The 121896-nt window shown below is 40.2% G+C and overlaps 6 protein-coding genes across 10 annotated transcripts; 1 reads left to right on the plus strand and 5 right to left on the minus strand.

The window, feature by feature from the left end:
* Positions 1 to 2842: 2842 nt before the first annotated feature.
* Positions 2843 to 5006, minus strand: atp6v1f (ATPase H+ transporting V1 subunit F). Its single transcript, XM_076296281.1, has 2 exons — positions 4759 to 5006; positions 2843 to 4006 (listed from the first exon to the last, which is right to left on the minus strand). Exons 1-2 carry the CDS (start codon positions 4914 to 4916, stop codon positions 3805 to 3807), a joined length of 360 nt encoding a protein of 119 aa, XP_076152396.1. The 5' UTR covers positions 4917 to 5006; the 3' UTR covers positions 2843 to 3804.
* A 377-nt stretch (positions 5007 to 5383) lies between these two features.
* Positions 5384 to 7254, plus strand: lamtor4 (late endosomal/lysosomal adaptor, MAPK and MTOR activator 4). The gene is made up of 4 exons (XM_076296283.1): positions 5384 to 5475; positions 5764 to 5844; positions 6059 to 6176; positions 6591 to 7254. Exons 1-4 carry the CDS (start codon positions 5473 to 5475, stop codon positions 6686 to 6688), a joined length of 300 nt encoding a protein of 99 aa, XP_076152398.1. The 5' UTR covers positions 5384 to 5472; the 3' UTR covers positions 6689 to 7254.
* On the minus strand, positions 7248 to 15784 carry rint1 (RAD50 interactor 1). The gene is made up of 13 exons (XM_076296264.1): positions 15565 to 15784; positions 15092 to 15333; positions 14814 to 14987; positions 14581 to 14721; positions 14265 to 14415; positions 14061 to 14171; positions 13557 to 13782; positions 13320 to 13457; positions 12860 to 13059; positions 10967 to 11184; positions 8438 to 8618; positions 8183 to 8301; positions 7248 to 7930 (listed from the first exon to the last, which is right to left on the minus strand). Exons 1-13 carry the CDS (start codon positions 15778 to 15780, stop codon positions 7720 to 7722), a joined length of 2328 nt encoding a protein of 775 aa, XP_076152379.1. The 5' UTR covers positions 15781 to 15784; the 3' UTR covers positions 7248 to 7719.
* A 49328-nt stretch (positions 15785 to 65112) lies between these two features.
* Positions 65113 to 68670, minus strand: cdkn1ba (cyclin dependent kinase inhibitor 1Ba). The gene is made up of 3 exons (XM_076296280.1): positions 67806 to 68670; positions 67217 to 67350; positions 65113 to 66473 (listed from the first exon to the last, which is right to left on the minus strand). The coding sequence occupies exons 1-2, from the start codon at positions 68269 to 68271 to the stop codon at positions 67226 to 67228; spliced, it is 591 nt and encodes a 196-aa protein (XP_076152395.1). The 5' UTR covers positions 68272 to 68670; the 3' UTR covers positions 65113 to 66473; positions 67217 to 67225.
* Positions 68671 to 69709: 1039 nt separating this feature from the next.
* On the minus strand, positions 69710 to 75144 carry cdpf1 (cysteine rich DPF motif domain containing 1). Its single transcript, XM_076296282.1, has 4 exons — positions 74848 to 75144; positions 74625 to 74736; positions 74307 to 74487; positions 69710 to 70127 (listed from the first exon to the last, which is right to left on the minus strand). Exons 1-3 carry the CDS (start codon positions 74958 to 74960, stop codon positions 74368 to 74370), a joined length of 345 nt encoding a protein of 114 aa, XP_076152397.1. The 5' UTR covers positions 74961 to 75144; the 3' UTR covers positions 69710 to 70127; positions 74307 to 74367.
* A 645-nt stretch (positions 75145 to 75789) lies between these two features.
* Positions 75790 to 112884, minus strand: pparaa (peroxisome proliferator-activated receptor alpha a). 5 transcript variants are annotated; one of them, XR_012989251.1, is made up of 8 exons: positions 89209 to 89467; positions 82854 to 83090; positions 82011 to 82165; positions 80591 to 80729; positions 78951 to 79150; positions 78224 to 78686; positions 77427 to 77852; positions 75790 to 76875 (listed from the first exon to the last, which is right to left on the minus strand). XR_012989251.1 is itself a non-coding variant. In XM_076296272.1 (7 exons), the coding sequence occupies exons 2-7, from the start codon at positions 83050 to 83052 to the stop codon at positions 77608 to 77610; spliced, it is 1401 nt and encodes a 466-aa protein (XP_076152387.1). In that variant the 5' UTR covers positions 83053 to 83090; positions 112530 to 112884; the 3' UTR covers positions 75790 to 77607. The 5 variants fall into 5 exon arrangements, 4 of the variants coding, with proteins under 4 accessions (XP_076152387.1, XP_076152385.1, XP_076152386.1 ...); XM_076296272.1 differs by lacking the exon at positions 89209 to 89467 and adding an exon at positions 112530 to 112884 and having other exon boundaries at positions 75790 to 77852; XM_076296270.1 differs by having other exon boundaries at positions 75790 to 77852.
* Positions 112885 to 121896: the final 9012 nt, after the last annotated feature.

A 121896-nucleotide genomic window follows, 5' to 3' on the forward strand; every position in this document is an offset into this window, starting at 1 on the left:
GATTTCATTAAAGCTATTATTTAGCCTAGAAACACACACACACACACACACACACACACATGCACATATAGCCTATATACTGTATATAGCTGACCTGTTGAGTAGTACAAGTGGCTTGCTACAAAAAAAAAATCATGTTATTTATTCATCATAACAGCCCCCCATCTAATATGGGCCCAATATGTAGCTTGTCACAGAAAAAGAAAAAGAAAAACACTCACATAGGCGGATCCATGAGGGTGTCGTTAAAAGTTGGGTCTATATCAGGTCTGTTAAAAAAGGATCAAACAGCATGACGGGTGAATTGTAATGATTACCTTTGCCACCATGAAAATGGCCATGGTGTTTTTTTCATGTATTTATGTTTTGCTTTTTTCACTACGGAGAGGGGATGCAAAATAATTATTCTTATATCCCATTTAATACTGTATCCCTTTACAGGGTATATTCCAAACAGGGTTTTTGAAAATAGTATGATAATAATAATAATCATAATAATAATTTTCAATAGTAATAATAATTGGATTTTCAAAGGTCTTACGGTGTTGAGTTGGTTCCATTTGTGTTCATTTCATATGATTGATTCTTACTTCTACAGTAACGAAAAATGAAATGAATTTGATTAGAAACTCTCTGAAGGAACACTAAAACATAAAGCCACTTATCTAAGAATCTTACTTTTGACAAAAAAAGATGCAAATTGATAGTTCCTAATGCAGTTCTTTTGATGAATTGGCTCTTGGTATAGTAAGCGTCTTACCTTGTATCACTCTGTGTACTGTTGAAGCTGATTGGAAATCCAACAACACAACCGAGAAGCAAAGCACTGAGTGACCAGGCTGGACTCATAGTGTCACTGAGCATAATCAGCCACTAAAGAGGCTCTAAAGAGACCTATGGACCAAAATCTAGTCTTTTTTTTTCAATGAACGATGTTTTATATCTGTTTTGGACAACCTGACAACCTTGTCTTTGGTTAACTGATGGACATTTTGAATGACAGTACCAAGGACACAGAAGAGTAATGACTCAATGATTTCATTAGAAACACACACACACACACACACACACACACACACACACACACAGCCTATACACTGTATATAGCTGACCTGTTGAGTAGTATAGGTGGCTCGCTACAAAAAAAAAAATCATGTTATTTATTCATCATAACAGCCCCCCATCTAATATGGGCCCAATATGTAGCTTGTCTCATAAAAAGAAAAAGAAAAACACTCACATAGGCGGATCCATGAGGGTGTCGTTAAAAGTTGGGTCTATATCAGGTCTGTTAAAAAAGGATCAAACAGCATGACGGGTGAATTGTAATGATTACCTTTGCCACCATGAAAATGGCCATTGTGTTTTTTTCATGTATTTATGTTTTGCTTTTGCACTACGGAGAGGGGATGCAAAATAATTATTCTTATATCCCATTTAATACTGTATCCCTTTACAGGGTATATTCCAAATAGGGTTTTTGAAAATAGTTTAATAATAATAATCGTAATAATAATTTTCAATAGTAATAATAATTGGATTTTCAAAGGTCTTACAGTGTTGAGTTGGTTCCATTTGTGTTCATTTCATATGATTGATTCTTACTTCTATAGTAACGAAAAATGAAATGAATTTGATTAGAAACTCTCTGAAGGAACACTAAAACATAAAGCCACGTATCTAAGAATCTTACTTTTGACAAAAAAAGATGCAAATTGATAGTTCCTAATGCAGTTCTTTTGATTAATTGTCTCTTGGTATAGTAAGTGTCTTACCTTGTATCACTCTGTGTACTGTTGAAGCTGATTGGAAATCCAAAAACACAACCGAGAAGCAAAGCACTGAGTGACCAGGCTGGACTCATAGTGTCACTGAGCATAATCAGCTAAAGAGGCTCTAAAGAGACCTATGGACCAAAATCTAGTCTTTTTTTTTCAATGAACGATGTTTTATATCTGTTTTGGACAACCTGACAACCTTGTCTGGTTAACTGAAGGACTTTTTGAATGACAGTACCAAGGACACAGAAGAGTAATGAGAGCACTTCTCAGTGTTGTGAAAATATTTGGACTTGGCAGACCATGGACTCGTTCTGTTTCAGAGACCCACAAGCATGGGGACAAATTTGAACCATATTGGAAGTTAACTATGCCATTTGTTGCATTGGCTCTGTCAGCCTATGCACTGTCCTTGGCTTTATTTGTCAAATCATGTTGATACTTTATGTCCAGTGTATCTCAGCGTCATTAAAGCTGCATGACATCTCTACTGTTGACTGTCATGGAGGCATTCAATTTCTTTGTTCTCAATTATAAAAGGAAAAACACTCACATAATTGGTCGTTAAAAGTTGGGCCTATATCAGGTCTGTTAAAAAAGTATTAAACATGACGGGTGAATTGTAATGATTACCTTTGCCATCATGGAAATGGCCATGGTATTTTTTCCCCCATGTATTTATGTTTTGCTTTTGCACTATGGAGAGGGGATGCAAAATAATTATTCTTAAAATATTTCCAGGAGGGAGCTTAATCTTTTACACATCTAATATTTTAAAGTAATTTACATTACTTAAAATATAGTTGATGTTACAAGATATTTAGAGAGTGGGGACTAGCTCATTGGTAGAGGTCATATGAGAGACAAATGTCTGCGTCGGCTTCATTGACACACAGACTCTACATTCTAGTAATGTTTCTTCCAGCGGCCACAGAGTGTTTGTCCTTTAACACTGAGATTTCAAAATTCCCACTGATATGTAGCCTATTTTTAAAAATACATTGCAGGCACATCTACATACAATGAATGGATCCACTCATACTAAATCACTACCACAACACAAGAAAGGGCATAGTCATAGATTTTAATCAACAACTATTTTTGGATATATTTGACGGTACAATAATTTAACATGTCTAACATCAGCATAACAAACCAGTCGGCCATTTTATTATAGCCTAGGCTACTCATCCAAAAAATAAAACACCAATCTAGACAAAGTGAGTATGTGTCTTCATGTGTCTTGTGCCTCCTAATAACTGAATAACAATTTAACAAATTACAACTCAATTCATTTTCCAGTGAAAATACATTTTATGGAATGAAAACAATAAGATAATAATAGAGGTTCAACCTGGGTCTGATGTTACAAGATGTTGCATGCTCCAGTCAGCAGACAGTCTGCTACTCACTTGACTGATGATTAACCCAACCAAGTATGGTAGTGGAGGCGATGAGTCAATGGAGATGTCAAATGTTTACAAGAGCAATAATGGACCCTAGACTGAATTCTGAAATAGGTCCTTTGTGTTTTCACATCAGTATAAATTAAAAGACAAACATAAAAATAAACAAACAAAAACAAAGATACATGGGAACATATGGTTTTATACATGAATTAAACTCACCGTACAGGACAAATTAAATTCACTGCACACACAAAACAACAATATTGATAAGACATGGATGAAAACAAGATGGTTCACTATGCCACAGCAACACAACCAACAGCATTCTGGAGACAAAAAAAACGGACAATCTCCAAGTACCACAAATGATGGTGCACTAAAGTAAACAGGCCTGTCTTCTTATCAGTGTCATATGTATGGGGAAACAATGGATTCATAAAATTACAATAAACTTGACTTTCTTCTTGGATAGAGCAATGTTGTGACAAATCATAAGAGAAGAAAACAATGAAATACACTGGTACTAACAGTCAGTGACACTTATGATACACTTCACTATAGCAAGCGCATATACTCTGGCTCTCTTCTTTCTGCTTCTGTCCATGCCATATTCAGATTTATCGGAAGTCCTCAGCAGAGAACATTCCCTTGGCTCGGCGCAGGATGGAATCCTTGGAAGCATCATAAGGATGCTCTTTAGAAGGTATCTCCAGAACAGCCGGGATGGATTCCATGTGGCCATCTATGGCGTGACGAATCATCTCCGCAACAAATTGATTGATGAGAATAATTCCAATGTCATTCCGAGCAAGGAAACTCCTTTTGGACAAAAAAGAATACGAGTTAACCAATTAAAATTGAAGTAAAAGGAAAGTAAACTTGGATGCCATACCCCTGGAAGACGAGGCATCACGCTGACCAACAATATTTTCTAGTAGCCTATAGATTTGGTTTATTTTTGGCGTAGCCTAGCCTATTATCAAAGTGACAAAGTTGATAGAATGTTCCAAGGTCGTGACTGAAGCAGGCTACACGATGTCACGTTGCTAAAACTGAAAGGTAGCCTAGTCAACAAACACGGTCAATCGAAAACTATAGCGGTAACCAAAGAAAACATTGTCGGGTAGCGTAATGTCGGTGGGAAAATACCACCCATGGCTTTTAGTTAACATATTAAACGAGACCTCTGATTATTCATAAGGCTATTGAAGTGCACAGGTTACTGGATTCCACAGCAAACCTGCGGGGAGCGAGGCTCACCTATTTAAATGGTCTGATAGGCCTAATGATGGCTACTGTTTTTGTTGTTGTTGTTTTTGTAGGTCTTGGGCAGACAGAATCAAATGTGCTAGCCATTTGTCATCAAATCCCAAATGCATAGCCTAGCTGGTTAGCTAATCTAATAGTAACGTAGGCAATGCTGCCCATCAATAACGCGTTTCTCTTGGACCGTATCACCTGTGACTGTTTAGCTAACTCACCAACTAACATTCATGAGATTGCAGGCAAGACAGACATCGGTAGGTAAAGCAGTGGGTCTTCACCCCTTCACATAATTTTAAAACACTTACTTGAACGTTTCCTCTATCTCAGTGATACTGGTGTCCTTCTCGACAACCAAGAAATTAGGCTTTCGGTTTTTGTTAAGTTCACCAATGCCACCAAGTAGAAACCCAGTACATGTATCTTCGTCGCCAATAACAGCGATTAATTTCCCTCGACCAGCCATAATCCTTATAATAAGATTTTTAGGTGGGATATTTTCTGAAGCTTTAGCATGAGTCGTATCTTGTTCCTGAATGAATCATGTGTTCTTGTCAGCTGACTGTCCTACTTCCGCTCTGAAACCCCGTGATTATTTTACTGTCAAACCAGCTACAAATAATTTCCTATATTTTTAGCTAAAGCTCAACCGCAGGCGACTCCGTAAAACTCTTTCTTTTACTGTCTATGGTAAAACTAGGCCTACCTCTGTGGGCATTCACACACAAAAACCCACAATACACAAAGCTAATTACTTAGTGAATATTTGAGTAAAAAGGTTTGCCCTTGCAGTTTCAGATCATTGGTTTGAGTTGGTTGTTTTCTCTATTTATGCATCTACTTGCGTGTATAATTCAATTAATAAATTGATGATTTAATGTATCGTGAAAAACATTTGTTTTCCAGACAAAAGCTGCAGAGCTAGTCAGCTGATTTACTGATCTGACGTCATTAAAACGCGACTGTTATCACGTGAGACAGTAATGACAACAGCAAGCTGAACAAAATTGTGAGACGCTAAGATGGTAAGAAACTTGTGTGGTAAAATGTTATTATAGGGGGTGTTCAACGTCAAATTCGTTTAATTTATGTTAAAACGTATTATGAACTTGCCCAGTGTTTCGGTAATATCACTTGGTTCTCTGTCAGTATTTACTATTTGACTATTCCTTAGGGATATAACAGTATTGTTAACGCTTGTCATGTGTTGTCTATCTTTTCTTGTTCTTCTGTCGGCTGAGCTAATTGTGTTTAGTTGAGAGTTAGGTTTTTTAACTAGCATGTGATCGTTAACCCCCCTCCCTCCCTCCCAGACAACTGCTTTGACGCAAGGTCTTGAGAGAATACCGGATCAAATTGGATATCTTGTCATCAGCGAGGATGGAGTATTAGCTGTAAGTACTTTTGCATTGAGTCTGGGAAGGGACATAGTCTCTTCTCGACTTTGATAGCTAGCTTGCATGCTCGCTGATCACTGTTGCCTGTTCCGGAATTTCACCATAAGATGTTATAGACCAATATGAGTGTCATGTTGGCATGTGTAAAATGGGGTGAAGCTTTGTGCAATCATTCTAAAACAACGAACTGATTGCCAATTTGTCCCTACAGTCCTCGGGTGAACTCGAGAATGATGAACATACAGCAGGAGTCATCATGCAAATGGTGCGAACTGCCTGCCGTTTTCGACTCCATGGAACACCTGAGCCTCCATTCAAACGCATGTCAGGTGAGGTGGAGTGTACCTTAAAACGCATTATTATCACCATACCAGGGGCGACGGCTTCTGACGAAACCGCTAGTGGCCGTAATAATTGAGCTTTGGAGCATTTTGAGGGGCCATTGTTTTCAGTCTTACTTTGAATATAATGTGAGTGTTTTCAAACCGACTCATGAGATGATTGTATTGTTACACCCCTAAGTATTATAGCTGGTGTACAATGTTATTTTAATTTTATCCCATTTTATGTAATTTGTCATCTGGTCCAATACTATGACTTACTGAAAGTGGTTTCATACTCAGTCAAGGATTGATGGCCCATGCTCTAACTCATTTAAAGCGATACATTGCTGGGTAATTATCCTGTAACTGAATATACTTTTTTATTATTTTATTAACACCACACATGGTCTTCTTCCACAGTGATGTTTGAGGACTACGTCTATGCAGTAACAGTCTCCGGACAGAAAGTGTTTGTGGTAAAAAGACAAAACAACCAGAGAGAACCTGTGACTGTGTAGAGTGAGAACGAGGTCAGATCCCATGTGGACAGCGGCTTAATAGCCACCCAGGACCCAGGCCACGGAACGTTGAGTTTTTTTTGTTCTTGTTTGTTTGTTTTTATTTTAATGCTGATAAACAGTCCCGGTGAGGAGGTTGGTTCACCTCTGCTTGGATTGAAGTCGTAAGGCATTCTTGTTAATTTCTTTATTCACAAATTGGATGTCATCTTTTGTGCAACAGATGTTTTTGGTTTTGAATTATGTTACCGGGTAGTAGGCTACACAGTTTTTCTTCCAAATCGATTGGTTCTGGTCAAATTAAATTAACACATTTTAGAGTTCTGTTTTACAAAAAAATACTTTCTTTAATTTGGTTATTTATACATACAACTACTAGTATTTATTTAAACCATTCACAGGGCCCTAGCACTAACTAGAATTTTACAAGTGATAAACACGTGTACGTTATACATCATGACAGTTGCAAAATATATTAATGTAGTGACAAGTGTGATCATCCATGTAAACGTTCATTGCATATGACTAACAAATAAATATAACAAAGTATTTTGGGACATTTTAAACTTGTGGTGAAGCATCCGTTTTTTGGAAGGGGTTGTAGTACCATTTGCCATTTTAAAAAAAACTCTTACTGATATGATACTTTGTAATGCTTTTTTTAGCTAGTCCACAAAACTTCCAGTTTCATAAGAACATTTAATCCCAGTCTTTGTAAAGCATATTCACAGGTAAATTACCTGATTCATCAAGTGCTCGACTTATCAACATTTGCACGTCATATGAAGTAGAGAAATCTGTGTGTGTGTGTACATTTTTTTTTGTTGACAAAATCAAGCTGCAATAATTTCTGCATGATGGCTGGAATCACTGCGTTTTAGGTGATACATTTGCAACAAATCCCAAACTGACATAAAAATCACAGTGATCAAACATGAGTGAGTCATTAAGTCATCTGTATCGCCACCCCAGAGGATGGCGTTTCAGGGGTAGACCATGTAAGCCCTTTGTAGGTGTTATGGGTGGTCCTTTTATTGCGCAGGCCATGATGCCCTGAGCCCCAGCAAGATGGAGACGTCATACGGAGGCAGACGATACACACCCAGCTCGTTGAGGGCAGCCTCGGGGCTGGGCTGCAGACTCTCTGGAACAAACAGTTCGTCTTCCGCCTCTCTAAGGACATCCCGCAGCAGCAGGGCAGGGCCCACATTCAGCGTCAAGATAATGCAAGCCTCCTTCACCCTAACACAGACCGAGAGAGAGACAATGTTTCCATGCATTTACATGGCATTTAGAATGTTCACGTCTACTTCCAGAGGTGGTTACTGAACTCCACCTCCCTTAAACTTGAAATGTCACCAGATCTTGAACTATTTTGATCTGACAAGCGTTTTATTTCATTACCTGATGAGTTAACAAGGCTTAAAGGTACCGTCAGCATATCTTGATGTGTAAATTAACCTCACACACAAATAGCAGCACTACTATACTCACTGTTTGAAGAAGTTTTCTGGTCTCTTGCAATAGTGTCCAAACAGAGGAAACAGGTTCCTGGTCATGTCAAACTGTAGCTGTGCAGCCCCACCCTCATTGAAATGGTTGTACAATATAAGCTGTGGCAGGTAAATGTACAAACAACCTTCATTAGTAAATCAAAAGTAATTCTGATACACTTACTGTACCTAACTTGTTTCCTTATTATTTGTGCGATAGAACATTCCATCTTAGCCTTCTCAGAACAGCACTCACGTCTTGGTAAAGGAAGAGATCCAGCCTCTCAGCCAAACCTTGCCAGAACGTCTGAAACAGAGGCAGACTCAGAAGCTGCTGTAGCTGTAGCAAATGGTCCCGCAAGCAAAGCATCATGGGACATGCAGAACTGGACAAAGACATGGTTGCCTGGTCACACTGGGAGGGCAAGGAAAGCCATCTGCAACGGACGAACCAAATGAACTTCAGATCCCATGGTAAATTGAAGGGTCAATTCCAACTCAAGTTTCCCCCAAATACACCAGTTTGTATAGACCCTTTCAACAATAAAAACAAAAACAATGCTTGAACATTCTATTTGGTTCCCAATCTACTTCCTCTGCATTAAAGATGAACTGAACTGAAATAATCAACATTGATAATGTGTTGATTATGACAATTAAAAATAAATTACAGTAAAAAAAATAATTAAAAAAATCAATACGTAGCCTTTTTTAAGCAACACCAAAATTGCGTTTGTTAGTATTAAAACGCTGCCAGTTTCAATGACGTCACTGGCATGGTAGGACCTGAGAAGTTCTATAGGCAACAGCTGCAGCATATTATGTATACACGAAAATTAGTAATTTTAATGGCATGGGTTACAAATTTGAGCCTGTGAGGGACAGGCCTGTAGTGTCTTGACTACCACTAGATGGGTTTCAGGCTCCAGCTTAACCTTCAGTAGGATCATTTGGGTGAAAATGACTGTGTGGGCGCTGCCGGAGCATGGACACTGGAATCTATCTGCTGCAAAGCAGTGGCGAAACGTAGGGAAAATGTTCAAGGAAGCCAAAGTGACGGGGAAAATATGTTTATTTATGTATGTGTTTATTTCGGGGGTATACATTTTGTGCAATGTACAACATAGATACATTTTGTGCGGCACAACATAGGCTACTGTAGACCTAGCCTAGTCATGTAGAAAACTGGACGAGGGGCGCTTGAGACAGCAACACGCACGCCACGCTGTCTCTCTGTCTCCGACTCTCCCTCCATCCCTCACACACACACACATTGCCTACTGTACATCCTCCACACAACTGCATACTCACTCACCACCACTACATTAGGCCTATGCGAAGGCTACGGTGAATATACAAATAATCTATAGTATAACACGCATTGTCACGGCAATGTAGGCTAACGCAGTATGGACTACTCGTAACAGCAACTCACACGGGCTCTCTCTCTCCCTCCCTTGAAACTGTAAAAAAACTTAGTTACCCCAAGTTGACCCCAGATACACAGAGGATACACGAGTTTGCCGTTTATTTTAGGCTAACGTTAGTGGAGAGTTTTTTACCTTGTGGATGTTGATATTGCACGAGTCTCTTGGATAGCAGCACTGCGAGTTAAACTCCGGAGACGGTGAACAACTGGCTTCAGGGTGAGTAGAAAGGGACATTGGATTCTGTTTACAGACCCGCTGTGGTTTAGTTACCAGCTAGTAAACGCATTATTATCGATCTGTGATATCGTCGGAGTCATGATTTATACTCTCTATGGTCGGAGTGCTAGCTTGTGGAGTTTGACAGAAGAGTGTTTCCAAGGTAGCTGCTAGCCCTTTCCTAGGTTGATTCGTATGGTAGCCTAACACTGGACCTCATCTGAGGCTACTTCGAGATATTATTCCAAAGGGGACAGATAGGCTACTGCACTTAAAACTTTAAACGATTGAACGAACCTTCCCGGACTTTGTAATTGCGACCAGTGACTGCATTGGGTGAACGAAGCCGAAGTTGAAACTTAGGCTCCATGGCACATAGACTGCAGGGCTCGCCCTTATATGAATTGAAAAAGACTACAAGCTGCCCCACCGAGTTTGCGATAAAGTAAGCGAGAAAAGGGTTTTTTAAGTCAGGATATGGCAAGTCAATGGCATTTATTCGTCCAAAGTTACAGACCAGTTTCCATAGTGCACATCTTATCAATAGTTTGAATGTCGTGTGTGTTTCTGCTCATTGACAAAATAGCGTTCAGTATGATTCATGCCCAATTAATTTCCTCTGTTAAAGTGTTCGCCTTTGTTTCACTAGTTTGGTTTCATTTTGTATGAGATTTTGTGATGTAGGCTAGCCTATGATAAATGACTTATGGCCAATATGTAACTCAGCTAGGCCTAATGTTAGTTTCCTCAGCCATGTCAGCTAGCCTCAGACTCATTATCTGCTATGGCTGCTAGTGCTAGTGCAGAGTAGCTTACCATGCCAGTGACGTAGCCGATTGTTGAAATCCAACATGGCGGCGCCCGTGTAACAACAACACCACTTTCAACGTACAGTTTTATCCCTTTTAATAAATTCAGCCATTTTAATCATTGTACCAATGAGAAGAAATAAAATAAATCTGTTATATCACCTTTACTTCAAATTCCAGTTCAGTTCATCTTTAAGATAACATATGGAATGTTAAAACGGAAGCCTTGTGGGGCCAACTATGATGCTGATAATGGAACTCTCTTGAAAGGGTCTATAATGTGTCCTTAGATTAGCAAAATCGGAGACAAGGGACAATAACTGAGTTGACCTGTCTCGTATGTAGGTCTGGGTTTTCTCCCGCACATCTCTCATGACCGCGTCCAGCAGCCGGCCCATCATATCCCCACGGAGCCGCTCCAGCAATCCCAGCAGTTCTTCAAACAGAGAACCCTCGAGAGATGCCAGGCGGCCTGTCTCTGTGGCCCCCATGGGCCCCAACACCTCGTCACCAAGAGCCACAGCAGCCTGCTGCAGCTGCAAGAAGAACTGAGAGAGAACACAGGAGTCAGATAACTCATGTATACCACAACACATACACAACCAGAGTTGGGTGTAACGTAATCACATTACATTTGTCAGTAATGTTACATCCCTAGCTGTTTCTGTGTTCCTGCTGTTGTTTTATGTGTTTTATCAGACAGTCCAGCAGGGGGATTATTTGCTGGGCCAGCTCTATAAAAAAAGGTCATACTCCGCTCTCGCCCACACTACGTCCAGGTCTCCAGTCCATCTCAGAGTGAGAGTCTGGGAGAGAGGCCTGGAAATCGGGCGGCTTCGTTTTCGCGGCCTTCTGTTGATACTTTCTTTTGAATGTTAATTTTTGCCTTTATATATGTTCTAGTTTAATTATAATAAGTTATTGATTATTTTCAAATGTATCCACCGTTGTCTGCCGTGTTTTGCCCTTGCTTTAGTTAGTTTTGTTATAGTTCCCTGTCCCTAGCAGAGGACTTACAGTAACAGTAACAGGTTGTGTAACGTGTTACTGTTCTAAATTCAGCAATCACACTACAGTTCGTAACAGTGTGTGAGCAAAGATTACTATATTCTCCTATTTGAGAAAAGGAAAGAGGAATTCTCCTCCTCAAGCTGTGGTCTCCATGCATGCTGCAGTGACGTGCTTTACCCTGTCATGTGGAGCAGGGTGCGTGGAATCAGACCGCATCCTAGCACTGCCTCTGAGAAGAACTCCTTGGCTTTAGTTCTTTGCTTTCCTATTTACAATCTGTTTAATATTAATGCTGTTTATAGAGTTACAAATAAAAAACTAAATATTCACCTGAATAAAAAATAAAAAAATCAGCCGTTCAAAATGTCACGGTAGCGAGTGCATTCTTAATTAGGTTAAACTGCGTTGCCGGTATTTTATGTGTTTGTGTGTGTGTGCGCACATCCTCTGGGAGGGCTACAAGAACATCATCAAAAAAAAAACATCGGAGTATTTGCTTACTACTGAGTGGGAGAGCGGAGAACAGCACACAATTAACTAATGACTAGTTTAATTAACTAATGATTAACTTATGACTAGTTTGATTAACTAATGACTAGTTTAATTAACTAATGACTAGTTTGAAGTCAATCACACCACGAATTGCCTCCAAAAAGATTTCAGGGTGTTATACAAGCTAGGACTGCCACTGGTTTCAGTGTGAGGGAGGGTGCGTGAGTTGGGCAGCTCTTCCATAAAGCAATTTGAATTTGCACAATTTTTAAAAGCATCACTGAGGTGCCATGTTTGTGAACTTGAACTGAAGTCATCTTTCAGCAAGACAGAGCAATGATCAGCTATCTATAAGAAATGCCTGGTAAAAAGCAACATGGAGTCTAAAAGAGTATATGCTACCTAATGTTTTACACTATGTCATTAATTAAATAATAAATAAAAGGGGACGGTATCAATAACGGTGCCAATAGAAACATTTCAATGCAGTAACACAAAAGTAATGTAACACATTACTTTCCATAGTTTGTTAACTACCACAGTCACGAGCTGGGTCACGATAGTCTGTCATTTTTAAAAAGTGGGTCCCCAGAAAAAAGGTTTGAGAAACACTGCCATAGAGAGTAAAGAAGTAATGCAAGGGATTACATTTTTTTTTACAGTAGTGAGCAATGAGTAACGACTCCAACACTGGACAGACAAACAGATAGCATAACTTACTACATTGTCACCCCAGTCAATAAGCACTGCAGAAATGTAATTGGCAGCATTGAGGATGGCACAGTAGCGTACGCCCAGTGGGTTCCGAGACTCTTCTTTCATGACTTGTGTCAGTCGGATACGGAAGTCGTCCACCAGCTCCCTCTGCAGAGCCAGGAAGCTGAGCTGCGCCCGAGGAGAGGGCAGAGAGCGGTACCGGTCTGAGAGGACAGAAGAAGAAATGAGACGGTTGCTGATGAGATGCTGATGGGATGCTGCTTGGAAGTTCTTTTCATCCAATGGGTCATTCTGTCTTGGAAATATGAAGCACTAGAACTGAACTGCAACTGTAGAATTTGATTTACAGCTACACAATTACAAATGAATTTCACAAATTTCACACATGTTTAATATCAATTTACAACTACCGGTATTTATGTGTTGGTCACCATGTGTTATGTTTGCTTCAAATGCATGTTACCTGTAATGACCAACAGGAGTGTCATAAAGGTCTCTGCACAATCTGGAGCTTTCAACTCATCCATGTCTGTGATGTCTCTGTATTGGGAACTCCAAGCTCCTTCTGCTGACAGCATGGCATCCACTTTCTCAAGTGCCACTACAATGGAGGCATAGGCACAATTAGGAGATCAGTCCCCAGCCAAAACTAACAGGGCTGACAGGACACTGCAATAGTGCTGGGCCTGACTGAGCTCACTTTTTCTCTCTACACTGAGCCACTTCTGCAAGACAGCTTCCTCCAGCAGGATGTGCAGGGCACCAGGTAAGGTGCTGGGGTAGGCATGTGTGCTGCGCAGCTCCTTTTCAAACTGAAGCACCTCATCCACCAGGTGGCAGAACAGAGCATCATCATACAGAAGCCGGGAGGCATCCAACGCTAGCTTCTCCTGAGCGAGAGAGAGGAGGCCTCGGCACAACTCCACCTAAACCAGAGAGACATTGTCCATAGTTAACAGGCTCATACTTGACAAAAAATATAATTTAGCCAACAGGAGTCATATGGTATAATCATAACCTACAGTGTATTATTCACAACAGCCTAGAAAATAGACAATTCCTTCCTTTTTTCTCACCATTTAGAAAAACCACCATAAGGTCTGAACCTGCCTTGATAACATAAAAACCTGCAACATACCACATATGTCATTATCTAACCATCATCCGATCAAACACTGTTCAAAAATACTCCTCAAAACAACACCTTAGCATTGATGTTGGCTCGTGAGTGATCCAGAATAGGCTGAATCTTCTCTTCCATGAAGTTAGAGTTGTTCCCCATCCACATGAGGACCTGGGTTAGGTACCACTCTGGCTAGAAACAAAAAGTAGACAGAGATGGACACTGTAAAGAAAAATAGTAGTGTCAAATCTGAAAAGTGTACCTTATCGTATTTAATGTGCTGACCTTGTTTAGGGAGTTAGTTTGCCGATTCCCAGTGAAGTGGTACTTGAACCGCTTACTGAGAGGAACCAGCATAATCTTGATGGGCAAAGAGAGGGGTATAGACTGGGGAAAGCCCAAACGAGAGGATGGCTCCTCTGATATTAGATCATCACTGGGAATGGAGTCATGGATTGTATATTCACTGGTTACTTTATATTAACAAATAGGGTAAATAGGGTAAATATTCAGCATTGCGCTTAAGATTTAGCTAGAATCACTTTTTCCAGTATTTCCATGGAGAGTAGAAATATAACAGTGAACATGCATAAAAGGATACGAGGTTTGCAGGGCCAGGAGCTGAGATACCAGAAGTTCTAGCTGGCTATTGAGCTCCTGGGCATTAGCAGGTGGAGAGAGGGAAGGAGTTGGAGGAGAGATAAAAGGCCATTGCAACTGTGTGAGAACCTCTTCAAAGTCCCTAATGAGAAAGAGGAGGGAATTGAAAGGTTGAAAAACTAAATAAACCCACTCTTTATGCTACATTAACTTAAACAATTTAGGTATAAATACCCTGTAAGTCTGTCTTTTAGAATCTTGTGCCAAAATCGTAGCGTTTCTCTGAGGAAAGCCTGCAGGTGGCTACAGCCTGACTCCTGCAGGCTCACGTCCAACTTAGCCATAGTGCTGATGGCCCCAACAGCTTCCCATGTGCTACTGGTCATTAAACATTGCTGAATACTGTCACTGTGAATTGGATACAAAAAAAGACACAAAACTCGCGTAAGTAGCCTACTTCTTCCAAAATGTCATCGTCAGCAGATGCCCAACACGTTTCTTTGTTGACTTACCTGAGCTCTTCGATGCGGGCTAAACACTGTAAATATTTCAGGTGCTTCTCTATGGTATCCAACTGGCCGAGTGTTTGTCCAAGTCTGTCTGCCCAACTCTGTGCACCCTGAAGATGTTGTTGCAATGTGTTAGAGAGTACCCTCTCTTTCTGAAGTAAACTTTCCAGGTTGGACTGAGATTTCTCTGCAGTTTCAAGGGCAGCAGACACCCGCAGCGGCACCGAGCTCGATGCTGTCATTACCTGTCATGTAGAACAAAAAACATGAGCAAGCTACTGTACATATGGCATATGTTTTGTAAGCATCGTCATGCCGCGGCCATTACTCTGTGGGATCACCGTTAGCATAATAGATGAACTGAAATCCGTTTTAATGTCATGAACATCTACAACTATCATGACACACTAATTAATTTTCTGTCATAGCTGGGAGTGGGACATTGTCTTTTACTTTAGCTGCTACCGTTAACGTACCTGTTCTTCCAGAGCCTTGTTTTCAGCCTTTAGTTTCTCAAGCATACCACTAACTTTGCTTAATGCCTTCAGATCGCAACCAATTTCTTTTTCTACAAACTGCATTAAATAGTCTGTTACTTCATCGTCATCTGAAGCAGAGGTGTTTTCAGACACTGAGAGACTGTTCATCTCTCTCTCGACGCAATTTTCTTGCTCCTCTAAGGGCGCCGCCATGTTTGCTGTACTTCCTATTCCACGTCAACAGAATACTTCGACCCCTCGTGGTTACTACTGAAATTACAGAGATGAAGTCAGCCTGTGGCGGCCAAGCTTTAGCTTCTGCGCATGTTTTGAAAATATGTTCAATTGACCTCTCCAGAATAAGTCCCGCCTCCGTAACTTCCGTATCCATCCAACTTCCGGGCGTGGATTGTCTATGAGAAATAACATGGCGTTTCGAAATATCATACCGGTAAAACATCTGTAGGTAGCGAAGTTGAAAAAGCTGGTGGGCAGATTGGCCTACACACTTCTGCCATATAGTTTCCACTGGGTTTTTTGATTGTCGGTGCCGTTTAAGTAGTATACTATAGACTATACTACTTAAACGGCACCGAAAATCAAAAAATCCAGTGGAAACTAGATGGCAGAAGTGTGTAGGTCAATCTGCCCAGCAGCTTTTTTTAATTTGTCACCTACAGAGTTTGACAGGTACGATCTTTCAAAACGCCATGTTATTTCCCATAGACAATCCACGCCCGGAAGTTGGATGGATACGGAAGTTAGGAGGCGGGATATATTCTGGAGAAGTCTATTCCATTTCTGTAGCCTACGCCTATTTAATTGATCGGTCCCCATATAGTCTGCATGTTATGTCTGTCAATAGCAGTGACAAGTTCAGTAATACTCTGGTTTAGATTAGGAAAAATAATCTACACATGACTGTGGTGCTAATAAATCAACAACAATGAGAAAAGTGACTCTAAGCGCTGAACAAGAATTCAGAGCATGGTCTGGGTAGGCTTATAGACTAATCGAATAATATTTCATGTGTCATGTCATATGAATATAGAACATAAAGTCATAGCCTACAGTCCCAATTGTACAGGCCTAGACTACTATGGAGGCCAGGAGGTGACATTGTGAGAAAATGTAGCCTACACTCGTTTTACTAAAATGTGTGCTCATTTGACTCAATCATGTGCTTCTTTTCATAAATCATGTGTGTGTTTTAAATTGTGTGCTCGTTTCAATGATTTGCATCTCTTCACAGAAACTATACACCAGCACAATAGACCAATTTGGTATAGCCTAGGCTACATACAAAGTTCCCCATGATAATGAAGTCAGAAGCGAGTCATTGTTAAAACTCAAACAATAGGCTCTCTCCAAACATAGAGCTCATGATGAGCACACAGTTTAATAAATCGAAAAAAGTTAAAAATGTAAAATGAGCGCACACAAAATATCACAAATCACATCCGACAACCCTTTATATACTGGCGGGGTCTGGAATCATTTAAAGCACTATCATTGTTGAAATTCTATATCATTCAACATGAGTTTTAAGTATGTTGGATGGTTTTGCCATCACTGTATTAATGCAGACACACACACACTCACACATGCATGCCCATCCACCCCTACCTCCAGCCACCCTTTCTTTTCTGTGTGTGTGTGTGTGTGTGTGTGTGTGGTGTTTTGCCATCTTGTTTAGTTAGGCTATACACAGGGATAGAGGACATTTAGAAAAAACCTAGGTTGTTTTGGATTGCATAGAGGACATGAGTTGGGTGAGGATGTTTGGCTTTCAAATTGGCTGCCAAAGAAAACCTGTTTTTAAGAAGCAGCTTGGTGGGCAGTCACCAGTTTTCACACAGTTGGGTTCCTTGTTGCCAAATCTGGGATGAGCATAGGAGAGCAAAGTAGGCTACATCTGAATCCTTCTTCAGTCTTTTTGGACCCACCCTTATGGACCAGAACCACTCATGCCTTGACAATAAAATGTATAGTCTCTTGGACTAGGGCCAATTAATCAGTCATATAATAAATGGAGATGCCATCCCATACCCACTGCATTAGTGTTTGTTGGCTATTTAGTTTAACAGTCTTAAAGGGGTGACGTTACAGAAAACCATTTTTTCTTGTTGGCTTTCCAGATTCATTCAAGATATAACATCTTATTATACCTGTGTAAGAGTGAAACTCTTGCATTTTGGTTCCTCGGCATTGCAGCCATAAGAATATATTAAATACAATACAAAGTGAGAGAGTGTGTGAGTGAGTGTGTACAGGGAACTTAGTAGTACTAATAGTACTTTTCCCTTCCCTGCCTGTAATGACCATAGAAAGGAAATGGTCATAGGGTAAATTAGAAAAGCATAGTGTTTCTACATCACAGTAGGTTGATGTAGGTTCACAGCCAAATCTTGTGAAATGTGCTAATCATGCATGTTAAATTTAATATTTTATATTATATTTTGAACATTCTTTCTTACAGAGCATGCTAGAACATATGTCAAAGAGTTGCTGAAATATGACTATACTTCCTGTGATTATAGCGCCACACAGTGGTCAAAATGTACCACATTTCTTGAGCCTCCTCCTAATTGGGTCCTGAGACCATGTACTGAGTTTGGTGTTGATACGCGAAAGCCTTGCTGAGATATCACTTCACTTCCTGTTTGCCGGCTTCGCCGCCAAACTTGATTGGTCACGACGGGCGACAGGTTTTGAATATGGCTCCAAAAAGCAATGCGTTTGTGAGTCATGATCTGAAGATCATCTGTGCCAAGTTTCGTGAAAATCGGAGAAACTTTCTGACCTTTGATGCCTTTTAAGTGTTTTTGATGAAATCCAATATGGCAGAAGATCCATCATGGCGGAAATTGATGTCATGGGGTGCGTTGAGTTCGGCCTCATCCAAGGGTTCCAAATATAACTCAATCTACGGTTAAAATGTTAAGCGCATAGATGTAATGCAAAATTTGACACATTGGTGGTGCTAGAACACTTGACCGAATCAATGTGCCAAATTTCCCAACTTTTTACTGTATGGTTCAGCAACAGCTCATGACCTTTTGGGTTTACTTCCTGGGTTAATAATCACAAAATTTCGACTTTATATCTCTTAATTTTGACTTTAAATCTCATTATTACGACTTTAAATCTCATAATTACGACTTTATATGTCATAGTTACGACTTTAAATCTCAAAAATACGACTTTATATCTCATAATTATGACTTTAAATCTCATAAATACGACTTTAAATCTTATAATTATTCATTTAAATCTCATAATTTTGATTTAAAATCTCATAATTATGACTTTAAATCTCAAAATTACGACTTTATATCTCATAATTATGACTTTAAATCTCATAATGAGCGTTTCGTTAATAATTATTAATTATTATAATAATAAATATAACCGCAAGCGGTGATTTACGGGGTCCGAGCAAAACGAACATGATAGCATAGCTTTTTAGTTTTACATATGCTTTGATTGTTTGGGCACAATTGTTCAAAAGAAACGTGATCGGATTTCGGTTATCGGATTTCAGTTACCGGATTTCAGCTATCGGATTGGATCAAATCTTGAAAATGGGTTGTTCAAAGGGAAACAAGGATCCTGAAATTGGATTAGATCACATAATCTATTCTTGGTTTTGATCTGGATAAAACCTTCACTTTGTGTCGTTCAAAACTTTTGAGTTGGATTGGAATAAATTTGATGCATAAAATTAGGATTACCCTGTGCTGTAACATTATAGTGTGATAACCTCCACAACCCAACAGTATTCTAACAATACTTGATTCTACAGGACTATTTATTTGTTGTGGATAAGATGAAGGGTTTGATAATGGAAGGCAGTGTTTCCCACAGAATTGAATTGTATTTGTGGTGGTGGGTTCTGTGTCGGAGTCAATAAGATAAACAGCGTATAATTATACAGTTATACTTGCCTTGCACTACAAGTCCATATTGACAAGTAGCTGTAATGCTGTAATGTTATAGTGTGCTAACCTCCACAACCCAACAGCATTCTATTCTAGTATGCTAACCTCCACAACCCAACAGTATTTTAACACTAATGCTTCAGGTGGGATTTGAACTCTCAACATAAGGATGACCAATACAAGGCATTATCCCACTAATCCACTGTCAATCCTACATCTTTGCCAGTCACATTCACATGGTGAAAATGTGTATTGGTAAACACACAAGAAAAACTCCAAGTATACATTTGACAATAAAATGAAGGGCTTTCCTGAAAGAGAACACCTGAAAACGTTTGGAAATTCTGGGACAATTAGACATTTGTACAGAAGAACAGTAATGGATGAAATATAAATATGATAGACTTAATGATGAAGGAAAAATAGTAAACAAAGAAGTTCCCCTATATGTCTTCGAGTGTGTCGGCATTCTGATTCTTGGCAACTAATGAGTGTGAATGTTGATTGCCTGATGTCATTCAGGTGCTGTTCAATGGTGTGACTCTTCAATAACCAATAGCATGTGCATCTTGAGCCTAAAGCTCTAGCAGGATTCGAACTCTCAACCTAACAAACACCAGCACTAGGCATTATCCCTCTGAGCCACTAACAATCCAACATAATAGGCAGTCACATTCACATGGTGAAAATGTGTGTTGGTAAACACACAAGAAAAACTCCAAGTATACATTTGACAATAAAATGAAGGGCTTTCCTGAAAGAGTACACCTGAAAACTTTTGGATATTCTGGGGCAATTAGACATTTATAGAGAACATTAATGGATGAAATATAAATATGATAGACTTAATGATGAAGGAAAAATAGTAAACAAAGAAGTTCCCCTATATGTCATAGAGTGTGTCGGCATTCTGATTCTTGGCAACTAATGAGTGTGAATGTTAATTGCCTGATGTCATTCAGGTGCTGTTCAATGGTGTCAATCTTCAATAACCAATAGCATGTGCATCTTGAGCTTCAAGCTCTAGCAGGATTCGAACTCTCAACCTAACAAACACCAGCAGTGTGTAATGAGTGTGAATGTTAATTGCCTGATGTCATTCAGGTGCTGTTCAATGGTGTGACTCAGAAGGCTCAATGGTATGGAGTGATGACACGGAGATGGCAGGTTTCGGTGCAACACAAGTTAACTTTATTTGAGTTTCAATTCATCTGTTCTTTTGTTCTTTACTTGTATGTGTGCTGCATCAAAGAGGAAACAAACAGAAAATGGAGTAATCAGTGAAATGGGGTAAATCAGTACAGATCCCAACTCACAAACAAACCAATTGACATTTGAACAATAAACTGAAATCATATGGCTATATAAGGTACAACTAAACAATACTTGACATCCCAAGTCAACAAACATCACCTAATCATCTCACATGGGACTCCAACACACCAAACCAACAAACAAAGACCTTAAGTTTACACATGATGGCAGAGCTACTCTACAAACTGATAAACATCACAAAAGTCATAGTGAGGGTCATTAAAGTGATGATTAAAGTGATGACTTACGTTAACTCAAAGACGCACACAGAGCAGGACACACTGGAGTGCAGGGTTGAGATGAACAAAAGAGCGAACTGAGGGCGAGCAAACAATTTATCCTGGTCTGAGCCCCTGCTCCGGAGCTACAGGGTTTCCCAGCAGGTAAACTTTGGAAAGATTTGCAAAGATTTGGAAAAGATTTTTGAAAGACTACAGTCTCAGACCCTCTCACATCTAAAGACAAGTAGTAGAGTTTTAAGTCACAGACTATGATTTTGCAATGACTAGGGATCTTGCAGGGTCACTATTTACAAGACTGCAACATGATTCCTTTAAATTATTACCCATTGTGCAATAGATAAACAGGAACTGAAAATTATAGCCTACTAAACTCAAAGTCGTATTTTCGTGTTTCTGCAGCATTGTTTCATGCGTGACATCCTTAACCGATATAGAGTTGTTCTGTCAAGTGGAAGAGCCGACTAAATATGTATAAGAAATGACAAATATTATAAGAATAACAAATAATTATAGGCTACAGCTTATAATTATACAGTAATACTTGCCTTGCACTACAAGTCCATATTGACAAGTAGCTGTAATGTTATAGTGTGTTAACCTCCACAACCCAACAGCATTCTATTGTAGTATGCTAACATCCACAACCCACTAATGCTTCAAGTGGGATTTGAACTCTCAACCTAAGGATCACCAGTACAAGGCATTATCCCACTGAGCCACTGTCAATCCTACATGTTGGCCAGTCACATTCACATGGTGAAAATGTGTATTGGTAAACACACAAGAAAAACTCCAAGCATGGAGGGGCGATTAGACATTTGTAGAGATGAACACTAATAGATTAAATATAAATATGATAGACTTAATGATGAAGGAAAAATAGTAAACAAAGAAGTTCCCCTGAATGTCATAGAGTGTCTCGGCATTCTGATTCTTGGCAACTGATGAGTGTGAATGTTGATTGCCTGATGTCATTCAGGTGCTGTTCAATGGTGTGAATCTTCAATAACCAATAGTATTCGAGCTAGAGCCTAAAGCACTACCGGGGATTCGAACCCTCAACCTAACAAACACCAGCACTCGGCATTATCCCACTGAGCCACTGACAATGCTACATATTGGGTAGTCACATTCACATGGTGAAAATGTGTGTTGGTAAACACACAAGAAAAACTCCAAGTATACATTTGACAATAAAATGAAGGGCTTTCCTGAAAGAGTACACCTGAAAACTTTTTGATATTCTGGGGCAATTAGACATTTATAGAGAAGAACAGTAATGGATGAAATATAAATATGATAGACTTAATGATGAAGGAAAAATAGTAAACAAAGAAGTTCCCCTATATGTCATAGAGTGTGTCGGCATTCTGATTCTTGACAACTAATGAGTGTGAATGTTAATTGTCTGATGTCATTCAGGTGCTGTTCAATAGTGTGAATCTTCAATAACCAATAGCATGTGCATCTTGAGCCTAAAGCTCTAGCAGGATTCGAACTCTCAACCCTAACAAACACCAGCACTAGGCATTATCCCACTCTGCCACTGACAATCATACACATTCAGCAGTCACATTCAAATGGTGAAAATGTGTGTTGGTAAACACACAAGAAAAACTCCAAGTATACATTTGACAATAAAATGAAGGGCTTTCCTGAAAGAGTACACCTGAAAACTTTTGGATATTCTGGGGCAATTAGACATTTATAGAGAAGAACAGTAATGGATGAAATATAAATATGATAGACTTAATGATGAAGGAAAAATAGTAAACAAAGAAGTTCCCCTATATGTCATAGAGTGTGTCGGCATTCTGATTCTTGGCAACTAATGAGTGTGAATGTTAATTGTCTGATGTCATTCAGGTGCTGTTCAATAGTGTGAATCTTCAATAACCAATAGCATGTGCATCTTGAGCCTAAAGCTCTAGCAGGATTCGAACTCTCAACCTAACAAACACCAGCACTAGGCATTATCCCACTCAGCCACTGACAATCATACACATTGAGCAGTCACATTCAAATGGTGAAAATGTGTGTTGGCAAACACACAACATCAAGAAAATTCCTAGCATACATTTGACAATAGAATTAAGGGCTTTATAAAAAAGAGTACATATCTGAAAATGTGCACTGTTAATGGTATCCACCTAATGATGGTTGTATGGTTGTTATCCAAGAAAAAAAAATTACTCATATAGGAATATAGGTGATATAGGAGAAATGGGCTGAGTGGTCGAACTTTATTGGCCTATATCTCTGAAATGGAACAACGTATCCAAATTCTTTTGATAACTTTTGTGAGGCTTTGTCTAAACATTGTCTGTGAGAATTTTGGTGAAGATTTGATAATTTTTGAAGCCTGTGAAACTTTTTATGATGTTTGGCTTTTCTCTGAAATTGTGGCAAAAGTAAACATTTTTAGAGCATAAGACCAGGGTGAAAAAGATGCATCTGAATGTAGAGATTAATATGATGAAAGAATTTTGAGTCTAGGTGAATCTGGTAAGGAGAAATAAGCGTTTTTGACAAGAGCGCCACCTTTGGGTGCAGTACCCCAAATTTGGGTTATGGGTAGTGGGGGGTACTGGTAACAATACTTGAAAATGTCAAGTTTCTAGGACTTACGGTTTCTAGGAATATAGGTGATCTAGGAAAAAAGGCCTAAGTGGTCTAACTTTATTGGCCTATATCTCTGAAATGGAACAAAATATCAAAATTCTGAGCGATAACTTTTGTGAGGCTTGGTCTAAACATTGTCTGTGAGAATTTTGGTGAAGATTCGATTATTTTTGAAGAGTGTGAAACTTTTTATAATGTTTGGCTTTTCCATGAAATTGTGGAAAAAGTAAACATTTGTAGACCATAAGACCAGGGCCAAAAAGATGCATCTGAGTTTAGAGATTAATATTCTGAAAGAATTTTGAGTCTAGGTGAATCTGGTAAGGAGAAATAAGCATAATTAACTTTTTTTTTCAATAGCGCCACCTTTGGGTGCAGTACCCCAAATTTTGGGTTATGGGTAGAGGGGGGTACTGGTAACCATACCTGAAAATTTCAAGAGTTTTGGAGTTACGGTTTAGGCTGCAGTATGACTTTTACAGAATTTTGGCCAAAAAATGAACGGTACAGAAACAATAGGGTTCCTGCAGCTACGCTGCTCGGACCCCTAATAAGAAGAATACGTAGAATCACTAATGGTGCCTCGCAGCTTTGCTGCTTGGCCCCCAATAAAACAAAACTCTCCAGCATCTCAGTATGTTATAAACTAATTGAAAAGTGTATGGCATGCACACCCTGTAGTTTCAATTATATATTTTTTCCAAGGCAGATGTTGATGTGAGTGATGTAAAATGTAGAGTCAAGAGGTTTGGCTTCTCTCCTGTTTACAATTATCAATTAGTCTTCTGACAGAAAGAGGGGTCTTTACGGAGGCCTGGGGTGGGGGTCGATAAGGCAGGAATGTCTCTCTTGCATGCGCCGGGCAGCTTGTTTTCCTGCAGGTGCAGTGTCCAGCTGCTGCCCTGCCATGCGTGCCAATGGCATGAATCATTCTCCTCCGCCAGAGCTGCACAATCAAAGCATATGGAGGACAGAAATGAGGGGGAGATGTTTTACTTGGGCGCTCACCACTGCTCTGCTAAAGTGCATTAACAGGGACTTGGAAAAAAAGGGAGAGAGAAAGAAATATCTAGGGAGGAAGAGAGAGAAGGAATTAAGTGTCACTATAAAAAGCACAATAACTCAATAACGCATTTAAGCATTTAATGTTATTTTCCTTTGAGTGTCCATACTCCTCTCTTGTTATTTGCCCAAGATTATTGGCACTCAACAACAAAAAGCCTACAGTATATTTACTCTGCAAAGCTGCAACAAGGAGAGAGTGGAAAACAGGGAGGCTATAGGACAGGCCAGCCAGCATGGACAGAGTGGTCATGTTAAATTCAAATTCAAAATTTCAAATTCAAAGGGGCTTTATTAGCATGACTGTTTGGTACAGTGTTACACATGCGAGCACAGTAATTTCTCTACACCTCTCTTGAAAAAGATTGTGTGTGTGTGTGTGTGTGTGTGTGTGTGAGAGTGTGAGTGTGTGTGTGTGTGTGTGTGTGTGTATGTGTTTGTTTTGTTTGTGTGTGTGTGTGTGTGTGTGTGTGTGTGTGTGTGTGTGTGTGTGTGAGTGTGTGTGTGTGTGTGTGTGTGTGTGTGTTTGTTTTGTGTGTGTGTGTGTGTGTGTGTGTGTGTGTTTGTGTGTGTGTGTGTGTGTGTGTGTGTGTGTGTGTGTGTGTGTGTGTGAGTGTGTGTGTGTGTGTGTGTGTGTGTGTGTGTGTTTGCATGTTAACCGAAATATATGTAGATGACTATGACTATGAAACTTTACACCCAGTGTTAAAATCCATGGAAATAGTTGTGCGCCAGATGAACAGCAATCTATTTAATCTATTCCAAAGCTAAACCTGGGGAAGTACTTATTCTCTGAATTGTCTTTTATGAGGACAGTGTGATGTAGAGCTGTTTGACTGGCATAATTATGACCGTCCATAAAAATCAGAATTACAATACATGTGTGTTTTTCACATCACCATAACTATGCTTTTGCCAGCTGAGATTTCTTCATTGCAGCTCAAGCGTATCTACTTTCACAGGTGTGTAAATAGACATTTCTTCATGCACGAAAGTAATTACAAAATAATTAACCGGCATTGCCCTTTAATTCCATAATATATTGTTCTGTATTTGTTGGTGAGAACATACAAATCATTCAGATACATTTCTGTTTATTTTGTTGCTGTGATTAAAACAGAACAAATACAATGCATGCTGGTTTGCATTCAGATCTTATGTTTCACAGATTGGGTCCTAATTAAAATGTGGGGCCGAGTGCAAAGTATAACTACTTGAATAATGAGGCAAAATCTAAACTTAAAATCTACATTTCCTAAATGAATACCATGTGCAAGATCCAAAGCACACATATTGATGCATGGGTCCCCTCCATGCTCACTCATGCCATGGTATTGTACTTCATGCACCAGTCACGTTGTTCATTGAGTGACTTTGCACTTTGCAGAATTAGGGCTTTAACGAGTCATTTTGATCAATAATTAATGTAAATATAAAATGTAAAGCCTGAAAACTGCCTATCATCAGTTTGTATTGTTCTATTCTACCACGATCTCATTCACTATGTCATTGGCTCACACAGTATGTATGTATGAGCCCTGGCCATCACACATTACACACACTGAGTAATATATATGACACCATCATTGTTTACCGCAGTCTTGTGCATGTTTATTGCACAGAGGAGGTAGATCAAAATTTTATTTAACGGAAACCAGTTGTTCTTCAAGGGCTCTTCATGGGGAACATCAGGTGTATGTTTTTGTAGATGCAAAAGGTTTCAGTTAACCCCATTTGCAAATCACCATTAGTGGGAGGCAGAGTTGCAGTCCTGTAGTGTTAAGCATTTCCACTCAGGAAAACGTGACATGCTATGAACATTCTCCAACGTGAATTATGAATGTAATGAAACCATTCCTTGCTCCAAACTAGATCTGAATAAATAATATATCTAAAAACCCTGGAGTGATGTCATGCAGATGAATGCGTTATGTATTGAAAATCCATCAGTCCTATGAAAAGGAAACTGTACGCAATATGTTTTCACTTATGAGGCTTGACGGTTTAGCGGAGCAGGGAGTAAGAGGAGGAGAGGACTGAATACTTGGCAGCTAGGGAGCCTGAGCGCGTGGCAGTAAGATTCAAGAGAAGGAAAGCAGGGGATTGGTTTTGGAGAGTAGCCATTCATCATTTTAACCCTTTCCAGGCTTCATTGTTGATGTGGGGGAAATTAAATGAACAACAAAAGTTCACAGTGTCCATGCTATTTTTTTTATGCCACTAATGAAGCTTACTCAATTCTTTGGGTTTAGACAACCCCTCTCGCAAAATGCAATATGCCCTGTCTGGCAACATGAATCCCATTCATCAAATGAATGAAAAGTTATAAAAGCAGGAACACTCTTGTTTTTTTAAGCTGGAGAGGCTTTAGCTGGCCCTCAAAGCTAACGAAGGAAGCAAAGAACAATGGCATTACAAGGTCAAAGGGCCTCTTTATGGCTTTCAAACTAAAGTCTTTAAACTAAAGATTTGACCAACAGGGCTCTGCCTTCAATCATCTGTGTTTTAACTTGTGGTTTTATCGTGGCGTAGGCCCAGTAGGCATTTTTGTGATCTAAGGGAAATGTGCAGTATGGTGTGCAGTAGACACGTCCTCAAGTTTCTCACAGAGCATCAGGTTTTTGCCCTTCAGTTAAACACTGCTATTAGCCTTCTGACAAAGTCAATTTTGGATAAGATCATGGTTTTAAGGTCTTAATCAAAAATGTGCCTGATTTCTGCAGCGTGCTTTAGATCGCTATCATGCTGCATGAATACTCCTCTTCCGCCAAACTTTTGGATAGTCGTGTTGTCAGCCAGTTCGTTGATATCCAGAGGCATTCATGGTCCCCTTTATAAATACCATCTCCCCAACAACTTTTGCACATAACCCTAAGTGGAAGACTTAGGTACTAATAAATGTACTATATTTCATTTAAACAATCCACAATTGAAAATCACTTTTATATTAGGTTACAATAATATGATGTCAAAGAGGGAAATAAAGGTGTGAAATATGACCTACAGTAACAAAGTCTCCAGCAAAGAGCAGCAGAACAAATAGTCTCTGAACAATGACAGAACACCTGTCCAGGAATGTGAGCAACATTTGTATCCTCCATGCCAAGGGGGGTGGAATCCACCATCAAAAACGTGGACATATAAGTATAAGTAAGTATATATATTCTTTTGATCCCGTGAGGGAAATTTGGTCTCTGCATTTATCCCAATCCGTGAATTAGTGAAACGAAACAGACACAGCACACAGTGCACACACAGTGAGGTGAAGCACACACTAATCCCGGCACAGTGAGCTGCCTGCATCAACAGCGGCGCTCAGGGAGCAGTGAGGGGTTAGGTGCCTTGCTCAAGGGCACTTCAGCCGTGCCTACTGGTCGGGGTTCGAACTGGCAACCCTCCGGTTACAGGTCCGAAGTGCTAACCAGTACGGCTGCCCCAATATGAAGTATTGGGGGGGAAAAAAAGAAAAAAAATTGAATGTCATTGTAGAGGTGCACTGACCACTGGCTTCCCACTGTATGTTACTTATTCATTTTTATTTTTACATAGACTAAAATACCCTCTAGTGTTCAAGTTAGAATGAATGCAACTGCTGTAGGTGAAACAAACCCAGATCATTTGACATGCACACTGGTGTACTCACTTGTGTCCTGTATAGTCTACTGCTACACAAGTATTTAAACTTGTAAACATGAACTGTTATGGGAGGCAACCTAGATCATGATTCATACCATTACAGATCATCAAGCTTACCTATCTACCTATGCAGGGATGTAGTGGAGGCTAAACACAAGTAAACACAGTTTATCCACCTCTAAAAATTTCAGAAATGTTATCCACCTCTTATTACAGTTTATCCACTGTCGGCTTCTTTGACTTCAAGGCACCTAACCCTAAACCCTAACCATAACCCTAACCATAAACATAACCCTTGATTAACACTAGTGCCTTCCAGACAGCGCTGCCTTGAAGTCGACGGTGGGGGCCCAAAAGACCACAGATCATCTGTTTGTCTAAGATGCAGTCCTTTATCCTTTATATATGGGTGTGTATTGGTCTCCATGGCTCATTTCACCTAAAACAGGTGTGTGTTTGTGTTATCATTGTTAGACAGGAGACTTACAGAAAAGACCCAATTTCTCCTCCCACACAAAGCTTACAAACAAGCAATAGCATCCTGTTGGCCACCAGGTGGCGGTATTGTTGTATCAGTGTTACTAAGAAGCCAATTGAGTGCACTATGCACTGCACTGTGCAGCTGTAATTCCCCTTACCTTAAGCCTTGCATTTTCATCTCAATGTTGTGGGAAAATAGTCCATACTGTGCACAAATGTAATTTTACTGGACACTATTGTCCATCATAACAACTTCTGCAGGCTTCTGCATGCATGGTCTGCAGGGGAGATATGTGTTATATATTGTTGAAATATGTTGATGTGTGATATTGAGGGTAGTCAAGATAATGTTGGCTACCATGTGGATGTTGCTGAAGGATTCTTTGTAAGATTACTGATTGGCTGAGTTTGTGAATACACAGATTCAGGGTTTACAAGCTTGGCTATTTTAGAGAGGCTGTGTCAGCCAAGCACTGGCATGGGCCAAGCTCCTGCAGTCGTCAGTGTCAGGAAACCCTGTCCTGCTGGTGGGAAGGGAGGTGTCCTCTGGGGTTGAGGAGTGTCTTTCACACTCTACAGGAAGCTGCGGTGAGTGTGTGTGTGTGTGTGTGAGTGTGTGTGTGTGTGTGTGTGTGTGTGTGTGGCCTGTATGTATGAGTGAGAAAGAGGGACAATGTTTGTTTGTGTGAGTGAGTAAGTGACAGAGAGACAGCGAGGGGGAGTTTCTCTGAGACTTGTGGGCTGCAGCCAAAGCAAGTCCTTGTGACCTTAAAGATTGTTGTCAAAATACACAGCTTCACTTTCAACCGTACTTTAATTTTGGTTCGTTTTTTAAAAACAATTTGCCTCCACTTTTGCTTAATTTTTCTGTGAAAAAGGGGTTTTCACAAAAAATGGAATTTTGATCCTTTAAACTGTGTGCCTAATTTTCTGTGCTCTTTACTCTACATGTGTTTGAATGCATTCTACAGTACATTCATATTATATTTGAGGAAGATTATAGAGGTAGTGCCTTCAGAGTCTGGCTCCGTCTTCACTGTGATCTGGCCATTGCCAACCCCTCTGTAGTCCATAATGCAGGGTGAGAAAACATGGGGATGAGCCACGCCGAGCTGACCGCAAGGACAGAAAAAGTGTCACAACCAATTAGGCCAGAGCCATATAAAGGTAGAGTTGCGACAATGGGTGTTCAAAATTCCGTTGGTCACGTGGTTTGTGTAAACCTCAACTAGTTCCCGGAAGTGATTGACAATGGATTAGAATGCATTAAATAGGCTACTGTTCAATAGACAGAGCCATGATTTTGGGTAATTGACAGTCAATAAATGCATTGATATACAATATTTATAACACAGTTATTGTGTAAACTATGTAGTTATCCTACCATTACAACAATATTAAATTAAATTCCAGACCTTATATCTTAGCCTGCTATATAAGGTGACCTTTTTTCCGCCCTTTTACGTGTCACTTAATATTAATTTCTGTACAAAATCAAGACGGGAGATTCTTTAGAAAAACGCAATTGCATCCACCCCATAGCAGCTAAATGTATCTAAATTATCACTATAATATAAAATAAATGACCTCGTACAGTGACTCGAAAAGTGAACAGTGTTTTTGAGACTGCGTGTAGCCTACAAAAGCGCATGGAGCTCCTGTGAAGCTCGTTGCAACGAGAAACTGTAACACAGCTAGTCTAACATTACTTGTTTGAGTTTTCTACCCCGCGTTTCCTCTGGTAGTCACTGATCTGAGCTAATGAGCGAATTACCTAGCCAAGCCTAGCCTATCGTCGCGGGACAATAAAAAAAAGTTTAAACGTTTTTTAACATCTCCAGTGTAATGGAGGGCATTCTAAGTTAACCGTAGCATTAGGCCTACCTATAACCCCATGGTAATGCAAGTGCTCATAATAAAATATAAAACGTGACATGTTAGTCCTTCGATAAATAACCAGGCTATGAACTCATAAACATGAACAGCATTTTGTCATCGTTTGTCATTCACCGTGCTGTGAACAGCATTAAGATGCTAGGCTGAAGAGCTTGAGATTCAGACAGGTGAGCACCTGGGAATGGTGTGCATCGTGTCAGAAAATAGCAATTTGATCAGTGATCATGCATCATCAGCGCAAGCTTGGTTTGAAACTTTCTGGGGATGGGGATTTTACACGATCCTTCATCACTGGGCTAGCCATCACTGGGCTAGTGTGCCCTGCTGTGTTAATATGACCGTGCTGATGCTAACAGCTGCAGCTCCCTCAAATCTAGGTTCTCTCATGCATATTAGGCCAGCTTTTGCCAATGAAAATGAATGCAGAATGAATGCAGAAATGGCAGAAACAGTCCTGGGCCCACTTCCCCGAAAGCATCTTAAGCCTAAGAGCGTCGTAAAGTCCCTCTTACGAACGTCTTAAGATTTGCCGACTGTTTCCCGAAACCATCGTAGCTTAAGAGCGTCGTGAAAACACTCGTAGATCTACGAGTGCTCCAGAGTACTCGTTACCGGCTAAGAGCGTCTTAACAGTACTTCTCACTGAGGTCACCAACAGGACATACAGAGGAATTACAACTTAGAATACATAATCCAATTTACGTTCCCATTCTTTATTGTGTTTACCTGTGATGAATCAGATTTTAGCGTGCAAAATAGCCTACATTTAATGGTCATAATAATGTGATGAAAAGCGGACAAAAATGTAATCAAGTTATGAAACGAGACGTTGCCAGAATAGTTTGACCTTATCTTTGCTAAGTGAATATTTTATTAGGCCTATGAGGTAAAAAGCAGAGAAAGCAACATGTGGTTTAGTCTGTAGCCTACTGCATCAAAATCTAAGCCTACACATTTCCTCTCTTTCTTACTCGACTTCTTTCTTATCTTCAAACGTGTTCATAAGTGGCACCGCGAAAAATTATTGCATGGTGCAACAAACTAATCTTAAAATAATTACAATTATTTATGTCTCTGTGTGGTATATAACCTACTTGGGATGCTTACATGCAGATGTCAAAGTGTTTTATTTTCGTATTGATGTGAATTAATGTGTAGATCCGAAGTTTAAATGGTAGGCCTATAGCTGTGACGTGCAGTCACCTGACATCACCGTCAAATCAGAGGATATTTCAGAACTATTAACGTGGACAGCTCCCCTTAAGAGCATCTTAAGAGCAGTGCACGCGCGTTCACGCTACGAGCATGTTCGGGAAACAGTCGGAAAAATCAAACGAACGATCGTAAGATGAATCGTAGAAAACCCTCTTAAGAGCGTGTCTCCGTCGTTATCGGGGAAGTGGGCCCTGCTCCTAACTGAAGAAACGTTTACGTTACCAACAATGTTAACAACAAACTCAGTTTCATTGTTGCAAGTACAAATTGGCTGTAAATATGCTTAGCCATATTAAATGTTAACGAACCAGCTAGCTTTGTGATAACAAAATCTTACCTTTTATGTGTTTAGTCCACTGAAAGTTATCCACATATCAAACGATTAAATCCACAGTTATGGAGGAATTGTTTTGGGGAAGCAGTTGCACTTTATCCCACTTTTGCTGCCCTTTTAAAAATTAAACCACTTAAATCCATAGCCTAGATGAGCATTGCGCATTACAACTATGTTGACATGATGGTAAAGCTAAATGCCCAAGACACGTCACGTCATAAAAGTTGTAGGCTACAAATGCAAAAACTTAATGACAGCTCGTTCGTGGTGTTGCCTAGTGCTGCCTAATTGAAATGGTATAGGCAAGGTTTATCTTATATTAGGTTATTATCTGTGGCACATTTATTGGGCTTAAGCCTCTTTTAATTTATTTGATAAGGAACTGATAAAAACTGAGCAGCAGAAAAGCTGAATAGTTTATTATTATAATTAGGTTATTAATACTATTACTTTACTACTATTGCTGTTGTTACTGTTATTATTATTATTCGGATGAGCCAATAATGTAAATCTGAGTCTGAAATGTTGGCTACAAACAGTCTGTAACTGCACTGCTGCTAGACTTCTATTATAAATTGTTAACTTTCGGGAACTATTTGAGGCTTCCATTGTTGAAAAAAAAAATGGAACATTAGCGTCAATGGAGTTGTCGCAACTCTACCTTTATATGGCTCTGAATTAGGCTAACCTGGTAAACATAGTTCTAAACAAACAGGTTTTTGCACAGCACATTTTCACAACTGTGAAATGCAGGGATTTGATCTTTAATCTTGTTTAATCCTTTAATAGACATAACTACTCCAGTCAAGACAAATATAATTCAGTGTATTGGTTTGCTGAAGATGAATAAAAGATCAAATGGTTTGGAATTATGATTATATTCAATTAAAAGTATCTTTTGTATGCTACATTTCTATATTCTTTCAAAGTGATAATAAAACATTTCTTGTCAAATTTCATGGCAAATTCATCCAGCCACTGTGTTTTGTTGTTCCCTTCAAACAGGGGGACCACTCCTGCACCGAATCATCGCTTTTAATCCCCCTAATTGTTGAGTTGTTCATAGAATGCTTCTCAGTCTGCTTGGAACTAATTGTGTCTGGGTTTTCAATTGAATTCTCCACGCTGCACTGACTTCCTTTGGAGGCATGAAACTAAGAACATAGAGCCCCCATATTTCTCCAACACTGAGGCACTGTGTGCCCAGAGCAATCTCTGAAAGAGTGCGCAAAACATACCTCCCATGTTTTGACATTTACACTAATGAGTGAAGATAATGACATGAGTCCTCCCTCTTCCACAAGCCCTTTTACTGTTCACTTAAAGGAAAAGCAGAAAGATGTGCCAAAACAAGCATGAAATTAATTAAAAGCGGTGGTGATATCAAAGTTCCCAAGAAAAAAGCTCTCTACTGGGCATACACCACATGTCCAAGTGTGAGACAGGCTATTCTGTAACAAGCACTTGTCTAAGTACAAGTCTAGGAATAAAAATGTTTACACATTTTACAGTAATTACTTAATTATGCGTTAAGGTATTCTTTTAAGAGGATGAAAATGCTGCATATAGTAAGAACAACATCTCAAATAGTTCTAATCAAAGGTCGAGTTGTATTCTAGACTTTAAAATAAACTACTTCCTGGAGTTAATGTGCTGGAAAGACATCTGAGGGTCTTGGCATTCATTTTCTATTAACGTTACATAGAACATTACACTTCAGAATAGCAGTGGGCATAAGTCACCATCAATATACTACCAGGAATGTTTCTTAATAGCTGACTGAATTACACTATATAAACCACCACTAACCCACACATTGCATGTGATGGACATAATATATCTTCTAAATGGGAAATCATAAGAGTATCAGTCCATGCTACTTTCATGTTTGGATGGAATGGATTTTAGATAATATTACATCTATAAGGCTCTGTATGAATCAGTGAAACAGTATTATCTCATCAGACTCAGCTGTGTCAATTGAGGTGTTGTATTGTAGTTTACATAAATGCATAACATACATATAAATACATTTGTATAGATCATGTCATATTCTGTTCATTAAAATAGCTTTGTCTCTCTCACAAAGGTCACATCTTGCCAGGATTTGGTGAAACAGGAAGTGAGATATGTTAAATGGGTCATATGTGAGTTCCTATAATCTATCACTGCTCAAACACTGCCACTGTTGATATAATGGCAATATAAAGGGCTGTATTTCCCTTGCCCTGGCCACCTGATGTTGAAGGCTTAATCAATTATTCTAGATTTGGATTATAAAACATACTTCAATAAATGCTAGTTACTTGCATAATATGTTTATGCACTTAATACACTTTGGCGAGTTATGTGTTGTTATTCACAACACATAACTCGCCAAAGTGTATTTCACAGTGTAACAGTGAACGCTTTAAGTGTTCACTCTTCAGATTTGCATGTTACTACATGGTGCACACGAGTGTTTTTGCCTGTCCTTACTCTTTGTGCACCTCTTTAAAAGGTGTGTGACAGGGCCACTCTAGTGCAGCTAACAAAACTCAATCAACAAGCATGTTTCTCTTTAGACGATTTGTAACTACACTATATAGACAAAAGTATTGAGACGCCTGCCATTACACCCACAGGAACTTCAATGGCAATCCACAGGTATTAATATGGACTTGGCCCTTTACAGTTGGAACAGCTTCCCCTCTTTTGGGAAGGATTGAGAGTGTCTGTATGTAAGGATGGAAGGATTGAGAGTGTCTGTATGTAAGGATGTAAGGATTGAGAGTGTCTATAGAATGTTTTGCCCTTTCATTCAGAAGAGTATTTGTGAGGTCAGACACTGATTTTGGACAAGAAGGCCTGGCTAGCAATGTCTGCTATACTTCATCCCAAATGTATTTGATGATGTGGAGAAACCTGTTCTCTGCAAGCCAGTCAAGTTCTTCCATACCAAAATCATATTCATAAATGCATAAAATGTAAAATGTCAGACACTGATGTTGGACAAGAAGGCCTGGCTCACAATATCTGTTCTACTTCATCCTAACGGTGTTTGATGATGTAGAAAAACCTCTGCAAGCCAGTCAAGTTCTTCCATAGCAAGATCACTTGCGCATGTCTCTGTAGAGCAGGTTCTGTGCGCTGCCTTGTGTCATGCTGGTGGAGGGGTAAGGGCACAGGGGTTGTGTTTCAGGGGTTGGGCTTATAGGGAAATCTTACATCGCTATTCCAAGACAACATGGACTGTCCATGACTATCCCCCAGTGCACAAAGCAAGGTCCATAAAGACATTGTTGAGCAAGTTTGGTGTGGAACTTTACTGGCCCACTGACAACAGGTTTTTTCTATGTCATCAAACATGTTTGGGATGAACTAGAGGAAAGACTGTGAGCCAGCCTTCTTTTCAAACAATCAGTGTCATACATAATACACATTTTCATATCATCCATCCTGCATAACATAAACACAAAAAGACATGCAGTGTTACTTTATTATGTGCCAAAATCACACTACAGTCATAGACACACACATGGATCCACAAAACACATGCATACACACACACACACACACACGCACATGCAGTAGGAGATAGACACATGCAATAAACAACACATTTATGCACATGCATGCACAATAAAGTGATGTGTAAATAATAACAGAGTGGGTAGCAGAAGCCAGAGTGGGGTTTCCTGCGTGATTGTGTTTGTTTGGGGAAGTGTGCTGTGTGCAGCTCTGTGACCTACATACCCGCGGGCCTGACACTGCAGCGCTGCAGCTGAGCGTGCAGGTGCAGGAAGTCAAGGGGCTCCGCTGGGCTCGCTCAGCTCCACGCCTGCTCTCAGACCTGGACACACATGCGCTCTCTCTCTCTCTAGCGCTCTCTCTCTCTCTCTTTAGCACTCTCTCTCTCTCTCTCTAGCGCTCTCTCTCTCTCTCTCTCTCTTTAGCACTCTCTCTCTCTTTAGCGCTCTCTCTCTCTCTCTCTAGTGCTCTCTCTCTCTCTTTAGCGCTCTCTCTCTCTCTCTCTTTAGCACTCTCTCTCTCTCTCTTTAACGCTCTCTCTCTCTCTCTCTAGCGCTCTCTCTCTCTCTTTAGCGCTCTCACTCTCTCTCTCTTTAGCGCTCTCTCTCTCTCTTTAGCACTCTCTCTCTCTCTCTTTAGCGCTCTCTCTCTTTAGCGCTCTCTCTCTCTCTCTTTAGCACTCTCTCTCTCTCTCTTTAGTGCTCTCTCTCTCTCTCTTTAGCTCTCTCTCTCTCTCTGTGGTATTGGATGGATGGAAAGGGTTAAATCTGTCTGATTAAGGTGTTTTGGTGTAACTGGGCAAGAGCACTTTCTGTTACTCTCTCTCTCTCTCTTGTCTGTGTGTGTATGTTTTTACTCTATCATTTTAGGGCTGAAAATGGTAAGTATCTGTCATAAAGTGCAGATCAAGAGTACCTGAAATGCACACTCTTGAGATGGTTCACTCAGGAGAGGACTGGGCCCCCCAATGTATAAATAAGGTGCTCATGGAGCTCTGATAAAAGAGAAAATAGAATATTTGTGAATATGAAACTTTATTAAAAATGTACAGTCCTGAGAAAAATGAGTTACAGCAGGGCCGACTTTAATAAACTTACTGTTTGAATTGAGGCTTCACTGACAAATATTGTCTTTGGCTGGTTTCCAGATCTTTTTTTCCCCTTGCCTCATGAATTTATGCCAAATGAAAGCTCTTCCTGGCCTTGAGTAATCTCAAGTGGCCTCTGTGTTGTTTTGGAGATTGGTACAAAAAGGAATACCATCATGGTATCCTGCAAAGGTGGCTATTGTAATTTATTTGGTACAAACTAGCATTAAAATGAGCTTCAACTTGCAAACTGAAAGAATATGTATATAGCAGTCTACGCACAGGAGATGTTGTTCATGCATGTCACAAGTATCCTATTCTGTCCTGCAAACATATACAGTAAGAGCTGTAGGCTGATAAGGTGCTAATGGGTGAGGATGTATTGTCACTGCTTTGAACTGCCTTCTTTCCACAACAGTGTATGAAACTCCACTCAAATGAACATTAAACTGCAAGGTCAAACCTTAACATATGTTTTAAATATATGCTTTAGTCAATGTATGTGATTATGTACATGGAGATGTATGTACGGTTATATAACCAAATGTGCATGTGTGTTTTATAATGTGTGTGTGTTTTTCTGTACCCTGGCAGGATACATGTGGTGTGCTGTGAGTAACTCTATAGTCTGGCCTCAGGGTGCTGTCATATTCCCATGCTCTCAGTCACACAGCCACGCTCTCATGTCGAGATGTGGAATTCAGCTATTTCAGGGTTTTTATTATCATGATCATGTTTTCTCTCAAGTTCATCAGCATAGAGACCTTTCTCCAGGCTGAATTGGATTCTGGAGCTTACACTTGGGTATATTCTCTGTTGATTCAGCTGCTCAAAGTGATGATCTGTGTCCTTGTGCCATCTGGTAGCTGTGCTCTCACTGCATGCACAGGGTAGGGTTTAATGTGGGTCAGGAGGTCAGCTGTTTAGAGCAAGAGCAAGAGGGAGCCACAGGCTGCCTGATGCTGCTTCACTGACTGTGCGGTCAGGCAGCGTAGGACCACTGGGCACTACAGTCTCCTCCAACCGACCTGCGTGTAACTCAGGACATTTCTTACACACAGTGTGTGTTCTGAGCAAACACTATCTGAGACCAGGCCAGGGCTTCCCTCAACGGCTCATATCTACACATCAGGCATAAAGGAACGGAATGCTAACCAGACAGAGGCATTGTGCATGTGTGATTAAAATAGTTTCTGTAGGAACAATGGATCAGTTATGTACATTTGGTGCTTGTCTGAGTATAGTACAGTTGTTTTTTTTACATAGTTAGTTGCACAAGAACAACAATATCTTCAGTCCATATTAAATCTGTGTTCGGAGATTCCAGCCACAGTTACTAACCACAATAGCCAGTAATGGCCTGTGATGTTCATGCTTTGTTCCTCTGTCCCCCTGCTTGGGTCATGGGAATGTCCTTTCCCCTGGCCCCTCCTGGAAGATATTTAGGGAGAGGGGATATTTGAGTTTTATTTGTGCTACTGTACAAAGTAAGCTCTTTGAAATGTGTCCTCATGGTATGCAGTAACATACTTTCAATTGAGAGACTTTTGTGGGTTTTGCTGAATGAATGTTGCAACAGAGTTAGTTGGCTAATGTATAAACAATTCCAAATAAGGTTGATGCTGACGACAGCCTTTTCCATTCCATTACTCATGTGTCTTATTAAGACACTGGCATATAAAAATGCCAGGACTTGGCCATCAATTCACTTGTTCACTCAATTATCCCATTGAGCAAAGGCCCTTTGATACGTGACTTCCTCCCAGACAACAAACCTATCATCCATTCCTGGGGAAGCAAGGGTCAGTTCTGAGGGAGCTAAATAGGAAATTAACCCTGCTCATTAAAAAGCACTTGAGTGTCTGCCCTTCATCTCTCCAGACCAAGCCCAGGCCCAAAGGTCTTCCTGTGTCTGCTAGGGCAGCTTTGAATTCACTCAGCTGTACAAATAAACCTGAGAGCTGCAGGTTACGCCAGGCAGGGGTAACTACTGTGCCACAGCTCTGTCACAGTACCAGAGGGAGGGGCGGACTCTCTAAAGATGCATGCCATGATTTCTCATACGTTGTAATAAGTGCTGCAAATGAATGCCATAGTTTGTTCTTTGTATCAAAAATGGCATTGTATTGCAGTCTCCCTACAAACGACAAATCGTTTTTCAAGGGGTTAGGAAGGGTTTGGGAATATGAAAACATGGCTTCTGCAAAGACTTTACATTTTAGATTAATTCTGGAACTTTTCTGTGCTCATTTTTTACAGAGAGTAGCCTGTAATTCTGCCAACTAAAATATGATCAATAGAAGCTTCTTTCTTCAATGGAACAACATTGTAATCAAAAACAAACATGCAAAAATAGAAGACATTACATCCTCCTTTTTTCAGTGTTCCACATTCATAAATAACATTCCAGAACAGAGGATTGTGTTGAAAAGAATGTGTGTTTATTCACTGGTTGACAAAAAAAAAAAAACCCTGAAGCTTAAATTTGGCATGTTTACAGTAATTTCTCTCATTTTTTCCCATAAATCAGCCATGTCACTGTCTTGGCATTGCTGCCTCCTGGAACAAAGATTTGAATGTCTGCCTGTCAGCATAACAGGCCCTGTGAGACCACTGCTTTCAATGCAAATGTGGACTCTGTTCATCCCTCTCTGTGTTTGAGTTTACATGTGTGTGCCTATGCAATGTTTGTCCATGTGTGTGTGGGTACTGGCATGCTACAATAATGTTTTTGTTTTCTCCGTCAAATGACATAACATCTAGAGAGGAGCAATACTACACGGGCAATCAGAAGGTGGCAGTATTGCAACTGACCTGCCGGCCTGTCTCAGAAAGGCCAGTGAGGCTAGTGTGTAGTCTCATTTATAAATGAAGCAGAATTACTGTCAGGCTGCATGGAAGAGAAAGGGGGTCCATGTCTCTGCTCAGCCAAACAGTTGTGAGCAGCTTTGGTGGGCCCCTTTAACCATCTTGTAAAAATGATCAGCTGCTTGGACATTTTATTGAACCAAAAGTTGATACTGCCTTGAACATTTTTGTACATTCATAAAATGTTCTCTTTGGATTTAATAAGTCAGTTTTCAAAGTCATGTCTTGTCATGTCTCCTATTTGTAACTGTTTTCATTTAGTCAACACAGAATCTCCATGTATGAGACAGCCATGGAACACCTGAAGAGCCTTGTCTTTCATACATTCTATTAAGGTTAATTACAAAAAGCCAACAGAGATCTTGCTCTCTTGCGTCCCCACTGTTTAACGTGTGGGCTAAAGATGAGTGCATTAGGAAAGCTGGGCTGGCTAGATCCAGTCCTGCACTCCCTCTATAAACCTGTCAGGGCACGGAAGTCCAGCAGCCATGGCTTTCCTGCCAACTTTACCAACTCAAGCCAGGGGAAAGAATCTCATTCAACAGAGAACTACATCCCTGGGTGATGTCGTCAGCCTACTACGATCATTCTCTACATAGCTGCCTTCTATTGGGGCACCCTCTATGTGTCACAGCATGGATGACATTGATTAGTTTATTTTGTCCGTTTTTTTTTTAAAGTTTTTTTTATCACACTGTTTACGCAAAGACAGTGAGAGCCAAGCAGTTCTCAAGGCCCTCTTGTTGAGCAATTGACTTTCCCCCTCCCAATGTTCTGAATCATTCAAAATTTTAAAAATCCTCGCATCAAGCAACAGATTTACGAAAGCAAAAGAGAAGTTCATTTTAGAACAGGAAAATGTCTTTAAACGGGGAAAAAGGGAAAAAAGCAAACCGTGTGGAAAGAGTTGAAATTGAGTAATGACATCTGTCGTACTGATTGTTGGGTTTATTTAACAGAGGAGAAAGTGCACCATTGGCCCTAAATGTGCTGTGAGTTTATTTTATGTGTGAAACTGACGGGGACTTTCATGTTTTCAATTATCTCCTCTGTGAAATCCTTACACCGCTTACTAAAATTGAATTTGTTTTATTACAAATTCTTCACTGGTTCTCATTTTACTCTAAAGACATAAACCACAGCACATTATACTGTAAGGTAGTGCTTATCATGAACTACATGATAAGGTTCACCATAAAACATTCCAAGTCATAAATTCAAATGGGGATATTTGAGTGACATCATCACACCATCTCTGTTTCTGGTTTGTCTTCCCCTTGTTGTTGAACTCCCTCCAATCATAAGTGCTACAGGCCTGCCAGTTGTGTTGGGCTTGTCATATGGGGTTTTAGTGGCCCATAGATCAACCATTCTTTGGCTCTCCCTCCCATAATTACCTTTGCATTTTTTTTAGTTTAAAAAAGTCATCCATGTTTTTCTTAGTTAGTCTGAGCATATGTTTTGTGTAGTAGAGATGTAAAAAAGCTTTTCATACAACACAAGCTTTCAGAGTGCTTTTTCTTGGAACAAGAATGCTCTTTACACATCAAACATCAGCTATGATACAATATATATATATATATAATTTCAACTAAACTGTAATCAGTGAATGACTATAATGTGGCAATGTCTTTTGTTATGTCAAAGCATCCCATCAAAAAATGTCCCGTCGTCTGCTTATCTCATGATATGAGAGCATGTTGACATTAAATCCAGGGCTGTTCACAAGCATTAACATGCTTTCTGCATTCTACGTGAGCTCTTAATAATTTCCCTACTCCCATTTGTCCTCTTACCCCTTTCTCATTCCATATGCCCCCCCCCTTCTCCCTCCTTAATGGCATCTCAGAGAATGTGGTTTTAAGTTGTCTGAGAGGTGAAGTCTAATAGGAGGCTGTCTGCTAAGGCTTACTCAAGTGATGCAATCAATCCTCACATCATTTTTCTCCCTTTCCCATTCACACACACCCTGTCCACCCCCTTGAACATTTTGAGCTTTACTGTAGCTATCTTATAGGTGAGTAAGTTTGTGTGTGTGTGTGTGTGTGGGGGGGGGGGTGGAGGTGGAGAAAGAGAAAGAATGTGTGTGTGTGTGCATGTGTACAGGGAAAGTGAAACAGAATACGTAAGAGAGGACAGCTTTCTGCTTTCTCATACTATGTGATTTAGCCCTTGGCTTTAGTGGTTTTATGGAGCACTATGGTCAGCTCCAGACAGCAGTTATTCCTCCATTTTGTTTGAATGGGGATAGCAGGCAGTCACCCCCCCCCCCCCCCATCTCTCACACATGATCTTCAAACACTCATGCACGCACACGCACACGCACACGCACACATCTCTCTTTGCACGCTCACATGCACCTCTCTTTCTCAAACACTTGCCTTCTCCTATATTTAGTCTAGTTGTCTCTAAAATTCTCTGAATTTTTCGTAAGGTTGCAGCCTTTTTAAATACATTGTCAGCAAAGGAAGATGAATGTCATGCAGTGTTTGACTTGATGCACATATATATAGATCTCTAATAAAGTAACAATATTTATTCCAACAAATGAATGTTTGGAAATGTCCAACCTTTTATAAATAAGAGATTAAGTATATGTTGATATTTATGTTCAGCTTAGAGTTACATAATATTCCAAACATCTTAGATATCCCTGCTGAAAAAAACAGCTAGAAATCAGCTTATGCTGGTAGCTGGTCTTTGCTGGTTTCCTTCCAGCTCTTGCTGGTTTTTGCTGGTGTAGCTGATTAGGTCACCAGCTGGATATGCTGGTGTGACCATCTGAGGAAGCTGGTCATGCTGATTTGACCAGCCTGTCGTGTGGGATACAGCTGGTGCAAGCTGGTCATGCTGGTTTGCAAGAATGACCAACATAAGCTGGCATGGCCAGTTAAACCAGCACTATAGACCAGCAACACCAGCTAAAATTACCAGCTTGAGGTGGTACGACAAGCAAACCCAGCTGAATTACCATCATAAACTGGGAAAACCAGCTGAAGGTCGCAAGAGTTTTGCTGGTCTAGCAGGTCAACCATCATAGGGTGGTCAAACAAGCTGCTTAACAAGCTGGTCAACCAGCAAACCACCTTTAGCTGGTCAGGCTGGTCAACCCACTTTTAGCTGGTCAGGCTGGTTTTTTCAGCAGGGATGGAACCTATGACACCCATGTCAAAAAGAATCTTTTGAGTGGAGGTGGACAATTAAACACTACCTTTTTGACCTCCATTTAGAGCATGGATTCTCTTCCCTTTCCCCCTGAGAGGTGCACATGTACAGTGAGTAGCCACAGCCATCTGCTTGTAACAGAGAATAAGTGTTTAAAGAACCGTTTTCTGTCTGCAACCAAATGTTGTAAATCAGAGACTTAACTGCAGGCGGCCTAATCTTCCTCATGGCTTCCTGGAGAACATGGCTAAATCCCATTAGGCCGTGAGTTAGACGAGCTGAGTCAGCACCTCCGCTTTCCTCTAGTTTAACTGCAGCACTGGAGAAACTCAATCTCCCACACTGCCCGCATCACCCACATGCCCAGTCCAGTAGACTGTCTGACTCATCCTCCCTCTTTATGGAGGATGCAAGGGCTGAGCTGAAGGCTGTGTGCATCAGGGCATGTGTAGCCTACATTTTTGCATGAATGTTGTGAAGATGTGTAAATACTTTTATATTCAGCAACCTTGCTTTGAGTGTGCATGCATTGTGTGTGTGTGTGTGTGTGTGTGTGTGTGTGTGTGTGTGTGTTTTGTCAAGTCTTCATGTTCTTTGTTGTGACATGAGAGATGTAAATGTGTTGCAGATGTCCTCGGTCTCTCTACTACCCTTTCCTCTCTCTAAGATCCGCATTCATGACAAAGGACATACTTCCCATCTCTGTTAGCCATTAATGTCCCTCTTTGATGTGCTTTCTGAGCTAGCGAACCTGTGAGCAGAACTGTCTCCAGCACGTGTGGATCGAGGAGTATGGACTAACTCAGCTGTCCATGGTGTTAGAGAGAGCTAATGAATAGAGATGCCCCCAAAGGACCAGATCAGATGTGCAAACCAGCACGGTGAAGTTTCCACGTCACATACAGTACATATGACTGGGACAGATCCACACCCAGTTTGGACCGGTGACACATTCTTCCCAAATCCACTCAAGCATCAGCTGCCATTTGATAAGGCCTTTCACAATTTCTATGCATTTCAGTCACAGGATCAGTGAGCTGGAGCAGCAGGGCTCACAGAGGGCCGGAGTTCTCCTTTAGAGTCACATTTTATGATGAAGATATTTGAAGCAATGGAGTTACCTCATAGAACATTTTGGAGCAAAGGGTGTTCAAGATTGCATTGGCCCGAAGATGACTTGCTGACCAGTGGTTGCCATTGAGACTGACATGTGACGTGGCCCACAGTGTGCACATGGCAACAGTAGACACACTGTTGTGCTTGTAGTATGGTTTCAGTTGAACTACATGGGGCTGAAACACCACACTCCAAATAATACTGTCAGTACATCTGACAGTAATATACTGTATATCAGTATAATACCTAATTAGAAGTAACCTTCCAGACAAACATATCAGTTTGAATGTATGATTTTGGGTTTAATGCTTAGTTGATTGGATAAGACACTTTACTACAACTGTGGCTTTGGTGTCTGAGTTATTACAGGGCGGCGTGCTAAAGACACCAGTTTCAGTTCCTCTGGCTCGACAGGATAGCCCATCAGATTTGACGTTAGGCTGTTTTATGTGCCAGAGAAGACAAAAATAGAACAAAAACACGCAAGAAAGCAGGATGCACAGCAGGCCACCAAGAGTGACCATCGACTCATACGTAAAATAGAGCGTCAAGGTCCCCTTGGGCCCTGTTTATCAAATGTACTTGGATAGAATACACAGCACAGATTCTGACTGCTTGTTTTAATGTCGCTATGTTGTACTAATGCAGTTATTGCATTAGTCACCTCACCTGGACCTTGTGGAATATAATGCTTATAGGTAAAGTCTTTCTTTTGTACCAAATGTTGTGCATAGTCTTACAGTATTTTGTTTATCAAGAGTAATTACTTTACATGATGGAGGGTCCTCTAGCCAGAAGGGCTTTTATCTCTTGTGACATGCAGAAACACTCAGTAACTACCTCTTGGACTGACACCAGGTTTTTTTTTTTTTCAGATGTATTTGCAGTCACTCAGCTAGATCAAAGCTTTATGATCCTTTTAATCCTCGTGTAACTAGTTGTGTGTTTATATGTCAAGTCTCAAACGAGACGTCTCAGAGATATCAGTTTTTTAATCTGTCTGTCATGCTCTTCTGCTCATGTTTTTTTTTTCTAGTTTTGTCATAAGGTTTATATTTAGCTGTCTTTGATCCTTCCCTGACATCATGTCTGAAATCTGTATTTGGGGGTATTTTAGGAATGCTTATCTCTCTTAGAAATTCGCATGAATGTGTGATGGAATAGTAATGTCATGACAAGAGAATAGTTCAAACATGAAACAATATATAGCTCAATATGCCTACTAGTCACTAGTCCCAGAGAATTCCATCTCTGCATTGTCAGTTACATTGAGTTACATTGATGGTGAGTGTCAGTTGAATGCAATTTTGGATATATAGCATATGAGCAAACACCAGAGTCAGGTGTTTAGATTTTTTTAAGCTATCAGCATCTCTTTGATACACTGATTGTGAACAACTTACCAAACTGGATTGGAGATTCAAATCATATTTAGTGGTCATGCATTTGTTTCACTATGACAAGCTACACTTCCAGTTCCATCATTTCATGCAAATTATGTTCCTTGAAGCACAGAACTTTACAAGTGTTCCCCTGGCAGACGGTAAGCCTACAGGAATTCAGGTTAAGATGGAACTGGGCAGAAAACAGCCCGCAGGCACCTCAGAAAGCAAAACATTTCAATAAATCCTGTTGGTTCAATGTCTTAACATGGCAGCATGATCCATGATTACATCCTTCCTGTCTCAGCATGGTAGACAGTTGTTTGGCTGCCACTAGCATGACATGGTCACCTTCCTGGCCTTATGGGAGAAGGAGAGAACCGAAGAAACGGAGAAACTGCCTGTAGAAATGAGATGGTATGAAGAAAACGATGGGTGTACGGACATATCCCTGCAGTAAAATACCTTGTGGTGATATGAATAGAACTTATGGGAAGAATATTTATTCAAAATGTTATATATAAAAAATACCTTACTTTCACCAAATATATTGAGAAGAATGATTATGTTCAGTGATAGGATCTTGGAAAAAAAATATTGGAACCTAATTAAGAGTCTTTATGTACTTTTTACTTTATAGTCAATTAATGTAAGTGCAGTTCCTTCTGATATTACATGTGGTATTGATTACTTAAAACATGAAGGACATTTAACACAAAGTAGGACAAATTACAGTATAGACCCTTTCAACTGGAGAACTTAATTTTCATATCTGCGTTGGTTTTGGGAAATCTTCTAGGAACAGATTGAAAGGGTCTATACATTACTAAATGTATGAAAAGTTGTTCATACATTACTCTGTTATACAAAAGAGGAACAAAAGCAATACGCTTTTCGACACTAAGACCAATGCTGTCAGAAACAGATCTCACGGATGTCCCTGCTCTCTTCCTGTGCTCTCACACCATCTAAAACCAAAAAACGGAGGAAGCTGGTCTCTGCAGCTCATGGGCTCAAGGTGCTCTGTTCCCTCCTGTGTTTCAGCCCACTACTCCCCCCCCCCCCCCCCCCCCCCCAGTGTGCAGGACAGCGCTGCTTGAGGGCCTGGTCTCTGGGCGTGTGCGTGCAGACAGACGTAGGGTGGCTCACGTGGGGCTGTGTATTTGGGAAGAGCACATGTCTGCTAAATGAAGTCAGGTGAAGCTGGTAGGAGGAGGGGCCCACGCCAGTCACAGCAGCAAGGCGTCTATGTGTCCCAGGCCCCGCAGCTGCATGTGCACACATCACTAGTGAAACCCCTCTCCACTGCCTTCCACACACTCTATTGGATCAAACTATTATCCCATCCAACTGTACAGGCTCGGCCTGACACACATAATGTGTTAATTGAATTGGATTGAATTTCCCCACAGTAAATAGAAGCTCTGAGAAGACTAACAAGAGAAAATTATGACACTTGAGATAAACAACTTTTCCCATACTAACTGTATGTGTGTGTGCTTATGTCTGTGTTTATATATTTTATATTTATTTATATATGTGTGTGGGGGCTTATGTTTGAAGTCGGTCTCATCCCCTGCCCCCAGTTCTCACTATGTTCAGAGAGTGGATCAGTCAAGTCTAACAATGTTAGAGAGCTGTGGGATAAGATGCCGTCTTTGATTAGAAGCCAATGGCTGCAGCTCTGTCCTGCTCTGATAAGTCCGGTGCACAGCAGACAGAGGACCTCTATAGCACATGCTGATCACATCAACACACAACAGATGCTAATCAGGACATTGACTCATCTCTCCACTCCAACCTTGTGGGGTTGCCTTTGAAATATTTTAAATGTTGCGAAAGTGAGAGATGAGAAAGTGTATAAAGAAAGAGTATAGCCAGTCAACTCGGGGATTTTTATCATGTGAGATTAAAGACAGAACACAGACTAAGGTGTGTGCAGACTGATTAGAGGCATCGGAGACAGCTGTCCAGCTCTACCAGTGAAGATACATCTGTTTTTGTTTAGCTCTCTGGCCCTTTCAACACTTGTATCATTTCACAGTGTAAGTGTGCTAATTGGAGCTCTCACAAAGGAGATTAAAATTATGCATAAGCAAATCGTGGATTCTTCCATTGAATTTTGTAACAGAGTATTTATGTAAGATGTTTGGCTTCTCTCATATCCTCTGGAATTCGTTTAGTATTACTTGTTGCTGTGTGCTGTGCCAAGTAGATCAAACTCCAACTAAGCCAGACATGCACAATAATAGCTCAAACATAATTCTGTCTCAGGTGAAAGACTGGATGGAATGTAAGTTGTCACTGGTACTTGTCTGAGGTTTTGGTGGTAGCTATGGTAGCAGACACCTTTATCATGTTGTTATGTTCATATGTGGATGTGTGATGTAACATATGCAGCATATACCAGGACTACGTTTCTGTATTTTTGTCTTGGAAGTCCTGTATGTGTTCCTATGTTGCTGATAAAGCAATATTGATATGGTTATGTTTTCATTCTCACAATAGAAAATTGTTTATTAAAGTCATCTCTGTCTTTTTTATCAGAGCAGCAAGGACTGAAGTTGAATGCATTAACATCTGTAGGATATAAAAATGTATAGTTCACATGACAGCTATTAACAAAAATGTCCTCCTATATTTTTGTTGCTGCAGAAGCAGAAACACCGTCGAGGAGATATAGGAAAAGTTTTTGAAATGGAATCATATTAACCACCTGTTACTAATCCGGGGACATTAATGGAGGAGTGGAAGTGGCGTGTGCCGCCTGTGGTTCAGACATTCCCGTGCTCCGTGTGGACACCCTCTCCCCGGGCATTAAACCCGAGACGGCCCACTGAGAGAGAGGCATGCTGGGACTCATACCGCCTCAGGCATCAAAACTCCCTACAGAAGAGAAAAAATGAGCCAGAGCACCTCGCATGCTCTTCTCCCTCATCATGTTGCAGGGCATGGTCATTACGAGCAGCCCGGTGCAGGCAGTGCAGCTACATTTGAAACCTGAATGCAGAACTCTAGTGCAGGTAAAAGGAGTTCTTAAAGCTCTTGGCCACCCCACTGCCCTCCCCTTGCCTGTGGTTTTTGGTCTCTGCCCCTTTAAAATCTTGAAGGTAATTAGTTTTCAAGCTCTGAATTGCAGGGCTTTTTGTGTGGTGCTCAACTGTCTTCACAGACCCATTGTAATGATCAGTCATTAGCAAAGTAGCGATCATCAAACGATTTTCTGGGGGATTTTTAACCACCTCCATGTACTATATGTGAAGTAGGCTACATTATTGTGGCCGGTGAGTCAGAGAAACATGTGAAGATGAAGTATTGGAGAAAATTAGAAAATAAAAAAGAGGTTAGGTGTGGCTCAGACTCATTGGAACATTCTTATGGCAAACGTCCCATTAAAAGACTTAAGAACACACTCTTGCTATCTGACACATAGGGCCCTAGTTTAAATAACATTTAAATAATCAATTACAAATGTTACATATGAATTGAAATGAATGTGAATAAGTGCAATGTCAGGAAAAACTAGAAATGCAATTCCGAGGAATTACACGAGGGGATGCAGTCTGCTGGTTAGGGTGTTGGTGGGGCTGTTGAGCTTACTGCTAGCTGGTTGGTAGGGTAATTGTGATACCTGCAAAGGTGCTTTTGGAGTAACCAAATTTGAATCTTGTGTGACATGGCATTCTTGAGATATCATACTCAAGGTGTTTTTGACCTTGACATTTGACCTTCAACCTCCAACTTCAACTCACTTCATCTTTGAGTCCATAAAAACACTCGTACCAAATTTGAAGCATGTAAGTCAAGCCGTTCTGGAGATATAATGCTGAATGCATGAGATATGGCTGGGACTTTTATTTTGACACACAGGAAACACTTTAACAGGATGTGTAGTTCAGGTAGAGCTAGATTGTATGCTTAGAGGCTGAGACAGTTGAATTCCTCACAGGTGACACCTGTGCCAGTGTTCTGATTAGCCTGGGAACTGCTCTGAGAACTACTTAATGAGCGCAGCTGGCTCTATTATGACATCACAGCCCCCATTCAAGTCTATGGGGGAAAAATACACTTTTAATTACAAATATCTCAAAAAGTATAAACTTCTCAAAAATGAAAAACGGATAGGACGGTAAAGCCTTGGAAGATCTACGGAACGGTGTTTGAACCAAATTTGTACGTTAAGCGGTTTGGGCTGAATAGCGCGCACAAAAAGGTAAAAATAATAATAATAACTAGAAATGCAATTCCAAGGAATTACCAGTGCATGAAAATGCTAAAGTTGTGATGTAAAATATCATGTATAGTTAAAACAGATAATACAGAGATGGTTACTATGGTGATGCTAGGATAGACATGGTGGTTGCATAGCTTAATAAAAGTTGATAGTTTAAAAGTAGACTGTTTAAAAGTTGAATGTAGATAGTTTAAAAGTTGTTGATAGACAGTAGATAGTTTAAAAGTTGTTGATAGACAGCTAGTTTAATAGATAGTTTAATGATAGTTTAAAAGTAGACTGTTTAAAAGTTGAAGTTGAAGTTTAAAAGTTGTTGACAGACTGGAAGTTGAATGAATGTTGATATTCAAATAGTTTAATGGCTGTGTATAGGTAGATATTTGACGATAACTGACAGTTGGAACGGCTCTAATGTTTGCTAGCAGTTATGCTAAGATTTTTAACTATGCTAACCATGCTACTTAGCTAATGTTTTATAACAGTGCTAGCAATGCTAACCTGCTAACCATGTTACTTAGCTAACGTTTTCTAGCAGTTTAATGAATGTTGATATTCAAATAGTTTAATGGCTGTGCATAGGTAGATATTTGACGATAACTGAAAGTTTGAACGGCTCTAATGTTTGCTAGCAGTTATGCTAAGATTTTTAATTCTGTTAACCATGCTACTTAGCTAATGTTTTATAGCAGTGCTAGCATGCTAACCATGTTACTTAGCTAACTTAACTAACATTTTCTAGCAGTTTTACTAAACATGCTAACTATGCTAACAATGTTAGCATATTAACTATGTTAACCATGTTACTTAGCTAACTTAGCTAATAATTTTAGCAGTTATGCTAACTATGCTAACTAGCATGCTAACTATGCTAACCATGTTACTTAGCTAACCTAGCTTATCATTCATGCTAACCATGTTACTTAGCTAACTTAGCTAATCATTTTTAGCAGTTTTGCTAAAAATGCTAACTAGCATGTTAACATGCTAGCATGCTAACTATGCTAACCATGTGACTTAGCTAACTTAGCTAATCATTTTTAGTAATTTTGCTAAAAATGTTAACTAGCATGCTAACATGCTAGCATGCTAACTATGCTAACCATGCTAACTAGCTACAGTGGGTAGGAGTCATAGTTGATGACAAGTAACAGTTACAATGGCTAAACAGTTAAAAAGTTCAGTAGTTTAAAGGGTTAAATTGTTTAACAGTGAAATATTGTAGTGAGGACTTTTATTTTGAAACAGTTTTTGGCAGAGGAAGCAGTTGAACAGGATGTGTAGTCTTAATAGGGCCAGTTTGTTTGCTTAAAGCCTGAGACTGGCAGTTGAGATCCAGGTGGCCTGAACACCTGCCATAGGATTCTAATTGCTTAATGGCCGTATTATGATGTCATAATCGGCAATGTTAAGTCTATGGGGATTTTTAAAAAGTTTTTCTTTAATAGTTTAAAAAGTATAAAAGTTTCAATGTGGAAAAGATATAGCAACCCGATCTGTTTGAAGACCTACGTTACAAAGTTTGAATGAAGTTTCTAAGTTAAACTGTTCAAGAGAAATTGTGTCTAGAAAAAGTGGTAAGCGGAATAATAATAATAAGAAGAAGAAGTTGCCTAGGAAGAACAGTACAGTGCATTTTCATGCACTGTAATAATAAGAAGAAGTTGCCTAGGAAGAACAGTACAGTGCATTTTCATGTACTGTAATAAGAAGAAGAAGTTGCCTAGGAAGAACAGTACAGTGCATTTTCATGCACTGTAATAAGAAGAAGTTTTCGGATTTTCGGGCTGCATCCCCTCTAACTAGAAATGCAATTCCAAGGAATTACCAGTGCATGAAAATGCTAAAGTTGTGATGTAAAATATCATGTATAGTTAAAACAGATAATACAGAGATGGTTACTACGGTGATGCTAGGATAGACATGGTGGTTGCATAGCTTAATAAAAGTTGATAGTTTAAAAGTAGACTGTTTAAAACAGGGGTGGGCAAACTTTTTGGCTCAAGGGCCACATTGGGTTTTGAAAATTGGCCGGCGGGCCGCACAACCCCCCCCCACGACACACGCATAAAAAAATACATTTTTTATAGCCTATAATTTAGTATGAAAAGTATTTGTTTTAAAATACTGCTAATATGTTTTAGCTAACGTTTTCTAGCAGTTTAATGAATGTTGATATTCAAATAGTTTAATGGCTGTGTATAGGTAGATATTTGACGATAACTGAAAGTTGGAAATGGCTCTAATATTTGCTAGCAGTTATGCTAAGATTTTTAACTATGCTAACCATGTTACTTAGCTAACTTAGCTAACGTTTTCTAGCAGTTTTGCTAAACATGCTAACTATGTTAGCAATGCTAACATGTAAACTATGTTAACCATGTGACTTAGCTAACCTAGTTTATCATTTTTAGTAGTTATGCTAACTAGCATGTTAACAATGCTAACATGCTAACTATGTTAACCATGTGACTTAGCTAACCTAGCTAATCATTTTTAGTTGTTATGCTAAATAGCATGCTAACAATGCTAACATATGCTAACATGTGACTTAGCTAACCTAGCTAATCATTTTTAGCAGTTTTGCTAAAAATGTTAACAATGCTAACATGCTAACTATGTTAACCATACTAACTAGCTACAGTGGGTAGGAGTCATAGTTGATGACAAGTGTTGACATAGTTGATGACAAGTTAAAAGTTGTTGATAGACAGCTAGTTTAATAGATAGTTTAAAGGAACCGTATGTAAGAAATGTAATTCAATTAATCATAAAATTGCCCTGATTTGTCACTAGACATTAGGAAATCATGCTAATTTCAAATACTTATATCACTGACAACAGTAGTCCGGCCAGGATATCATCATTTAAAAAAGTGAAGTTGCAGCCCTCAACTGATGTTGATGTTTACATATTTGTGTTTTAGCCTGATCCGCCACCTTCCACCTATCTAGTAATCACAAAGTCAGTAGTGTTTCGGCATCTGGGTTGCCAGCTCTGCTTTAGTTACCACATCTGCGGTGTACACCGCTCTACAGTATTTTGAAAGTGATTGTAGTACCAGTTTTGGCCAAAATCCTACATAAGGTTCCTTTAATAATAGTTTAAAAGTAGACTGTTTAAAAGTTGAATGTATATAGTTTAAAAGTTTAAAAGTTGAATGTAGATAGTTTAAAAGTTGTTGATAGACAGCTAGTTTAATAGATAGATAGTTTAATGATAGTTTAAAAGTAGACCGTTTAAAAGTTGAATGTAAAAAGTTCAGTAGTTTAATGGGTTACATTGTTTAACAGTGGATTATTGTAGTGAGGACTTTTATTTTGAAACAGTTTTGGGCAGAGGAAACAGTTGAATAGGATGTGTAGTCTTAATTGACCCAGATTGTATGCTTAAAGCCTGAGGCTGCAGGTGGCCTGAACACCTGCCATAGGATTCTAATTGCTTAACGGCCGTATTATGATGTCACAATCGGCAATGTTAAGTCTATGGGGATTTTTTAAAAGTTTTTCTTTAATAGTTTAAAAAGTATAAAAGTTTCAAAGTTGAAAAGACATAGCAGCTTTGTCCGTTTGAATACCTACGTTACAAAGTTTGAATGAAGTTTCTAAGTTAAACTGTTCAAGAGAAATAGCGTACGGAAAAAGTGGTAAGCGGAATAAGAAGAAGAAGTTGCCTAGGAAGAACAGTACAGTGCATTTTCATGCACTGTAATAAGTTCCCTAGGAAGAACAGTACAGTGCATTTTCATGCACTGTAATAAGAAGTTGTTGCCTAGGAAGAACAGTACAGTGCATTTTCATGCACTGTAATAAGAAGTCTCCGGATTTCAATAGAGGGGATGCATCCCCTCTAATGACATTATTTGCGCTTAGAACCTTGCTTGTGGTAAATTAGCAAATACATTTTATTACATGTTATTATCGTACAACTAAATTTGCTTTACGTAGTCTTAGCACTTTATTATTTAACAAGGTTGAGGAGTAACTTATAACATGTATCAGTTGTAGTTACTGAGAACCAATCAGAATCAGTTATACAAAATGATTACAAAGGGATTACATTGATTTATTTTCTGTAAAACCTTTCAAACATATGTCTGGAATATAGCATATTTATTCTGTCACTTTGGATCCTTTTACCATCTAGACAGGCTCCATTCATTTGTCAGTAAACACTCAAATTTAGAGCATTTGATTGGTTCTCTCATTTGCATTAGCGCCACCTCTCATCTGTCAATCAAAACAATCACTTATAATGAGTCACATTACTTTTAAGTCATTTCATTAAATAACTTATTACATTTATAGAAGGTAAGCAGTAATCTGTAACTTATCCAAAGGTAACGTCAACCCTGTAACACCACATGTAAACTAGATGCACCGCATAGCGGTACAAAATATGACCGCTGCTCTGTCCTGTACATCATCTCCGCAAAAAAATTAATCACGCTTGTCAATTTGTTTCCATCTCCTACTCCATCCCCAACTTGCAACTTTTGTGTATGCTTGTGTGTGCGTGCCTGTGTGTGTGTGTTTGTGTGCCTGCATGCGTGCGTGCGTGCGTACGTGTGAGTGTGTGTGTGTGAGTGTGTACGTGCCTGTGTGTGTTTATGTGTGTGTGTGTTTGCATGCGTGTGTGTGCATGTTTATATGTGTGTGTGTGAGAGAGAGTGTGTGTGAGACTGTCCTGCCTTGTCACTCCTCTCCTCATCATCCTCATCACCAGCAACCCTTCGCTAAACACTATCTACAGGCCGATGGGTGTACAGTCACTAAATGTACACATAAATTAATTTATTTTATGCCCCCCTCCCATGGATGAAATTTCATGAAACTTGGCATACCCCTGGCATAGGATGTCAGGTTAATCATTTTTGGCTAATCAATTTGCAGTTCAGAACATCTTAACTGAAGATAGGGGTGATTAAAGCAGTATAATATTTTTTATAATATTTTCATTTTTCACAAATGAGTGATTATGGGCTAGGTTGATCTGGGCCCTTGAAACCAACATACCATAAAAATGTCATCATCCTCGGTGCCACGGTTCAGGTAGTAATGTAGGAAAAACTGCTTTTTTGGGGTTTCAGGGGCCTAGGGCTGGGGGGAGAGTGGCCCCCGGGAACCAAACAAAGTTTTTCCGTAAAAGTCTAGTGGGGCTGCATGCCCACTAAGTTTCATGTGCCCCGTTGTTTCGGTGTCCCGGGAATCGTTGACCAAAAATTCAGTTGATGACGGGGGGAAAAAAAAAATAAAAATTAAATAAAATTTTTTTAAAAACTTTGACAATCCCTATACGACCACTACGCTAGCTATGCTAGCAGCAGTCATAATTAGGACCCAAAATGTAGGGTCTGGAGATGGATTGGAGTTTGGCAACAGTGTACATCTATGCATACTGCATTATCTTCACTGCAAACAACGCTAAAACAAATCAAAGCGAATTCCAGGCCTCAGAAGTCAGTAGCTGCCTCCTAAATGTGAGCTGTAGCTCCCTTTCTGTTCTCAGACTACAGGGCCCAAGTGAAAGAGTGAGTCTGTGTCTTATATTCCAGCTGAAAGAGTGAGTCTGTGTCTTATATTCCTGCTGAAAGAGTGAGTCTGTGTCTTATATTCCAGCAACAATACCTGCTGTGCCAGTCTAAAAAGGGCACTTTTCCCCTTTTTGTTTATTTTTTAGATCAAATAACAAAACAAGCCCAGGGATTTTGGCAACGTCCTCACACACTCCGCCCTTGAGATTATATGGTCAAGGAGCCAGAGTTGGCCACAATAACAAATGGAGAGCTTCATTTCACAGTATGGCTGGAGTCTGTGCAGCCGTGAGGATCCCAGGGACAGGCCTATGACAGGGTGCGGCTGGGTGTTTACCACTTTTGCTCTGATATGGAAGGCGTTAGTCACGGACCACTGGAATTGTGTCTACGTTACACGACATCTCTGTTTATTCCCTGTGTTTTGGTTGGGGTTGGGCAGCGATGACATCATGTGCCAAAACAGGGACCTTTGCGTTGTAACACCCAGCATCTCAAAGGATCTGTGTTTGCCCTAGCAGCATATGTTTGCGATGATTTCATCGTTAACTTTATTAAGTCAAAGTCTATTTGTTTAAAGTTTATTATAGCTTAATGTTGGGATAGCGTGACAATGGCAGGCTAATGGCATCTTATTTGTTTATGTGTGTACATGTGACAGACAGCCTTTGCCTATGAAGCACTGCACTGTGGTTGCCGTTGGTAAACAGAGTGTGCGTGAGTGAGAGTAAGGGAAGGGGTGGGGCCAGACTAAGGCTTGGAATGTGACCCACACACTAAAGAGACATGTGTGTGACTGTGCATGTTGAACGGGTGAGTGTGAGGCTTGTCATCAGTGTTGAAGAATGATTGAGAATGATCGCATGCCATCCTAGTGCTACGGAGGCCATTTCCAGAGGGTGAGTCACCCATGGGACAAACGCTAGGAGCCAAACCGCTCACGCCCTGTCCTGCCCCACTGCCCTGGCACCAGCTCGCTGAATAGGACACACCATTAATGGCTATCATCTTGGCTGTTACCCACTCCTCCCTCTTTATAACTCAATGGCACATTCTCGAAGTCTGACATCTGCAATATCAGCATTTTACAATCACCTTTTATGGCTTAACTATGTCTAGGATGGCAGTTGTTTGTTTTTTTTGTGTGTCAGTGTTTCTGAGGACTGACCTGTCCTCGTGACAGTGATGAGGTATCGCTCTCGTTCCTCCCAACCATTTACATTAGAAGTCAAAAACAATGAGGAAGCCTCACGTGTGCCCTCAAGCAACGATGCAGAACAGCTCTCACAGAAGACAGACGAGACACAAAAGTGCCATGTTCAAAACAACAAAGCATTTCTCCATACAAAGCACCTGGCATCCTGCGCTGAATGGATGAAAGCAACCGGACAACAACATATTTCAAAGAAAATTACAGCATCTGGTCTGACAGGAATTTCCTGTAAGGTGAGTTATTCAATTAACTGGTTCAAAACAAAAGTCGGCGCCAGATGATGAGCTCATAGGGGACTGGTTAATCCAACAGAATTGATTTGTCTCTCACCTGACTACCCAAAGGCCACTGGGTTTGTTTGGTTTCTGTTGACACTGAAAACCTTGAAGTGCCTCTGCATAGGAGTCCACCCATAATGTAGCCTTACTGAAAAACAGAACCATAAATAGTTTAACAAGTGTGTGACCGCAGATGTCACTGTCAACGAAGAGGTTCCATGTATCTGTCATGCCCATTAGTAAACAAGACTCTGATTTCCCAGCAACAAGTAGGCAGCAAGGGGTGGCACAAATACAGCAATTATCTATGAATTACTTCTCTCTCTCTCTCTCATGACACTAGACAAACAAGTATTTTTATTTTTTGTGTGTGTTGCCTGTCAGCAGCCATTTCTTGATGACACTGAAGGAATGCAAATATGAGTCACTCTCAATCAGCTCTACTATGTCACAGACTCGACTCCAAATCTCACCCTCTCCGCTGGTGCAGACGGCTACCCCAAAGTCTTGCTGTCAGCCCTTCTGCGAGCTGCTAAGCTCATTTTAGCTGAGCGAATATGACAGACTCTTGATCTCATCACTGGTCCAAACGCGAGGGCCTAAATAAGTGCTCCCTTGTACTTAGGGAAACTCTATATTTTAGAAGTTATGACGTAGTCTCATGTTGTGGTTCTAAGGGATTCACTGTAACTCTTCGCTTCAGTAATATGAGGTGGAAAAAACACAAGAATGCCTCAGTGCTAAAAATGTCTCTCTTGTAATAACCAGATGGTCTGAAAATAGACTGGGAAGGGTATTATTATTAAAAAATCATCCGAGAATGCATTGTGATTTATAAAGTGCTTTCATACAATACATACAATTTTCTTTTTTATGCAGCAAGTGATTGTTTATGGCAATTGTTAAACATCAAGCAATATTATTGAATGTTTTTCAATATATCAAAGGTTAGGCTGCACACAGACACACACATTCTTACATCAACACAGAGTTAATCTTCCTTTGTGTGAACTGGATGAGTGTGTGATCTCTTTTGTGGTCCAGGACTGAACTGGTTGCCATGACTCCTTGACCGCCAAGGCAACAAACATGAAGTAGCCTATGAAACCTTTCCACATTTCCTCCCTTTTTATTTTCTTTTCACTGGAACTTTCCGACCACGCTTTCTCCCCACCCTCTGTTGGGCTACCCTTTTGTGGAAGGACACCCAATGGCAAGTCTTCCATCACATAAATGAATACAAACTTGGCCAGCAACAGCAATTATCATTGAAATGTAGATGCACAAATTGCAATAGCCTGTGAAATTGGACACAGGCTCCCTGCTTTGAGTTGTATCTCTGAACCGTAAATCCCACTGCTCTTGACCCTTGACCTCAGTGGCAAGGGTCTCTAGTCTGAGTTGAGGAGAAGACTCTACAGTGTACAGGTGCACATATGTGGCAAGTTTCACATGTTCCTGTTGGAGGTTAGACAGGCTACATGACTGGCCTCATGTAAACCCACATGCAGGCCAGTGAAGCAGCACCTCCCCATGTTGTGTGCTGAATACATGCTGTCAGAGATAACATGGAGCATGATGCATAGTTCACCTCAGAGGACTTGGCCAGCAGTGCAGAGTTGCCCTGTTTGGGCGCTCAGCTTGCGCTGATGAGAGCAATCTTATCTAGGCTCATGTCCCTGCGCTCTGCTTGCACGCAGAGGGCTTGTATCAGGCCAAATAGCCCTCAACTACAGGTGCCAAAATCCTGTATGGTTCTCAGAGACCCCTACAGAATCTGGAGGCACATAATCAGGTTTTCACAACTTTATGTCAACCCTTACTTTATAGTTTCCTTCAAGGCATATTGTTTTGTGCTCCATCACAGATACACATACAAACCATGCCTAGAAGTTTGATTCAATATAGATATTACACTCTTAACACTAATGTGTTGTCCCTATCTGGACACAGAGATGTGTGAAAAAACAACGCAAGTTGTTTTGTTTTCAACGCAAGTTGTGTTATATTCAACACATATTGTGTAACAAATAAGAAAGGACACAACACAAACTGTGTTGTTCCTATCTGGAGACAGAGATGTGTTAAAAACAACACAAGTTGTGTTGTTTTCAACACATTCGTTTTAAGAGTGTATACATTTATGTTATGGCATTACAACATTTAATCATACATTTGAAATGAGACAACATGGAGGTAGTGTTTTTTCTATAATCCTAGATAACTTTCTCAGAGTTATCAAACATCAGCCTACATAAACCTATACATATCCTGTGAATAAACATATCCACAGAGACAGAGGCTTACCAGATTGTTGCACACATGAATATCAAGTGTCTGTGTATACATGTGTGCATATTGTGTATATATGTAACCTTTATACATTACAGCAGTATAGTTTGGAAGCCAATGAACATACTATTTTGGTCATTACAGATACCATATCAAATAGTAAATAGGCCCAAGGCCATAGTATCAGACAGCTATATGACATTAGAGTGATATGTCAGCGATATGGGCTTTATTGCTACGCTTAATCCAAGATACAGTATGTACCCAGTGCAGGGAAACACTCCTGGTCCCTCGCCCAAGTTCCACTGATATCAGCACACGTCAGAGTACTTTAAACATTGAAACGCTTCCCAGTTTTAGTTAACACAGCCTGGCCTTACTGTACATATCACGTGGACATCTCTGCACGTCCAGGCTTTTGTAGGTCTCAGCCATGTGGAACTAAAACTCTGTCCTGTTAAGTACGTCACACAAAGCTCTGTGTGACCACTAGTATTTCCTCAGTACAGAAAAAAGTAATAATACATCTTATTTAGAAGTGCCTCTCAGGTCACCCAAGGACACTGTCCAATCAAAAGGTTACATCATCTTCACTAACATGTCTCTGTTTTAAGACAATTAGCGCTTGGGTGTGCTGAGCTGGTCAAATTAGAATGAACTTAATGTTGCAATTTAGATTTTGTGCTATTAATTGGTTGCAGAACAAACTGGTAAATGTCCATTCAGTTTTTATATCCATTATTTGACCATGTATAACAAGAGCAGTTACAATCTAATGCTTCTACAAACATCCCCTATGGCATCATGGCAATTCTGTTCAGTGTAATTTTCAATAACCATTTTAATGCCTTTATGTCCCTCTCCTCCATATCTCAGAAGATCCCTCATCCTCTCCTCTTCCTCTCCTCCATATCTCAGAATGTCCCTCATCCTCTCCTCTTCCTCTCCTCCATATCTCAGAATATCCCTCATCCTCTCCTCTTCCTCTCCTCCATATCTCAGAAGATCCCTCATCCTCTCCTCTGTCCCTCTCCCTCTGTCTCTCAGAAGATCCCTCATGCTCTCCTCTCTCCATCTCCCTCTCAGAAGATCCCTCTCCCTGTCCTCTGTATGTCCCACCCTCTGTCCACACGTGGGGCTCCAGGCGGTCAGTCTAATTAGATTAGGGGGCTTTATGAGCTGTGCTCTATAGCCAGCTGAAAGAGAACCCTAATAAACAGGGATGTCGCTCTTTCATCTGACTTTCCTGTGGAATATTCAAGTCTCCCCACTTTGCCTCTGGGATTAGTGTAACCATCAGCACGCAAACTGTCTTTTATTTCTGTGTGTGTGCGTGTGTATGTGAGTGGGAGAGAGAGAGGGAGAGAGGTCAACAATAGAGTTCAAGCACAGAGCACAAAAGGGGTGTCCATTCCTTCAAATCTCACTACTACGAAGCCGTGATGTGATCCCCAACAGACTTTCTTCACTCTGCGGTGGCATGATGCACATTTGGCTATGAGAAGCAACAGTCTGCATACTAAATAAAAACCAAATTGTTTTGCCTTTTCTGTTTTAAAATTAATTTTGCTCTTTTATTATTTTTCTACTCTTTTTAGACCTTGGAGGATAGTTGTCTCATTTTAGTGACCTATTGTGGTGCTTCATCTCCAGGTCAACAGGTGTAACTGTGGAGGAGACCAGAAAACACTACAAGAGGTCAATCGGAGGAGCAAAATCTAAAAAATATAGCTGAAACATGGTGTGCTCACAAGCGCATGCGCACACACACACACACACACACACACACAGGGTTTGTCATAAAAAAAAGACACAAAGGGCATTCCCTCGAGTGTCACACATCTAACAGGGATGCCATGCCATACGGCTATAAAGATCTTCAAAGGTCATCTCTGGACTCTCTACATCAAAGGAAAAGCAAATCATCCTTCAACATCCATTACCTGACCTATCCATCTCAGTCCCTCTGAACATGTACAAACATGTCAATAAATAAAGAGAACAATGCCTGATTTATACACCTTGTTCATCATGCCTTAACTCGCATGACTGAAATGCTTGTGAGTGTAGATGTACTTAGTGCTCAGTTAGGATCTCTTTCTCTATATATGAATTGCTGTTGATAATCTGAGATTTCCTCTGCAATGTTGGTATAATGTTATTTTAGTGTTTTGATAGTGGAAATAGAACAAATAGGAAACCTGAGTCATACAAAAGGCTTGAGAGTCTAGTCTGCTTTCTGTATGATGTCCCATATTCTCAGTTGTACTGGATTAGACTCTGCGCCAAAGGATGTTGCCCCCCAGTAATGATGAAGGCAGTACACCATTAGTTTGCGTCAACACATTCCACCATTTGGTAGTTTGTTTGTTTTTTTTGGCAGCCAAACTCATTTTCTACAACACCACAGAAAAAAAGAAACAGATTATGGTTTCTCGTATCTGCTCTCTACAGATGGATACACATCTCTGTGCACAGCTCAGGCCATGCTGTAAAGTGCCCCCCTTGTTTTCTTTGTAGATCGGTACTACAGCTGTGGGCTGTATTGTGTGTAGTATAGATGATTTCTATTGTTCATTTTGCTATTGTCCTGAACCTACAAACAATTAGTGAAGAAACACACTACAATTTATCTGTAATAAACAGCATTTAAATCATACTGTCATTTTCCTTCCAAAAGAGGGCAGTGTTGGAGACAAGTCTGTGCTTAACTGTGGGCAACATCATAACAATATTAACATTAAAAAACTTTTCTGAGTTTTATTTCCAAACCTTCCCAGTAAATCACAAAAATAGATAAATTACAACTCATCTTTCTTTAGAATGGATAGGTGAAGGCAACATATTTTTGTTGTTCTTCTTTTAAATAAGTGATTGATGGAGTGCTTTAAAACACCTCACACAAATGTACTTGCTGTTTTCCAACAGCTTTCATCTAAAGAACAGTGGTGTATTGATTGTATGGTATGGATTGTATGGTAACTATTTTATTCTATATTGGGTCAATAGGAATGTGGTTTATTTACACTTCTTACAGGCCCGCTAAGCATGACAACAGTGCATGCTCAACAATATGACTCTTCACTTCATCTAAACATTAACTTTAAGATCTCTACTGAAGTTACTTTAGTCCTCTGCAACAATAGGAACTGACAACGCATGGGGAGTATTTGGATAGCACTTAACTCACAGTGAACATTCTTTTACCGCCCAGCTTTGCAAATAAGTCTCACTATTCTTATTGACAGGACTCAAACATGTTTAGCATAAGAGCATATTCTTGTTATTGATTTATCCTTCAGTATTTTTTAAAATGCTATTGCCCTAAGACTTGTCCTACTGGCGCTCTCTGTGATTTTTATTACATGAAAAGTGCATTGGATGATCAGAAAAAACTATTTCCTGTTATGGTTCTTACATATCAGATAACCTTTGGCCTTTGGACACTTCAGCATCAGATAATTGCCACTTCATGTCGTCACCTTTTTTAAATCAGTAACTGCAGGGAGCAAGTTAGCTTGACCTCTGCAGTCCTTTTGACCGTTGAGATTTCCTCCAAATTTTTTATCTGTGAACAGAAAACAGAAACTATGACACTATGACAAGAAGTAACACAATCTTTGGACTAGCAGATTAGTAAAGGTGTGAAAAGAACTGTAAAACAGATATGTCTAAAGACATGGGAGGTCACTGTGTTCATGTTTTTATGCAGTGACTGTGGTTAACATTTGAAGCAAGTTTAAATTGTAGCCATGGCTAGCATAGCACCTAACACCCAGCTGCTCGTGCTATGACTACTGAAGAGTCGTGTCGGTCTGTGATTAGTAGGGTCATGGATAACTTCAGGAGTTGATTGCTAGCATTATTTTAAACCATGACCCCCCCACCCCCAAAACGCACACACACATACAGTACACACACACACACACACTATTCTTCTCTCTCTCACACAACCATGCATACATGGGCTCAGAGCTAGATGAAAGAAATGAAAACCATGTGATAAGACGAGGAATTGGAAGGAAAGTGCAGAGGCTTTCGAGACCAACACACACACACACACACACTTAGCAAACCCAAAACACACACAGAATGCACTTGAGCTAACAGCGGGAAAACTCTGGGAGCCAAAAGTGTGTGAGAGATCCCTTGGGCAGAGGGCTTGTTTACATCCTCTTGAAACACTTTGGAAGCCAAGCTGAGATAACTTAGCCAGAGAGTCACACTCTCACTCATGCAGGTTCATAATTATACAGTTCAGCCCAAACACATGATTAGGCAAAGAGAGGTGGAAAATAAAACCTTTAGTTACCCTCATAAAACATTCAAATTAATACAAATACAAAGCAGATGGGAAGTTGCACTTCCAAAAAAACACAGATCCCCCTGCAGTGGAAATGCCAAATATGAAGTCATGTTTGAATCTCTTGCTAAATATCTATTAATAGTTACAGCTGTAAACTAGGCTGATTTTACTAGCCTTCCCCTCTTATTATATGCCATGCAATAAAATTAGATATTTTCTCATTTTACCTTAGGGATCAGGTTTTTTGGGCCATTTTTTGTAAACGTGCATTTTGCCCTCAGCATCCTCTATCTCATGATCTCAGGGGGCATTTGAGGAGATGTGGGTAATGATTTACACACATTCATTCACTAAGTTGTGTTAGTAAGAGGGAGAGGAGGACCAACCCCACTCCAATTGGATGAGGTCATACCTGGCATGACACACTTGGTTCTTTTGAGTGATGTCATGTTAGGCAGTGGATGATGCTGAACTCTGCATAATGGTCTGATGAGGAGGTTAAAAGTTTAAGGCTTGGCCACTGCCAGTTTTTTACAATATTATATAGTTACACAAACTAGACTTACAATTTATGGCAGAATGGCACAAAGCCAACAACAGTTCTGATTATAGGATGTATGTATATGGTATACAACATGTATTATCATATGACTCTTAAATTTATAATTGTATATTTTTAATTATGTTTTCTTTGTCGGTTCTCTGTGGAGTTGGCTATCCAAAGAAATGTTGCAACTAATTATCAACTAATAGCCTAATCTATAAGAAGTGATGCTCAAAAAGCACTGAATGGCGAATCACTGTTATATCCGAGGTGGGGTGCCTGCGAGGCAACCAGTCTACCGTGTTTTCGTTTGCAATCTCGCAAACATTTGTAAACTTGAAGTTGCAGCTGTGATAGGGTATGATTTGACAATGCAATAAATACATTTACCCAACTTCAGATGTTAACATTGCTTATATTTCCTCCGTCTGCATATCAGCGCCTCCAGTCTTCCAAACAGTGTTGCTCCTGCACGGATGAAAAAAAATCACTGTCTGACCAATGGGCATACTTGAGGGCTGAACCGAGCAAAAGAACACCCTGTACCGAAAAAACTGACTCAGCGCACTTTTAAAGCAAGGGCGATCTTAGTGGCTACAACGAGTGGTGTGCTTTTCTTAATGATGACCTGATTGGACAACCCGAATGTCAGTATCTGGGACAAGTTGTCTTTCCTTTTTTTAAAGAACGTGTCCTTGTTTTCTCAGTTGAAAAATTGTATTTGCGAATTGATAGCTCGAGCACCAGGAAGAATGCCTAGTGAGCAGCCTACGTGTGGTAAATAGGTCCGGTTACCTATTACTGTATGTGTTGGCAACGGGAGAGAATATCTGAAATACGCATGCATTCAGTGCAGGTGAACCACAAAATCGGGACAAAGAACTACCAAAATTATGGAATGTAACGATGTCGACTAATCTTTATGAAGAGATGAAGTTGTGAGCTGAAATGGAGGAGGGAACTTTCAGCAAGGCGTTTTGCTGTGCTTTAGATGGTTTACTGAACACATGCAGGCTATATATAATCTATGTAGTCCAACAGTTTTTCAACAATCTTAATTAGCAATAGGCCTACAGGAGAGCATACCATACTCCAGTCCAAGCGTTGTTGGTCACTGCACCCTTTTTCAGAGTGAGATATTCAAATGCTGCTCTTGGATGTGTCCATGCATGCACCAATAGATTTTAGGCCTAGGTATGTTTGGAACAGATAACAATAGCCTACTGATAATAATAATAATTAAGAGAAAAAATTAAAATATAATAAAAAATCAGATAATTAGGTTTTGATATTCTTTTAATATTTTTCAAACATGCAATACAAAATCCACATTTTAAAAGTAGGCTCAGTTTGCAAATTTGCACAATTTATTTATTTTTATATCTGAGAATTATGGACTTACAAAAAAATGCACAAATGCCACTTTGGATAGTCATAAACAACATAAGCCTAACATAAATAAGTTAGTATAATTTCCTCAGTGTTTCCTTACATAGAAATATATACAAATAAACTTCAATATTGTACACAAATAAAAGCAGTGTAACGTCTTCGCTCCCCTATATTCGTCTCTAATCATAATGCCATGACATTATCAACACAAATACCCATGAATGTGAAAACAACGACATCTTTGCATTAATGTGGTCTGAAGATGCACAACCCAGTGTTAAAAGCCAATATCATTCTCTACTGTGATTAATGCATGAAATGAAAATGAATTTATTTTGAATGTACACATAGTATGCTATGTGCTAACGACGTATGCTATGTGCTAAGTGCTCAGTAGGATTTCTTGTAGGATTTTGACTTCTAGAAAAAAAAAAAAAACTAATATAATATAACTGGCACAAAATAAATTTAGTGGGATATCCCAGTGATTTAATACTATTATATTCCATCAGATACACCATAGAATATAACCTTACACCACCCCTGCACACCCAGGCCACCCCCACCCCATCCTTCCAATGTATTGAAGCTTTGGCAGAACGTCATTCGCTCACAGTCATATTTAACCCCAAATAAAATCCTTTTGCCACCAACCATAATTTATACGTAAACTATTTTTTATCTTTGAGCTAGGCAATGTAACTGAAAGGTTATGGCCCCTCAATCCCTATTTTATGACCTACTTAAAAACGGCAACCCTCTCTTTTTTTAATAACTGCACTTAACTCATGAAATAGGCACTTTTTGATTTAAAATATTTCAACCCTGATGTCAATATCTAACTAATAATTACCTGAACAGGAGAACCCTCCATTGGAAGGACCAACAGCAATTTGGGGAGACATTTTAAAACTGCACTGCAATTCTTCAAGTCACACACTGTAATAAAAACTTTATAATATTACAAGTACACAATATTACTTTGTATGTGCTACATATAAAACAAATATTTATAGATAGGTAGTAAAAAAACTGAGCAAAAAAGGACAAAATCCAATTGCACACTGCTACATAGTTTGCTTTTGAGGCAAATGTATTCCTTTGAGTGCTAAAACTTTAGTGTAAAAAATCAGTGCTTATACAAGCCCTCCCATTTTCATGTAGGGCTATGAGTCTTTTCCCACTGCAGTTCCTCATTGCTTCTTCAAGCACCAAGTGTTTCATGGAAAAGGTAGGAATTGCTAGGTCTGTGGGAAAAAAAGACAAAATCTCAGCTTTGTCAAGTTCTCATATTTTTCTTCAAACAGCTACAAAAGATTTGCACAAGCAGAAAACTGTTTAAGCTATACAAAGAAGCAGGCCCATAATATAATTTTAAATAATGACAGTAGGCTAGTCTGTCACATAAAGATATCACTGACATCAATGTAGGATAAATCTAGTTGTAGGACACACAGATTTTACAGGGGGCTTCATTAATCCAGTAAAACTTTTTGTTGGAAAAGGCAACAATGTAAACAATTTTAGTTTTATTGACGCCATCTGAGATCATCACAATTCACAGTGAAATCACTTGACCACAGAGGTCAGAAAATATACTCTGCACTAGCCTATACACCTAAGCTATGGGCTGTGTCCAGTCAAACCTGGCAGATATAGGCCCAATACAGACATATCAGGTTATTGTTAAGTTGGCAGAAACTTAACTCTAGGTCGTGTAGTGAAATCCCCCAGTTTCACTCTTTCCTTCAAGTTGTTACCGTGTAATCAGACGTTCTGTAAGGATTAGCCTATGTAAAATCGTCTGTAGCCTGTTGCTGCACCTTGGTAAACCGTTTATTCTCCACCAGTGATGCTTCGTTGATAAGGGAGTGATTCGTAGGTTACTGATCAGTTTAACCACATCAATGGTATTTTCCCCCCGATAACCAGACTATGCCACAGTTGTAACCTAATTTGATGCCTACTGTCACTGAAGTAGGCTACTTACCTTTGAAAGCTAACGTTCGTGGTTAGGTCCTGGACCAGATTTGTTAGGCGTCTGTTCTACAAGATCTGTCGTGTCTCGACTACGGCCGACCTCTCTGGAACTTGTGTTGGCTCTTTTACTTCGGCACGCAGACTCTGCACGGGAGAGAGAGAAAATGTCACTTGCGCGCAATGTTTGAACTGCCTGCATGTGCATAGATATAGCCCAACTGTTCTCGTGCCACAAATTGTATGTCTTCATCAAATCTAATTACGTAAAAATCTGATTAAGGCTATTCAATGAGAGATTAAAATGATAAATTATAATCAATAGCAGAAATATAACATTCGGACATTCTATAGCTGGTTAGTTTTGGCTACTGTTGCTGATTATGTTACATTGTCAACCAAGACAGTTTTCTGAATAGGCTGCATAGGCTACTGTGTTGTTGACGTTAGGCTAACTAAAGACTTGGCCAGCTTCAGTGCACTTGTCACACGTAGCCCAGGCTACACCAGGGTAGTCTATCGGTATAGGTATAGGCTGCTCCTAACCTATAGGCCTACCCTAGCCTACGTTATAAGGAATATATTGGCATAGTCTATCCCACCTTGACTTGCATGTCGTTTCCTTGATGGGTTACGGGTCTCCGAAAACCCTTGTTGATTCCGATCAGCGTCGGTGTCTTCGGAGCGCCCTCCTCCACTCGCACACGGAGTAGGAAATATAGTATTCAAGTCATGATTCCCGTTATGATCCAAGCTGTCTGGGGAATCTGTGCGTATACGCGGAGGTCTGGTGTAAAATTCGGGAACGGCTCTGCCATCCACCTCGCTCCACTCGAATTTCCCATCAGACAGAGGCTCGTTATTGGCGAAATCAAAACTCCATGACTCGGTGGATGCTCTTGTCATCTCTTGCATCTGCTCCTTACAATCCTTCTTAAACTCTTCATGATCAACAGGTCCGAAAAGATTTCTGCAGACGGGGTCCCTGGTGAGATCAGTCGATCTAGAATCCACCCTTTCCAGCGTTGGACTTCCATTAGAAAGACGAACATTTGACATTTTCCACATATGAAAATGTCCGTGCGTCAATTTATGTAACCAACAGAGTCCGAGATTACCAACACTTATTGCCACAATAACCGTTTAAAGCCCACATTAAGGCCAATGCGTTCATGGCCAAATTATATACGATCCAGGCGAACTCCCTTCAGTGTGTGGCAATGCGTGCAGTAGCCTACAATCACTTGAACTTGAAAACAAACTGCAGCTGAACAGGGCTGTCCTGTCAGTTTAGTCTCGTAGTAAGAGCGAAGAAAAACAGGCAAGTCATCTGAGTGGCCAATATGGCGATGGAAAAGGAAACCGACTGAGAAAAATAGACTGACAGCAAAAGCTATTTAAATAGAGAACGATATTCATTGGATAAGAATACAGGCACCGCCCATTTTAAGGCGAACATGTAGACTACGTATCCACTAAACTTTGGTGACTTCGTTGTTTTGATGCTGCTCGACTTCCCGATCCCCATTGCATTGGATTAATTGTTTTTCTATGGTCCACAGACAAGCAATAACACTCCACTCAGACGGGAGGTTTCTTTTGTGTGGAGTCTGTGCGCTGCTGTTTGCTGACATGCTTTTAAACGTGTCTTATTTCACCAAAGTGGCAAAACTATGCACTTCTTCCCTCATTAAACCCTGTGAGCTTCCTTGGGGATCAACACCATAACTGCATGTGTATAACCTGCGGCATGTTTTCCAAGCATGTGACTGACTAACCTAGTGGAGCCCTATGACTTTGTTCTCCAAGCAAAATAAAGCTGATTTCTCTTTAGAAGTGTTTGTTACTCTGAAATAACTTGCCGGTTAGTCCCAAACCATGTATCTGGAATACCTGCCTGGAAAAGTCAGGGGGCATTATGTCATCACCTAGTTCACCTTTGTTTCACAAGTAATCTAACCAGCAGTCTTTGGGGCTATGTCATAGTTGGCAACAATCTTATCTCTGGCAGACTTTGGCACTATGTGCACGTACAAGTATTGGCAACTGCTCACATGCTACAAACACCCACCTGAAACTAATTAAGTCTTACAATTCTCCAAACTTTACCATGTCTGTACTCGTCTGTAATCCAGGAATCATTAAATGGCTTAGTACCTGATTACATTGTTACCACTGTGCTGCATGAATCACCAAATCATTAACAAAATAAGATGTTGCCAAAATATTATCAACCAGCAGCTTTCTTTGACAAGGCTGTTTCTCTTTCATAATACCTAAACATCCCTGGCAATACCCACAAAAGCAGCTATAGTCATGGATGTATGTCTACAGTAGCTCTAGCAGCAAGCACACCTCTACTGCCATCCAGTGGTTTAAAGCACACGAGTCACCATATTTTGTGAAGAAAATATTGCTTCATACCATCACATGACAGGCAGGCCGAGCAGTTCAAAGAGCCCAAGATGACAAAATTAAATTTGATGAGGTTTTCACTCTTCAGTGGTCGTGATGGTAAATCAAGTTTATTGTGTCTGTTTTGGTATTAATGTTCAAGTCAACAAGGATGTCTTTGTTGGTAATGGTAGACAAACATTTTATTTTGTTTGCATCACAAATTGCATTTTTAACAAAATACTCAAAGTACTCAGTAAAAGATCTAAATCTTAACTATCAACTCATCAATGCTGAAACGTAAGCATTTTCAATATACCTCTCAATAGACACTAAAACAACCAATCTAATGTATCAGTTAAATCAGATAATTAAAATACACTACATTAGAATGTATATTGATGGCTTAAGTGTCCTGTGGAATTCACCTGTTTGAGTTTCTGAATCTGAGGATGTTTTTAGTAGAGCAAATGCCTGTCAGAGCAGGAGCAAGGCCATTCAGGAGACAAAGTCTGGTGCCATTCTGAGACCTGGGATGGAAGAAAGAAGAATTATTAATTATTATTATTAATTCAAAGAACATCTGTCTGTTCTTCACAGATCTCTCGAACTTCACACTTAGCATGTGTCTTGATAAGGGCACAAGTGAGTGTAGTGAGTGGTTGGATAAGAAATGCAAAAGATATAGTTACAAGAAGCATTTATCTGCTCTTGCCGTTCTAGTCACTCCCTCTGCCTCCCCATACACAGTACAGCACTATCAGTGTGCACCTACAGAAAGTAGTGCAAGTGAGTGCTGTATCCAGGTATGTGGATAATGTTAAAAGACATCATGTCTGCTGATATAGAACCCTCCTCTATGCGGTTTGCTTGCATCAAAAGATTCTGCAGATCGACCTTAACCATGTCAACCAAATCAGAATGCAATGTATGTGTGTAACAACATAAAAAACAATGTGTTTGTAAACTACTACTCCGAGCATACCGATCACATTTACTTTGGAATTTAAGTGACAATTCTGCTTTCAGAGTATCACTCTCATGAAGAGGCATACACTGACCAGGCAGAGCATAATGTCACTTATGCCAGAGACTGTTTTTGGAAAGCTAGGCAGTTGCCAATTTCATCGCAATGGATCATTCCACAAAATGGTGCTCATCATCTTTCCTATTACAAACTCTTGAATTAGGTTTAACCCTTAGAACCCGATTGACGCAAAGTGCGTCAAAAAATACACACTTTCTTCTCTGTTACATTGCTCCGGAACGGTTCATCGCAGCGAGATGAAACCTTTATTGCACGACAGAGCAGAAGTGGGGCTTTCCAACGAGACTACACACTTGTCTGTACGATCAAGTATGAAAATTAAAAAAAATCATGAAATTAAATCAAATTGCATCATATTTACAGTCTATACTTCTCTGCATTCACCTGCACACACATTACTCTAGTTTGAATTACTCGCGAACCCGTGATCTCATCGATATGGCAAGCATATCAGATGAAAGAGGGGGCACAGGGCTATCCATTGGTACCATGTTTATCGATCCTTCTGGCTTATAAAACCAGACGAAGTGACTGCAAAATAATAACTTCATGTACACAAACCAACCTGCACACTCATTCCTCTCGTTTGAATTACTCGCGGACCCGTGATCGCATAGATATGCCACGCATGTCAGATGAAAGAGGAGACTCAGAGCTATCATTTGATACCAAGTACATCCTTCTGGGTTATAAAACAGACGATCTGACAGCAAAATAATAACTTCATATAGCTGGACTTACCCCACGTTTTTGTCTGTTCTTGTGGCAAAGCATGTTTATAATCCAATGCCATCATGTGTTTCTCTATGGCAAAGCATGTTCATATTCCGGTTTTGAGATCCTAGCAAATTCCTGCATGGCATCCAATTCAAGGCTCACATTGCATCCCAATTTGTTCAACAAATAAACACCTTTTTTGCCTTTACTTTGTTCATGGCAATGCAGTAAAGAGTTGAGAATTATTATGACTGCATACACACAGGCACGCAGGCTAACAGCAACCTCGGGTCAAGTCAGGTCAGATCAGTTCGTGTCACAGATATGGAGCGCAGAAAGGTCATTTTTCATCACTAAATAAAAAATGGCATTTATTTCCGTAAATCACACAGCAAATATTTCTGTAAATTGCTCAGCCCCAGAGTATCCCTCCAACATGGCAATTATATTGCCCGATTCAGGACAGTCTGCCCTACACACACATGAAATGCATGTAGAGCTGTGAGCTTGCTGTGGTAAGATACATGTCGAAATATAAGAATTTTTATAATACACTTTTTATATTTTAATTCTTTAAAAATCAAAATAAAATCAATGCTAGTATTGAAATGATACATGAAATGATGGCAGATCTGAATAGCCTAAACTCTCCTGAAAAAAACAATATATAATATATGTGTGTGGCACTTACAATGACCAGAATAAATCCTTATGAATAAAGGTAGTGAAAATGCCCTAAAAACAGCTTAGGGTTCTAAGGGTTAACAGAGTTTTAACCCTATGTCAAAACAGTTAGTGGTTAAGTCTGTCATTTTCATCTGTAAAAAAGTCAATTATCCTAATGAATGTTTATTATAAACATTATAGAATGCTTAATTGTAATGATGTTTTTCCAACTGTCATCCCATTGTTCGGATAAATCCCAAAGTGAGGAAACGGTCACTTGTTTACTTTCCCCATCACCTATTCCCTCAGTAAGCAGACTGCCGTTGTGTTGCATTACAACAGAGATGGTAAACGTCAAAAAGAGACAGAGAGACTTTTGTTATTTTAGACAATGTTGATTTTGCCAGTAAACGCAATATTGCAGAAATGTATTTCTACAGTGCACCTTTACTGGGAATGGGCTTTGGAAAGTTTATTTTAGTCACTGATGTCAGAACTTACTTTTCACGTGTAGCCTGCATTACTTTGGAGCAAGGTGCCAGCCAAGGGAATGAAAGTAAATGTTTACATTTGGTTTGCCAGCAAGCACTCTGATTGGCAGGAATGATACTGCTGTAGTTTATGACATCTGATCACCTACAGTTTATTTTTGGATTTTTAGAATGACAGTAAATGATAGGATGTAAAGATACATGTATTCGTACCAAACAATTTTTTGGTACATGACTTTAGGTTCAATACAGATGATGTGTACCGAATGGTCAGGGGTTTAGCCGGTGGATTAGCTAATGTGTCCGACATCGAGGAAGCTAATTACTATTCTTATTTGAGTGCTTGCAAAAACATTACTGCCAAACCACGACAAATGTCCGATAATGAATGTGTAATTTACTTCCATGGCAAAAAGTTCTGAAGATATACGGCTCTATTATGAGGGTCAAAAGCGCGGCGCAAAGCGTATTCTCATCACGACGCAAAGCGTATTCTAGCGCATTATCTGCGTGTGTGTGTTGGTATGGAGCCCGGAGGTGTCATTGCAATATATTTTTTGTGTATCAAGAGAATTTGTGCTCATTTTACTAAATCATGCTCTCATTTTTACTAGAGGGTCATTCCATCCCAAACGTACAAATCTCCCCACTCGACCATCACAGATTTGGCTGAAAAAAATCAAGGTGGTTCACACACTTCTTAATAGGTAGTCCCAAATATTAGCTCTCTACTCTCAACAGTTTTGTCACAAAAACATGTTTTAGCAACTACCCCCCCCCCCCCTCCCCCTGCATTTTCAGACACTTTTTAAGAAGCGTTTTCCAAATTTTCTGTCTAGAGTGTGCACTGATTTCGCCTCCGCTGACGCGTCGGGGTCCGGTTCGCCCTGTCGGGACTTATTTTCCCCATAATGACCGGCGTTCTATACATTATCCCTTACATATCCTATAATTAATGTGCTGTAAGCAGAATTTAAGCATAGCTGCATTTGACATTTTTACAGACCAAAATGACATAAGCCTAACGGCTGTTTTGAGTTAAGGCTATATGTTTATTGTTAAGCTTATTGAATAACTTCCTGATAGAGAAGACAAACAATTTTGTGGAATGATGCATCATTGTTTAAAATTTGCAACAATGTAACTCAAGAATCTCTGGTAGCCTATAAGTAGGGTTGGGTATCGTTTGAATTTGAACAATTCCGATTCCAATTCCGATTTCTTACTTCGATTCCGGTTCTTAACGATTCTCGATTCCGATTTTTTTAAAAGGCAGGGTCAAAAAAGGTTTAGGATATTTTAAATGAGCTAGCAAACCAACAGTCTTTCTAATGGTATCTGCACATTTTCCAAAAATTAACCAAACCGTGACTTCAAAACCGAGGTACACACCAAACAGTGGCTGGTTACTGGCTTACACAAGTAACTTTGGGAGTCACCTCAAAACAATATGTCACTTCAGAAGCAACATGCAGTAAAGTGTTCTTTTGATCAGTGGTTACCGTACTCCTGAAGCCACCAGGGTAAGCCAGTAAACCTCGCTCTGAAGTGACATAGGCTAGATCCATGTTCTTTGGGATGTGGGCTAGTGTGTGCTGTGGGCAGAATGTGCTATTTCTGTTTTCATGTATGTCTGTCTTCTGTATCCCTCAATGACTGGCATCATTATGGTTTCAAGAGATATTTTTTGAGAACAAAGCTCTCCACTGCAATAGCAACCAACCAACCTAACTGCACTTCAAATCTGATTAAGTAATGAATATAGATATGATGACGTTCTCACTTACCATTATCTCCATCTCTATCTCCGAGGGAACACACACATAGGTTGCACATTTGTAATTCAGTCTATGTGTGCTGGGGAACTTTCTTTTTCGCCAGTTCAGCCTGAATCTGTTGGGGGAACTGGTCCAGATTTTCCCTTACACATGGTAGACAAAATCGTTTGGTGTAGAATAGACTGCAATCCTGAAAGCACAAATGTATCATATGAAGCAGGTCTACATTGAGATGTTAGGTTGCTAACATTACAAACACGAACATAGGATCATAATTAAGAGGAAGACGAGTCTCTCAAAAATGAAATTAAACGGAGCATAGCCTACCGTGCCGATGCAAACCACCTTACTGCACAAGGTGCACTTTGCGCCCAAAACGATGAACTTGTCTCTGTTAGGGCTGAAAGGATCCTTTAACACATATGATTCTTCCAGGAGCCTAATGTAAACAAAGGGGAAGGGAAGGGAAGGGGTGTATTTTTTACTGAACTGTTCAGGTAACATTCTCAGATTTAAGCTGGCAGAAAATATGTGGTTTACTTTCACCTACACTATGGCTCTTGTGTTCGGAGGCTTCTGACCATAGTATGTGAACGGCGTTGACAGGTCACACGTTTCACAAGTAAACATACCACGAACAGATCCTTCAGTACTTATCTCCATATTAAGATTTAAACTCACTAAAATACTAAGAGCTATTGAAGAAATACCGAATTAATTAAGATAAGTTATTGTATGTATGTGCCGTAATTATTTTGTATATAGCCTCAGAATTTAGTTTGAGCCGCTCCAAGGTAGGCGCAGCATCAGGGCGCGTGGACCATAGCGTGGACTCTTCGCGCTCTCCGTTCTGGGCCGACCATCGTCCGGATGAAGTTACGGCAAGGCAAAGAGAACAATCTTATTCATTTCGCGTTTTTGAACGGAGTGGGTTGATTTATGGCAATTAACTTGTAGAATCAGAGCTTGATGAAAATATACAGTATATACATAAAATATGTGCAAAGTAGGCTACTCAGCGTTTATTTATGTGTAGGCCTTGACTTGGTGGAGTGCAAATTATAGCTACTCACCTTTTACTATAGACCTATTCTATATGTTATGTCTGTGTCAGAGTAACCAGAGTGCCAGTGCCACCTGAACCTATCGATGGCCATGTCGTGTGTGGGCCTAGTAGGCCTAGTCAAAGTTGGGGAGATGTTCTTGTGAGTCTGCTATATGTGTGACTACCGGTATGTTTGTGTAGCTACTGATGTGTTTTATTGTGTCTGTGCTGTAGCCTCTCGAGGACATTAAAGTCCCCAATCCCACATTGAGTGATGAATTGCCCATTATTGGAGCAATATTAGCCTTGTCAAATAGCAATAGGTTTCTAATTCACTAAGGGCTCAAAAACTGTCTGGACAACCTGTGTTTTCTCAGAACCATATCAGTGGCCATGTTGAGGAAATAGGCATATTATTCTGATTTCCCAAAAATGAACACAAGATGATACAGCAAAGATATTTTAATGATCACAACACCAATGTTACAGTCATATTACTTTAACTATTTGCACAGTGACTCTTTTTCCATCTAACACAGGGTCACTAAGGCAGGGGCCAACCTGAGGTTTTACTATGCCAGTAATCCCTGATAATCATTGTATAAAATTGTTGTTAATAAAATGCAAACATATTATACTTGTTAGAACTTTCTATATACATTATATGATTTTTCCAGTGAATTAAACCATAAGAACCAACATACACCTGGGACTAAACACATTAGAAAAATACAGTATAATATAAAACATGTTTTATATTATAGCTTATTTTGCCTTTATTTATGTTGCTGATTTGTTGATATTGATGCTGTTATCAGGGGAATAGTAGGAGGTTTCATCAGATAAAGAATATCCATTTACTTTGGATTTTTCATTTCATTTACTATTACCCCAAAATTCTGAGGGGGGGGGAGGTAATACTCCCTCAATCATATCACAAAACTACAAAAACATCAGAGGTATATATTTGGAGTGACACATTTTGTTTAACTTTATAACATTTTGTTAGCAGTATGTGTTAGACAAAATTATAATTAAAACCAAGTTTGACTTAGCCTTCATAGTTGGACACAATGTATAAAAAAAGGCCTACCACTGATTAGGTGACAAGCAATGTCAAAAAGAACCATAATGACACCAAAAAGACCCTTACAAAAATGTATCTCTTAATATTAAAAGAAGGTCTCCATATTATTTATCAACAGGCATAAATAATCCTGACATTGATTAGTGATCTTTTTGGAGTGATACAATAGCTGTATGTATTATTTACAGATGAAGTTATTTCCATTATTTAACAAAGTGAGGTAAGAGTTGGTAAAAGGCTTGTTATTGGCTAAAACTTTTAACACACAATGAAACATGAAACAATCTCTTCTAAAATGGATGATGGAAAACATTACCACAATCCCATTGAATCAGTTCCTTATTTTTCATATAACATTATTCACAGTCAAAAATGTCTTGGTGTTTTTCAACCTACTCATCAGAAGTGCTTTCTGTGCTTTTCAATCATTTCTGTACGTGGATCTCCTTAACAAAAAAAGGCACAATGTTTTAGCTTTAACAGCAGACATGTGGCCAGTGTCCCATGTTGAAATAGTTGCACGGTAACCACCAGGCAAGTTTACACTGCTTCTGGTCACTGGTGGCTGCATCAGGCAAATGTATTCATCCCAACAATCCCTTTATACAACGTATACAACAATCCCTTTATCTCTGCTGTCACTTGGATATTCCCACAGACACAACCGTGGCCCACTGGTTAGCACTCTGGACTTGTAATCGGAGGGTTGCCGGTTCCAGCCCCGACCAGTGGGCCACGGCTGAAGTGCGCTTGAGCAAGGCACCTAACCCCTCACTGCTCCCCGAGCGCCGCTGTTGTTGCAGGCAGCTCACTGCGCCGGGATTAGTGTGTGCTGTGTTTCACTAATTCACAGATTGGGTTAAATGCAGAGACCAAATTTCCCTCACGGGATCAAAAGAGTATATATACTTATACTACTTATACTTAAAACTATATATTTTTTGCATAGGCCTAAATAACAAGCAAAATCTGTTCCTGCAGGAACCAGTACTCTTACCAGCAATTCTCTGATCTCCACCAACAGCGACTGTGGCTATATTAAGGCGGCTGTACTTTTCAGCTCTCCACCACCACTCATGACACCAAACTTTAGACTGCTCTCCACAAACCACCAAGGCTCCAGAAGTCCTCCCTGGACGATATCCCCCCAGATCTCACTCTGAGATGTAAGGCCATGCTTAATACATGTCTTTGTAAATCTCCTGAAGCAGCGGGTGCAAAGAGGCATCTTCTGTCTTCTTAATCTCCTGTACTAGACAAGCGTGCTCAGTCACAAGCTGCCGAAGGTCTGCCAGTTTCTGCAACAGCTTGGGGAAAAGGAATGTGTCATCTGGATGGTTGGCCAGCAGATGGAGCCGCAGTGCATGAATAATATTTTCCTGGATGCATTCAATGTGCGACACATTGCCCAGGCCTGGTCTGTCTGAGAGGATAAACAGAGATAACATACATGTTGAAAGACTTGACAACAAAGTACTTGACTTGATATACTGAAGTATAGCTATAAAAGCTATGCACTTTGGCTCAACTTGTTCTACAACATTTGGCATTATTGCCTACAGCGACCACCATTTCGTTTTTTAAGTGTTCCATATAGGCCTACCATAAAACGTCTCATCACATACAACTCATCAAATACTGCATATTTATGTTGCTTGTTAAGGGTTTATAGTGAAATGAAATCCCATCAAATATTTTTGAGGTTTATCATTTTAAATCACCATACGAAGTGCAGTTTATAACATTACTCACTAGGCTAATAAAGAGTAATTTATTTTTTCTGGTCTACAGTACCTCCACAACAGATGATAGCTCCTACAAATAAAGCCAGGTCACTGTCATCTAGCTCCAGGGCATTGAATTTCGTGGCAAACTGGAACTTGGGCTCCATCATGTCGCTGAAGGGTCGGCGCAAACTCTTGAGGAACTCGCGCGTGATGAAGCCTCTGCCCTGCGCGACCAGCAGCCCGTCCTTGTTCATGCAGGAGGCCAGCAGGGCGAAGAGCGCCTCGTGTACTCCGTACTTCAGCAAAGTCACCTGGTCATTCAGGTCAAGCTCCTGGAAGCCTGGCACAGCCTTGGCAAACTCCGTGAGTTCAGTGACCGTCTCCACGGACGTGCACTGGCAACAGTGGAAGAGCCGACCCTCTGCCTGGCGCTGCAAAAGGCCGACCGCGTCTACGCTGCCTCCAAAAAGCTGGATCAGCAACGTCTTTTCTGCCAGCTGCAGAGTGTCCATGTCATGTATGACAAACGGCTTCCAAAAGAGAAAAAGAAAACATTAGGATAATGAAATGGGAAACTAAGTTGATGAGGTTGTGAGCATGTTTGTAAGACTTTTATATCAGTAAAGTGTGGAGAAGGAGGAGGAACTCTTTAGCTACCACTAGTTTATTTAAATATCCTTCACTGAAGGGATAATTGGGAGACATTTCTCTTACTCCTTCTTCCAAGGCCTGCATTTGAAACTAACTAGCAGACTTACATGTAATGAAGTGTGTGCACATTGGGGAGTATTTACCGGTGCACTGGTCTTGCCAGTGAGAAAAACTCTGGCTTTGGCTTTATTCATGGGGAAGTGCTTCAAGTAAGCCGCATGGATTAGTCGAATGAGAGCCTTCACATCAGCCAGCTGAGGCTCCACATACTGCTTCTCTCCAGTCTCCAGCTCAGCTTTCAGTTTTAACTTCTCTGACTGGGGCATCCGCCCAAAACGGATAGCTAAAATCAACCACAGTACACACATTAGTTAGTGATTACGTCCTGATGTTACTCTAAGTTACACCATGTTTTCTGCCCATTGTATTGAAAATGGTGTTCCTGTTGTTGTAATTGTATCATATATAATAAATGCACTCTGCTCCAGGGTTAGTTTAGTCTTTGCGGAATCTTCTGACCTAGCTCAAGCTTAGATCTAGTGAGTTGTACTTATTGCACAAGCCATGGGTAAATACAATCAAATTGCCTGCAGGGGTCAAGGTCTGCTGGTTATTAGGGTAAAACATTATTTTTTGACACACACACACACACACACACACACACACACACACTAATTGAGCCCTGGGTGAGATATTGTGGTTAAAGTCCAAGCGCACATCCATCCACATCCATGTCAGCGGAAACAACTGGACAAATTTCTGCTTTAGAGTGCAGGCAAAGATTGGTGCAGGTATTCTAAAATACTTTTATTGTGGTATAGTCATCTCCTAGGTGACGGGTTTGTTTTTCACTCTCGAGACTCCACTTGAATGAAATTGATTAGACGTTACTGATAATCCTCTTAAGAAAAATAATACTATCTTTATCTAACTCTTATCTAACCTTTTATAAATCTATCTATCGTATTGAATCATCTTACCTTTCCTTATCTATTTTTCTACGGATTGTTGAAGAAGTTAATAGGACTTAATTGAACTGGAACTGTAGTTGAATTGGAATTTAATGATATCTTACGACTTTGATATTTAATATATAACCTTAATTGTATTCTCAAACTGCTGTATGAGGATTGTTTTTTTTATGTACACTGGAACATTGGATGGCGAGTCAGTCCCCTTGGATCGATTAAACTGTTCTACCCTTTCATACTGGATAACCAGCCCCTTGAACTGCCCTTTCATACTGGATAACCAACTGGATAACCAACCCCTTGAACTGCCCTTTCATACTGGAAAACCAACCCCTTGGATCTGTTCCCTGGATACAGATAAGCCTTCACACATACACTGACATTGTACACTCACACCACCTTACCCGGGTATTTCTTTTCTTTTGGACATTTGAGTTTTTAACTATTGATTTGATACTTTGCATTATAAGAGCTCTTTTATTATTTTATAGGGTTTTGTATTAATTTACTATTTATTTTCTATTTACTAATATTTCCTCTTCTTTTCTCTTAGAGAAAATATATTTTTGCATTTAATAAACCTGCATTATTTATGTATAACATTTTACATACTGGTGTCCTTGTCAATTTACTCCTCCCTTAATGCCCAACCTAGAACTGGCCTAAACTTAACAGTAACCCATAGAAGCAGCTCCTTTTACTTTAAAGTACATTTTTAGAGCAGAGGGGTGCTACATAAGTAGAGCAGAGGGGTGCTACATATATATACCATAGAAACAATCACCTGAAATGTCAGGTTTTACTTTGCTTACCATTGTGGGACATGCCAACTGAAAGGCACTTGTGGAATCGGCAGTACTGACATTTGTTACGGTTTTTCTTCTGGATCTTGCAATTTCGCTCACATTTGTCGTATTCCAACTTAAGGCGTATGGTCCTCCTGAAGAAGCCCTATGAACCATTAGTAAAGAGGAGGGAGTGTAGGGTTATTATGCACAGACGCTAGCTATTGTGCTCATTTTCAGTAGGCTAGCAGAAGAAACTGTAGAGATAAGTTTAAATATGAACTTTGACAACAAGACTGCATCAGAGGAAAAAACAGCTTATGGAGAGGATCTTACTAAAGAGTATATTTACTTTTGTCTGGGGTTGAAGTAGCAAAACATAGATATAATAGAATTTACAAGTGAAATAACATCCGCCATGCAAAGTAGATAATGAATGTGTGCCTCCTCCATTAATACTTGACTGACACAAACATCAAAAGATCAATTTAAGTGTTTGTGTTTTTCAATAAATACACTCACATGAGGTCAAATGGAAACTTAAAATCCATGTTGTAAATAAACATATGACAATATCCATCAATGCCCAACCCTCCCTCCCTCCCACACACGCACACACACAGGGGCCATTTAAAGCTTAAGCTGTGAGCTGTTGATATGTATGCAAAGGGTCAGTATTTTAGGCATCTCTGTTACTACATAGCCCTGTTGGGAGCCACCCAGCACATGCCTGTAAATGGAAACATCCATAAAACACACTCCTGTCGTAGTGTTCAAGATCTTCCCGGAGACATGTGACACCTTATGACATACTGTTTCTGTAGCTGAGAATACATTGGTATGAATCTCAAGATGACAGAGAAGGTTGAAGCAATCATCCCAGCGCATCGGTTTTGAAGTTGGTATATGAGTCTTCCCTTTCCAACCATTCTGTCACAGTGCTTGTCCCAGAAAATAGCCCAATGAATGCTCTTTCACCGGCTCTAGGCCTCAGGTCACAGAGGTTATGCAAAAGACTGGGGGAGTTGAACAGACTCAGCCAATGAAAACCCCTGACTACCCGGTCTCTGTAGAAACATGGATTTCCTCACAGGAATTTCCAACCATTTTTGACAGTTTTATGACCCTCAAAATATTTCTTCTTCACAGCAAATAGCCAGATGGGAGTTATTGTGATATTCCTTCCCTGTCCATGGCAGTCGGGTCAGATGAACAAAGCGTGCATACTGAGGAAGAGGAGTAACACGATGATGATGATGATGGTGATGATAATGATCCACCTCTTGATGTGGCAACGCGACATCAGTTTGGTCTGTACTCATGGATGGGCTCCAAGCAGGGGAGAGGTTAAAGAGCAGCCACTCAGAGGCATCTGTGTCCTTCGCATGACATTCCCCTTGTAAGTGAGTGAATAGGAGGGTGGGTGTACTTGTGTGAGTATTCTAACCTTGCATCCCTCACATGCGTGGACCCCATAGTGGAAGCCTGAGGCACGATCAGCACAAACGCGGCACTCCAGGTTTAGAGGGCTGGAGGACACCTCATCTCCGGTCACTATTCCAAACACCACAGAGGATGGACTGGACGCTGGTGTTAAAAAATCTGAGGAGCAAGCAGAAATACCAGGGCTAAACATTATTGCAAAACCATTGTATACATAGAGTATAACACTTACACTCGGGGTACACCAAATGCTAAAAGTTGGCTGATGACGACTAATTTAATGCTGTAGCCTACTTCAGAGTGTAAAACCCAACCTTTCAAGTATATTGGATATCTACATGCAATAAAAATATAATATAATATGGAATTCTATGATTTATAATGAATTGTGCAAATGGTGAATGGACTCCAAACACTCAAATTTCATGCCTCAAATTCACACACACAGACACACACACACTCACACACACACACACATAGCGGAGGCCCCCTTGCAAGGCTGTAACCTGCACATTGGGAACTGCATCACACACTGTACCATTAGTCTACGCAACTAGCAAAGGGGAAATGTCCCATGGTATTTGTATGGAATAAAAAATCTTAAGCAAATAGCTTTCAGAAGTGTGAAAGAGTGCCCAAATACATATTGGTCATGATGTATTATAACAGACTGAAGAAGTGATGGAACGTCAGAAATGTCTTTCATAAGCAGAGTTGATTGGTACAAAACAAACCATGTGGGATTCTAGCATTCTGTTATCATTAATTAAGCTCAAGCCTATGGAGTGATTCTCAAGAGTGATTTCTCATCTAACTCGTGATATGGGTGAATCAGTCAGCAGGTTACCTAATGCAGTAGAACACTCGGATCCTGTACTTGAAGACTTGTGTTCATGGATATCAAAGCTGTTGAAAGAATCATCTTCCACTGACTGAGAGAGATCTTCTAGCTCCCCCAAGTCCTGGATAAGGTCTCCGCACAGAGGACTTACCAGGACCAAGTCTCCAATAGAGGACGGACTGTAGGGACTCGGCATGTCGACCATGGTGGTGAACCATGCCAAGCACTGAATCCTTCATGAGACTAGAAAAGAACAAGTGTATACAGTTAAACTGATTGAAAAATACAAATTGATTATCTTCTTAGAGGTAGAATACAAGTTATGTAGAGTCATTCATGTCTTTCAAACTGTTTATTGATAGCAGAAGAATATAAACCTGCTTCAGTCTAGTCTGTAGTCTCTTTTCAGGTCAGAATTAATAATTTCAGCCAAAAATAAAAATGACATTTAATTTGTAATTCTTTTCAATTAAATGAAATAGATTAGAATGCCTTTATTGACACTGCACAGTTATACAATAACATTTAGAGCCTCTCCCTGAATGGTACATACAGCACAGACACTTCATAGAATCTTCAAACAGATTCACATTTCCAGCATTAACTCCTACTAAAATTATGGCTATGATTTTCTTCTAAGCCCAAGTTTGTTCTACACGCAACATTTAAAAAGTTTGCACTACAAAACAAAAGTAGAGTAAAATGTCTGGAAAGTTAAAAAGCCAGGAAATTAGTATTGCTTAGCAAAGTTCTAGTTAAATTAAAAAAGAGCGGAAATCACATTTTTTAAGAAACTTGTGCCTTCTCAGGTTCGCCAGGGCCCAGTGAAGGTAAATATCCTTGACCTGTATACTATGAAGGGGCTCTACATGTGCTCACCTCCTTTATGGTGTAAACACTGAAGTGGCTATCACATCACCTTATCACACAATGCTCAGCTTTGGCCTCTTGCTTACTCACGGGCCAAAGAGCAAGTTACTGGCTAACAGAGAGGACAATAAAATTGTTGTTTTTGAATACAGGAGCTTTAGGTAATTTCTTTTATTTTACAGGTCAAACATATCTGTTGGTTCATTGTACTCTACTCTACTCTAAACCACCTTCTGTAAACCAACTGTATAACTGTACGTCTACACTGCACTATATGTCTTGTCCTGTCTATGCACCACCTGTCTATACTTTGTATATCACATTGCCGTTTTCTGCTTTTTTGGACTTCTGGTTAGACACAAACTGCATTTCATTGTCTTTGTACTTGTTCTCTGCACAATGACAATAAAGTTAATCTAATCTAACCTAATCTCATCTCATCTAATCTAAATTGTTGTTTTCAGATCAGCTTTCATAGTGTCTGTAAGTGAATCAAACACATACTGAATGCTGAAATGAAGATATTCAATTCATGTGGCATCATGTAGATTTGCTTGTCAGCACACTCATAGCAGATATGTGGTTGGAGAGTGATGATGAGCAACACAATATTTGTGGCCTACAGTCATCATCTTAGAGGCTGGCCGCCTTTGTTCACACCCAACAACACAGCTGCTATTTGTAAAGCAGAGAACATCTGTCAGGCCCATTATAGAGCTGTCCAGAACCTTCATCTCTAACTCCTCTGCTATTGGATAACAGCTTCAGATGACTAGGATAGTTATTTTGAATGTCTATGCAGTCACAATAGCAACTATTATCGCAAACACAGTTTTTGAGATGTGTTTTGTTCAGTCTTTTGCAGTGTTGAATGGAAACACATACAGTGTAGTCCGCTAACAATGTATGTTAATGCTGTGATGGGCCAAATCCTCTCTCTTTAGTTGTTTGACAAGTTTTTGTTTTATTTTCCAAAACACATTGCTGACCTGTCTAGACCTTGGCCTTGGAGCTTCACGGCAGTTTTACTCCGATCGCAAAGCTGCATTTCATTAAAAGTGAAACATCAATCTTACCCAACTGTTCACATCTGTTGGCCCCCAGATGGCATGAGGATGCCTGAGTCTAGTGAGTTCCCTAGAGAATAATTTCCCTTTTCTCAGGAATGTATCTATCCCTCACAAAACAAGGTGAGCTGAGCTGAGCTGAGCACACCACTGTGGCCCACTGGTTAGCACTCTGGACTTGTAACCGGAGGGTTGCCGGTTCGAGCCCCGACTAGTGGGCCGCGGCTGAAGTGCCCTTGAGCAAGGCACCTAACCCCTCACTGCTCCCCGAGCGCCGCCGTTGAAGCAGGCAGCTCACTGTGCCGGGATTAGTGTGTGCTTCACCTCACTGTGTGTTCACTGTGTGCTGAGTGTGTTTTACTAATTCACCGATTGGGTTAAATGCAGAGACCAAATTTCCCTCACGGGATCAAAAAAGTATATATACTTATACTTACACTAATACAGTAAGTTCTGCAACAATACTCGGGGCAAGTTGACAATAGGGTAATACATTCAAGCCCATTCTTATATAAATAGGAAAATCAAGAAATCGCCGCAAAGCAATCCCTGACACTAAACACTCAGTATTATGCACTCTGCCTCGATTTGTTTCCACAGGTGACATAATAAAGCAGCGCACTGGGAAAGACTAAGCTAACAGGAACTAAACTACAACAGAGCAATGCAGTTATGCAGCTACCTCCTAACAGAACATGTACTCACACAGAAGGCACAGGGGGAACTTGACAAAATCGATCACAAGCCCATAGCAGTTATTCTTCAAAAAGATAACTATGGAGTAATTTAAAGGAAGCTCAGTCCACTATTTTCCTCCATTTCATTCTTCACGATCCTGTTTAAAACCAAGCCAATTCAAATTCAGAGGAGTGCAGGCATTATACAATAAAGCACTGTTTTGTTTTTTTCAGCATGTATCAGCTGTAGGAGATCCTGTTCCATTTTGGCAACGGATGCTTGCTCAACACCCCCAACTACCCCCAACCTCAAACAGACAGAGCGGCCTACGTGCCTAAGAGGACGCGGACAGAGGAGGCCAGCGCAGAAGAAGACTGTGAAACTAATAAACACCCTCACCTGCCCACCAACCACTCCTTTCATTGTCCCCATCTCCTGTCGTGCCGGGTTTTTGCTCCCTGGAGAACAATAATCCGGGGCTGTCTTTTTGGAACAAGATGAGGGGGAAATTGGGACGGACCCTGAAATAGCTAAATTATCTGACAAGTCTACTAGGCAACTAAATCAGTCTGGCTTACATGGGGTCTTACAAGACAGGCGTGACTTGGAGGCTTATCATGACAATATAGACCCTTTCAACAATAAAAACAAAAACAATGCTTGAACGTTCTATTTGGTTCCCAATCTACTTCCTCTGCATTAAGATAACATATGGAATGAAACTATGATGCTGATAATGGAACTCTCTTGAAAGGGTCTATACTTCAAAAGCCATCCTAAAACATTACTGTGGCTGAACTGTTACATCAAATAATTGTTCTAGCAAGGTTAGGTTCAGTTCCCAAATCCACATACAGTACTGATAAGATGTACATGCTGACGTTGATGTCAGTCTTTCTGGATACAAACTGTACATAGTATATAAGTATATATACTCTTTGGATCCTGTGAGGGAAATTTGGTCTCTGCATTTATCCCAATCCGTGAATTAGTGAAACACACTCAGCACACAGTGTACACACAGTGAGGTGAAGCACACACTAATCCCGGCGCAGTGAGCTGCCTGCTACAGCGGCGCTCGGGGAGCAGTGAGGGGTTAGGTGCCTTGCTCAAGTGCACTTCAGCCGTGCCTACTGGTCGGAGTTCGAACCGGCAACCCTCCGGTTCCAAGTCTGAAGCGCTAACCAGTAGGCCACGGCTGTGGCCACGGTACATTTTTGTTCTACAGATATTCTGCTCCTTTAAGGAAGTGAAGACCTTCTACAGTTACAGTTTCCTTGAGCTGCACTTGAGAGAGTACTCTGTACATCCCCAACCGCCCACTGCGGTCTTCTGATGAGTGTCTGTTGTGTCGACCAGTCATAAACGCTAGGTCAAATTCAAGACTCTTTTCCTCAGTGGTTCCATGTTGGTGGAATGAGTTGCCCAGTGCTCTCTGTTCTTGTGATAGTTTTGGGTCGTTTAAGAGGGGTCTAAAGACATTCCTGTTCAACATGCACTTAGTTCATTAAGCGCTTCTTATGCGTTATGGTATGTATAATATTGTTTTATTTCCATTAGGCTGTTGATTAATTTGACATTGTTGTTTACTATTGATATTCTCCTTAATGTAGTCTTACCATGTTATTGTTTTTATATTATTGATTGAATGGACATTATTGTTTTTTATTATTGCTTTTTTTCTTCATTTTCATTGTTTATTTCATTAGGATATTAATTGAATTCACATTGTTTATTACTGCTATTCTCCTGACCAACATTTCAGTTTGTTCCCTGTTAAATTTAAGTATTATATTGTTTTGTATTTGTATGTCGCTTTTGGACAAAAGCGTATCCATAACCATAACCATAACCATAACAAAACAAAGTAACCATTTTCAGTTTACACAGGCCACAAAAGCATCTCATCTTGAATGAGATGTATCCATGATGCATTAGATGTTTGGTTCATGTGGTTAACTGCTTTGCAATGTTGCAGGTATTCAAAGTAATGAGGTTGAAAGTCAGACACCACAACCAAAAATACACACATGAAGTAATTCAGCTGTGTGCCCTGTATGTAAACCTGTGATTAATACACAGAATGTTTGATTCCAGCTATGAGCATATATACAAGTGCAAAATTAGAGCTATTCTAGACAGACAAAGAAAACCGATATGTAATGGGACAGACTATGAACAGCATTTGCAACTGCTAAAGACCTTTGACAGTATCACTGTTCACATATACACATATACACACACGCACAAACACACACACACACACACACACACACGCACACACACACACACAGACACACACCTAACATACACACACACGCACAAACACACACACCCACACACACACACCTAACACACACACACACACACACCTAACACATACACACACACACACACAACACACACACACACACACCACACACACACACTTGCATGTGCGCAAAAACTCTCTGATTCACCGTCAACAACCAAATCACATAAGAACTAATCAACGGAGTTGAAAGTGGAGAGAGAAATCTAGGCTTACCTGACAGTTCACTTATGAGAAGACGACTATGGGTTTGGACCAAATAAATACACAAGCTCCACCAAGGGACAAAGTCCAAAATGACACACACTGCATGACCTGGCCTTCACAATGAACGAGATTATTTGGTGCATGGCCAATATTTGAGCTGTACTGTGAGCGATGAGCTGTGAGCATGAGATAAGACATTGTCTAAAGCTAAACAATCATACACATCCAGATGCTAAGGATAGGATGACCTCAGCTGACCCTTAAAGCTCACCCCATAAACATTTCTCCCAGGGCTGAGTCCAGTATAAAGGACAAACAATCCCATGAACACAAAATGTAGGCTTATTGGTTTCACAACATAGCATATCGATTCCAAGAATATAATAGGCCTATAAATTGGCCTTATAATGCTGGTTAATGATGTGATAAATGCGTTAGCATTGAAAAGAACTTAATCAGAACTTAATCAGAACACCATCAGCGCAACTCAAGATTAGTATAAAACCTGGTACCTACACCAGTTAGATGTGTGGAATAAGCATCAGACACACTGTATCCAGCAGAAGACAGTAAAACGTTGGATAGAGCACAAAAGGAAGTGTCAATCTAGTCAAAATGGTCTCACACCCTTATTGTAATGCTTGATCAAAAAACTTGTCAAATCTATTCAAAATTTTGTAAAGCCAAAAGACTGATCATAGGAATCCGTTTTGAAGCTATCTGAGCATCCAAATTGGACAGTTTCACAGTTTTCTTGATTAGACATTCAGAGTCAGAGGTTGGGGAGGTTGAGTTTCCATCATTTTCGATTATTGTATAGCAGAGTACAATAATGAAAACACTCGTGTCTACAAAACAGACTGTAATTAAGTCAAACAAATGCACAGATTTAAAAATAACTTTTACATAATTCAGTTAAACTGACAACCAGGCTGGGCATGGAATGAGCAGCAGATCAGCTAGGCTATTCATTGCATTATTACGCAACATGTGAATGCACAATATTTCGTTTTTCGGCAGTTTCTGAAAATGTTTGCCATTAAATAGCCTACCGTGTAGAATTGGTTGGCATCGGTTCGGAGAATTGACATGCAGAATTAACATGTTTTATGTCTTCATGTTACTTTCAATGAGTGTTATAAGCCCATATTTGTAAGACGACGTGCATTATCATTTATCTAATAGCTTGTTACATAAGACAGAACACTGTTTAGGCATGTCTGTCTACCTTAAAGCCAGCTGACCAATCCAGATCTACCATACGACTCTTGGTTCTTGCCTGCAGCGGTTGAATCAGGAGGAGGCCGAAATATTGAAAAGTCCACACACGTTTCTTCACTCACCAGTATCCTACTATTGCCAAAACGCGTTGGTGGTAGCGAACCGTGCCGTTTCGCTTCCGGACGTGACGCTCCAATGACACTGCAGGATGCACACACCTCCTGACACACCTATAGTTTCAGCCAATAGAAATAAGTCCTTTTACTACGAAAGAACGGTGTCCTATCCACGACGTCGATTCATTATGGCACACAGTTCACGATGTGAATAATTCGTACTAGCCGATTTTGGAGCATGCACGAGCTGTGAGCTGCATGATGCGGGAAATCCTCATATCATAGTGTAGGTTGGAGGTTCTCAACCTTTTTGGAGCTTGAGCATGCTGAGAGACCACAGCATGCTCACATAATGCTGACTGACCTTTTTATATTAAGAATCTGTGTCACTGATGCATTTAAAAATGTGTAAAAATGCATCCTCAAAATTATACAGCACACCAGCTGAGAACCACTGGTCTAGGTTACAGTATATTGAGGCCAGGGAAGACAGACAGTTCATTAGACCAGTTCTTGAAACTGAGTCTGTGAAAAAGTTTTTTTTTAAGGAAACCAGGATCTAATGAGCATCTTTGAGCATTGTCTACACAAATCTATAGCCAGGTTTAGTCATTGAGGCAAAGCATATAGGAGAAAGGCTTATCCATTCCATATGCTTATAGCCTACACCACAGCCAATACTAATGTTATTGATACAATAATAAACGTGTGATACCATAATGCTAAAGATACAATAATACACGTGTGATATCATAATGCTATAGATACAATAATAAACATGTGATACCATAATGCTATAGATACAATAATACACGTGTGATATCATAATAATAAACGTGTGATATCATAATGCTATAGATACAATAATAATGTGATACCATAATGCTATAGATACAATAATAAGCTCATTGTTTCTGAAAAAAGCCAACTGCATTTCCTCTAGCCTGAATGGATTCCCTCCACATATTCAGCTGCTATTTGTGGTAACTTGAACTCTAGTGCCACCCACTGTTCATAAACCTAGGGTGAAACACACAACCTTTTCCCAAAAAGTGTATCAAAACTCAATTAATGGTTAACACTCAAATGACAGGGTGTGTATGTGTATACAGTTTGACTATTGCCCTGTATGTTGGAAGCACAGACATTTCTATGAAAGGAAAGCTTGAGAGTCTGTGCCATGCTGAGCTGAAGCTGCTAAATGTCCATTTGGGTCAGAGTGCATATTTTATTTAGTGGACAAGCATCCATTTTAGCAACTGAGGAGGAGAACCACTGTTTCTTACAACAGACATCACCCATGTGAACCTGCAGAGATCAGATGGGCTTAACATTAAGTTATTTCTGACATTCTTCATCAGTATCTATTAAACATTATTGTTTGATCTCAGAAACATCAGAAAAATAAAGATACATCAATACAGAACATTATTGTTTGATCTCAGAAACATCAGAAAAATATAGATCCATCAATAAAGATCCATCTCCAATGTATGCATGTATGCCTATAGTGAGGATGATAGGTCAGATGTATGCATGTATGCCTATAGTGAGGATGATAGGTCAGATGTATGCATGTATGCCTATAGTGAGGATGATAGGTCAGATGAATTTGTATGATGAGAGTGAGATAAAAGACCATGATAGATAGATAGATAGATAGATAGATAGATAAATACTTTATTGATCCCCAAGGGGAAATTCAGGAACAGAAACAATTTCAACAGGCAGGATTTCATCATTTTATTGTTTGCTTTTAAAAGATACATCTGTAACACATTATTTAATGTAACACATTATGTGGTAATATAAAGTAAATATTTAAAAGGATAGCAATACTTACAGTTTGTGGGTCTTTGAAGATGTAGCGTTGTTTTGCTGCCCTTCAGGGAAGGCAGTAGGTTGTATAGTTATCTCCTGATGGGGCAAAATCACAACCCTGAAACCACACAACCTACTACCTCACCCTGTACGAACATCAGTGCATCAACTTCAATTTCTCAATGAAAGGTCATGTCTTCATTTACAAATGCACAAATCTACAGCATAAGCCTATGGAAATAAATCTGCATTTGCATATATGCACACCTTGCACATGTAGATCTAAAAGTAAACACGAGCATTATTAAACACATTATTGGTGTTTACAGGGTAGAATCAAATAAAAGACCAGAAAATCATGCTAAGTCAATGCAAGAGACAGTTCAATGAAACCTTTATTTTGATACATACAGAATATAAGTGAATTTCGAATTAAATGACTGGGTGTAATGACAATTTACACATTGTTTCTACAATAACTTTACACGTACCAAAATAACAATTTGTATTTATAAGCAAAAAATGTTGGTTTTTTTTTCATAACTTTCCACATGATGACAATACAGCCACTTCAGGAAAGACAGTAAGTTGTATAGTTAACTCACAGCAAGGGATTGACCCTAAAACTATACAACCTACTACCTCACTTCAAAGGGCAGTTTTGGATTCCAGTGCTCTGAATGCTTGACATACCGTCCTTAGGGTAACGCCTTGACCTGTATCAACTTCAAAATGATGACTTGTTCACAACCACCAAATACAGCAAACCATACAGCCAGATGAATGAAACAAAGGATGATTTGTATAAACACCATTATGATCCATAGAAAAGAACTGTGTCCACATAGTGGCATCTATAAGAGAAAGACAGGGAAAGATTCATGTTATTTTTCATTTCAGCAATGGAAAGCATGTAGGTGTAAAATAAATAAAATAAAATAATTATTTGTCACAGATAATTATACAAGGTACAATATGTTGTGAGATGCTTAGTCTTCTGACTTCAATGACAATGTATTAAAACAAAACAAATAAAAAGAACATTGAAGATGTGTGTTACTGTGATACATACAAAACATAGAGTATACTTCATATGAAGTATACTGTGTGAATTGAAATTCTATTATTATGTCATGTGGACCTGGTCCAGTCCTCATTCAAGATGTGAAAAGACTGTGGATAGAAGCTTATTTAGTCTGGGTTTCAGGCAGCGGTAATGTTTAATATTTGACTGGAAATATTCCACTCAAACTCACTACATTATTAATGGAAATCTTGTTTACAACTCTACTTTGCTTAGAGTTGGAAGAGTCAAGTAACACCTCTCCCTCACTAAGAAAGGAAGATCCTCACCATTTATCAAATTCTCCTCAGTTGTTTCACTTGTTGCACTTTGAAATACTCCAAATCAGGTATTGTAATGTTGTGACACTACTGGTAAATTAAGCCATCTAAATGTCTATGCCAATATTTTCTAATTGAACACACACTGAGTCAAAAGGTGAAAGGTCAATGTGAAGCTGGTAAGCACTAAGTAACGGGCGGAGACTGCCCTCAGCGCTGCTTGGGTAAGGCGACAGAGAGCAGGCTGGGCAGCTGTCATGGTTGTGAGGCCAGCGCGATGCTGTGGTCAGCGCTGAGAGTTTCCTGTGTGAGTGAGGCTGTGGTCTGCCATGTGGTTTACCTCTGGATGGGAGAGGCATACCCACAGAGGTGAGTCAGACTGCTGGGGCCTCAGAGAGGAGAGGTGTTACCACACGGCTCTCTCTCTCTCCACACACACACGCAAGCACACACACACACACACACACACACGCACACACTCTCTCTCTCCATATATATGTATATGTCTGTGTGTGTGCGTTTGTGTCTCAGTGTGTGTGTAAAAATATATGCTCAAAGTTTGTTTTTCCAGAGCTGTTCACTAAATCAGTGGTTCTCAAATGGGGGTACGCGTACCCCTGGGGGTACTTGAAGGCACTCCAGGGGGTACATGAGATTTTAAAATATACATATATTTAAAAACTAGAATCCATGCAAAAATACTTTAAAAACAATTATTTAAAAATATATACCAACCACAGAATCAGTCACCTAAGGGGGCGCTAGCGAGTCTTTGGGCCACGCCAGGGGTCAAGCTCTTGTACCTAACTGCGTTGCGTGACACCTGACGTGTGTGCCAAATTTCAAGAGTATTCGACCATGTTAACTACCTCAAAAACAGGACAGCAAAAAAGTAGAATAACAATAATAATAAAAATAATAATCCTTACAAAAACAATAGGGCCTTGCGCCCTTCAGTGCTCGGGCCCTAATAAATATTTCAGGAAAATATAAGTTCATAAAATGAATTTTATATTTCAGTAGGCTATTCAATTTCATTATCCTCCTAAAAACCCAGATTCCCTCCGAGACCAGGATGGTTCAACCCAACCTGTCACATGCCACCCGCCATCACCTGTCAATCACTGTCAAAACTCAAACGATGGAGTTGTGGTTGAAGCGTAGCGGTAATTCTTGTGCGCTGGTTAGGGGGTACATCACTGAAAAAAGGTTGAGAACCACTCTACTAAATCATAGCATGACAAACATGCTGTTATGCATTATGTGTTTATACTACAAACACATCTCGCCAGGTACAGCAAGGTAAATGTCAAATAAAACTCATCTCTGGGTCGTCTTTTATCAGACTGCAGTATGAGACACTCGGGCAGACAGTAATTGTATGTACTTTTGACATGGAGTGTGCTGGAGTGTCCTGAAGTGACCTCTCATTGCGAGCAGTCAACAGTTCCTCACCCGCCTAAATTGACTGCCCCTCTATGTCTAACAATGTTTGCCAAAGCAATAACAGGCCGCGGCTAGCTTTTAATAGACTATGAGATAAATACTGCTCCTCCCTTTCCCAAACAGTCACACACACAGCCATGCCACCGTAACCTTAGATGGCACTTTCACAAATGGAACCTCCAGCAGGCAGCGCAGACAGTCCTTCACTACCGTTTGCTCTCAGATGAATGACCTGGATTCATTCTGTGCACATGGGGAGGAAGTTGAACTGTGGCTGAACACTGCAGGCCCAGTCGATAATCAGGACACTGGCACAGCCTAAGATAAGTCACTTTTCTATTAGGACTGTTACTACTGTTACCTTATCCACCAGCACGAGCTGACATGGCACACGTGGAGGTCTTATTCAAACAAGATGAACATGTGACAGAGAGGAACATAACCAAGAAGCTTTCCTTCCAGGATGACTGAGAAGATAGTGAATTTAGACCACTTACAGGGATCACTATACTTCCTAGATCTTTTACCAAAGATACTTTAGTTTATCAGCCGTCTCTGCTTCTACTTAAAGCTCAGCGAAAAATAGCAAAAAAATGGTTTTGCAGCAACTAAAGTTAATTGGTGACTTTTCTGTTGTTGCATATTTACTGTCCAATAGGTGGCAATCTTCTCCAGGGCCTGTTGAGTGAACATTTTGACAATGGCATCTTTGTGCATTTAAAGGGTGCTAATCGTGGTGCCTTCAAGTATGGTGCCTTTTCATCTTCATTTCACCTGCGGGAGATTAAACTATAATTCTCTTTTGTTCCTTCCCCTGGTCTAATGCATAAGGGTAACAATAGGCACCAATTGGCTGTTTTGGCTATAAATCTAGTCAACCACAGGATAGTGTAGGCTATAAAATTATACCAAAAAATCTTCTACAGTCATTTTACAAATGTTGTGTCATATGAAAAGCCTAGTATATCCCTAATAATGTAAACCGACTCAAGCACCTGCAATTCGAAATTGACGTCGTGTGTGTCTCCCCTTACTCTTAATTAGGCATTTTATGTTGCATACACATACTCACTCACCCACAGCTTATAAATCAAGCACACAGATCAAGTATACTGCAGCGGTGCTACACTAGAGTGCACTACCTGTGGCCATCTAGATGGTGCGAGTGGCCATGACATCATCTATACGCACAACAATTGAGCAACTCCACCCCAGCTTTTGTCACCTGTCAATCATGTCTTAGCGTCATTGTGAGAGCAGGCGGCACATTTGTCTAGAAGACCGCCCATCCCTGCCCCCCTCTGGGCATGCTCACAGACCTTATACAGTCTAGCTTGGTCAGCACAACGACAGACAGAGGACTACATGTGCTTCACCAGATAAATGCTAAAGCACATTGTCTCATCTAATCAGGGCACTAGCATTCTACAGGTTTCATCTAATCAGGGGACTAGCATTCTACAGGTTTCATCTAATCAGGGCACTAGCATTCTAGCATTCTACAGGTCTCATCTAATCAGGGGACTAGCATTCTACAGGTTTCATCTAATCAGGGGACTGGCATTCTAGAGGTTTCATCTAATCAGGGGACTAGCATTCTAGAGGTTTCATCTAATCAGGGCACTAGCATTCTACAGGTTTCATCTAATCAGGGCACTAGCATTCTACAGGTTTCATCTAATCAGGGCACTAGCATTCTACAGGTTTCATCTAATCAGGGCACTAGCATTCTACAGGTTTCATCTAATCAGGGGACTAGCATTCTACAGGTCTCATCTAATCAGGGCACTAGCATTCTAGAGGTTTCATCTAATCAGGGGACTAGCATTCTACAGGTCTCATCTAATCAGGGCACTAGCATTCTAGAGGTTTCATCTAATCAGGGGACTAGCATTCTACAGGTTTCATCTAATCAGGGGACTAGCATTCTACAGGTTTCATCTAATCAGGGGACTAGCATTCTACAGGTTTCATCTAATCAGGGCACTAGCATTCTACAGGTTTCATCTAATCAGGGGACTAGCATTCTACAGGTCTCATCTAATCAGGGCACTAGCATTCTACAGGTTTCATCTAATCAGGGCACTAGCATTCTACAGGTTTCATCTAATCAGGGGACTAGCATTCTACAGGTTTCATCTAATCAGGGGACTAGCATTCTACAGGTCTCATCTAATCAGGGCACTAGCATTCTACAGGTTTCATCTAATCAGGGGACTAGCATTCTACAGGTCTCATTTTGCTTTAAGGACGTTGTTTCCTTTTCCGTTTTGCAACACAAGAGGCGAACTGGAAAAAACGTTCTGGCAGCAGCAGTGACAGAGTACAGGACAGTAAGTTAGAGAATGTACAACCGACAACTGTGGAAACTATTAAACCATCACGTACCTCATTGTTCTTAATTATCTTCACAAATGGTATATGTATATGTGGACAATTTTAAGGGAATTATGTACCTTAGATAGACAAAATAATTACAAAAGACATACAATTCCACCTGTTTCTGATTCATAATTCAATTATAGAGTTTACATCACAGGGCCGTGTTTCGAAAATATTCCACTTACTGTGATGAACACACACACACTCACACACACACAGACACGCACGCACTATCACACACACTCACACAATTTTTTTCTCAGTTGGCTAGTGAATATAATTAATGAATGTGAGTAGTGGATACTGGTAACAAATATTTAATGAATAGAAATCACCGAAAATAAACATCTTTATCTTCATCTTTCCAACAATTGAACATCTATATAACATCTGAATATTCAATATGAGTTATTCAAAGCTTAGGCCTTAGGACTTCTTTGAAGAATATCAATGAAAAAAAGAGTGTGCAGATTATAATTTTGTATCTCACAAATGAGGTAGAAAACAGGAATATTAAGTTATTTCCTTAAGACTACTCAGTTCATGCATTTAGCCTTTACTTTTAGACTTTACTCTTACTTAGATGAGAATATTTGGATAACAAAATGTGTTCAATTTTGGCCCAAATACAAGGGCCAGCTGCGCTTTTATTTATTCAGTGCATTTAAACCCGACTACAAAATATGGCCTTAGTCTTGATCAGACCTGCACCACGCAAACTCATGCACCAACATGCAGTCATTTTATGTAAATTTAAATAACCTTGATCATTCTAATTCCTTGATCATTCTAATTCTAATCTGCAATGTATACAATGTAGTTGCTTGTGCTGTACCACATACTGTTAAGTAGATAAAAACGTCATGTGATAAAAAAAAATGCAAATAAGAAATATTTTACTTTTGCATTCTATTTTTTGCCATGTTTTGGTTTGTATTATGAAACTTTATAGAACAAAATGTAGGAGCCATCTGTCATCTAGATCCTAGTGAGTGTGTGTGTGTGTGTGTGTGTGTGTGTGTGTGTGTGTGTGTGTGTGTGTGTGTGTGTGTGTGTGTGTGTGTTTGTCTTTATAGGAGGTGTCTGCACCCTCCTGGTGTGGGAACCCATTTCAGCACTCAACCCAAGGTCCATTGTGGTGCACATGGCATCAAGTGTGTGCTATACATGAGAGAGCATGAGTGTGTGTCGGTGTGTGTTGCTGCAGGACAGTGAAGGAGTGTGTGGGTGTGTTTCGCAACGTGACTGTGAGGGAGTGTGTCTGCCTCTTCTCTTACACACTCATTTTTTTTTTTCAAACAATACTATCTATCATTAATAAATGTTTTGTTTTTAACCTAATACAACTTATTCATTTTTACTTCTTAGGATTACTGTTATTTCAAACTGTGATAAATGGAAGTCTGTGGTAAATTTTAAAAAAAGTTTTTAATTAGGATTCTGTATACTAATGCGAACAAACATGAATGCTTATTGTCTACGCAAATTTATTTCATAATAATTTTCACAATTAAGTGCTCACCAAACTCAAACCAATTTACAATTTTGAATAATGCCACATTCTTTAGGCTCTATAACTGACACCAACAAAGCATGCTCAATAATTTGACTTGGTTCAGCATCCATAAAAATGTATTTTTAGATCAGAATCTCTTGAAGCCATTGATTGTTCCACATAATTTTGGAAAACTGAAAGTTGGTTCTGTGTCTGTGTGCAAGTGTGTGTGCAGGTATGCCGATGTACAGTATATGGCATGTGCTAACGAGCTGAGAACAGTGTGCTTATTAAAACGAATAAGCAAACAAATGTATAACACGTGAAGGACCAAAATGTTTTGGCCTGTGATGACTCATCCGTATCATCCTCCTATGATTGTTGAAAGTCCATGCAATTGAGCTTTCACAGCACAGAAAAAATCATAGCCATTTCCCATTAACATTAACAGGCTTCGAAATGTAGAACCACCAGATGAAATATTTGATATACAATCAATGCTGAGGAAGTATTCTATTTTTCAATAAAATAGTAAAAAAAATGTTGCACTGTATACAAATCAAATTAATCAAAGCTTATCTAAATATCGAACAAAATGGCGCGAGTCAGTATTTCACATTTACTGAGAAAGTGAGCATATTCAACATAAGTGTGGAATGAGTTTTGTATATCTAGAAACTCTGTGATTACCACACTGTAAATAAATAACATTTATTTCTGAATATCAACCGCGTGAGACACCAAAATAAAGGAATTATTCAGAATCTGGACGGCAATGCTAAATTGCAACAAATACAGTAAAAGGTAATGTGAACTCGAGCACGGCCCTGCTTGTATGGTCTGGCACCTATCCCAGCACAGCTGCAGTCATATGAAGGTCTCTCAGAAAGGCTTTCCTTTTTCCAAGATGAGAGCAAACACACCAGTTAGCAAGCTCAGTTTGTGGACACACACACTAACAGCACAGCATCAGGCAGACACACCTCAGCACAACTAAGACAAGACATTACTGAGCTTTCCTTCCAGACAAATACTACACTTTCGTAGTGCTTCGTTTCTCCCAGGTTTCGTAAGTTTACAGTATCAGTATGCTGCTTTTGTACAAACCATATTACAAATATGATCAAATTATGGCAATGACAATGCTACCCTGAATATGCAAAGCATAGATGCGGCTTTTAAACCAAAACACAAGAGATATTAAACCCACTACTCCTGCAACAACACAGATTTATACACGTACAGTACCACCTCCAACACAAGACTCACCAACATGTAACCAGCAGCAACTGCTTACCTCAAATCACACAAGAGAGCCAGCACATGACGACAATCCAAAACAACATGGCTAGACGAGGGCGTCCTCTTCCCTCCATGTGGCTCTCTGCAGCGAGAGCGGTCAGTTACCTCCACGGACCCAGTGAGGGGCAGCAAGAGCGGTCAGTTACCTCCACGGGCCCAGTGAGGGGCAGCGAGAGCGGTCAGTTACCTCCACGGACCCAGTGAGGGGCAGCGAGAGTGGTCAGTTACCTCCACGGACCCAGTGAGGGGCAGCGAGAGTGGTCAGTTACCTCCACGGGCCCAGTGAGGGGCAGCGAGAGCGGTCAGTTACCTCCACGGGCCCAGTGAGGGGCAGCGAGAGCGGTCAGTTACCTCCACGGGCCCAGTGAGGGGCAGCGAGAGCACAGGGACACAGAGGCAGGCAGGCAGGGAGAGAGCTCCATCCCCTCACCCAGCCTCAGCCACAGGCCACATGCCGGCTTGCCACCTCCGAGCCAGGGCCCTGCGTGGGCTGCCACAATAGGAGGCCATGAGGGTGCTGGGGAGACGCGTGGGCTGCCCGTCTGGCAGTTAACAAGTCTTTGAATGAGGAATGTTAGCAAACAGACAAACAGAATGTACGATGAATGTTAATGGCCCGGCCAGTCAGATCTCAGCATCGGCTCTGTCTTATGAATAATTCAGCAGCAAGGAATCAGAGCCCCCTCCCATACAATAACCCCCCCTCCAGAAAAAAAGGGGGAAAATCCTCAAATGCCTTCACTGGCTGAAAAGTGCAAGAGAGAGAAAGAGCCAGATTGGGGAGAAAAGAAGTATTTCTAATCTTTTGCCCACTCACTACTCTGGTCTCGCTGTGCTCAACCCACTTTGCCATTCAACCATTAATGCCCACAGCAAAGAACACAACACACAAAGAACACACAAGACATGCTCCTGGATACCACATATGATCGCCACTTTTTCGTTTCAACATGCAACATTTTTTTCTTTCAATGTCGGCATCTCTCACTCATTGCCTTTTTTATGTCTTTTGTTTGGAATTGGCACCTGTCCCAGAAAAAGCTCTGCCGTTGCACCGGCCTCCTGCTCCCCTTTCACTGGAGAGAGCCAACGGGAGAGAGGGAAAGAGAGACACAGAGAGCGAGAGAACGCGCGCGCGAGAGAGAAACAGAGAACGAGAGAGAGAGAGAGCAAGAGAGACACAGAGAGGGAAAGGCAGAGGGTGCGTGAGATAGAGAGGGAGAGGGGGAAATGAGAGCAGTGTGAAAGAGAGCAAGAAAGAGAGAGAGGGAAGCGATAGAGAGAAAACAAACGAGAGAAAGAGAGTGCCGTACTATCCACAGAACTACTCAGAGGAGATGCAACATGTCGAGAGCTCGGCCATTTTCACTCTGCCCTGCTGTAAAACCACAGACACAACAAGCACAATCATCCAGAAAGCTATTTAGCCACCTCACACTACCTGACCAGCCCCATGATTAATCTCAAAAAAAGTACATTGTGACAAGCAACTAGCACGGCAGAACAAAATGCATTTGTACAAATAGCAAAAGTCACAGAAAAAGAGCCAAGTTGACTTGGAACTCTATTCCCATAGCAACTTGTTGCAGGATGTTTAAGGCAGTTCCTGCAGATAGTTAGAGGCAGAGGTTTCAAATGCAGAGAGTAGTAAAAGCCCTCCTTCTCCTGGCCCAGTCTGTCTGAGGGGGAGGACCTTGCTGTGGAAATAGCAGCAGACGCTTTTCTCTTCTCTTCTCAGCAGCTTCTCTCTTCGCTCTCTTCCTTGCATGTGGCCCAGACCAAACGAGTGAGAGAGAGAGAGAAACGAGGGGAAGGGAGGAGAGAGAGAGAGAGAGAGAGAGAGAGAGAGAGTAGGGGGGAAGGAGCTAAGCTGATGATGAAATAGGGGCGCAGTCAAGTACGTGAGCAAGTCGCTCTTTCATTACACGTTCCACAGAGCCACTAGAGAGAGAGAGAGACAGACAGAGAGAAAGAGGGGGACACTGTCTGCCTTGCTCTCTCTATCGCACATACACAGACACACCTTGCTACATTACATGACATCTGAATAGTTAATCTCAGAGCTTATTTCTCTCACTTGTACAGTACCTAATGGTGGCCACCGCAGAAATAAAAAAAAAAGCTTGCTTTGAGACATTCTCCACCACATACGGTTGAGCCCATTTTTTCCTTAAAGGGGGGTGAGGACACAACAGATTTCAACTTTCAATATTATTGAACCGCTCCAGCCTTGTTCAGTGTGGTAGAGCATGGGCATGGACCTCCTAGCACACACTTCTTTAACTCTCTCCCACCTCCAATCAGTCCAAACTACACCAGGGTCCTTACCACTACTACCTTTTGCCCCCTGCAACTATTTCTGCAGGGAGTCCAAACCTGATAAGGGGTTTGGGTGAGACTCCTTCACTGGCGTTCTGGAGGAGAAACAGCTGTTGAGAGCAGCACAGAAGCCTGCAGATAAAGATGAGCAGCGTATTGGACGCTTACATCCACACGCCGAGCACTACAGATCTGACCTCTGGCAGAGGCCCGCCAGGCAACGGTGCGCTTTTTAGAAGAGGGAAAAACGTTCTCACAGACAAAGCTCTCCTCTTACTTCCTGTGCTCCCCCTTAAATAGCGATATCAAATTATTATTTATGATGTTTTACCATCAATATGCAAAGAATTATTACCATCAATATTCAAAGGATTATTATGCATTATCAAGTACAAGTTGTTAAAAAATCGCTCTGCACTGACCTGATACAGTATGTACCGAAAAATATTACACATCCATACCACAAATGTGTTTCTCATGTGTTACCAAAGCTATGCAACGGATAAAAAAATACATTTAATTACACCATATGTTATGGACTGCACTGGAGCAGTGTCCAGCCAGAGAGTCATTCTGCTTTTGCAGGGTTTCAGACACAATGTTGTAATTACCAGCAGTAGCTCTCACACACACACACACACACACACACACACACACACACACACACACACACACACACACACACACACACACACACACAGAGAGACACATACAGCTTATCTTGCCTATTCTCAGAGCCCTGCCAGTCCTCGGCCGAAACCTCCCCTGCTCCGCCAGGACACTGACCCCTCACCAGAGAGCCCCGTCGCCAACCAGCCTCTGAGCCACATGCCACACAGAGCCAGCTGGAGGACGCGAGCAAATGACACGAACAGACACAACTATGGGTCTGCCACTGCACAATATGGAAGTGGACACGTTTCCCATCTTACTGCCCTCGTCTAATGACAATAGCGGACAGTGCACCTACTAGCTTATGACTGCCACGTCACATCTTGCCACGTTGTCTAACCAATGGGAAAGGGGATGAGCATATTAAACCAAAATTGTACTGTTTCCATATACTACATTATTGTCTGTAATTGAGTGAGTGAATCATTCTTGGTTTTAATTAAATTGTAGTTTTAAGCATTTGTTTTACCACTTCATTTAAGTCTAATGTTCACAATCAACTCTTGCTGATGGTCTAAGCTGTGGCAGGAATGCTCAGGCTTGGCATGCATGTTCAACTGTACATTGCGTTAAGTTCACTTGAGGATACAATTTTGGTTTTGGGTTGGCTGCCAACACCCAAACAGTAAGTTTCTATGTAAGACCTCATCTTTCTCAGAGCTGACTGCTTATGGGACCCATTGATCAAATGCCAATCACAATAACTTCTTTATGAATTTGCAAAGAACAGCTTCAGTGTGGTTTTATTATGGATCACCCTGACAATTTATATGCAAGGCTTTCATGTCATAATGTCTTCAATGATAAGGGAGACAGAAAAGATGTTTACATTATATAAACATAAGAATTAACCATTCAATCTAACAATTCACCATTACTTTAACCTGGAAATGTAAACTATTAACCTCTAAAAGGTCAACTAAAACTATTTCAGTCAGTATGATTTTCTTATAAACAAGGATAGATTTTTAGTCAATGGAAATTCATTAGTATGATGACAGACTTCCTGATTTCATAGGAAAATAGGCAAAACGTGTCAAGTACAATGAAACTTGCAGAAGTGTAGAAAACCACACAGCAAACAAGGACGTTGCGCTCCAGCATAGCATATCTGTGTTGCTAAGCAACACTACGTGCAACACCCCACTCATTTAGCAATCCTGTGCAACAAACACTGATAATGACAACCATTCCACAAACACTGATAAATGTACAACAGTGGCCGATTTCAGAAGCACAATATTGAAGTCTTCTCCCATACATAAAGCAACACTAGAACATTCAAATACATTCTTTCACTCCGACTTTTACATAGCCACATTACCTAAATGCAAACCAAGGATATTATTATATGTTGCAAATTAGGGATGCTGTCTTAGTAAACATTTCTGAGCCACAGCTTTCCATTAATGGTTAAGTTTTCCTGAGGGGAAATGAGAAGCAAACTAATTAATTCATACCTGAAGATGACTGCTACTGCAACAAGAAACTACCAAGGCACAATTTGCATGTGAGCATTTCAACCGCCATATCTGGCTGACAGATACGGATATCTCATCTCTCATCCTGAATCAATGTGTTGAGAATGAGCATGAAAAAAATCTATGTGAAATCTGGAGAATGTGTTTTTTTCACTTGCAAAAACGCAAAGTCAAAGTCAAAGACTGAACTCACATTTCAGTGAGGTGTGAGTTAACAAAGCATGCCTTCAGTACCGGCACTGGTTCCTGTCCAGTACTCCTTATTAGTTTACACTACGTTTATATGCACATTTACTCAGAAATAAAGTCCCACTGAGTAAATATATACACATTCCAACAGCCCAAGAATATGAAAAGCGTACGGAGATACACCTGTACAAATTTCATGTGCTATAATATATATAAAAATAAATCAAGATTACATCAATATAAACAAAGATCAATAGAATGCCAGGTGCACTAAAAGATTTAAACTAAATATCAATTAGCAGCAACAGTATAAGACACAACATTTTTCATGCTCTGTCTTCGCCGGCGCACGCTGTCTGTGGTGGGTCCTTCTTGGGCCCCTGAGCACGCGTGTCAAGATGACCTCTCAATTACCGCCAGGACCTCTGGGGTCACATTTTGTTGAGACGTGAACAAAGGCCATGACCCCGGGTCACAAGTGTTAGACTAGGAGCAGGCCGGCCCCATTGACGGGGAGTGCACTGTTTGCTTTGAGTAGGTAAAGATCAGTCGCACGCTGCCTAATGGGGATTAAGAGGTGATCCCCTCAGGGGTGTCACTCACGGCAGTCCCACATCAGCCTTTATTAACTCCTCTGACCTCTGAGGGCCGGCAGAGGTAGCACAGCACAGCACAGCACAGCACACACAAGAGCGACAGCCACGAAAAGAGGCATCTACCAACAGGAGCATGTTAGACTACTTGGACAACTCGTTAAATCAAATGCAAGGAACTAAGTCAACTATAACCATACTGACCTATACCGTCCAGTCATGTGCAATACAAAAAATCTGATGCTGTCTCATTTAGTTGTCCTTGAAGTGCATAAATATGTATGACGACACAGAATACAGAAAAGGAACCGTAATCAGAAGAATAACCATTTCTGCTCATTCTGTAAAAGGTTGTTTAATGGTCCTCCCACATGATATTTTCAAATAATATTTTAAGCAACTCAGAGACAAAAAAATGGTGATTAAGAGTATGCTTGAAATGAATTGCTTTAACTGGTTCCACAGACCATGATGTGTGAGGGGGTGCAGGCAGGGGGCTGTGATGTGCAGCACACAACCCTCAATTTCCAATCCCAAAATGGAGGACAGAAAGAAAGACACAACATGGTGGTCACTGCATTTTTGGAGTGAATGTTAAGTCAAGGTCTTTATAACATAAAGTAAACATCTAGGACAATTTCAGTTCATTTTCACATAACTTTCCTCAAAGTTAACATAAAGGTTTCTGAGATGGACTCATTTCCAGATTTTACAGGTGCAAATGTTTGCCTGGTGAAGTTTAAACACACTGAAATCTATAACATTTACAGGATAAATATTTCTTAATCTAATTCTATGTATATTTCAACAAATATTTAACTCTTTCAATAACTCCTTTATTTAACTTTCTCAATAAAAAGTAAATTATTACCAAACTTACTTTCAACGTTTTTAAACAAAACATGGCAAGTTTTTTTGTTTCATTAATATTTATTTCTGTCAATCTTATAGGCTACATACCTTAGACTTAAAATTAATTCACTTTATGACTAGATGTATATGCCTCAGATAATTTGGATCAGAAGTAGACTGTTAGATTAGAGAATGTCTCTCGGATCAGAAATGTAGGTTCATATTTCCCATGTGTTGGTCTCATAGAGACAGCTAGTTAAGTGTTATATAAAATGTATGATAATTCAATCTCTAAATATTAATTTGTGAATGTACATACAAACACTAGTGAAATATTGACCTTAAGCATTTCAGCTTTCTGTCTTAAATTCTTTTACTTATTTGTTCTATTTTATCTTAAATAATTATGCAACAAATTCATACAAAACACTAATTTTTTTGTATTTGCATTTTGAAATGACAGCATGACTGTGTGCTATAATGCCCTGATCCATGAGCCATGTTTAAAATGCTCCTGGATGTTTAAGTTTCAGATGAAGGCAAAAAAGATGCCACACAGAAAGGGTTCACATTTACTGCCTTCTTGTCTATAAAGGTAGAATATTGAAGTGCAAAAACAAAACATGGTGAAAATCTCAACCATGGGCTGCTCAATGAGAGCAAATAGCCTTTTTTAATATAAAAAAATATGATGAATGGTTAACAAAAATATATTGGTAAATCAGTCATATAAAAAGGCTTCTATTTTCTACTTTGCCACATACCTGTACTGTTTTTTGTTATCTTCATAATATTAGCATTACACAATTGTGTGGTAGAATTAACACACAGTCCGCTTATATTAATCCTGATGACAAGTACAGCACCACTGCAAGTTTATACATGACTGTGGATAAATATTGATGGCTTTTGTTGACTATTTAATCTAAAATTGTAAGAATAAAACAACATACTCATAAGCAATCGATCACTGTGCAATATCCTTCACCATTACAACAAAATAAAATGAAATTGTCAAAGGCTCATCAGAGCTCTTGAAAGAGAATTGCCGAGCCTGAAGAGCAAAATAAAATAACATCTCTCAATTAAAGTAAGCATGTCTATGATTCATTTAATTCTCTGTTTGAAAGAAAAAAATACCAAATCAAATAAATCGCAAACCGTACATGCCATGTTGCACTAAATTCTCAAATAACATATTGAGAATGTCTAATTGAATGCCAGATGTAAACTATTAACATAACTTTTAAAACAGGATATGCAAAAGGAAGTCATTCGATATGGTGTTTTAACTGATCAGCTTGTTTCTTAATCATTGGCAAAATTATTTATAATTAATTTCAGAATTCCTTTTAAGGTTTGACACACACACACACACACACACACACACACACACACACACACACACACACACACACACACACACACACGCACACACACACACACCTCCAGGCAGTCTGCACACAGCTTTCTTAAATCACACACGAGTAACGATACATCTTTTCAACATTTCATCACATTTTGCCTTAACAGGAAAATATAAATCTCTGAGGTATTAAAATTCATTACTCTGTCTAAACGATTTCTCTCCTTCCTTTTAGGCATGAGCTTCCAGACTCTCTTAAACGCTGCAGCAGGATTGTTACATGCCGTTTTGCTGCACTGCGATACTATGGTGTTCTGATAATAATAACCTCATGCAAATATGCCAAACAACAAACAAAAAGAGAAACACAAAAGTGAATTTGTTACCTGAAGAACGTGTAATATGTAGGATTTTAGATCTTAATTTCCATTTTGAACTGAAATTGACATTGAACTAGTAAGTGGTTGTTGCCTCACTATAGCCTATGATATGACCCACAATAGTGACCATCTCTTATCTCATAACATCCTGTATGCTCCTATGCATTCAAAAGAGAAGGAAGCGATGTCTACAGCTTTAGAAATTCCTATTACTGGAAATACATGTTTCTAATGCATGTCCACGTTAAATTAACTTGACAAGAAATTGTATGAGGCAAAATGATGTCACAAAGTTTGTGCTGATAAAACGAAATCGCCACGTAATACCACTACCCTGAGGAATATTTATTTTTTAATATCATATAATCGGATATTGAACATTAAGCATGTCTATTATGTTACAAATAGCTGCATATTCCCTATCAAATGTAGGTGTTGAACTGACCCCTTTGTAATAACCCTTACAAGCAGATAGCAATCATTAAATGCAACGTAGGAATTCTTTGTATCGACAGAGGCACACTGAACAAACCTTTTTCCCTGAGACCTGTTTCTGCCGAGCCCACGTGCCAGGGTCCTGTTAGGGCTGGTGCTGGTGGAACGCTAAAGGCAGCATGGACTCTCTGACTTCCCTGCATGGCAGTACAGGGCGAGAGAGTGGGGAGTGGTACAGTCCTGGGCCCAAAGCCGGTGCTGGCGAGCGCCACGTCATGGCCTTGCATGGACAGCACAGAGAGGATTCGCCCCAGCAGAGCCCGCCACACCCAATCCGCCATGCCTGTCCCAACAGCCCCCAGGGAGACACACACTCATGGACACAGGCTTGGTCCACTTATGGAGGAGATCAGACACACAAACTGCCCTACTCTGTTGAGGGGATTTTAGGGATTACACAGAGTTTTATCCTGTATGCTATCCACTACAGGCAGCCATGAGCTGCGGCTAAAACAGAGGTGGAAAAGAAGCCAAGTCTGTAACAGTTTAGTTAGTAGGCTACAGCACAGTTGATAAAATGGTGGTTAATGAGTGATTTCAACTACGGCATGCGTCCCGAGGGAGCCACGGTGACACTACATCTCACATAGGCGCACACAGACCAGCTTCCCTGAGAACAACAAAGACCTAATAATCTTCACCTGCTACCAAAGACACTTTTTAAAGTGGCAATACTTAAAGTAATATTAGGGTAGCCATTTTAAGAATTTCCTATAATAGCTAGCAATGTAGCTAAATGTGAGCTCTTTAGTCTGTTTTTAAGTGATCAGTTTTGTCTCATGTAATATAAAATATTTTAAGGTTTACCTGACCTGATGTTAGGCCAGCAATATACTGGTGAAATGTCCAAGACACACACAGTCTCGGTCTCGACCTTCCTCACCTCTGCCATGCAATATCAGTTAGAGCACCATGTCAGTCTGGTGAGTATAAACACACAGGAGGACTCTGCCCTGCTCTTGTTTTCCAGACACAGGTCTATGTGCAAGCTTGAGAAAAAACTTTTGTGATGTAAGGCCAGCCATTATTAATTTTTTTTTTAAAGAAGAGTAATTATTATTTAAGTATAATCTGTATTCCACAAAGCAAGCTATAAAAATCCAAGAAAGCTGTGTTGCTATCTTTGCCTAATATTTGCAAAGTGTTACTGAGTCTGTTTCAGAGTTTACAAGGCTGCTAAAATGAAGGGCGATAAGATCAAGGGGATAAAGTTCTGCTCAAAGGCGTGAATAAGTGAAGTGGAGTAAGTTGACACTTTGTTATAACGACAGAACTCCATTTTCTCACTGGGTACTGAAAGCAATGAAATGCAAAATATTCTCTGAGACGTACAAAAAGCAGAGCACGCAGCAGAGCACCAAAGCAAGGCATATCGCTAACACGCTGTATGCGGTGGGAGCGTACTGGCAGTTGGTCCCTGCTCAGGGTTAAGGGCTCTCCTGCAGCCTGTGTTGTGTTGTGCGGTGGGGGCAGGGCAGGGCAGCTGCAGGAGCCTGAGATGCTAACAGTCATGAGGACGCAGACGCTAACAAAAGGAGCCTTTATGTAGTGTGCATACAGATAGAGCAGGCTCCTTTGTGCACCCTTTCACACGTCTCCAGCGGGCTGCACAGGTCCTCAGACGCCTCCTTTCACTCATGCCTCCACTACCACTATATAGGACACACACTGCCTCCACTACCACTATATAGGACACACACTGCCTTCTTGTGGCCACATTGAATGAAAGCAGACATGCACACACACACACACACACACACACACACACACACACACACACACATAGAAAAAGAGAATTACGTACTTCTAAATAAAATAACTAATGCAGGCCAGGAGATCAGAGAAGTAAGAGACAGACATTTCTGAAAGACGAAACAGAGAGAGCTGGATCACTCAAACCATGCAGATCCCAGAGTCCACAGTATGATGGGCTTCATTATCAGGGACCTGAGGGTCTCATGGATGGCAATAAGGAATGTGAATTCAAACAGAGAACTGCAGCCAATTTCTTTTTTTTTTTTTATCTATCATCTATCATAATCCCTCTGCTTGAACAGTTGGTCTAACGACTTAACTAGAACACGTGATTAAATTAGACAGCAGAAAGAGCAAACCTGTCCAATCCACACCTTAAAGAACAGTTTCCACAACTTTTCTGTCACTGGTGTCCTTTTCAGTAATCTGTCCAGTCTGATCCCTATTCCTGATTTGATATTAGATTCCGTATTATTCTGGTTGGAGTAAACTTCTCTGTCACCCACCCTTACCTAAAACATATTCAAAAATGCAAAATATAAAACATACAAATGAGCACTATTCAAAGTTGCAAACACTCTTGACTTGGTCTTTTATCAACAGTCAAGTGAGATTTGGATATGAAAAAGGCCAAAAAGGGGAATTCACTAAGTTTTAGAACAACTACATATAGAGCAAATGTTGAAGGATGCTGATTGAAAAGCAAAGAAATATCTTGGGGCTCTGAGGTTTTTCTCAAGCCTCCGTCTCTGCTGACCTATAAACCTTTGTGACTGGAGCAGATGCAAATGTTGCTGACTTGCTCCCCCCAAAATACTAAGGGGCTATTCAAACCAGCTCTTGGCCACAATGCAGCCGTGGTTGGCCCACAGAGCAGCCCAGTCTGAGACCGAGAGGCTGCCATGAGCGCTCACATGACCCTCTCCCTGCGTCAAGCTGGGAAAGGCCTGCCTGCCTGCGCTCATTAATTCTCCTCCTGTGACAGTTTAAAATGCCCGATTGCTACAAGTGCTATAAGTATAAGTATAAGTATAAGTATAAATACTTTTTTGATCCCGTGAGGGAAATTTGGTGATAATATCCATCTTTCTGAAATAATACAAATAGCAATGTTCTACGTGTACTATTTAGCATACAGTACAGTCTACTTTGCTATGCTGCCTTCTATAATTGTATGTCACACGCCCCACAATTTTCGATCTTCATAAATCACATTGTTAGGCGTGTCCCTATAATAATATAATGCCAAATAATACAGACATAATTATTTTCTGACAAAAAAGGCTCCTCAACCTGACAACATGAGTTATATAAAGTTTATGCAGGTCTTCAGATCATAAACAAATGTATATTTTGTGAATGAGATTAATGTGATGTGCAGTAGTTTTTGAGCTGTTTTCAACAGAACTGTTTATATGTCTAACCCTAAAACATGAGATTCAACATTCAAAGGTAGAATCCTCCATCCTGGCCAAATATTTTCTGATAATTAAGGTCACTACCTCCACTCCCCTCCATGCTCCTGAAGTAACGTTGATGTTTGGCTGGACTCATGCATGGGTCAATGTGGGACACTTTAGTTTCCTATTTCTTTTTTTGAGCTCTTTGGACAGATGGCTACAGGAATGTAAGTAGAATTTAGCTGAAAATGATGAAAAGTGAAATGGATGATAATCAAGGACCTCACCTTTAATTAGTCAATGAGTGTTGTCTGGCAGTGGAAAATGAAATGGAATAAATTAGCCAGCTCGAGCTAAAATATAAAGTTCTGAAAGCCCAAAAACATCTCATGTTCCACACGTGAGTTAATCCAATTGGCTCATAGTTTAGTATTTCGTTCCGGTCTGTTAGCAGGCCGTTGCTAGCGACGCCAGACCTTCTATTCTCTCTGCTCTGAGAATCAGTAGATTCAATACTGAAAGGGGAATCACATGTACTGGCTCAGCAACATCTGGAGGGCACCTGCAGAGGTCAGGTGACCTGAGACGGCCTACAGAATGACTGAGTGACATTGACTGAATAATGTGAGTCAGTGGGCCAATAGATATTCTAGGAAATCGTGACGTGATTCGTCGTGATTTTGATTCAAAGCTAGCAGGGAACAAGGCCCTGATCTGAAATGGGTTCTACTAAAACGTAGACCACACGATAATGATTAGTGTAACACAAGCAGGTTTGTTAAGTACGGTATCTCAGTTTGACGCATGTGATTTTGGCAGGCTATGGTTTAGATAATAATTTGGGGCAGCCGTGGCCTACTGGTTAGCGCTTTGGACTTGTAAGTGCCCTTGAGCAAGGCACCTAACCCCTCACTGCTCCCCGAGCGCCGCCGTTGAAGCAGGCAGCTCACTGCGCCGGGATTAGTGTGCTTCACCTCACTGTGTGTTTACTGTTTCACTAATTCACGGATTGGGATAAATGCAGAGACCAAATTTCCCTCACGGGATCACAGGAGTATACCTATACTTACTTATAATGTCATGCAGAAGTGAAACATGGTGACAGAGTGGACAGTGAGGGATAAACAAAGCTAAAGATGAGTGAATAGCTTCACGAAAATACAATCCTCTCTCCTCATCCTCATCTCTTGATGAATGTGGCATGTCTGACTAAAAGTTACTTAGCCATCATCATCAAAACCTTGTAGGCTATTAATCCTTGTATCTGTAGACATCGCCTACAGCACACAACAGTTGACAAAAACACTGGGCTACAAATAAAGGCAAGGCTAAAAACAGTCTAAAAATAAATAAAATCAGAAACAGTTTATGGCTGAAAAGTGCAAAAGAGTTGTCAAGTCACAAATTAACTTGTTAAATTATATTTCATAGTATGATGGTCAATATAGACAATAACAACTATCCTTGGGCTTCTGACAATGGAAGATAAATGATTTTTTGATTAGTGTGGTTGGGAATGTCAACATGCTGCAACAACCCTCTCCTGACAAATGGGATACTGCGTCTGACTCATCTGCGTCTGACTTTAACTGCTGACTCATTGCTGCTACGGCTCTGTGTCTGCGGGATGGAAGTAAAAGGAGTGCATTCCCAAACTAAAAGGCCAGGTGTCCTAGTTATCTACAGCAACAGTTTTAGAGCACATTTCAACATGTTTCCTCAACATTTACTGCCTTTTATGCCAGAGCAGTATGTTTTTATGTGCACATGTATATCTACAGCAATACATGCATATTTCAAAACATCACTTCAACAGAACGTGTAAGACCAAGCTTCCGACCGTATTCTAAATGGAATACAACTACACCCTTTGCTTATTGTCATTCATACTAGATAAGAACAGAGATGATGCACACTTACATTAAATACAGATTAGATTAGTTGCATGACAGGAGGCTCCTGTTCCCAGATGTCATGTTTGTCATGCCCAAGTCAGTTTCCTTGAAATATTTAGATTGACAAGGTAAGGTGAGGTAAGGAATACCTTGTTTAAAACTGCTGTGTCACATTAGGCACTGCTCTCAATGAACCAATCCACTCTCACCTGCATTGTGGCAGCCACACCCCCTCCAGCCTGTCCCTACAAATCACATGGCATCCTCAGAACTGTGAAAAACAGTCATACAGTTGTCTCAGTACCCTTGTGTGAATCTCCTTTGCATACAAATCATTACACCATTAAAATAAAAGCTTGTTTTCAACTGACAATGCATCATGAGATTGCAGATAAAACATTAAATCTGTTCTTTCTAGAAATGAGACTTATGTGTGTCATAATCTGAAACCATATATATTCTTCTTTTTAATGTGGCTAGCACCAGGGTCCTGTTTCTTTTGAGCTCAAAACTCAGCCGGAAGAAACTGCCGAAAGTCCTGCAGAGAGCTGTTTAATTTGCTTGAAGTATTCATGAACTCGCTTTTGACTTGGGCCCTTGCTTCTACTTCACTGTATCCTAAAAAATAGATGTTTTCTTGGCAGTATAAAATCTGCAAGTTCAGCCAAAATAGACAATAAAGCAGTATAGGGAGCACAAACTCGTGCCAGACTGCAGAGGGGCGATTCAGTGCTGGAGCCCATTTTTTTCCCCTTAAAATGATCCACAGTGGAAAGAAAAGCCTTTTCCCTGTCCTCAGATGAACTTGAACATGAGCTTCCTGTTAGAGCTGCAGAGGAAACACCCAGCACAGCGAACTTACACTAACAGAGACCGGCCTTCACTGCCCAATTCTTCACTGACTGCAAAATTAGGTCAGGCACTTAAGAGCCTGCACAAAGACACACACACATGCACACGCACATATGCGCACACACACACACACACACACACACACACACACACACACACACACACACACACACACACACACACACACACACACACACACACACGCACACACAAAAACACATGCACCCACACACACGCACACACAAACATATACACATGCACCCACACACGCGCACACACACGCACATACACACAAACATATACAACATGCATACAGTACATATTTGTCATAGCCTTGTACATATCTCATATCTTGTACCTTGCACTAGGCTAATCATGTCGTCATATTGTGTGTAAACTGCCAGTGCTGAACAAAATGTGAGTGCTGATTCTGATCTGAATATTTATGGTATTCTCTAATGCTGTCCTCACCGCGTGAGCACGCAACAATTCTGCACACAAACACTGCATGCCACAGAGAACTGCAGTCTGTCAGAACAGAGTAAGGGCTGCTTTCAAAACTCACACTTCCAGTTTTGGTCCTGCCACTAACCTGGGATAACCTGTGTTGCCACCGAATGACACACTTTAAGAAATTAATCTTGAAAGCAAATATGACACGTCATACGACAATTCAATTTTTACACTTGACCTTACCCATGCCATTGTCAGAAATTGTGCTAATCATTCAGACAGACATTACCTCTGTAAAATCCTAGTCTCCCAGGCCTACAATGAGTATTTGAGGCATTTGAAATATTTTGTTGATGACATGAATTCAGTATGGGACTGCAGGATGTGTTGAAATGAACACTTGTCATTTAATATTTGAGAAACTTGAGGTGTGTGGTGGGGTAGGTGGCTAGAATGAGTTGAATTGGATGTTCAGCGCCTGGAATTTAGCTCGGGAGGAAGAAAAAAAAAGGAACAAGGTAGAGAGAGAAAGTAAGAGAGTGAGAAAGCGCAAAAAGACGGCGATACTACAGGCCAATTTTCTGTCATCCGTCACTGCAGTAGAGTTTGGGGAGACATTCCTGTGGGATTGACAGTTTGGCATGGTCAGGGCCCAAGCCAGTCATGGAAAGACACTTCTAGTGCACACACAGCACAAACGCGGCCAGATGTGCTGGACGCTAATGGGCCCACTGATACTCACTGTCTGCCTGCCCAAGAATAATGCCACAGTTTACTCTCCCCTGTGCTACCTGGCAGCTGGCGCATTGTAAATGACTAAAGATGTGAACTGAAAGCTTGCTTTGGCAAAGGCCACTGGATTTTGAGTGACATCCCAAGAAAAAGTGGATGACATCTGACTGACCTTTAATAAGTTCCTTGCTTAATGTAATCCTTTCAAAATTGAAACCGAGGTAAGAAAATGCATTTCAAATCCGGCAAAGCCACATCTTACATCCAGTAATAATAATATTCTAATAGTGTTTGAAAGTGAATAACGATAAGATAAATATGTAAATGATAACATTGTGAATTATGACAAAAGTGTATCATAACACCAACATGTTCTGTGTAAAGTCCGGTACTTTACTCTGAAAATCTGGCATATGCGTCACATGGCGTCGAAAGCCTTTAAATATGATGCAGCCAAAAACCATGACTTATGAAAAAATACAAAAGGGTTACATCCTTACAGTAATTAACTTAATTATTTTCCAAAATGTATAATATCCATGATGAGACAAACATGATATCAGGAGAGTGTAACTCAAACACAAAACATGTCTTAAAAAAGTATTCAAAGGCAACTCCTCTTTGAAAAAAAAAAGCCCACTCTGCTTACACAAAGAAAGGCTTGTAAATAGCGTATTTAATGATTTGGAAATGTGTTCTAAATCATGTCTATTGCAAATTAACAGTGCAGGAATACCTTCTTCTGTCCTGAACAAATGAATCAATAATCTTTCACATCACCTCAAAAAACTAATCCATGGTATTTGAACAAGGCTTTAGAGTGCATTTTGTATAACTATCAACTTAGAACAGATATGTTTCTCCTATTAAACTTGAAATGTTTAAAGTTTTTGAATGACAAATCTCACAACTGCAAACAGCAATAGTAAAGCTCTCAACCAGCCTACCAAAAACACACTGCATTTCTCCAAAGTATAAATAAACATTTGCTTTTACCTGAACCTTCTATAAAGCCTATTCAAATATATATTCTAAAACATACCTTTGTCTTCATTTTGTGTTCCATTGTTTGTGCTGTTTTTCAATCAAGTTTTCTCCTCTTGGAAATCTGTGTCTATGGATATAAAATATAAATGCACACACAAACACACACACACACACACACACACACACAGAGAGAGAGAAACACACACACACATGTTTTAATATAGACTCCTTTCACTGGCTTTAAGAAAATAGAATTGAGATGACTATGTTTACTGCAGAGCTACCACAAACACCTGAAAGTCAATAGACAACACTGCAGCTACCTACATATATCACAATAATAAGAGTTAACTATTACATTTATGTGAAAGCAGATCTTACTATGTAATTTGCACTATTGCCTTCGTTAGATGGCATGACATGATGCACTACAATCCCCATTTGACAAGATGTAGCCAAGTAGTACACCAACACAGTGCAGAATCCCTATTTACTATAAACCAATAGGCCTATCGATAATAACGCAATCGTTGATGGTGGATCGCAATTAAACTTGCACGATGAATTGTCATTTACCTTTATATTCACATATGTAGGCTAGCATAGGTTATGCAATCAACATTTAGTGCGCTCTAATCAACCGCAACAAAGTAGCCTAGCCGACTGAAATGGAAAATTAATGCATATAGCTATTCCAGCTTGATTTCTTCTTATTCTATGGCCTACAAAACATTTGACATATTTTTTCTGATATATGATATCCTACCAAATAACCGAAGACAAATAGACAATAAACTACAATGTCAGACAATCACAAGTCGTGCCTGGCCGTTAGTTCTTTGTGTAACGAAATATTATGCACACGGAAAACTATGTCTGTACCGTGTAAACAATGAAATTATTCCGCTGCGACTCTTAACTGTAAACTGACAATAACCCAGCCAAGACTACCCATGCTCAAATGTAGGCTACAGTTATGATTCCCATTTCTAACATCTTCGCTGTATTAGGCTACACAGACCATTGCTTCCAACTCTCTTAGGCGCAGAGAAATGGTTTTAAAAATCGTACCGATTACGAGTTCCTTAAACATCACTGTTAAGGTGATGTTCAAGTTCAAGATGATGAAGTCCGATTTTTTGCAAAAATGGAGTTGTCATTCTTGACGATCAATTCCTGTAGTCTCGCTTGCAGATGGTACAAATAAAGTAAGAGAAGGAGGGTATTTGTTGCGTCTTTTCCTTCTAAGTTTAAGGGACAGCCTATCCACAATCTTGTGCAGCCAAAGAAGTTAGGCTCTTGGCTGGCACTCCATTTAAACTGTGGCTGTGTCGAGAGATCGTTTTACTGTAAATCAACAATGGCTTTTGATTCTTCGTCACATCGGCCTGACATAGCACCCGACTGCACTGACTGCGTTCTGTCGTTTCTAGGCTGGCTACGAAAGTTCATCTAGGGTGAACAGTGATTCACAGCGAGACCGTTACACAAGAGCCTGTCTGCAGGCGGCGGTATCTAGTGTCACTTTGAAAACCGGGTAGCAAATTACAACGGAATATTTACAGTTGATAAGGGGCAGTGTGCACAACATTGAAAAGTAAATTAGAAGGCATTTGCAGGCCAAGATCATCAGTAGACTTGCTTAGATTCAACAAAAAACCGAGAACGCGTTTAACGAAGACGGTATATAATGAGTTAACAAAACAATATCTAGGCTGCAACAGAATGAAACCCCGAACTCTTTGATGTAAAAAGAAGATTTTTTTTACCTACAAAAGATAGGCCTATCTCATGTAAAAGCCTGGCATAAGAGGATGATAGGAAAGCTAGCTGTTTCTCTAACAGGACAACATAGGTTGTCCAGACTGGCCATGCTGGCACGGAACCCCCATACATTTACGCACAATAGGCCTAGGCCTAATCTCAAGCGAATAGCCAAGTGATATGTATCCTTGGCCTACAAAGCAGGCTAGACTGTGGCCGCCTATACCGCACACAAACTCACTTACATGTTCCCCTCAGCTGATCGCTTAATTATTGCCATCATCCTGCGTGAGTACATTCTGAAACTTGCCCTCAATCACTGTTAATTGTCTAACCTACTATCTTCTGTAATAGCAGGCTATGGTTAGGCTACTTATGGTCAGGCCACAGTAGTGGTGCTTAAAAACAAATTGTGCAATCTTATCAAGTTTGTCTAATCCATTAGCCAGCCTATTAGAAGGTCAGCTAGGCCTAAAATATGCATTAAATAGATGCATGCATTCTATATTATAAACTAAAACAATTAGGCTATGTGGAACTACCGCGGATGGAAAAAAGGAAATAAACTATACTACATATATGGGGATAGAAAAAAGCTTAGATCATGCAGTCAGCTTATAAAGGCCTAAACATGTTGCATGGTACCAAACAAAAAAATATAATTCTTTTTTTATTATAGGCTTTAACTTGTTAATTATTTGTATGGTTAAAAATGTCATTTGCATTTTACCACATGAGTTAAGCCACATCAACTTGTTAAAGCTAACCTGTTGAAAGAAATTTAGGCATTTCATTATATTGAATTATCGATTTAAACTTATTATATTTATAAGTGAAATACAGTTTGTTCTTTTTTCTAACTACTCTTCCCAAACAAGATGACCTACACAACAAATTGCCCACTTGGCATGCTCTATAATGTGGAGCCAGACCCGGCTGAGAGGAATGCCCTCAGTGACCCTGCCTCTACTTTCACACAGACACAAGTAATAAGATTAAAGAGCTGGAGTGTCACCTGTTTGTGTGTGTGTGTGTGTGTGTGTGTGTGTGTGTGTGTGTGTGTGTGTGTGTGTGTGTGGGTGTACATTTATGGTTTGTGGGCATGTGTGTGAGAGAGAAACGGAGAGAGACTCCAGGAAACTCTTCTCCCTATCATGGAGTACACCCAAGAAAATTATTGATTTTAAATATTTTACATTTATTCATTTACATTAATTCATTATCACACATACATCTAAACATTATCAATACCAAAACACATTTCTACATTGTTATCAGCAAGTTCAAAATAAGCACTGACCCTGAAGAAATACATAAATAACACCATACATGCACTACTAGTTCATGTGAAGCTTGGCTTAATGAAAAGTCAGTTCAAGTCCAGTTCAAGTGAAACTGGTATTAATGTCTAATGTGTCTAATGTAATAATTGGTAGGCAAAGACAGGAGGTAATGAAGAAACTATTACTGATAAAGAAAATGTGAAAGCTGCAAAAATAACCCAAAGAATACAAAGGCTAAATATGACAAGACAAGGTTTACAAAAAATGGACCTGGTCAAGTCTTAAAAGGGACAAACACGATTACAACTTTGTCAGTGACAGCCTTGAAGGGATACTTCAGCACAACGGATAGCTCCTTTAGTAAGTGATCAAAGCTGGTCAATGAATTGGTCACACATTACTAATAGCTAACCACAGCAATCCTGCAAACCAAAATACGTAATAATATGTCAACATAATCTAGTCTTTAACATGACATATTACATGACTTATTACATGACTTATTTTTAACATTACTTTACACATCTAGTCACATTTACAAGTTAATAGCAAAGGAATATCTGACAACATTCTATTGATGGGCATAGCAAGATCTGTCAATTTACAGGTCTTGTATTGCCCCGATGGAAGAAATGGCAGAAAAGTCTACCAGTAAAACTGAACCATTTATCAAAACATACTGACTATATAATGCCATTAACTCACTGGTTTTAATTATATAACAAAAACCTGTTGCAGCACTCAGTACAGTAGCCTATACATATTCTGCATTGCTATGCATTATAAGAAACAAGAAACACACAATTAAACAAGCCAGTAACAATAAATATAGCCAACCTTTAATCAAAAAGGTAATGATGATTTACACACCCATATTAAATGTCATTCTCAAAAAAAGAGTTTTATCCAGTATTAATGCCTGTCTCAGTGATGAGGGAGGGGCCAGAGAGAGAAGGCTTCCATTTCACACTAGGCTGTGCTAATTTGCAATCAGACACTCGCTTTGAGTTCTCTTTCTTGTGCCCCCAGACAGTCTAAATGGCAGCTGAAACAAAGCTCCCATTCTCTCAGTATGAGCCCTCTTTTAGTTTTATTTCAGGCCACTGCTCTCAGACAGAAGGGATTCTGGGAAGTCTAGGACATGGTGAGGAGGCGGGACCCTGACAAAGTGAGTCTCCCACCCCCTGCTACATGGAATATGCTGCAGTGCCACACCCAGAAGGGTTTGCCTGTCCCACAAACTTTTAAAAGTAAAAGTGCTTGAGAACTTGCGACATTCAAAATTTGATGTGTTGGTCTCAAAATAACAAAACCAAACATTCAGACGTTCAAGACATTCTCATGCGTCATCCATCAAAAACCACATTGCAAATATTGAAAGGGGCTTAATAATATTTAAATGCTAAAAACTAAGCAAGGTGAAAATATCACATCAGGGTCAAGTTCAAGTCCCTGCAAGGTTGTACACGGGATGTAGATATGTGGTGTGGCTATTATGTTGACAATAACAGCTGGGAGAGTCACAATAGCTGACCAGAGTATGCTGCCGCTGTCTACAAGTGAATGATTACCCTGGTGACAGACCATGTCCTCAAGTAAAGGTCACAGCCACCTCACCAGTCCTCCCACTCCCACCACTACAGAGCTGTGGATTTGACATACTGTACAGGTGGGCCACTAGCTCACTTCAAATAACACAGGGCAATGAGTTCACACGATTTCTGATTTTAAACTATGACTGAATCTTTTGACAAAAACTCCAACCAAAAAAAAATCAATAGAAATGGCACCGGACTTTGACTAAGTTTTTGACATTGTTTGGAATCACAATCTTCTCTGGTGATTATAAAACAAGGTGTTTAGAAAGGGGACAGCGCGGTTTATCTTAAAGGCATAATCAGCGGTGGTGCCCTGGACCAGGGCATTTATGGCGTGACTGAGAGCACTTTGCCCTTGCGGTGACCCCTTGGAGAGCCGGTCCCTGGCAGCGAACAGCACAATTACTGTATGTGCTGCCGGCCCTCTCAAGCCCTGCATGATCACAAACAGCCATTGTCACAGCATACCCAAGAACAATTGACTTCTTATACCACTGATAGTCAGGGGACCGAGGCAAAAGTTTAACATTGCAACCTCACAATCAAATCATGACCTCTTCAGCCTGTTCGGCTATTGTGTAAGGAAAAAAGTGCCTTCTTGTGCAACATCACACCAGTGGTACTTGGTAAACCCAGACCAAAAAGCCTACAGAGCTGGATCTGTGAGGACACCATCACATCTCCAACTACAGCTAGCACACTTGCTGAATATTTGTTTTCAGAAATTCAGAAAGCTGTGACACCAATGAAAGGACAATCCAGAAAAAAAATCTGAAGTTAGTCGTTTCATTTGCAGGTGGTTTGTGATTTAAGCCATCATCAGTCAAAGTATAAAAGGCAAAAACATACCAATCTCACAGATACAAAATGAATGTAATGTGCCAATGTTGGCCAACTGGCTTTTCTAATTCTATCTGTTGAACAGATCTCATTGCCAAAACCAAAGCTGTCAGGTGACTGCAGACCCTCATCCCTATCATGAGATATTAACCAAAGTGACACCAAAGCAGTCTTGTGAGATAGCATCAGACATAGAAGGCTAATGCTGCTGCAAAATTGAGCAGGTTTATCCAGGATTATTTTTTACCACAGACTCACAAAACTAGCATCCAGATGAGGAACAAAATACTAGAAAATAAATTAGATTGTAAAAAAAGAAATGAATTCATGTAAATCCAGCACAAATCAACCCAAATTCAGCACTCTGAAAACAAAAAAAGTGCAGTAAATGTGTATGGATGTGAGCCATGGGACTGTGGCAGAAGCCTGGGCCAGTGGGAACTCCCCGGTCCTCGGTCTCCTTCTAGGATAAAGTGAAGTCTCCTCCCTTTCCGTGCCCCCCCCCCCCCCCCCACTGCATGACATCATTGAACATCTGCTGTCCCCACAGGGCATCCGTCACATGGGCCACATAATGACAAGCTCCTCTCTCCCTTCATTCCTCCCTCTCTCCCTTCATTCTTCCCTCTCTCTTATCTCTGCCTGCTCCTCCAGCTCCTGCACTCCAAGTATGCTCATATTACTAGTCTAGCCACTTTACTCTAGCTGTGCCCTGGCGCTAGAAAGGGGTACCGGTATTATCAAATTGCCTTACTGGATCAACATGCATACAACAATAAGAGCATACAACAATAAAGAATGCAACAACCTCGTTTCAGCTCTGATACATTGGACAGAGAGCAAACCTACATCAATTATTATGTAGATTATGATTATACAGTAT

Source organism: Alosa pseudoharengus, unplaced genomic scaffold (genome assembly GCF_046254945.1).
Source record: "Alosa pseudoharengus isolate Yale_2024_CS ecotype anadromous, Long Island Sound unplaced genomic scaffold, YU_APseudo_1.1 YU_APseudo_1.1_scf_20, whole genome shotgun sequence".
Lineage (NCBI taxonomy): Eukaryota > Metazoa > Chordata > Actinopteri > Clupeiformes > Clupeidae > Alosa > Alosa pseudoharengus.

What these genes read in the sequence shown, in the direction of transcription:
- atp6v1f (XM_076296281.1), bottom strand. Translation starts at nt 4,916, where the DNA reads ATGGCTGGTCGAGGGAAATTAATCGCTGTTATTGGCGACGAAGATACA. An exon ending in GAGATAGAGGAAACGTTCAA is followed by an intron (nt 4,007 to 4,758) that starts GTAAGTGTTTTA and finishes TTTGTCCAAAAG; the next exon opens with GAGTTTCCTTGCTCGGAATG.
- lamtor4 (XM_076296283.1), top strand. An exon ending in GCGAGGATGGAGTATTAGCT is followed by an intron (nt 5,845 to 6,058) that starts GTAAGTACTTTT and finishes TTGTCCCTACAG; the next exon opens with TCCTCGGGTGAACTCGAGAA. An exon ending in TCCATTCAAACGCATGTCAG is followed by an intron (nt 6,177 to 6,590) that starts GTGAGGTGGAGT and finishes CTTCTTCCACAG; the next exon opens with TGATGTTTGAGGACTACGTC.
- rint1 (XM_076296264.1), bottom strand. Translation starts at nt 15,780, where the DNA reads ATGGCGGCGCCCTTAGAGGAGCAAGAAAATTGCGTCGAGAGAGAGATG. An exon ending in GCTCAGTGTAGAGAGAAAAA is followed by an intron (nt 13,458 to 13,556) that starts GTGAGCTCAGTC and finishes CCTCCATTGTAG; the next exon opens with TGGCACTTGAGAAAGTGGAT. An exon ending in CCAGAAAACTTCTTCAAACA is followed by an intron (nt 7,931 to 8,182) that starts GTGAGTATAGTA and finishes GGTCTGTGTTAG; the next exon opens with GGTGAAGGAGGCTTGCATTA.
- cdkn1ba (XM_076296280.1), bottom strand. Translation starts at nt 68,271, where the DNA reads ATGTGGAAAATGTCAAATGTTCGTCTTTCTAATGGAAGTCCAACGCTG. An exon ending in GAAACGACATGCAAGTCAAG is followed by an intron (nt 67,351 to 67,805) that starts GTGGGATAGACT and finishes TCTCCCGTGCAG; the next exon opens with AGTCTGCGTGCCGAAGTAAA.
- cdpf1 (XM_076296282.1), bottom strand. Translation starts at nt 74,960, where the DNA reads ATGGAGATAAGTACTGAAGGATCTGTTCGTGGTATGTTTACTTGTGAA. An exon ending in CCGAACACAAGAGCCATAGT is followed by an intron (nt 74,737 to 74,847) that starts GTAGGTGAAAGT and finishes TGTTTACATTAG; the next exon opens with GCTCCTGGAAGAATCATATG. An exon ending in AGGTGGTTTGCATCGGCACG is followed by an intron (nt 74,488 to 74,624) that starts GTAGGCTATGCT and finishes TTGTGCTTTCAG; the next exon opens with GATTGCAGTCTATTCTACAC.
- pparaa (XM_076296272.1), bottom strand. Translation starts at nt 83,052, where the DNA reads ATGGTCGACATGCCGAGTCCCTACAGTCCGTCCTCTATTGGAGACTTG. An exon ending in CGAGTGTTCTACTGCATTAG is followed by an intron (nt 82,166 to 82,853) that starts GTAACCTGCTGA and finishes CTTGCTCCTCAG; the next exon opens with ATTTTTTAACACCAGCGTCC. An exon ending in AGTTGGCATGTCCCACAATG is followed by an intron (nt 79,151 to 80,590) that starts GTAAGCAAAGTA and finishes GGTTGATTTTAG; the next exon opens with CTATCCGTTTTGGGCGGATG.